At 37.6% G+C, this 125,925-nt stretch overlaps 1 protein-coding gene and 1 non-coding gene across 10 annotated transcripts; both read right to left on the bottom strand.

Annotated features, from left to right (window-relative positions):
• Positions 1-4,736: 4,736 nt before the first annotated feature.
• Znf638 (zinc finger protein 638) lies at positions 4,737-76,154 on the bottom strand. 9 transcript variants are annotated; one of them, XM_048352702.1, is made up of 29 exons: positions 76,023-76,152; positions 65,100-65,221; positions 63,375-64,890; positions 57,849-57,910; positions 54,124-54,162; positions 53,317-53,645; positions 51,640-51,911; positions 50,148-50,294; positions 49,274-49,396; positions 41,692-41,747; positions 40,997-41,049; positions 37,242-37,292; positions 32,789-32,857; positions 31,458-31,544; positions 30,916-30,981; positions 30,230-30,270; positions 28,079-28,210; positions 26,361-26,489; positions 22,848-22,889; positions 21,968-22,102; positions 20,578-20,703; positions 15,063-15,100; positions 12,542-13,721; positions 11,953-12,018; positions 10,206-11,148; positions 8,840-8,944; positions 7,372-7,470; positions 6,522-6,640; positions 4,737-5,055 (listed from the first exon to the last, which is right to left on the bottom strand). In XM_048352702.1, the coding sequence occupies exons 3-29, from the start codon at positions 64,686-64,688 to the stop codon at positions 4,990-4,992; spliced, it is 5,889 nt and encodes a 1,962-aa protein (XP_048208659.1). In that variant the 5' UTR covers positions 64,689-64,890; positions 65,100-65,221; positions 76,023-76,152; the 3' UTR covers positions 4,737-4,989. The 9 variants fall into 9 exon arrangements, with proteins under 9 accessions (XP_048208659.1, XP_048208658.1, XP_048208657.1 ...); XM_048352701.1 differs by lacking the exon at positions 65,100-65,221 and having other exon boundaries at positions 76,023-76,154; XM_048352700.1 differs by lacking the exon at positions 65,100-65,221 and having other exon boundaries at positions 76,033-76,150.
• Positions 76,155-81,568: 5,414 nt separating this feature from the next.
• LOC125356991 lies at positions 81,569-81,675 on the bottom strand. Its single transcript, XR_007212024.1, has one exon. It is a non-coding gene; the product is annotated as a U6 spliceosomal RNA (small nuclear RNA).
• Positions 81,676-125,925: the final 44,250 nt, after the last annotated feature.

The raw sequence follows: 125,925 nt of genomic DNA, 5'->3' as shown, positions 1-125,925 counted from the left end.
AATTTATTGTAAGCTACCTTGACCTAAAATTATAGCAATTCACTAAACTTCTAGTTTACTTTCAAAGCTTTTCCTTTATAATTTGTATTACTTCCTTACGTGTTAAAATCTTTATGTTATGCTACTAGGTATTTACCTTAAGATTAGGAAGTCACATTTTTTTTTATGCTTCTGTTCTCATGTAAGCCTTTCAAAGGACAAGAACAGGTTTTATATAAATATGCTCATGTAGGGGCTGGGGATATAGCCTAGTGGCAAGAGTGCCTGCCTCATATACACGAGGCCCTAGGTTCGATTCCCCAGCACCACATATACAGAAAACGGCCAGAAGCGGCGCTGTGGCTCAAGTGGCAGAGTGCTAGCCTTGAGCGGGAAGAAGCCAGGGACAGTGCTCAGGCCCTGAGTCCAAGGCCCAGGACTGGCCAAAAAAAAAAAATAAATAAAATAAATAAATAAATATGCTCATGTAGTATATCTATATACATACCTTTGAAGTTGAGTACTTACCTCAGAATTTTAAGTACAGGTGCTACATGTTTTGCTGAAGATTTATGGCTCTCAGAACAAAGAAAACATAAAAATATAACCTCTAATCACTGTATTTCATCTGAGTACCCTGGATACTGTATATACTGGTATTAGAACTAAGGAAGGGAAAGGGAATATCAAAATCGAGAGACAAAGGATAAAAAAAGGGGGGGGGGGGGCTGGGGATTTGGCCAAGTGGCAAGAGTGCCTGCCTCATATACATGAGGCCCTGGGTTCGATTCCCCAGCACCACATATACAGAAAATGGCCAGAAGTGGCGCTGTGGCTCAAGTGGCAGAGTGCTAGCCTTGAGCAAAGAAGAAGCCAGGGACAGTGCTCAGGCCCAGAGTCCAAGCCCCAGGACTGGCCAAAAAAAAAAAAAAAAAAAAGACTCCTAAAGCAATACTTACAAAACCACTGGGAAAGGGGGAGAGGGGAAATGAGAGAGGAGGTAACAAATTGTATTGTATAAGAAATGTACCCACTGCCTTACATATAAACTGTAACCCCTCTGTACATCACTTGGACAATAAATAATTATTCATAAAAAAATATAACCTCTAAAAATATCCAAATAAATGAGACTTGGCATGAATCCACATGTAGTAAAAGAACTATTCCAGGTGAAAAAGGTGTTTTGTTGTTTTTTTGGTGCCAGTCCTAGAACTTGAACTTAGATCCTGGGCACTGTCCCTGAGTACTAGTAAGCTAGTCTTCTACCACTGGACGCATAGATCTACTTCTGGAGTTTGCTTTTTGTTTGCTTAATTAGAGATAAGAGTCTCATGGATTTTTCCTGCCTGGACTTGCCTTGAACCACAATCTTCAGATCTCAGACACCTGTGTAGCTATGATTAAAGGTGTGAGCCAACAGAACCTAGCTGGCCCTGAGCATTTTTTGCTCAAGGTTAGCACTTTAACCACTTGAGCCACAGCTCTACTTCTGGATTTTTGGAGATAAAAGTCTTACAGACCTTCCTGTTCAGGCTGGCTTCAGACCATGATCTTCAGATCTCAGCCTCCTAAAATCTGGATTACAGGCATGATAAGGCTGTATATGATAAATGTGTACCCAGTATTATCCTAAATACAGAAAAACTGAAACCATTTCCTTTAAAGTCAGGTATGAAACAAGGATGTCTACTTTCTACATTCTTTTTTTTTTTTTTTTTTTTTGGCCAGTCCTGGGCCTTGGACTCAGGGCCTGAGCACTGTCCCTGGCTTCTTCCCGCTCAAGGCTAGCACTCTGCCACTTGAGCCACAGCGCTGCTTCTGGCCGTTTTCTGTATATGTGGTGCTGGGGAATCGAACCTAGGGCCTCGTGTATCCGAGGCAGGCACTCTTGCCACTAGGCTATATCCCCAGCCCACTTTCTACATTCTTATACAATCTAAATTTCTTAGCCACAGATACAAATAGGAAAGGAAGTCATTTTCCCTATTTGCAAATATGTATAATATGCACATATAATATGATTCTATACTTAATGGATACTAAAGACTACTAACAAAATTCTTAAATCTGATGAAAACTTTCACCAAAGTAGCATGATACAAAATCAACACAAAAAACATTTTTTTGTATGTCAACAATGAGCAGGCTGAAATGAAATCAGGAGAAAATTCTATCCACAATAGCTTCAAAAAAGTTAAATAACTAAGGAGGTGAAAGACCTCTACAATGAAAATTATAACAGACTGAAGAATAAATTAAAGATAACACTAGGAGATGGACTCTCATTTATGGATCAGCAGACTTAATATTGTGAAAATGGCTGTATTATTAATGGTAATTTAGAGTTGATTTAATGCAATCCCCCAAAACTCCAGTTATTCTTCACAGAAACAGGAAGGTAAGTCCTAAAAATCATTTGGGAGCAATCCTGAGCAAAAAAAGAGCTGAAGGTACCATACTAGCTGACTTTAAAATATACAGAACCACAGAAACAAACCACAAATTGATGGACTCTAGATAGACCTAGAAATGGGACTGCATAGTTGAAAGGTCTATGTTGAAGAAAAGATAGTTTCTTCTACAAATGGTTTTGGGAAAACCAGATGTTCACACACAAAACTGAAACTAGAAACTTACCTCTTGTCTAAATCAACTCAAAGTTGATAGAGTCTTAATGTAAGACTTGAAACTTTGAAACTAATAGAGAAAAATAAAGAGAAAATACTTGAAGATATAAGCATAGGTAATACTTTTATGAGCAGAACCCTAATTGCTCAGATAATAAGTGAAAAATGAGATATCAAACTAAAACTAGCTTCTACACAGCAAAGGAAATAATTACAAAAACAAAAAAATCACATAATGAGACAAAGTCAGACAGTTATTCACTGGATGAGAGGATTAATGTCCAGAATAAATAAAGAGTTTCAGCCATGGTACAGTGGCTCACACCTGTAAACCTGCTACTCAGGAGGCTGAAATCTGAGGATCTTGGTATGAAGCCAAGCCTGGGCAAACTAATCTGAGAGACGTTTATCTCCAATTAACCAGCATCCAGCAACCAGCAAAAAAGCTGGAAGTGACGGTGTGGTTCCAGGGATACAGTATTACTTACTCTTGAACAAAAAAGCTAAACAGGGGCTGGGCATATGGCCTAGTGGTAGATTGCTTGTGTGCCTTTTATACATGAAGCCCTGAGTTCTGTTCCTCAGCACCACATATATAGAAAAGGCCAGAAGTGGTGTTGTGGCTCAAGTGGTAGAGTGCTGGCACTGAGCAAAAGGAAGCCAGGGACAGTGCTCAGGCCCTAGTTCAAGCTCCAGGATTGGCAAAACACAGAAAAAACAAACAGCCAAGCAAAAGGGCAAGGCCCTAAGTTCAAGCTCCAGTACTGGCAGGTGTACACATGTGCACACACCACACACACAAAAAGAGCTAAAAAAATTTTAATAAAGAAAGTAATCCAGGGCTGGGGATATAGCCTAGTGGCAAGAGTGCCTGGCTCGGATACACGAGGCCCTAGGTTCGATTCCCCAGCACCACATATACAGAAAACGGCCAGAAGCGGCACTGTGGCTCAAGTGGCAGAGTGCTAGCCTTGAGCAAAAAGAAGCCAGGGACAGTGCTCAGGCCCTGAGTCCAAGGCCCAGGACTGGCCAAAAAAAAAAAAAAAAAGAAAGAAAGTAATCCAGTGATTTGAATAGTTTTCATAGGAAGGAATATATTCTATTTCACCCTAGTCAGAATGGCTACTATTAAGAAAACAATGAGAAAACAAAAAATGCTGGTGAGGATGTTAAGGGGAAAAGAGACCCTTATATGTTGTTCGTGAGAATGTAAAATTAGTCTAGCCACTTTGGAAATCAGCACAGAGAGTCCTTTAACAGTTAAAAATAGACGTACCAAATGATTCTGCTATAGTACTCCTGGGGATTATATACATACAAAATCAAGGTACCTGCCCACTCACTATTCACAATAGCCAAAGTATGGAATTAGCCTAGACGCCCATCAGTCAATAAAGAAAATGCAGCATACACACACAATGTAGTATTTTTCAATAAAAAGAATGAAATAACTATGATATTTGCAAGAAAATGGGATGGAACTAAAAATCATGTTAAGCTAAAAAACCTTTGTGGTAGTAAACAGGAAGTAAATTCAAGCAAATACTATATTTGGCAAATGCTACTGCTTTAAATGACCCTAATAAAAGCACAGGTTTGGTAGGTATAGAAAACAAAACAATCACAAAACAAACAAACAAACAAAAATATCCAAACACTTGAAAGTTAAGCAATGCTTTCCTTAAACTTACCCAGGTCAATTAAACATAAAGTAATCTGATTTTACCCAGAAAAACTGAGCATTTTAAGAAATCTCTGATCTTGGGGCTGGGGATATGGCCTAGTGGCAAGAGAGCTTGCCTCGTATACATGAGGCCCTGGGTTCGATTCCCCAGCACCACATATACAGAAAACGGCCAGAAGTGGCACTGTGGCTCAAGTGGCAGAGTGCTAGCCTTGAGCAAAAAGAAGCCAGGGACAGTGCTCAGGCCCTGAGTCCAAGGCCCAGGACTGGCCCAAAAAAAAAAAAAAAAAAAAAAAAAAAGAAGTCTCTGATCTTCAGAAATGAATGGCTAAAATGTCATGACTTTGAGTGATACATAAAGAATTCTCAAATTGTCTAATTCCAAGGGTTGTAGCAATCAGAGGCAATCAAATCTTTAATAGATCAACCACAAAAACAAAGTATTTTAAATATACAGTAGAAACATTTATTTTAACACTTCTACAAAGATATTTCTCCATACCTGATGATTTGATATAAAAATCAAACCCATCATACTTTTACCCATCAGTCTTTCTACATCAAGGTCAATCAGAAATTTGTACAACATGACTACTTGCTTCTGAAACAAAGATTACAAATTAAGTGATAACAAAAATACACAAATTAACTGGACCCTAAACGAATTACTAATGAATTCTTTTCTCTTTCCCTCAGTCACCTAGAGCTTCTTTCTTCAGCCTCACTCTGCTCCTTTTCCTTTCTTTGCTTGGCCATGAACTTCTGTTAAAAGCAATAAGCAAAATGAAACACTTATTAGATGGTGTTTTGCTACATATGCAAGCCTAATATATTGTTATATGTACAACTTGAAAGAGTCTGACCTCACAAAACAAAATATTAGGAATACAGTGCCTTTTCACATTCCTTCCTTTCATTCATGAGCGTTCTGATATTTTGTGATATATCAAACATAATGGTTGGTGTATCACATCATATCCTACTACTCTATCACTGAATCCAATTTAAGGATTCAAGGGCAACAAGGTAAATAATATATTTTATAACCATGGAGCTTATATTCTCGTGAGAAAGGAGAAATAATAAAAAATAAGCAAGATAATTTTGGATATGTAGTAGCAAATACTCTTAAAATTATAATCATCACAACTAAATAATTGGCCTATGGTATAACTCAGTAGCAGAGTACTTGCCTAAAATGTATGTCGTTGAGTATAATTTGTAGCACCACAAAAAATACAACTTCAATATAGGTATTAAAATTAAGTAGACCTTCTTTTGAGACTGTAACATGGAGTTTTCTACTTTAGCTAGGTCCTTCTTAAACCCATTTCTAAGCAGGTATTATCTGAGTTGAGGAGAAAAAGATGAGGAAGAATTGGTCACGCAAATCGGGCTGTGGGAAGGAGGGGTCAAAGCAACAACAATATACAGAAATGCGAAAGCACAATGGGGACTCTAAAAGAAGAACTGGAAAAGCTGAAGAAAAAATGAGTTTAGAAAAACAAAACTGGATCACATCAGTTTAAAGATAATTCCAAATGGCACAGAAAGCTGCTAGAAGATTGTAAGTATAAAAACAAGACATGACCAACTAGGGTAAAGGCACAGGGAGCATAGCAAAATATTTAAGGGATTATGCCTAGTACAAATCAAAATTGGGTTCAGATACTAATGAACCATGTGATCCTGAGTTTAGAAACATAAACTTACATCTGTGACTTCAACTTTAAAACTAGAATGGTAACACATAACTCTTAAAGTGGATCTGGGAATAAAATAAGCTTTCAGCACATAACATTTCAATAAATGTTAAGTATCTGTTATCCCTCAAATTCAGTACAGAAAATAAATAAAACAATTTAGATAGTCAAGAATTTGAACCATTATTTCAAGCACAACTACTCATAATTCTCAATCACAAAACATACTAAACCAATAAACAAAGACTTTCTGACCAACTCAGTTTAGGGAGGTAGGCTACATAAATAAGCAGAATTTTTTCTGACAATTTAGAAATCTGAATATGCTAACACATATGACTTTATAACAGGGAAGCAAGATATACATCACTACAGATCTGCAATTAACTACTTTGGCATAAGCTACAGTTAAATGAAGATATAAAGGCTAGAAATTACTAGCAAAGTAAAGAACAAAAATAGGCACTTCTGGCTGATAATTAGCATCTAAAGACTTTTCTGATTGAAAAATATTCAAAAAATTACCTCTGTGTTTTGCTTATGACGTATACTCTTGCAGTGATTTGTCATAGCTTTTTCACCTGAGTAGAAGAGGGAGCAAATTGGACAAAAGAATCCAGCCTTAGGTACAAGAAAGTCTAAATCTGAGAGAAGGGAGAAGAGAGAGAGAAAAGAAGACAACAGCTTATCAACAGTTGTATATCTATGCATGACAAACTTATAAAGCAAACACACGCTAGGATTACAATAACAACATACCATAAAACACCTTTAACTGAAAAAAAATTCTGTAATATTGCAAAGTCTCCAAGGAATGCACAAATACAACTATATTAATATACTGTAAATCAAACAGATTTTTCCATGGAGAATCATCAGATAACAAAGAACTGCTTGATTATCCTTCCAACTAGCCAATCATTGGATAAAAATCTGACAAGATTCTTTAGACTTATGAAATTTTAGACCTTAGGAATACCCTGGTAAAAGTAAAAGAGTAAAAAAGGGAGAATGCTGGGCAGCTGTCTGCTTATGGAATATGCTGTATAAGCAGACAGCTGCCCAGCTCATGTTAGGTAGCATAAAAAGTTTGCTGCCTAAGCTTTCAGCATGTTCAGGGGTTTCTGATTAATCTAGTGTAACAATTCTCACCAGAATAGCAAAGAAAGTACCAAAAATTTAAAAAAGGAGATTTATCTTATACTTTGAGCACAATAAAAAATAGCTCTACCAGATTAAAAAAGCAAACAAACACACAAACAGCCTAGGTAAGCTATCTGTAAAATGCCAAGCAAGGTTAATTATTCACACAAACAACTTTTACTATTGTGCTGGATTATTTCTGTGTAAAAACAAACAAACATCTTTACTTTACCTTCAGGGACATCAGGTGCCACTGATTTGCCTAAAGAGTCATCTTCAATCTTTCTGCGTTTCTGATCTGGTTCTGAATCCTTTAACTTAGATTCTTCAACTAGTCATTAAGTTTTTTTCAGGGAAAAAAAGAAATTACTTAAAATAGATTTACAAATTTTGTGCACTTATTTGGATAATCCTTATCTTCAAAAACTAACTTAAATGCTTCCCACATACTATTCTGCAAGACTTGTTGATCTACGAATAAGCAGACATACCAGTTTAGATTTGGAGTACAGGATAAAGCCAACAAAAATTTATATAAATGTATATAGTTTCAGAAACAATTTAAAGGGTAACAGAAGTTTCTAGTTACTAGCAGTTAACCTATATGCAAGGCTGGTCAGGGGGGAAAAGGACAACAGCAAAATGTAATTCTGATGTTCTGTTCTGATGCTCTTCCAACCTAGAAAGCACAGACTAAATGGATAGCTTAAGATAAAATCAAAATAAAATTACAAATATTAAAGCCCAGTAAACTAACAGAAAATGTCATTTGACAGGTCAATTTGAGAAACCAAGGTATAAAAATATGTAGTTCTAGATATATTTCATGGAGTTAAGGGGGATTCCAAGGGTTTTCCCAGTAATAAAGTTAGAAGTAAGTTATATGTGTAAGGAAGTAAAATAAGTAAAATTCAAGTTAGTAGGTCAAGAAGTTTCTTCATTTGTCCTGGTAAATAGAAAAGAAACTAGTGAGGAACTGCCAATGGGATGCAGAACAAGGAAAAAAATATTCTTGGTTAGGAAACCGGAAAGGCTAAACTGATTGGGGAGCCACACTGAGAACCCAACCTCAGCTGGATTCAAAGAAGTTCTTAGACTTGATCAAAGCAATAATAACTGACAGCTTTTCCTTAGACAAAAAGGAAAAGGAGAGTGTTACTAAGAGAATGGTGAAAATGATTCCTTGACAGTGCTGTTTAAATCATACTGGGCAGTTCATTTTTTTCCCCTCATCTTTGCAAATCAGTAAACTTGAGAATAAAAACTATGCACTTCACTTTTACCTACTCCTAACGTTTCACTACCAACGACAATACTAAATACACACAATGACATTATCTGTTGAATGACTACAGTACTCGACCTCACTGAATAGCAAGCCTTATTTGTTTCAACTTAATTCTATTCCCACATTTTAATTCACTGGCTGTCGCATGGCAACAATCACAATTAAGTTACTTAATAAATGGTTTAGAGGTGATGAAGCGACAGGACTAGAATAACCTAACATCTTAGGAACCATGTGCAATCATCTCAATTTTGAGATAAAAATCTTAACTTGGTTTAATAAGTACAAGCCTACCTTTTCTTACACTTGCTCATTTCTCTGCTTTTCTACTTTTCTTACATGGTAAACTTTGAAACCTCTACCACCATTTCACGATATGTAATTCTCTTCCCACCCCAATAATCCTCTTTACCTTCACTAATCTGCAAGACCTCTTCAGCCTTTGCTGGTTCTGCCACAGCAGCTTTTTGTGAGGGTTGTGCTTTTCCAATTCTAACTCTCTTCATTGTCGTTTTAGCTTTAAAGAGAAAGTCTAATTTATTGACCTAGTATTTAAAATTAAGCATGTTAAATTAACTAAATAATAACACTTTCAATATACTTTGATGCAAACAATATCCATATCCAAATTTGGGAAGAAAATTCTGTGTGTTTTAGACCGTTTCACTATGTAGCCAAGAGTGTCACTGAGCTCACAATCCTCCTGCCTTCACTCTCTAGTCTTGGGATTATAGGTGTATCACTATCAGGCATGTAAAACTATTTCTAAATAGAATTCTATTAAGAAATATCCAACGTAGCCGAATTTTTCAATTTACCGATCATTTTGTCCTTTTTTCTAATTTGTTCCAGAAGGTTAATAAGCAGTTTATTTATACTAATATTTTATTCTTAGTTGGCTTAAATCTTTCAATGTTCATTATTCTATTCCATCAAAATATTACAGCTATTTTCAATCCAAAGTTTAAGCAAAATTTAGGGTATAGCAGGGTATGACCATACTCTGCTCTAAAAAGCTTTGTTTTCTCCACAAAACAAATACACAAATTAATTTTTTGTTGTTGTTGGACCTGGGTCTGGAACTCAGGGCCTGGGCTTTGTCCCTGAGTTTGTGTGTTCAAAGTTGGTCCTCTACCACTTGAACCACACTGCCACGTCCAGCTTTTTCTGAGTAGTTTATTGGAGCTAAGAGTCTCATGAACTTTCCTGCTAAAGGTGGCTTTGAACTGATCTTCAGATCTCAGCCTCCTGAGTAGCTAGGATTATAGGCCTGAGCTACCCACCCAACAAATATGCCATTTTTATTCCATTCCAATTCTATTAGTTTTGTTTCTTGGCTTTGTCATCCTTTCTTGAGGAATAACTCAGAACAACATTCACTTTGTAACTAAGAGAAACTTGTGAAACATATCTTTGTGCAAAATGTTACTGGCTATTCCTATTTGCTGGCTTATGAATTTCTTTTTTGTGTATGAGTCTTGGGGCTTTAGCTCAGGGCCTGGTGTCCCTGAACTTTTTGTTTGCTCAAAGCTAGTGCTCTATCACTTGAGCCACAGCTCCATTTCTGGCTTTTGGGTGATTAATTGGAGATAAGAATCTCATACCATGATCCTCAGAGCTCAGAATCCTGAATAGCTAGAATTACAGGTGTAAGCCTAGCACCTGGCAGGTTTATAAAATTGATAGGAGTGAAATTCCTAATGCTTCAACATTTTTCAAATTAATTTTAAATGTAATACTTTTATAAAATAGGAAAACTACCATTTTCAATTTTCTACCTGCTAAGTGTCTTTCATTCATAGTTTTCAGATCTTCTTTTATCACATTCTCATTTACTGGACCCATTTGTGACAAGGCTTCAAGTTTTGTCTTCTTTGAGTTGGCAACTCTCTTCTTTCTCTCTCCTTTTTTATCTGTAGAACAGTCATTCTTGCTTTGTGCTAACTCAACTTTTGAATCATGGTCTCCATCTTCTTCTTCTCCGATTTCATCAACAGTAACAAAATTGAGCTCTTCTTTAAGGTTGTTAAAATCAGCTAATGAATCTTCATCCTCTTCAGTTACTTCATCCAAAGTCACTAAATGCAAATCACTGCCATCATCCTGGATTTCATCTACAGTAACTAAAGCACAAGGATCTTCAGGCATCTGAGAAGAAATGAACCCAATGGAATCCCTTACAGCATTTCCTTCATCTCCTTTAGTATTTAAAGTACCAAAAGTTATGTTTGCTGATTCATTTAAAGGTAGCTCTTCTACTTCTCCAATTTCATCTACAGTTACCAAGTGTTCCTGTTTAAGAAGATCTCGCTCTTCAGCCACTGACAGAACAGTAACATCTTTAGATTCACTGTGGGAAACACAATCATCTTGGTCAACCAATTCATCTAATGTAAGAAGTGAATTTGAATGTTTTACCATTTCTTCCATGTTTAGTTCTTCATCAGTTACTTCATCTACAGTGACTAGTGCTTGTGCGGCTGCATCTTCCTCTTCCCCAATCTCATCTAATGTTACAAAAGATAAGTCTCCCACAACATTGGGAGAAACAGAAGGTTTTCCCTTCTTCTTTTTTAAGTTAAGTTCCGAGGAAGGAGTATTTTTGAGAGCTTCTTTCCTTTGTCCCTTTAATGGATTTTGTTTGGCTTGAAAGGGATTCACTTCTTCTATAACTTCATCCACAGTAATTAATTCATCCAAATTAAATGAAAATAGTATTTCCTGTTGGAGTTAAAAATCAACAGTGTTGTGAACAAGTACTGACCATTGGGTAGGTTCCAAATAGTCAAAATAAATGTGCATGTAGATCACTTTTGAGCATTTCACTGCAAAGTAGTTTCTTAAAGACTAAAATTATATTTTAAAAGTTCTATAAATTAGCTGCAATTCAATGTAAATACCAAAAGCAATCCTAACAATCAAATTTCATCTCTGTATTAGCAAGATTATAATTATTTCCAAAGTAATATTTTGAACTATTTTAGTACAAAAATATAAATAAGCCCTGGTCAAAATAATATGAATTTACTGTTTCATGTTAAATAACAAATCTTCCAGAGTCTCACTGGACTTCTAGAAAGTAAATTGTTACCTGGATTGTTTAATGAGTCATTTATGTATAATACATACTTTAACTTATACAGTAAGATATAGTTTACAATTTGAGACAATTATCTGAAAAAATTAGTAAGGCTTAATATAAACTAATATAACTGTGGCTAAAAACAACTATCTATAATATGGAAAAAAGGTACCTATAGTCAAGAAAATAAATTCTGTGCAACACTCCTAGTTAGTATGCTATCAATAATCAATCACTAGTACATACAATAATAAACTTGAAGTTCACGTCAAGAAAAATTAAATGAATTAGTGCTAGCGTCAATATGAAACATTTCATTTCTATGCCTTACTTTGTATATTTCATTCTCTAAACTATTATGTGGCGCATGGGTATACAAGAGAAATGAATTCTGTTATGGCAGGATGGAAATGGTGGGTTAGGGTTAGTTGATTATTTTTTACCTCTTTAGATTTGGAACTTCTACCAGTAGTGCTTTTAGAATTCTTAGTGTTTTGCCCAGCCAAGGCCTAAAATATTAAGTAAGAAATATAGAAAAATAGAATTTACAATCAGGTTAATTAATATTCAAAGAAAGAGAAAGAAAACTGACAGAGCAAATACTATTGTGCAAATATACAAAACAAAGTCAATAATCATTTAAGAGTATAAGCAGTCTAAAAGTTGCAGTTAAAATTAATTTTTAGGTTTCTCTTTCTCTATACTCACAATGGCTTACATGGGAAATCAGCAAACTAAAGGAAGTGCTAAAGGCTTACCATTCAGAAGGAGAATGTTACATCACTTTAACAAAACTTTTTAAGCTACAGTTTTATTTCCAGCCAAATTTTATCTTTAATCTATAGTTATATTTCTGATCAAGTAGTGTTTCCAACCACTTAATAAATATAAACTCTGAGCCTGATACTCCAAATAATGGCTCAATAGATTAAGAAAGAGAAATAGAAGTTGGGATATACTTATTCTACAACTATCACAACAGAGCTATAAGCATATAAGAAACACTTCAAAGACAATCCTTTTTCTCCTCACCTTATTATTGCTGTCATTTCCTTTCATGATAGAAGGTCTACCCTCTGTTTCCTGAGACTGCATTGTTATATCCTTGCTTTGCAGGGCTGAGATCCTTCCACCACCTCCTATGGTAATATCACTCTGAGTAGGTTTAACTCTACTGCTGCTTTCTACCAAGCATGATCTGGCACTTTTAAATACACCAAATTCCATAGGTGAAAATTTCTTTTCAGCACTTATTTGACCTCTGAACATAGATTTTATAAAACTTTTCTGATTTTCATTTGTTGAAGATGTAGTTTTTGTTCTAGAAGAGATCACAGTAGCAGTCTTGATGGTTGATTTACTGGTGGATACATTTGATACAGTCAGCATATTAGTTTTACCCATTTCATCAGTCTTATTAGTCTGACCCACTCCTTTATTTGTGTGTGCTTTGATCACAGCATTTTCTTCAGACTTTTCTTTCATTGCTGCCATAATTTTTTCTAATTTTTCTGCAACCATCCTAGCTTCATTCTTTTCAGCTTTCTCTGATCCCATCTGTAGATTCAGTCTGACTTCCTTGTCATTAAATTCATTCTCTTCCTTTTCATCCACATTACTTTTTTCAGAAGAACTCTTTTTACTCACTACCTTTTCATCCTCAGTACAAATTCCTGGAAATGAAATTGAAGATTGTACTATTTCTGAAACAGTTTCAGGTTTGTTCACTTCAGCTTTATCTTCTACCACAGCCTGTGTAATTCTGAAAAAACCTCCTTGGGCTGCAGATTCCTCAAGAATTCTTTGGATGTTTCTCTCTTCCACAGACACATTTTCAGATACTGACAATTCTGTTTCAGGATTCATAATTTTTGCTTCTTGCTTCTCAATGTCATTGGTATATACTTGCTGATTTAAAGCAGACTCTTCTATGTTTTCAGTGAATAACTCAATAATGGCTGGAGTGGATGCTACAAGAGGAATTTCTATATTGAGCTCTCCTTGAGTTTCAATTTCCAATTTTTGAATAGCAAAGTCAGAGTCACACAGTGCTTTTTCAGGTTCTTCCTTACCCACTTCTTCCTGCTGTCCCAAAGTTTCCATTTGGATACTGCAAGAAGTTTCTTCTTCAACCTCAGTAAGTTTAACAGAGGGACTACTGGCTGCTGTTTGCACCTCACTCTCATCAACTGGACTATTTTTCATGGCAAGGCTAAAATATTTAAAAACAAACTATAGTTAGAATTCAATCTTTATAAACCTACTAATGCCAACTGTAAAGACTTTCAAATGCATTAGTAATAAGCACTGGGAAATCTAGGGCAATCAGTATTAAATTGGTTAAGATATCCTGATGTACTATGTAAACAATGTAAAAGTTTAAAAGACTTATCTCACCGAAGATTTCTCTTTAATTAAAATGAAATATTGGCAAGATTATGATTGATGTTTTTTATACTAATGGCAATTACCAACTTTCCCCCCTATGTGTCAAGTCTGATCTTGACATCATAAGGCTAAATATAAATTTGAAATACCTCAAATTATTAGATCTTATCATACCAACAACTATTGAAAACTTTAAAATATGTGTATTCTACAATGAAACTACTAAATCATGCATTGAAATTTAAAACTTTATAAGTGAACTTTACCTAAAAAGAATATAAAAAGAAGCTAGTAGGGAAAAATGCCACATTCACCATATCTTTTATATATAAGACAGATTTATTTTAGTTTCCTAAGAAATGTATTTTTTAATGATGATGGTTAATCAACAGTTTTCTTTAAACCTAGCAAAATAACTAATGCAGATTTTAAAGTTAGAAGTGAAACTGACAGAAGCACCTTACCTTGAACATAATTAGTCTTAGTATAAAGCATTCATTCTAAACTACTAATTCATAATTAAAAGGTAAGTTATTGGTGAGGCAAGTGGAAACTATCTACCTGAATGAGAAAGTGTTAAGTAGAAGGTGTAGTGTATGGTCTACACAAGTTTGTGAAAAGCTAGTTTGTGTAGCCTTAGAATCAAGTATTCCTCCTCTGAATACAAAGTAGTATATAAAAAAATATTTTTGGACAAATATTCTGTCTCCCCACAGCTGTTGTAAAAATATGCCAAAATAATACTGAAAATTATCTATATTTTAAACTTAATGAAAATTTTCTTTTGTATTTAAACTTTTGGAATAGGAAAAATCTAACAAAAACATTGATCTACTGATCATAGATTTTAATTATTCAAAGGTCTTTGCAAAAGATTTTTATACATAGTAGTTGCACCTTTAATTCAAACTGTTTATTCACGTAATTTCACTAAATGATCATAAATACTTAAGTATGAAAAAACAAAAACAAACAACAGCAGCAAATAAAACCTTTAGTTAAAACAGAACCCTTCTTGTCCCACCCCTCCAAAAAGACAATAAATTCACAGTAGACAAAATAGTATAAGTTAAGAATATTTTGTTACATGAAAACAATTACTATTAAATGTGAAAATAAAATTCAGTGACTACTGAATATTATTAGAAAACTTAAGGAAACCTACCATTCTTTTCCTAGTTCTGGGTCTTTCTCAGTTTGAGCCTGCAATACAATTAACATTTTTATTAGAGGTTATTTTGCTCTATTTTCAATATTTAGCCCCTCAACTAAATTCATTTCCAGTTTTCACTGAAAATATAAACAAAAAAAAAAAAGACAAAAAGACCATCATCTTTAAAATGTATGAAAGACTCTAGCTTTTAGTGTCCACCTAAGTTTTTTTTCTCATTACACACTGGGTTATATTAATAACTCAGATGCCACAATTGAGAAAAGTTTACTTATGTTGATATAAGAAATTTATACTTCAAAAGCCTAGAAATAGCATCTTTTGCTTATAAAACTAACAAACCTAAAAGAAACAACAATGCGTTCTTTATAGAATTATTTTTTAAAGTTTTCTATTTATAAGGAAGATTTTTAAAAATATCTTATTCAGCAAGATGTGGTTTTATGTCTCAACGGTCCTTGCTACCTGGAAAGCTTAGGCAACTAGATCCCTTGAGCTCACAAGTTTGTGACTACATGGACAATTTTTCAAGAGCTCACTTCAAATAAGAAAAACCTCTTCCAACTCAAATATCTAGAACCACTAGAATAATAATCTAGAACACTAATCCCTTTTAAACATTTATGCAGAAAACTAAAAGTTGAGTCCCTATTTCTCACCATGCCAATTCAACGTGGATCAAAGACCTCAATGTCTGGCCAAAAACTTTGACAGTATTGCAAGTGAAAGTAGAAGAAACATTAGAACTTATGGGTATAGGTAGAAACCTCTTGAATAGTGTACCAGGAGCACAACAGGTTAGGAGAGAGACTTGATAAGTGGTACTACATGAGAATAAGCACTTTCTGCACAACTAAGGACAGTTACTAACCTAGAAAAATAGCCAACCAAATGGGAAAAGACCTTTACCAGCAATATATCAGACAAAGGCTTAATATCCAATATATGCAAGGAGCTCAAGAAACTAACCCCTGCCAAACCTAATAAATCAAATCACTAAATGAGCAAGGGAACTAAGGAGAGACTTCTCAGAAGAGGTAAGAAAGGCAATGAAAGAAACACATGAAGAAATGCTCATCATCCCTGGCCATAAGGAAATGCAATCAAAACAAATCTGAGATTCAATCTCACCCCAGTAAGAATGGCCAACGTTGTGAATTTGAACAACAAATGTTGGCAGGGATGTGGAGGAAAAGGAACTCTACTGCACTGTTGGTAGGAATGTAAACTAGTACAAGCACTCTGGACAGAAGTCTGGAGGTTCCTAAAAAAACTATATGTGGGCTGGGGATATAGCCTAGTGGCAAGAGTGCCTGCCTCATATACACGAGGCCCTAGGTTCGATTCCCCAGCACCACATATACAGAAAACGGCCAGAAGCAGCGCTGTGGCTCAAGTGGCAGAGTGCTAGCCTTGAGCGGGAAGAAGCCAGGGACAGTGCTCAGGCCCTGAGTCCAAGGCCCAGGACTGGCCAAAAAAAAAAAAAAAAAACTATATGTAGACCTTCCCTGTGACCCAGCCATATCTCACTCCTGGGCATTCACCCCTAACATCATGAACCAAGACATGATAAAAAAACAAACAAACACCTGAACATCCACATTCATTGCTGCACTATTCACGATAGTCAAGATACAGAAACCACCCAGATGCCCTGCAATAGATGAGTGGATCCAAAATATGTGGTACCTATACACAGTGGAATTTTACACAGCCATTAGAATAAAATGGATGGAACTAGAATAAATCATGTTAAAGTGAAGCAAAGCTCAGAGAGACAAATGGCACATGTTCTCATATGTGAAAGTTAGATATAAACGCAATGGGATATGACAAATTGTACAGGATTCTAGATACTCACACACAGTGCGACCAAAAGAGGATACTCTTAGGAGAGAAACACAAAGATACAATGCCTAAGTGCTTCTTCATATTGATATAAAGTAATATACGTACTGAAACAAACTCTAAGATATAACAAAAGGCTTAGAATTTTTTAAAAAATGATTCCATCTTCCTTACCTTATGTATGGTGTATTCACATGTATATCTTCGGGAGGGGGGAGAAGGGCACAGAACTCAGGGAATAAGGATGAAAAAGTGCATTGGTCAAGTTCACTGGACATTGATGAAAGTGAATTACGAAGTTTGTGGGTGAAGACAGGAAGGAGGGACTGGGAGATAATGAGGGAAAAGAAGACACAGTAGGAAAGGAAATGTACTCATTACCTGACACGTGTAATTGCAATCCCTCTGTACAACACCTTCATAACAACAATAAGGTAAATAATTAAACTTGTCAAATTTTTTTTGGGGGGGGCCAGTCCTGGGCCTTGGACTCAGGGCCTGAGCACTGTCCCTGGCTTCCTTTTGCTCAAGGTTAGCACTCTGCCACTTGAGCCACAGCGCCACTTCTGGCCGTTTTCTGTGTATGTGGTGCTGGGGAATCGAACCCAGGGCCTCATGTATACGAGGCAAGCTCTCTTGCCACTAGGCCATATCCCCAGCAAGGTAAATAATTTAAAAAAGAAATATTAAATAGTCAGCTAAACATGAAGACTCTATCAAATTAAAAACAGAAAAATGCTCCATGAAAAGGATTCTAGTAAGTGATGGAATGTCAGAATAAACGCTTCATCTTACTGGTATAGCAGAAATTAAAGATGATGGGTAGTATTTATAGACAGTAATGGGCTTCCACTAACGAAATGAGATATCTGCTGAGAAGAGAAATCTGATGGAAGAAGAAAATCTGTAATATATACCTTTATTAGCTAATTTGCTTCCCAAGTTATAAAGAAAAAACAGAAACAAAACCCAAGCACAGGCATGAAAAAGCATATGAAAAACCCACAAACATACAAGACGGGTTGAAGATATTTCAGAAAACCTAGTTCAATAACAAATAAAATTTCTCAGAAATTTTTAATGAAATATAGCTTATAAAAATCAGTATAGGAGTGAATAGCTACAAAAAATAGAATAAAGTAAAAAGATAAATAAGACAATGATCTTTAGATGAAACTTCCCTATGATCCTGCAATCCTAGGCATTTATCCAATAAAACACAAAACTATACCACACTAAAGCTACCAGCACAACCATATTCATTTCAGCACTGTTTACATAGGCAAGATATGGAATCAACCTAGATGCCCCTCAGTGAACAAATGGATCAAGAAAATGTGGTATATATACACAATGGAATGCTACTCATCCATCAGAATGAATGATATTGTACCATTCATAAGGAAATGGAAAGACTTGGAAAAAATTACATTAAGTGAAATAAGCCAGACCAAAGAAACACAGGTTTCATGGTTTCCCCCATTTGTGCTAACTAGAAAGGGCCTATAAACCGACAAGTAAACACATTGGATGGTATTTTAAGAAATAAATCAGGACATGATAATTTATATAGGTCTCTAGGCACTCACACAGAATGAGACCAAAAGAGGATACTTAGGAGAAGATCACAAAGGCACAATACCTATAAGCAGCTGGTCATACAAAATAATATTTATCAAAATGAACTCCAGAAAATGGAAATGGAAACAAGAGGGTATTTTTTCTTTGTTGCTGTTTTCCTTTTGTCTTGTTGGTTCATTTATCTGTCTTTGGGAGGGTATGGGGGAGGCACAGAAATACAAAGGGTAAACAAATGCAGCAGTGGTATCAGACACTATGTTGAAAATGAACTACACAACTTGTGACTGGGGATGGGAAGGAAAAAGTGGGAGAGAGTAAGGGAAGGGATGACAGTGTTCAAAAAGAAATGTACTCTTTATCTGACTTACGTAACCTCTCTGTAGACCACCATTACGTTAAAAAAAAATTTAATTGATTTAATTTTTAAAAAAAGAAAGAAAGAAAAACCAATGCCCTTTACATGAGTGAAAAGAGGAAGGAGAGAGAATATGGTCATAATATTCAAAATATGCCCTACAAAACTAGGAAAACTGAGAAAGGTTAAGGGCTGGGGGAGAATGCATTATGCTTATAAACTGGCTTGTTGAAGGGTAAACCCTTTGTATAACTAGAGATAATAAGATACAACAAAATTAAAAATATCACTGAGAATTCTAATATGTCCTAAGCCAAGACAAAATATTGTTCACAGGAGTAGATATACTGATTATCCTTGGATATTCTTTAATTACCACATATGTCCCTAAGTCCTTTCTTGTCCTACTAGAAGCCTCTTTCCCTAGATATATCTGTAGAGTTTGATTTCTTATTCCCTTCAAGTCTATCTAATAACTCTTCTGCAGAGGGACTATAATTAACTACTCTAAAAAAACAACACACACACACACACTCTCTCTCTCTCTCTCTCACACACACACACACACACACACACACCCATCATCATACTTGTTCTCTCTTTCTTTAATTTGACTTCTTTTCAAAGGTTTTTTGTTGTTGTTGTTGTTTTTGGCCGGCTCTGGGTCTGAGCACTGTCTCTGGCTTCTTCTTCATCTTTTTTCTTTCTTTGCTTAAACTAGTACTCTACCACTTGAACCACAGCACCACTTAGAGCTATTTCTCTATATGTGGTGCTGAGGAATTGAACCCAGAGCTTCATTCTACCAGTAGGACACATTCACAGCCTCAAAAAATTTTTGCCACTTTTATCACCTGTATACATTATACACTTATTTATAAGCATTTTAATTTTCTTTTAGATGGTGGAATGTTTCTTCATGAAACAAGATTTTATGAAAATTAATAAAACCCACTAAAAACAAGGTCCTATTATTTACTGACTGCCATTGGTATACAATGAAACAATAAGAGAAAAACATGAATTTAAATTTATTTCTTGTAAGGTGGATTATTCAAAGCTTTCCTAAATGTACTACCATATACAACTATGTAAACTAAGAACATGTAAAAATTGAATATAATTAAAAAACAAACCAAATTTTTTCTTGCAAAAAGCAGCAATAATGGAATCAAAGCAACCTTGGCATCATAGAAACAATCATGACATCCACATGGAGTCACTCTACACGTTAATGGTAATGTCACATTTTTCAAAGTTACTTCAATATATTCTTGTCTAGAAATATTTATACTGCTCTATAAATGTTGAAAATTGCAACAGTGATTATACAACATGCTTTTAAAAGAAAAAAAATCTAAAAATCAATTAGCCTGATACTATCTGAAAATAATTCTCCAAATTAAATCCAGAATATATCTTTTCAGTTTTAGAATAAAGGCATTTAAACTCTTTTCATTTTCCAAAACAACAAAACTTGATTTAAAAAGAAAATTTTGGCCAGGCATCTGTGGCTCATGCCTGTAATACTACTCAGGAGGCTGAGACCTGAGGATTGCTCAAAGCCAGCCCAGGCAGAAAAGTTCCCATGAAACTCTTATCTCCAACTACCCACTCTAAGACCAGAAGTGGAGCTGTGGCTCAAAGTGGAACAGCCCTAGCTTTGAGCAAAAGAGCTCAGGGACAGTGCCCAGGCTCATGACCAACAAAAAAAGAAAATCTTACTTCAGATGAGTCCATCTTTGGCGATAATGTGCAGGTCAATACACGGTCACCTATGCTTTGTGGGTTTTGTTTCAGAAAGCTATACATTGACTGAGCAGATTCAAGGCTTTCCAATTGTAGAATCGCCTAGAGAGAATAAAAGTCTGATTAAATCTTGAAAACCTTAAAGGAGAATTGGCATATGAGCCAGCAGTATCATAGGTTTCAATTTTGAATTCTCCAAGAACTGTAAGTATTCAAACATGTATTTGAGGGCTGGGGATATAGCCTAGTGGCAAGAGTGCCTGCCTCGGATACACGAGGCCCTAGGTTCGATTCCCCAGCACCACATATACAGAAAACGGCCAGAAGCGGCGCTGTGGCTCAAGTGGCAGAGTGCTAGCCTTGAGCGGGAAGAAGCCAGGGACAGTGCTCAGGCCCTGAGTCCAAGCCCCAGGACTGGCTAAAAAAAAAAAAAAAAAAAAAAAAACAAACATGTATTTGTACAATCATATTCAAAGAAGCATTATTTCCAATAGCCAAGAGGTAGAAGTAACCTATCAACACATTCTGAATATATTTTTTCTTTTAGATTCCAGACATGTGATTATGAAGATATGGTTGATCCTTATTTAAAAGAAAATGAGAATTAAATCCTAAGAGCATTGCACAGGCAAGGAAAAATTTTAAAAATGGAAGATGATATGTAATGCAAAGGTTCAAAATTCCTACATGTCATCTGTGCTTTACCTTCCATACTCTATGATCCCATTTCTATAGTAACAAATATGATCTATGTATCAGAAGCATATTAAATACTATTACTTTGTAACATAAATTAATTTCAATATGAAATTCTTACTTTCTAGGTAATATATTCTTGATCAAGCTCTATTTTTAAGTTGGGCCTAATGGTAGATGACTTTAATCCTACTACTCAGTAGGCAGAGACAGAAGGATGAAGTGAGGCCAGCCAAAGCTACACAGTGACACTCTCAAATAAACAAAAACAAATGAAAATCTACTTTTAATGATATAACTGAAACATATAACTAGCTCTATGTGTTTTAAAGGTCAAAGGAACTTTAAAGCAATTCTGCAAACAAAATCACAAAATTAGTTGTCATAAACAAATGAAATTATGTCTAAATTTCCCAGAAACATAATGATATTGCACTATGTTTTCTAAAGTGTGAATGTTATTTATGCTTAAAAACTAACAATTCTAAAGAGAGATTATCAACTCTTAAGAGAATTCAGAAGGAAATATTCTGGTTTATCTCTGTGAAGTAGCTGAATGTTTAAAGATGCTTCAATTCATAAAGTATGTGAAACTGCAGAACACAATTCAGAATTCAGTTATATATTCTTTACCTGACACTTGAAAGACTTCAAGGAAAGAATTTGTTACCTTGTTTTTATTATTCATGAATACATGGTGATTCACTTTTCCAAACTGGAGCCCAACACAAAGTACACAATGTAGTCCATCTACTGGCAAATTATCAAGATGTACAAACCGGTTCCATATTTTATCAACATTTACCTATAATTTTTTTGAGAGCATAAAAAAAGTTATAGCATAAAACTGTAAAATACAGATTAACAGCAATTTAATCTTGCTGAAGCCAGATCACATCATCTTTCAAGAGTGAAAAAATGGTACTGTGGAAATAAGTGGTTTTTTTTTCACCCTTTCTATTGCTAGGGGTCAAACACAGTATTCTTTCTAAATAAACACTCTACCACTGAGCTACATTTCCAGTGAGTAATGAATAATAAATACATTAAAGAATGCATATACCTATTATCAACATGTTTACCCAAACTATTCCCCAAAAGGGTAATGACCTACTTGGCTACTGATGATTCATCCTAGTATACGGGATATTTACATCAGGGACTATAATAAACCTTTATTTGTATTTTTTTTTAACCAAGAAGATCTATCTCTGGGCTGGGAATATGGCCTAGTGGCAAAGAGTGATTGCCTTGTATACATGAAGCCCTAGGTTTGATTCCTCAGCACCACATATATTGAAAATGGCCAGAAGTGGCGCTGTGGCTTAAGTGGTAGAGTGCTAGCCTTGAGTGAAAAGAAGTGAGGGACAGTGGTCAGGCCCTGAGTCCAAGACCCAGGACTACCCCCACCCCCCAAAAAGGATCTATCTCCTATCTCTACCAACTCAATCTTAAAATTACTATGTTTTTAATTCCTGAAAGATGAACAAGTATATAAATCAGTATCTCAAATTAAAAAGTTAGCAACAGTATTTAAATGCAAAACTTACCCCAGGGTCACTTTCTTTAATCAAATTTATAAACAAATCTTCCTAAAATGTCAAAACAGATAAATGTTAAAGACAGAAGCTCTTTCTTACATACATATTTAAGATCTGTAATATAATAATATATACACACATATAACACCCAGTATATCATAAAATGAGGCAACAAAAGTTTGACCTTTTTGAAAATAATTTGTCTTTTTGAATGCTACTGCTACCTCATTCTCCCATTTCCCTTGGGTTCCCTAAGATGGCCAAGGAAGTGAGTGCCATTTATAGAGGATGTTCAAATAAACATTTAAATAATAAGAGACCATTCAGAAAGAAGAAAATATAAACAATAAAATTTAATTGAAGGGAGAAAGTAGAGCACGTGGTCCCAGCTCCCAAGTCTGGGCTGCGGCCCTGGCCAGCCAGCCTGCTTTTTACAGTTGCGGTCCCAGCTCCCGAGTCTGGGCCGTGACCCTGGCCAGTCAGTCTACTTTTTACTTCTCCAATAAATCCATCCTTTTATCACCTTTTTGCTTGAGACTGTCTCTGAGTGGTGGACTCTTGGAAGGATGGGGGATCCCCCTCCCCTCAGACCCTATTATATTGTGGCCCCCTCCTTTGGGGGACCTCCATTACAGTATCACATAAAAAACAAAAACAAAATCTAAGCATGTCTACATCGTTATCATTCTCCATGAAATGATGTAAGAATTTGAATGTTTACAAAATCCAGCATTTTTCTAGGAAAGCTTAGGTCACACCTTTCCTGAAAAAGCTGGACAATGTACTTTACTATATTTCCTTAAAAACTTAAAGCTATTCCTATCAAGAGGAAAGGGGAAAAGGGTGATATAAATAAGGGGGGAAATCAACTGGCTATATTTATGGTTAGAACTGAACCCTTTTTTATTGTCAAAGTAATGTACAGAGGGGTTACAGTTACATATGTAAGGCAATGAGAACATTTCTCATCAAACTTTTAACCTCCTCCTTCATTTTTCTCCCACCTTTCCCCCTCTCCACCCTCCCCTGAGATGTACATTTGGTTTACAGCATATTGTCTTGTAAGTATTACTAGAAAACTGAACTGTTGAATTCTATCTTTTCTTTGGCATATATTTGACTTTTCTCTCCAACATTTCTTCCCTTCCCCCTAACCAAAGCTCATACAATCCACAAATTGATGCTGATACAAAACTAGCATCTGTTTATAGTACTTTATATAACAATCATACAGGAAGGAGAAAACTTGAGATAAAAAAATTGTACAGGGGGCTGGGGATATAGCCTAGTGGCAAGAGCGCCTGCCTCGGATACACGAGGCCCTAGGTTCGATTCCCCAGCACCACATATATATATGGAAAACGGCCAGAAGGGGCGCTGTGGCTCAGGTGGCAGAGTGCTAGCCTTGAGCGGGAAGAAGCCAGGGACAGTGCTCAGGCCCTGAGTCCAAGGCCCAGGACTGGCCAAAAAAAAAAAAAAAAAAATTGTACAGTATGTTCTGTCAATGAAATGCTTGGTTTCACTAAAATATATAGATTGGATCTTTGCCAGGAAACTTGGAAAGACTTCTATGTGGAAAAAAAATAGGAAGAAGTAAGGTATAATAGTCCTGATTTTAAATAGCCAACACTGACCAAAACTTCCCCAAATTCCTACATGGATAGGTTTGTTTTTTTTTAATATTATTCTTCTGGCATAGAGAGGTTATAAAAGTCACACAATGGGCTTTAATCTTCTCAAGATGATGTGTAATGAAACAAGACATATGGGTTTGGGGTTACTTCCTGCATTCAAATCCTGGCTATTAAATTTGCTGAGGTGGGGGGGTGGGCTTTGTAGAATACGTATAACTGTTTCTTCTCTCCTCTCCTCCCTTTCCCTTCCTTCCCCTGAACTGAACTTTAAGAATGACTCGTATTTCAATTACAGACTCGTTTTGGTACGTTTTCAAAGAGACGTTTCATTTATTACTTAGGGCCCTATTTATTATTTAAAGATCATGTTCATATTACAGATATTAGTCTTTTTTTCTACCAACTGCATCTCAAATTTCCCTCCTATTGAATTTGTTTAATGGAATGTATTTATGCAGATAGCTTTAATATGAAAATATTCGAATATATTTCTCTTTTAGTCTACACACTGTGAGTCTCATCTCTAATGAAAGTTTTCTAGTCCCTAACCAGTACCTAAAATAATCTACATTGTCTTCTCTGATTATTTGTAGTTCTAGGGATCAAATCCAGGACCTCATTCATACTAAGCTGCACATTACCTCTCATCTATAATTACAGCCCCTTCCTAGACTTTCAGGATGAAATTTCCATTTTAATCTACCTGATGTCTCTGTATATTATATGAGGCATATATCTTCAATTTAGTCTTTTTTATATGGATACTCAATAATGTCAGAATTATTTACTAAATTATTTACTAATCATTATTTCCTTTTGAAATAAGTCTGCCATATACAACCTTCTTGTTAGCTAGTGGGATATATTTTTGGATGGTGCTATGTTCGACTGATCTTTTCTTATCTTTCTGTGCCAAATAGCACAGGGATTATCAATGATCTAAAGGCTGCATGAGAAAATGGAGGAAGCAAACAACAACTTGTATAGATCACTGAGACGAAAGAAGTAGGAAAAAAAAAAGAAAACAGTGGAACAAATAATAAAATAAAATAGAAAACTCTGAAACTTAAAGAGAGAGAGAGAAAATAGGGAAATGAATAACAGAAACTCGAGAAAATAAAACAGAGAATAATGATTTGCTGCTGCTGAATTATACCAAAAGTGGCATGATGGAAAGAATGTCAAGGCTGTCATAGGATACCTAATGGAAGACTGTCTATACAGGTAAACAGACTTGATCTTTGCTCTGTGAGACTATGGTTCTTCAACATTTGCTCTCTTTGATAAATATGTAAAACAGTTACATCAAGGTAACAGTGATTTTGAAAAGGTTTTCCAAATTATCTATATTTCCTACTTCCCTTTTGAGACTCTATATTTCATTATATGCCACATAATTAACATTATTTTTACATCAGATAAAGTTGAATCTGAATAGATTCAATTTTATGTCAGTCCCACAGCTTTATAGAGAAAGGATATGAAGGTGACAAAACTGAAGGTAGAAGAAAGAAACTATTCTCTAGCAGTCCAAAAGAATATATGACATGATCGCAAAATTAGATAGAACATCTTTACAGTTAAAATAGATGACATCTAATGAGGGAATAAAATGTAAGAAATGAGAGAACAAAAATTTAAGATAATGTCCAGAATTCCTGTTCGAATGACAGTGAGTTTTCAAATGCTTTTCAACTATTTTCCAATCCAACATACCTAAGGCAGGATTTCCTCAATATAAAAGTAACTGACTGAGTGATTTACTAGAGAGACAAGAAAAGCCTTCTTGATACCAAAAAAAAAAGTGACCAAAAGAAGAAAATGAGGAGACGTAATTAAAACATTTTGAAAGATCTCATAAAAATGAAGCTCAAAATCTATGATTTACCTCATCTTTTATATTCATGCTTTCAGGAGCCATACTTATGGAGAGTTGATTTCCATCCATGGACATTGGGAAACAAGTATAAAATTTTACCATAGAATCTGCAGACTTTCGACTGATTTCTATATATGCCTTTAAAAACAGAAATTAAAAAGAGGCTTATTTTCTTGAAAAGACATTATTTCAAAGTAAAATGACTTAACTTGGCAGTAAGAAAAATTTTATCTTACAGCATTCTTAGCTCTATACCAGAACCCAGAATGTAGAAGACATTATATGAATATTTCTTCAATAAATGTAATGATTGTTAAAATGGGAAATGAAAGAGCCAAAGAAGTGTGGCTATTTATATTAACTTTCTTATCTGCATAAGAGTTTATTCTTCCATTTATTTGATAGAAATCATCAATATCTATTTAATTGTGGGTCTATTAAATTATCCCTATTATTTGCCAATTTATTGGACATTGAACATACTCTAAAGTAACGTAGACATTAGCTCCTTTTTCATTTTACATAAAATCTTTTCAAGCCCTGACATGTTTCATTTAAGTGAAACTGTAAAAGTTCTCTACATAATAAAAAGAATGCACACTAAATTTGCTAAAATTTATGCTAACAGTATATCTTAAATCCATAAAATTGTATAGCCAAAAAACATCAGTTTTTGCTGGCTTTGCTGTCACATCTTAAAACTATAAAAGTTACAGGTACTGTGTGTAATAAGGGCCAACTTATAACAAAAAGGCAATTAAATTTGTTACTGGAAGAGGAAATAGTGTATGTATACTATATGTGTATGTATACATATGTAATCCACGGGTATCTATTGAGGACCTAACTCCTACAGATACAGAATCTAATATTTTTCCATGTCATATCCAGAAGTATTTTTCTATAATAAAAACACTACTTTCAGCATCTGGTTCAATGTTGTAGAAAAGCCTGCCAAGGAAGCAGGAGGACTTAAGGAAAAAATCCAAAAATTGAGTTCCAACCACTCAAAGGACATTTTTAATATTTAAAGCCTTTCTTAAACTTTTACCGTCTATAAAATATCTTCCAAAAGCTGCTTATTAACAAAAAATTGTTGTGTTGTTTTAAAATTACAAATGGGATATATACAGAAGAGTAATAAGCTAGGTTGTTCTAAGCACTGATTACACTTGAAAGTGTGGAATAGAGTATCGTTGGTGAAACAGCAAAAATAGTAAGAAATACTAGTAAAATAATAATCTAAAGAATCATAAACTGAAAATATTTATTAAACGTATTAGAAGGTGGGCACCAGAGGCTCACACCCATAATCCTAGTTACTTAAGAGGCTAAGATCTGAGGATCACAGTTCAAAGCCAGCCTGGGCAGCACAGAAAAAGCTGGGAGTGGTGCTGTGACTCAAGTGGTAGAACAGAATGCTAGCCTTGAGCAAAAGGAGCTTAGAGATAGGACTCAAGCCCTGAATTCAATTCCATGACAATAAATAAGTGAATATACATATACATATATATATGAGATAAATATTTTATACCCATAATTTTCAGTGAAGTGCTTTAAAACTATGCTTGAGTAATGCAATACTAAAATAAAGGACATTTGTGTCATGCATTTAAAAACCACCTTAGGGTAAAACAGTTTTAGGCTATCTTAAATCATTAATATTTTCATAGATGTTTTTCTTCAAAGTGTGCTTGGAGACAACTGAGCAACAAATCAACTCTTACCTTTTTATGAGATGATAAAATCAAAACATCCTTTATACCACCAAATGGTTTTGCTAAGTTATAAATTTCTTCCACAGAACATCCTTTATTAGGCAAATCAGAAATAAGTACTACACACATTTCCTCTGTTTCCTTCAAAACAAATTAAGAAATTATTAATTTCCTTACCTGTTCTTTTATTTACTTAAGTTATACTTCATACTGTCATGTTACATTTGCATTTATTACAGAAAAAGCCTAATAAATTCAGAAGGCTGGTCTGAACCTCAAACCAAATGTTCCCTCCAAATACAGAGTAATTGTATAGTCATACCACCTGTTTAGTTCAGGTCTGTAGGTCTGTTTATTTGAAGACACAAGTCCACTTTTCTCTGACAAATGATTCTTTCTCCTTCCATTTACTACTGCCATGTCTATGCCCTGTTATGATGCTGATTTAGAGATTAGGGCTGTAAGTATTTTTATATTCCCAAATGACATTATCACTTTGAGGCAATATAAAAACAAATTCTTTTGGATTCCTAACTCACAAGTGCTTTGTTTTCTTCGATGCGTTCCTTAGCTCAGATATATTTTATTCTTTAGAACATATTGTCTTATCAAGCCAGTTTTTCCTTGTGTATATGTTTGGGAAAAAATATACTAAAGATGTGCTATAGCAATTCTGAGTTTTCCCTTGTGAGAAAAAGTAGCAACTTCCATAAACCACTGACTTCGAACTGTTGTGTTTTTTTAACCCAGCCAAGTTGTGTGTATTTATAAATCATCCCTTCAATAGTGCTTTAATGGAATAATATATTAGTTTCTTCTTGAAGAATAGGTTAGACATAAATGAATTTATGCTTACCACAAAGGGGCTAAAATCTTACTAGTTTATATTTTACTTGTTTACTTAGTAAGATTTTAGCTCTTTGTTTTGTTTTTGTCAGTTGTAGGGCTGGAACTCTGGGCCTGAACACAGTTTCTCAGCCATTCTATTTAGGGATAGTACTCTACCACTTTGAATTACAGCTCCATTTCCTGTTTTCAGGTGGTTAATTGGAGATAGTCTCACACAGACTTTACTGCCCAGGTTAGCTGCCAACAGCAACCCTCAGATTGCAGCCTCCTGAGAAGCTAGGATTATAGGTATGAGCCGGTAGCACCTAGCTAATATTTTGTTTAAGATATAACAACCCAGGTTGGACCATAACTGGTGATCTTCCCTCCTAGATTTCTGGCATGTGCCACCACAGCCAACAATTTTCACATATTCTTGCTGATATACATCACAAGGAAATAATAAAGTCTACCATATGTCTTTCAAATAAAATAGGCATCAACTTACACCGCCAAAATTAGGAACAAAGACATTCCCAAGTATTGAAAATACTACATCTCATATGCATGTAATAAGAAAAAATATTTCACATTTTTTTTTGTCAGTCCTAGTATCTGGGCACTGTCCCTGAGTTTCTTTTTGCTCAAGGCTAACACTCTACCACTTGAGCAACAGTGCCAGTTCTAGCCTTTTCTGCTTATGCGGTACCAAGGAATAGAATCCAGGTTTCATGCATGCTAGGCAAGCACTCTACCACTAAGCCACACTCCCAGCCAAGATTTCACAAATTTGTACTGGTTCTAATTTAACAATCTATTGTTGGGCACCAATAGCTTATGCCTATAATCATAGAGCCACTCAGGATGCCTATAATCATATAGCTAGCTACTCAGGAAGCTGAAATCTGAGGATCAAGGGTCGAACCCAACCCAGGCAGACAAATGAATAAGACTCTCATCTCCACCAAAAAGGAGAGGGAACAATGGCTTTATGATTTAAGCCAGCCCTGAACAAAATAAATCACATACACACACACCCCCACCTGAAAACACATACATTACAACTTAACAAGTAGTTCTCAGGGAAAAAAAGGCTGGAGGCATGGTTTAGAGCACATGCCTAGTAAGCACAAGATCGAAGTCCAAATTCCATCTACCTCCAAAAGAGAAAAAAATACATTTATTGATAATCCATTTCTAATTTTGGAGACTTACTCTGTAACTTAAGAGTAGTTTTTATGTACATTATTTTTTTACCTTAGTCTTAAAGAAAATGTATTTTGCCAAAAGTTTTTATGCCTTAAAGGAATAGAACAAAGTATAAAAACTAACCTTACTCACTGGTTCATTTTCTGTGGCCTCCAAAGCAGCTTCTTAACAACATAAAAACAATCAGTAGTTAAATATTTTTAAAATTCAGACACATACTTAATATGATGCTACTTTATTAAATGGTAATTAAATGAAAATGTATGTACTGATAAAAGGCTAGACAATTAGTAGGAAATAACTACAAGTGACATGAGCTTCTAAAAAACATCTGGCTTATTCCTTAATTTCAGAATAATCCACAGTAAAAACAAAGTCTAATATCATATTCCATTTTTTAAATTTAATTAATTAATTTATTTTGGTGCCAGTCCTAGGACTTGAACTTAGGGCCAGGGTGCTTTCCCTGACTTTTTTTTTCTTTTTCTCTCTCAAGGCTGGTACTCTATACAACGTGAGCCATAGCTCATCTCCTGGGTGTTTTTATTGTTATTTTTGATAGCTTGTTGGAGATAAAAGTCTCTCAGAGTTTCCTGCCTGGGCTGGCTACAAGGGCAATTCTAAAATCTCAACACCACTTGAGTAGCTAGGATTGCAGGCATGAGACAACAAAGTGGTTCTAATATTCTTAACTTGACTTAGTATGATTCTGGTTTTCAGGGAAAAATATGCATAACAAAAATTTAAAACTCTAATTTTCCATCTATCTTTAAATACAAGAGAACAAAATATAATTTCTACTGGCCTACCTGAAACAATCTCTTCAGCATTATCAATGACTTTGATTTCCACATTGGCCTTTATTTCAGCGTTTGCTGCATGAAATAGTTTTAACAGTCTAAAAAACACTAATATCAATGAACTAATAAATCTACACAAGAATTTTGGCATATTGTCAATTTCAAGTTTTCTCATTCTAACCTAAGTGAAATTTAATATATAAGCTTTTTTTTTTTCCCCAGTGCTGCACCTCGTGCCTGAACTCAGGGCCTATGTGCTGTCCCTGAGCTTGCTCAACTAGTGCTCTACTACTTGAGCCAAAGCTCAACTTCTGGCTTTTTGGTGGTTAACTGGAGATAAGACTTTGCTGCCCAGGCTGGATTTGAACCATGATCCTCAGACCTCAGCCTCTTGAATACCTAGGATTATAGGTATGAGCGACCAGGGCCCAGCTTATATAAACTTCTTATATAAACTTCCTTTTGAGAATCATTAAGGAAAATTTCAAAATATACCATGAAGGCACAAAAAGATCTAATTAAAATACTAAATAACAGCACTTCCAGCTTACCTGGTACTGGCACAGGCTTACTGGAGTCTTTGTTTTTAGTATTGCTAGGCTTCTTAGCTTCTAGGGACTTCTTTCCAGTAGACTTTGCTGTTAAAAGGAAAATTGATTACAGATATGGGTCTGCTCAATCACTTAGCATGTTTCAAACTAATATATGTGTATAAACAGCACAGTTTAATTATAAAGGCAGTTCTTTGCATGTGCTATTTATATTTGTTATCTGTTCACCAGTAATATTAAAAGCAAATTTAGGTTGAGTTACAGTTGTGTGTGTGTGTGCCATTACTGGGACTTGACATTTAGCTTTTGTGCACAAGGCTACTGCTCTACCAACCACTTGAGTGACACCTCCAATTCTGAGTTTTTAGTGATTAATTGGAGATAGTAGTCTCCGACTTTCCTGCTGGGTCTGCCTTTGAACTGCAATCTTTAGAATTCAGCATCCTGAGTAGCTAGGATTACAGGTACTAGCCATCGGCACCTGCTGAGATTCAATGTTTTGATGGTTTCTGGCCAGTCTTAAATCCTCATGTGGCAGAAATACATACAAACAACCCCCGCCCAAAGTTTGACATTTTTGCTCACTGAAACTTTGCCATAGTAAGAATATTTATTTCAATGTGCTGCATTTACTTTAAGTCATTTTATATTTTTACAGAGAAAATGTATGCTAATATGGAAAGAAATATTAAAGTAACAAATATCAGAAGAATAAGCTATGAAATGCATACATGACAGTTTAAACAAATAAGTAAAACTTAAACCATTTGTGGGGGCAGAAACAGAGCAACCTACAATTATATATTTGTCAAAAGTAGACACTTATCCATACACACACACATATATATACATGTATCTATGACATTTATCTCTGTACAAAACCTTATATTCAACAGCAGATACTGTCCAAGATAAAGGTATCAATAAATAAAGTCCAAAATGGGTGAAATTTTAAATACCAAAGAGATATCAACTAAATTGTTTTTGTTTCTTTTGGTTGGCCATGGGGCTTGAACTTGAACGGTGTCCCCAAGCTCTTCAGCTCAAGGCTAGTGCTCTACCACTGGAGCCACAGCGCTACTTCCAGTTTTCTGGTGGTTAATTGAAGGTAAGAGTCTCAAGGACTTTCCTCCAAGGGGTGGCTTTGAACTGCAATCCTCAGATCACAGTCTCCTGAGTAGCTAGGATTGCAGGTGTGACCCACCAGTGTCCAGCCTAAATTGTTTAAGATGTTATTAGATACTAAAAATTATGAACCCAAACCTTTATATTGTACCATTTAAGAAAGAAGCAAAAATAAACTTAGTGAAACCTTTTATCTGAAGTCTTACCTGTTTTGATGGAAGCTTTACTTTTAGTCGCTACGGTTACAACAGATTTTACAGAACCAGCAGATTTCCCTAAATCAGAAAAGCTGCAGTCAAAACTGACTTACTTAACTGTGCTATCAGTCTCCAAAGAAACACACACACACACACAACAAAAAAATATAATAAAAAACATATCATTATCTTGGGGAGTGTAATTTTCTAGATCTAGCATGACAATAATTTCTTCTGATAAAAACCGAAAAAATGGAGTATGAATTTTATCTTGCTGTACTAACTATAGCCTCCATATCCACAATTCTTCGGAAGACAGGTGTGGTGGTAATATGTGTATCCCTAGCATTTTGGATGCTGAGGTAGGAGGATGATAAACTCAAGATCTGCTTGGTTTACATGGCAAATTGAAAGCAAGTCTGAGAGCTGAGGATTTAATTCAGTGGAACAGCACTTACCTGGCCAGTGTAAGGCCCTGAATTCAATACTCAGCTCAGAAAGTCTGAGCTATGGTGTAATCCTCTGACTCAAAAAAAAAAGAAATGGGAAGTAGCTCAATGGTGGTGTGCTCCCCTACCAAGCACAAAGGTCTGTGTTTGATCCTAGCACTTAAAAAAGAGAGGAAAACATATGAAAATATCTCAAGGTGGGACTGGAAGAATGACTCAAGTAACAGGGTGCCAACCAATGAATGAAAGTGAGTTTGAGTCCTAGTCTCAGACAAAAAAAACCCAAAACCTTAAAAGTCACATTTAAAAAAATGATCATGGGCTGGGAATGTGGCTTAGTGGTAGAGCACTTGCCTAGCATGCATGAAGCCCTGAGTTCCATTCCTCAACACCACATTAACAGGAAAAGCCAGAAATGGCGCTGTGGCTCAAGTGGCAGAATGCTAGCCTTCAGCCAAAAGAAGCCAAGGACAGTGTTCAGGCCCTGAGTCCAAGCACCATGACTGGCCAAAAAAAAAAACCCAAATAAACAAAAAACATAATTTTTTAAAATCCAGTACCGCTAAAGGAAACCTAAAGATTGCTTTCAGTCATTCCTAGTGTGGCCTACCTGTACAGAATTATATTGGTCTGATCTTTTTTTATTAACATACATTTCAACTGTTGCTTATTATTTTATTTTTTATTTTGTTTTGGTCAGTCCTGAGGCTTGAACTATGGGCCTGGGCCCTGTCCCTGAGCTCTTCAGCTCAAGGCTAGCACTCCACCACTTCGGCCACAGTGCCACTTACAGTTTTCTGGTGGTTAATCAGAGGTAAGAGTCTTATGGCCTTTCCTGCCTAGGCTAGCTTTGAACCTCGAGCCTCAGATCTCAGCCTCCTGAGAAGCTAGAATTACAGGCATGAGCCATCAGCACCGGATCTGTTGCTTGTTTTTCCATACTGTTTATGAAACTGTGATTATCAAAGTAACTGCAAAGACCGCAGTGAGCTAAAACCCTTTTCCATTCAGAAAGAAACAGAATATTTCTCTCTGAAAATTAGGATTCATAACAACTAGCAAGTAAAGAAAGAATTCAGAATCAGAAATCAGTAGGTCTATGTTCAATTCCAAATTAAAATTGAGATGCTTTGAAGCATTAACTGATTTCTGTGCATATCTCCCTACATACAAATAAGGGTGGTTACAAATACCTTGAAGAAATCTTATGAGACTACAATCATACTTTTGAAAATTATCACACATATCAACAAGCACTACCAACCATAAAAACCAATAGAAACAATCTATTAATCTGTGTGTGTGTGATGTGTATGTGCACGCGCATGTGCACTCCAGTGCTGGTCCTGGGGCTTGAACACAGGGATTGGGCGCTTTCCTTGACAGCTTTTATGCTCAAAGCAAACACTTTATCACTTGACCCACACCTCTATTTCTGGCTTTTTGGTGGTCAATTGGAAGTAAATCTCAGCATCTTCCTGCTTGGGCTAGCTTTCGAACCATGATACTCAGCTCTAAGTCTCTTGAGTAGTTAGAATTATAGGTGTGAGTCACAAATTCCCAGCTGCTTTTTATATCCAGGGAGGCTATAGCCACTTCAAAATGAGTAATATTAGAGTGTTCTATCTGCAGTTTCATTTTCCATAATTTCAGTTACCCACTGGCCAAAAATACTACATAGAAAATTTGAAAAATGATCCATAAGTATTAAATTAGGTACTGTGCTAAGTATTGTGATGAAATATCCAGCTATCCTGCTTCATCCTGGGACCTAAATTATCCTTTGTTCAGCACATACATTACCTAACCTGTCTATCAGTCACTTAGCAACAGCCTGTTATCGCACAATTGGAATACATTTATGTTCAAGTAACTTAACTTTGGCTACAAACTATAAGAGTAGTAATGGTGGCAATTCATGTATGCCAAAGAGAAGCCATAAAATGTTTCCTTTAGTAAAATGTTTATGTAGTACCAGATATTTAAGAGACAGAACTCAACTATTCTAATTATTTACGCAACTATTATTTTATTATCAGTGTTACTAATCTGACTGTGCCTAATTTACAAATTCAATTTTCTGTACTTATGACAATAAAATAGTACATACAGGATTTGGTAATGTTTTCAATTTTAAGCATGTAATGCAGTATATCCCTGTCCAGAAGGGGAACTATAGTACCAGTCCATATAGGGTGCCACCTAACCAGTCAATTCTTAGTTTAATTCAGAAGTTTCGCTGCACTGATAGGAACTGAATTTCAGTAAGCCATTAAGATATTTCCTTTACTATCCCTGTTATTATTGAAAATCAATTCACTGTACTCTATTTTGAGTACCAGAATTTAAGGAAATAATAGTAACAATAATTTCCAACAGTTAAGTCTTAACTAAGTGGCTTTAGCACCTAACACATCTAATCTCCAAAAGTGACTCCCATAAACCTAAAATCAGAGTGGTTATTAGAGTTCGTTAAGTAAACGAAAATTCAAGAGACTTTCTACCAATCCATTTGACTGCTTCTAAGAAACTAATACTTGAAAACTACTTATGCCACCAACCATGGATATTTCCTAGTTAATAACTGCTTCTATGCCTTTTTAATATAAGGCAGACAACTGTTCTTTATCCTAAATGTTGATACTGACTTAACCTTTTAAAAGAACAGGAGGCACTACAGATGAATGGATCCAAAAAATGTGGTACCTACACACAATGGAATACTACATAGCAATTAGAAATGACCAAATATTGGTATTCGCAGGGAAATGGTCAGAACTTGAACAAATAATGTTGAACGAGACAAGCCTAGATAGAACACAGAGAACACAGGGGCATGGTCTCCTTGATATATGACTGTTGGGGTGTTTGTGGGGTGGGGGGACAGTAGAGACAAGGCCGGCGAAACAAAAAACTTCTTTTCAAGTGGTATTTCCACAGGTTTGGGTCAGTGACCTTACATTATGTATCTAAAACCAAACAACTACTAAACATAAAAAGGTCTAGAATAGACCTATCAGTGGATCACAATAGCTCATCAGGTATGTACATATGATCATATAAGATGAGGATAAGCAAAAACAACTCCAAGAGAAGGACACAGGAGGATTCTATTGTTGATGTTACATTTAAAGTTATAGGTGAATTTCCTTTGGCATATGCTATGTGGTTACTGTGTATGATTTTGGTACACTGGGTATTGTATATATGCCTAGGAAAGGGAAAGAAAAATGAGGGTGTAAGATATCACAAGAAATGTACTCACTGCCTTATTATGTAACTGTACCCTTTTGCACAACACCTTGTCAACAAAATTAATTTAAAAAAAGATATGCATATCAAAAAAAAACAAAAAAAATTAAAAGAACAGGAGGGAAAGAAAAGAGAAATAGAGGATCATGCCAGGTTAAAGGAATGAATATATATATATATTTGTCAGCCATGGGGCTTCAACTCGGGACTGGGCGCTGACCTTGCGCTCTTTCACTCAAGGCTAGTGCTCTACCACTTTGAGCCACAACATCACTTCCAGTTTTCTAGCAGTTAACTGGAGATAAAGAGTCTCACAGACTTTTCTGATCTTTGCTGCCCAGGCTGGATTTGAACCATGATCCTCAGATCTCAGCCTCTTGAATAGGTAGGACTATACATGTGAGCCACCAGTAGCTGGCTCAAAATAATTAATAATTACTTTAAAATCCAGTATAGCTTATAAAAACTGCAAAAATATTAACATCTATTTTCTGGATCACTGAAAACTTGAGAGAGACATTTATCTCAATTATAGCAGGAAATCTCTGTGATATTCACCATAAGAAATATTTTATCCAGTTAAAATTATCTTATTTTCATATTACTGAGTTTCATTCCTCAAAACTGCTAGATGACTATAAATCTCAATGACAAGTACATATTGGATACATACTTAAGCATAGTGGTAGAGCACATAGCCAACATGCATTAGGCCTATACTTTAATACCCAGAAGAACAAGAAACATACACAAGAACATACCTGAAGATTTGTTTACTTTGGCTACTGATGTCTTAGCTTGTCCAATTTTGGCTGAAATAAGAATAACATCTCAATTACACATTATAAGTAAGATCATTTAGAATGAGGTAAGAATTACCCTTGCAATAATTTTGATAGAACACTGTGAGAAACCTCTCTCTCTCTCTCTGTTGGGGAATTACTTCTGAGGCTAATTCTTGGACATAGACTTGATATGTAAAAGGCACACACTTAAATTTTAATAATATTAAACTGTTGTCCAGGGGGCTATATCATTTAGTATTTGTATCAATAGTATGTGAGAATGACTTGCTATCATTTTTACACCAACAAAAGGTTATTTACCTAATCAATTTTCCACTGTAATAAAAACTGGTATGGTTTAATTTTAGCCTTAATTAGTGTTAATTTCCACATGCTTCAAAGTCTGCTTGTTCATATTATTTGCTAAATTATCTTTTGGGCTGGGTTTTTTTTTAAATTATTTACTAAATCTTTTTAAATACTAAAAGATAACTTTTTAAAAAAGGTATGCAATATACTTATGCAAAAACACTTTTATGTAATCAAATGTCTTAATACTTTCTTTTTGTGATACTGGGGCTTTAACTTATTCCTTAAACTTGCTAGGCAGGTGCCATCTGGGCCATGCCTCCAGCCCTTCACTTTTCAAGTTAAAAAAATATAGTCCGTATTTTTTCAGTACTTTTTTTTTTTTTTTAATCAAACTGATGTACAGAGAGGTTACAGTTTCAAACGTTAGGCATTGGATACATTTCTTGTACTGTTTGGTTACCTCATCCCTCATTCCCCCCTTCCCCCTCCCCCTTTCCTTCCCCCCCCCTTAAGTTGTTCAGTTGGTTTATACCAAACAGTTTTGCAAGTATTGCTTTTGTAGTTGTTTGTCTTTTTTTTACCCTGTGTCTCTCGATTTTGGTATTCCCTTTTAATATCCTAGTTCAAACACCCGTATGCACGTTTTCCAATACTTTCTTTTTGTGATACTGGGGCTTTAACTTATTATCCTTGAACTTGCTAGGCAGGTACCATCTGGGCCATGCCTCCAGCCCTTCACTTTACAAATTAAAAAAATATAGTCTGTATTTTTTCAGTACTTTTAAAAGCTTAAGTACACATTAAATTTCTGATCCATCTGTAACGTTTTTACCTATGTGCTTTACTTTTATTTCAATTTCATTTTCAAATTTTAAAACATTTTATTATTATAAAGGTGATGTTCAGAGGGATTACAATTATGTAAGTCAAGCAAAGAACACATTTCTTTTTGGATAATGTCACCCCCTTTCCTCACTCTTTACTTTTATCCAAAGTGAAAAAGTGGTTGGTCAACTGAATAATTGAATTTTCCCCCCACTAATGAAATTTATTACCATCATGATTTACTGATAAAAAAATGATATTTTTTGAAAGTTTTGGGAAGTATCTCTGAATTCTTTTAACCTAAAGACATTTTTATATACTATGCAGTATTACAAAACTATTCTAAATCTTTCAATGCTATAAAAGTCAATGTCATTTTCCTGTGATATTGTACTACAATTACATAACTATGGAACCTGGGACAGTCTTTTAATTTCTGACCTTTGTAGAGTTTTTCTGCCTGTCCTTCAGGTTCCTTTTTAAACATGCAAATGTTAGAATCAGTTCATATAGTTCAAAAATGTTTTAAGATTTTTTACTAGGTACATATTATGCACTAGTTTAAGAAAAAGGCATTTTGAAACTATGAGGCTATCTACCCAAGTCATTTTCTTACTTGAGCCTTATGTTGCACATGTAATTAATACACCAAAGTTCATTATATTATGTGCCTTCCCCTGCCCTTTATTCTTGATTTTCCCTCTCACTTCTTCCCTCTTAAACTTCCTTCCCTTCTTTCTTGGGTCTACACTAGAGTTTGAACTCAGAGCCTCTGAGCTGGTTCAATGTCACTCTACTACTAAAAGATATACCCATATCACTGCCTTTTTGCTAATTATTTTGAAGATGAAGCTGAGTGAACTTTACTGCCTGACTGGCCCTGTATTGAGACCCTCCATTGCTCAACCTCTGGAGATGCTAGAGTTACAGGTATATGCCAAGCAATTAAGTTCCAATACTGATTAAATGACTAAATGATCTGATGGTACTACTAGGTATTGGACTTAGAACCTTGAGCTTGCTAGCCAGGCACTCAACCACCTAAGTAATACCTCCATCTCTAAGTGGCTGGTCTTTATGTATAGTAATGCAACGGAACTACTATCATTACATATTTAAATTGATTCTCTGGGATTTTTCCATTATAACATTGGGATATATATGCACATATCTACATATAAACATGTATATACATACACATGTATGTACAGACAGACAGACAGACAGATATGCTAGAATGGATACTGAGGGTCTAGCAGGGATGGGTAGTTCATGCCTATAATCCCAGCTACTCTTGAAGCTGAAACTTAAGAGGACTGTGGTTTGAAGCCAGTCCAGGCAGAAAAGTCAGCAAGACTCCATTCCAATCAAACAACAAAATACTAGACTGGAAGTCTGGCTTAGGTGGTAGTAGAGTGTTAGCTATGAGCAAGAAAGATGAGGGGGGCTAGGAGTATGGCCTAGTGGCAATGAATGCTTGCCTCATATACATGAAGCCCAGGGTTCGATTCCCCAGCACCACATATATAGAAAATGACCAAGAGTGGCGCTGTGGCTCAAGCAGCGGAGTGCTAGCCTTGAACAAATAGAAGCCAGGGACAGTGCTCAGGCCCTGAGTCCAAGGCCCAGGACCGGCAGAAACAAAAAAATAAAATAAAAGAAAGATGAGGAAGGGTGAGATCATGAGTTAAAGTGTCAGCCCCAAAAATAAAAAGTAAAAGTAAAAAAGACAGGGGGGAAGGGTAAGAGGGAGGGGGTAGGAGGGGTATGAGGGACAAGGTAACAAACAGTACAAGAAATGTATCCAATGCCAACGTATGAAACTGTAACCTATCTGTACATCAGTTTTATAATAAAAACTTATTAAAAAATAAAAATAAATAAAAAAGAGCCATTGCAAATTACCAAGTACTCTTTTTAGTACCTAGAAAAAAGAAGTGAGGTATTTTCTTTCTATTTTCTCAGGGGGGGTGGGGTAGGGGAGGGGGGAAAGCTGGGTAGTTCTGGGGTTTGGCCAAAGCCTTGCCAGTCAGGTAAGAAGCCAGGGACAGTGCTCAGGCCGAGTCCACACCCCAGGACTGGCAACAACAACAAAAATCATCTCAGATGAGCCTTTGAAAGACAGATTAGGATTTTGTATCACCCCCTTATTTATCTTCAAAATCTTAGTTGACATTTTATATTCAGTACCTTGCCTGGCACCTATTAAACAGGAACTTATTAAATACAGTTCACTGGAAACCAGACAATTCTACAAATGTACAACACAAAGAACCAAGGGATAAAACTGCATGGCAGAGCTGGAAAATAAACTGTTCTGGTGGCTAAACATAACATACAGCCGTCATTTGTATGGAACAATTAGACTTTTAAAAAACCTCAGGGAAATGGTATGGTGGACATGCTTAGAATCTTATCTTATGTGGACAGAGGCTGAGGCAGTTTGGACTACATATAAAAAACAAAACAAAACAAACCCATATATACCTCCCTGACCTCCTCTAAAAGTTAAAGCTTGGGTTCCTCTCATAAAAGCACAATAAATGACATCTAACATCATTTTGCAAGAAGTTTCTAGTAGGTTGACAACTTACCAGAAGAAGCTGAAGAAGCTATTTCAACAGTTTTTGAAGAATCTGTATCTTTTCTATTTAAAAAGAAAGAAGCAATTAACAAATTTAAAGTGATTCTATTGTGTGGTGTGGTAAGTGTGTGTGTGTGTGTGTGTGTGTGTGTGTGTGTGTGTGTGTGTGTGTGTGTGTGTGTGTGTGTGTGTGTGTGTGTGTGTGTGTGTGTGTGTGTGTGTGTGTGTGTGTGTGTGTGTGTGTGTGTGTGTGTGTGTGTGTGTGTGTGTGTGTGTGTGTGTGTGTGTGTGTGTGTGTGTGTGTGTGTGTGTGTGTGTGTGTGTGTGTGTGTGTGCGCGCGCGCCTGCGTGCACCAGTTCCTAGGGCTTGAACTCAGAGTCTCAGTGTTATCTCTGACCTTTTCACATAAGGCTGGCACTCTACCACTTCAGCCAGAACTCCACTTCCAGCTTTTTGGTGGTTAATTGGAAATAAAAGAGTTTCATAGACTTTCCTGCCTGGGATGGCTCAAACCACAATCCTAAGATTTCAGATGCTAGGTGTGAGCCACTGGCACCCAGCTTAGTAATTCAATTTTAACACAGAAATTTCAGGTATCTAAAGGTTCCATTAAAACTATTGATAAGTTATGGAATATGCAGTTTCTAAAACTTACATTTCTTAATTCATAGGTACACTAATTTTTATGTTACGAAATCACTTACTTCAAAGCAGATGCAGATTTCTTTGAATCCGATGTCTTCTTCTTTATTTCTTTGTTCTACAAAAACAATATTTTGAACAATTTTTTAAATTAAAACAATTTAGAAAATATAGAAAGCTTACGAATTCAACAAAAAGCATTTTAAAAGATTCCTATTATGAAGTATAAATGCCTAGTATAAAGGTATTTTCTTCAATTTGTAATGATACAAAATAATTCTATATCCTACCTTTTACCACACCTGCCTGTTTTATCATTATTTTTCAAAATTATGATTTCTTGGAGTACTATGACATTTCAGATGACTAATTACTATCATATTGATCCTATCTGTCAGGGTAGATAGAATGTTATGATCACTACCAACAGCCTCAGAATGATGTCCTTGCTTTTTACCATTTACCCACAAAGTTTTTTTTTTGTTGTTTTTTTTTTTGGCCAGTCCTGGGCCTCGGACTCAGGGCCTGAGCACTGTCCCTGACTTCTTCCCGCTCAAGGCTAGCAGTCTACCACCTGAGCCACAGCGCCCCTTCTGGCCGTTTTCCATGTGTTGGAGGCAAGCACTCTTGCCACTAGGCCATATTCCCAGACCTACCCACAAACTTTTGACAACACAAAATTTGCCATTTCTAGACTCAGGAAAAAAAGTCAACACAGTAGTATCACCTTTCACTTTTTGCTATGTGTTCCAAAACATCTACTGAGTGCTTGAAATAATAGACAATATGGAACCCTACGTATACTTTTTCCTATACATACATGCATGCTTATTAGTCATGTTTTTAAAAGTTTTAAAAACAGTAACACAAAGTTACAAAACAGAGCAACTGTAATATTATAATAAAGTTATATGAATGTGGCATCTAAAATTATCTTACAATATTTTCACTTAAATAAAGTGCGTTATGGTTTCTCTTTTGACATACATGAATCACCAACATCACTAATCTTATACTTTGGGACTCTCAGTAAGTAAAATTTAGGTTCTCAAGCTTCGTGGCACTTCAGTGGTCAGTGTAACAAGATTCCAGTATTACGTGACTAAAAGACATGTATCATGTACCACATGCATGTTGGGCAAGGGATGATTCATGTCCTAAGCAAGATGAAACGGGATAGCTGGAATTTCATACTACTCAGAATAGCATCCAATTAAAATTTATTAATTACTTACTTCTACAATTTTCCATTTAACATTTTTGTACCACATGGGTATATACTCAATATTTTACAGATGCTATTCCATCTGGAATGTTGTCAACTTAAGACACAGCTTGATCCTTTCATGTGTTTGCGCAAATAACATCTTTTCAATGAAAACTCCCTAACTAACTTACTGGGAGTTTCAGAGGATCTTATTCCCCAAAAGAAAGAATATTTATATTCCTCTTTCCTGACATTCTTTGCCACAGCATTTTTGTGTGTCTGTGAGTATGTTATGTGCACACACACATATTTATAGATATAAGCACACATTTAGGACATGCCCTAACTATTGTTTTGTATTTTGTTGACATCAACAGGTGCTAGTGGTTCACACCTGTAATTCTAGATACTCAGGATGCTAATATCTGAGGATCACAGTTTGAAACCTGGGCAAAAAGTCCAGCAAGTCTTATCTCCAATTAAGCACTTAAAAAGTGGAAATGGTACTGTAACTCAAGTGGTAGAGTGCTAGCATTGTGCACAAAGAGGTTCATGGAAAGCACCCAGACTGTAAGTTCAAGCACCATAGCACTGTTAATCTACAAAAAAAAGGGGAGGGGGGGTCTTACTAAATTTTTGTGGGCTAGTTTTTGACCCTTGTAATCCCCGTCTCCAATTCTGCAATGGCGAATTACAGGCTTGTATCACCATGCCAAACTCATTTCAATTTTTTATTTTTTTCTAACAGGATTTCACTGTAGAGCTCATGCTGGCCTTGAGACTATGAAGTCCGGGTTAGCCAAGAATTGTCAATATTTCTACCTTAATTTCCTGAGTGATGCCATTACAAATATATGACTCCACATCTAGCTCATCTGACTTTTAGAAGATAGATTTTAGACCAAGACTCTCTTTATAGTTAACATTTCATAATTTATGCTGTTATAAACATGATTACTTAGATTACTGTAAGATGGTTTTGCTGTACATTACCATATATTTTATATAATTAATTCTCTACTTCTTAAGTTCTTTTATTTTATACTAGTGTTTTGGAAAAAGATATGTAAGTGAAATACATTCTGAGCCCCTATGTATCTGAAAACATAATACTACTACATATTAGTGTTTCATTTGAAATGGCTATTACAAGTCATGATATTTTCCTCATGCAACCAATGCATGAGGAATTATCTTGCTAGATCACTACAGAATAACCCTCCATAACTGTAAAATATAACATCAACACCAGCATGACTATTCTAGAATTCCAGTTATGTTAAGCGAGGTCTTCACCATGGCTCTTATTTTCCATTAGTTTCAGCTCCTTTACTTTCTCTAAAAGACCGAGAATAATAGTAGGCCTACAACACCTGTCTTTTTCATCACTGCATCTTCTACAGTTATCAAATATGCCAGACACAATATAGATGTTAGAAATTATTTTTTTTATTTTCTCATATTATTTCTAACTTCATCTTATTGGTTTTCTCTTTAACTCATTAGATTTCCTGTAATACTCAAATGCTTACTTCCTCTAAACATTCTTCATTTCCATGCAATCTTCTATCTAAGTTGACTAGTTTTAGATATAATATCCATATCTTCTTGAAAACATTACATATGTTTATTAGAAAATCTACTTTCCTCTAGATCAATGATTCCTACCCCTTTAAAGAAATTTTAGTATGAGCCAGTAGCTATTTCTTGAGGAAAGAGAAAAAAATGTTTTTCAAACTATTGGCATTGGTGGAGAAAACTTTACTTTAAAAAAAAAAAAGTTAAGCTGAGAGCTAGTGGTTCATACTTGTAATCCTAGCTACTTAGGAGGAGATCTGAAGATAGTGGTTCAAAGCCAGGACAGGCGGCACAATGGGTGAGACTCTTACCTTCAACTAACCACCAAAAAGCAGGAGGTTGTCATGGCTCAAGTGGCAGAGAACTAGCCTTGAGCAAAAAAAGCTGAAGAACAGTGTCCAAAGAATTTAAGCCACAGTATCAGTGTGCAAGTGCAAACACACAGATCAGTGAGGAATTACTGTTAAGTATGATGGTCTATTCTGGCTTGTTATAATTTTGTTTCCATTAGAATTACACAAATCCATATTAACACAGGTTTGGGATTTTTTTGTTCTGCCTCTTCTGTAACATTATTGTTGTAAAAAGCAGTAACACTGAGATGTTAGGTTAATCATATGAGGGGCGGATAAGTGTCCCTTTGTTTCTATTATCTATAATCTATTTCTAACCTGTTTCTATTATCTACGCTAAAAGTCTAGACCACAAATCTACAGCAGTGTCCTGTTTGCTTATTTGGGCTTTCAGGTTATTTTTTGTTTGCTCTGGCAGGGAAGCTTCATATCTTCCACTTACTGTGTTAACAGGTCAAAAAGACATACTTCCAATATGAAGAAGGTACAATCAGAGTTTTATTGGAAACTCCTTTCCAGCAAATCCCTAGGTATGCTGCTCTATCACAACAGAGGATTTATCACAACAGAGGAGTCACGAGTTAGCTGCTTAAGTCTCCTTCAATTCAACATCATCCAAACCATATGAAGTTGAAGAACATCAATGTTTCTCACAGGAAGATGGTATATTTTCTACCTTCTAATACTGATATTTTCCCCTATTCACTTCTATGAAAATATTACAGTAAATACAGTTGAGCTCTTGGATTTATGTCATCACACTGCCATACGTACCAAAAAGTCACCCAAGAGGACGTTTATCTGTTTGAACCATTTTATTTCCCAAAATGTATCTTTACTTATTTTCTTAAACTTTTAAGAATTAAACACAAGCAGACTCCTAACTCTCCAAATTTAATGATTACCTAACTACTAGTCTCCCCAGCTATCTAAATTTAAAGATCAGCTAGATCTTGCTTGACACTGTTTGATACAATCTATCTTTTCTATCTTATTTTCAAGGTTACTAATCTACTAGAAATGATTACTGCTAACACAATAGGAAGTTGAGTTATCTAAATGAGTTTTCTAATAAACTGAAATGTTCTTATTTTCTCTCTCCTTCAATCAAAGTGCTGATTGTGGTAAAACATTTGCTGACCTAATTCATCCAATTTTAGATGAATCACTCTAATTAATCTATATTATTATGTTCAAACCCTTTAGTAACATTTACCTGTTGATAGGATAAAGTTTAAACTCTTAAATTATGCATTCAATTCTTGCTTCTCCTTAACCTCCTCTGCAACTAGCTGGCCATGTACGGTAGCTCTGGCAAATTAAATAGGCCAATATTTTGGGGGAACTCATTGTTCCAAATCCATTTTCCTCCTGATTTTTATTCCTTCCTTTCTGCTGGGAAGATAGAAATGATGCCAGAAGATATAGCAACAATTTTACAATTCAAGATGAAAGCTACATGCTAAAGGTAGTAGAGCAAAAAGATAGGGTTAGATTCCTGACGATATTATGGAGCCACCTACAGATTTCTTGTTATGAGATAAATCTACATCTTAATTAATAAATTTCTGATGAAGCTTCTCTAAGTTGGAAAGAAAAATAAATGATAAAACTGATATGTAACCACAGGTACACTACATACTTCATTATCAAAAGTAGGATGACAGGAATAAACATATGGCATATATGTTGCAGGAAAAAACTAGTATGATGAGTTATCCCAGCAGTAAATACTTAGAAAACATGTGAGAAAAAGTAAAGAGATTCTTTCTGTCATAGTTATATAAATATTATATGCATATTAAACAAGTTTAACCTTACCCAAATGTATAAGAACTTTATGGTGGAAAAAAACTTATTAAAAAACATGCAACGTAAATGAATAAACAGATAGACCATGTTTCTAAACTGGAAGTGTTATGTTTTCAGAGAACCTAAACTAGTGTTAAAACTAATATGCATGAGTAAATATTCAAAATCAATCAAAACAAGGATTAGGACTATGGCTTGAGTCAAGGCTTGTCTAGCAAGTTAGATACACTAAGTTCAGTCCTTAATACAAAAAAAAAGGATGAAAATGAATTTAGTGTAAAAATAATTGAGCTGATTTAATTGAATAATAATCTCAAACATCTATGTACATAGGGAAATTCATATACAAGGAAAGATGGGTTGGGTACAAATAGTATGACTAACTTGTTACCTATTTTGGAAATAATATTGAGCCCAATCACACCTGATACCCTAAGTAATAAAATTTAAAAACTATAGAAGCCTATTGTTTTGGCATGCTGTAGAAAATGTCTTCTAAAGCTTTTAATAACAAAAGTGAAAAAAAGTCATAGGAATATAGAAATAAATACTATTACTATGCAGAAATTTAAAACATGTATTTATATATATACACAAGCAACATAGAAGGAAATACTTTTTATATAGAATACAAAGTTATTATTTATCAAAATGAACACCTCTGAAGTTAATTCTTTTTTCTTTCTTAACAGTACTAGATTGGAACTCAGGGCCTTGCATTTGCTATGCAAGCACTACCACTGAGCAACACTTATATCTCTTTTTGAGACAGGGTCTCACTTCTACCTAAAATGTGCCTGTACCTTGACTCTCTGTAGTTGGGATGATACATTTATACCACCATACCCAGCTTTCCACTGAAATGGAGATCTACCTGCCAGGGCTGGTCTGAAACTTTGATCCACCCAATCTCAGCTTCCCTAAAGGCTGAGATAGCAGGCATGCACTACCTCACCCAGCTACAAGTGAGAAGGGGTTTAGAGCTATCTTGGGCTGGCCTGAAACCTAATCCTTCCAATATTAATTTCTAAAATAGTTAGGATATAAATGTGACCTCTTGTAGCCAATGATTTTTTTTCATTATGATAAAATCCATTGGAGGATGGGCAGACAAATGAAGAGAGGGAAGGTGGGTGAATACAGTCATTATATTCAATGTATATATGTGAAAAAAGAACCACTTCAGGGTATGGGTAAAGCTGGGAAAGATGGGTAAGAGCGATGGAACAGGTGACACTGACAAAGATACACTGTCCTTTGAAATCCTTTTGTACAACTACTTAATAATAACAAAAGGAAAAGAAAAAACTCGGTGGAAACTGGTCATGATGGTGCATATTTATAATTTTAGCACTCAGGAGACTCAAGCCAGTTTGAGGCCAGCCTGCGCTACACATAGTGTAACCCTGTTTCAGAATAAAACAGAAATAAAAAATGGGAAAAAATAAGAGACCACTTGCTAAAACATTAAATAAGATATATACAATTAATACAAAAGATGGTCAAGTTCACTAATAATCAGAAAAGTGCTAGTTAAAACTAGATATCCTTTTTCACAATTTCAAAACTGAGGAAATTAACATGTTAGATGATAGTATAGAAATAAGTCCTGTCATAAATTATAAAGGTGTCAATTATTATTATAGCTACCCAATTGAATATTTTATTGTACAATACATTTCATATGGGTATTCCCTTAAAATGCAGCCATAAATACAAAAAGATGTCCTGTGAAAGTATACAAGGAGATAAAGTTTTGTTTATATTAACATACATAGAAATAATCTAAAAAACACAATAAGGAAGTAGTATAATTTGTAAATCATATAAAATACCATACAGAAGTTAAAAAGAAAAAATGTGCATGTACTGTCAGTTAAACTATCATTAAGAAATCTATGCAAATTAACTTTCTAAAACAAGCAAGAAAACAAATAAAAGAACTTAAGATACACAAACTTATTGGAGATTTTTAAAGGATTTCTATATGTCTTATCAATGGACATCTACACTAAAGCATGGAAAAAAGGTCTAAAAAGACCAAAATCATAAACATCAATATTTTTAAGAAAATAAAAGGCCCCGAAGGACATAGTCTATGATTTTGCTGATCAAAAGTCAGAATCAGCTTAGAAATAAGGTCTGGGGATTGCCTGTGAGCAGAAGAGAGTGCTAAGGACTGGGAAAAAGCAGATGAGGGGCCTCCAGGATGTTGTCAATATTTTATTTTGTGACATAGGCAGTAGTTTCACAGGCATTTTCTAATTTTGTGTTATGTATGTTAAATTATGTTTTCCTGGGGCTGGGGATATGGCCTAGTGGCAAGAGTGCTTGCCTCGTATACATGAGGCCGAGTTCAATTCCCCAGCACCACATATACAGAAAATGGCCAGAAGTGGCGCTGTGGCTCAAGCAGCAGAGGGCTAGCCTTGAGCAAAAGGAGACCAGGGCAGTGCTCAGACCCTGAGTCCAAGCCCCAGGACTGGCAAAAAGAAAAAAATTATGTTTTCCCAGTCTAATGCTTATCATTTAATTCTATGTGTAGTGCTATATATAATTGGGCATATACAAAGAAATTTTTAATTTCAGTTTTAAAAATTGTGTATGATTTGTTGGGCTGTTTATGTACTTTTCTGCACAGTAACACAAAAAAGTTAAAATAACTAAAACATGAATGATCTAAATTAAATTTACCTGTGCTTTTTTCTTCCCCACAACAGATACTTTCACATTTTTTCCTTTTATCAGAAGAGGCACTGTTTCAATGTACTTCATGACTGCAGTAACTGCTTCTTTAAATTTCATTTCCACATAAGCCTAAAATAAAAAACATTTTTAGTCAAAGATCTACTTTTAAAGCCCCTACATACTTGTTGTGTTCCATAAAACTATGCAATTACCTCAGAGATCTGGTCATTCCATTTCTCTTACATTACTAAGGTGTTTCACATACAAAATGGACATTTAACTTTATAGAATTTCTATTCCATTATTGCCAAGATAATAAGAGGAATAGAGCGGTAGCTCACAGAGTAAGAAGAAATTGGAAGGCAAAGCAAAGTGAACAGGAGGAAAGCCAAGATCTGGCTTTGCTCTGATAGATCTATTAAGACTACACTGCTGTTACATTCTTTATCCTTAAATAACAAATTTATGTTCTGCTCAGTCTAGTTATTATTAGTTCTAAAATATTATCACACAAGCTACTAAAATACAACCTACATACAAACAAAAGCCAGTTCATTTATTTTAGTATAATTTTACTGGTGTCAAGTAAGATATGACATTTTTATATATTTTTTGAATACAATCATGCTTGCTCACACATCTATACCTGATTTTATACCGCAGTGGCAAAGAACTGTGATCCTAGGACTGGCGTGTTTATTATATGGCCCTTTACAGAATAAGTATGCTAATAATCGCTTGGGGTTTTGTGATTTTTCTCTTTGTCAAAATAAAGTATGTAGAATGTTTAAGTAAATATCAATAAACAAGCAGCTACAGTTCATAGAATCACAACAGCAACAACTTTGTATGAGTTTTTGTAACAAACTGAATGGCTCACCTCTTTTTTACATGGAACAATTAGGAGGTCATTAATTTTTCCGAATGGCTGAAATGCTTTTCTAATATCTTCTTCAGCACAGCCATCCTCTGGTAGTTCAGATATAAGAAGAACTGGATTGTTACGCAAAGACTGCTCTTTTCGAAGCTAATTTTATAGGGAAAATTAAAAAACAAACCAAATAAGTCACTAAGTGCAATAACAATAATTCCCTATATAGTATCTTCTACTACTAATTTTAGTCCTGAAGGATTTTGTGGCCTATGTTCTAATTAAAAATACTATATAGGCAAATTTCAAAAAATGCATATGTAATATATACATTTGAATAGACTACAATATCAAATTTACCCATGTTAAAAGCGATCTAAGAAAGAAAACCTACTGAAAAAGTTTCAGTGGATACCACCTAAAAGTCCTGCAACAAAATGAAAAGAATTGTATATATATATCACCTTATCAGACTACAAGTCTTGCCTCTTCAAAAATTTCCCTATATTTAGCATTTCATTCCAATGCTCTTTGAACTTTTGTAATTAGATGCTCATTTAAATACAACCTCTTTGAAGTAAGATATAGTAAATTTCAAGTCTTCAAATGTATTTAAACAATTTTTTTCTTGTTTATTGTCGAAGTGATGTAGAGAGAGGTTACAGTTTCATACGTTAGGCATTGGATACATTTCTTGTACTGTTTGTTACCTCCTCCTATTTAAACAATTTTGAGAGCAGTGTACAGCTAAATATTTGAAAATGGTAAAGGATTAGAATATACTAAAAAATAGAGCCATTTAGTAAGCTATCCTGATAGTCATAAAACAAATATATTTTCAATATACTATTCAGTAGTAATTTAAGAAAATATATAGTAATAGCTTAGTACAACAACCAGTAGGATATAGTCAAAATATACCAATAAAACCAGAAAACCAGAAACCAACTAACTACTCCAGACTATTTTAAGACTATGTGACTTCAAACTACCACAGAAAGTATAAAACAATGATCAGTTTTCAGTTAGCAACTCCTTTTACAGCCTGCTAACAAAGACCGCAAACATTCAAGGCTGCTAATTACATTTACTTTCCCAATCAGAACTGCTTGTCAAGCTATACAGAAACATTATCAAACCATCACAAGGGTTTTTTAACTTTTTATTTTTTTTGTTGAGTCAGGCACTTGCTATGTAGCTAGGGCTGGCCTCAAATTTGTAATCCTCTGGAGTGAAAAACTACAGGCCTGACATACCATACCTGGCTACAGTGGGCTTGTTCTTTCCTTCTGATAAATCCATTTGTCAAATTTCTGGCATTTCTAAGCCACAAATTTTTCAATTATTAAACTTTCATTACATTTATCAGGGAACCCAATAATATAGTACACACCAAAATAAGACATAATTGCAATTTTACTGGGTTGTGACAAAATTCAAAAAGTTTTGTTTCCTGTGTCAAAAATAAATGTGTACTTGCACTAATAACTAAATTACTGACCTTACGCTGAAGAGAAAGAGCTTTACTAGAAGTCTGTTTACATTCTGATAAGATGTCATCTTCTAGATTCTTAGATTTACGAACAGAATGTCCTACATTTGAATCATTCTTTGCAGAGCTTACAGATTTAACTGATGGCTTTGTCCCAGTGACACTTTTAGGCTTTTGTGCTGGTGAAGGACCTTTGTCAACTGATTCAAGATGCTTCTGTTTAATAAGTTCTGTCCCATGTCCAGACCGTTGTACTACATCTTCTAATGCCTTTTTTCTCTCTAGAAGAAAGGATGTAAGTACAACTCCAATTAAAAAGAACTATCCCTTGCTTGACATTATGAAAAAGCATTAATATTTATTACACAGAACTATTCTCAAATCCAGTGTGGAACACATATACACACAAAAAAAGTTCTTAAGTCTTTAACCATTCAAAAGGCTAACATCAAGTTTCTTTATTGAATTGAGGTTTTTTTATATCACTAACCTAAATTCTTTGGTTCTAGAATCCTTTTACACTGAGGAAACTAATTTTGTTATATTTACTGTTATTTACTATAGAGTATGTTAAAATAGAATTTAAAATAAGTTTAATAACACACTATGGTTTTTATTAAAAGATAATTCCCCAAACCAAACAAAAACAAAATCAGTGAGATAAGCATCACCACTTAGTATTTTCCCAAACATGACAGAGAGAATATCTACCCAAAGTACTCTAAAAAGTTCTTGATGCCAGACACTGGTGGCTCCTGCCTGTATCCTAACTAATCAGGAGAATAAGAGCTGAGGATCCCAGTTCAAAGCCAGCTCAGGCAAGAGAATTCATGAGACTTTAATGTCCAATAAACTAAGTACCCCGAAAAAGCTGGAAATGGGGCTGTGGCTCAAGGTAGAGTCAAAGACACTCAAGGACAGTGCCCAGGCCCTCAGTTCAAGCCCTGGGGCTGACCAAAAACAAGTTCTGTGGACCTCTAAGGATCTTTGACCCCTGATAAGAATTGCTATATACACTATATACACTTATAACTACTTCTATTTATAATCAATCTTAGAGTATATTAAGTACAGTAAAAGACATGTTCAATGTGCTTCCTAAACAGTAAAAATGATATCTTTCATTATGTAGAGTATATATACCTATCTATATAGATATCCTAGTGGAAAGGTCATTAAATAGATATTAAGATAATTAAGACATACTTATCCTAAATATGAGTACTTTTTTAAAGTTTGAAATGAATTCATGGAAGACTAAAATCAATAATTATGGTAAACTACACACAATAGTTTTATGACCAATACTCTTCCATACTTTTCCCAAAGTTACAAAAATAAACTCTGAGGGCTGGGGAGATAGCCTAGTGGCAAGAGTGCTTGCCTCGGATACACAAGGCCCTAGGTTCGATTCCCCAGCACCACATATACAGAAAAACGGCCAGAAGCGGCGCTGTGGCTCAAGTGGCGGAGTGCTAGCCTTGAGCGGGAAGAAGCCAGGGACAGTGCTCAGGCCCTGAGTCCAAGGCCCAGGACTGGCCAAAAAAATAAATAAATAAACTCTGAGATGTCAGTCAGATTTCATGCAGCAATTTTAAAACTTAATAAAGTTTCGTTCTTAATATCCAAACAATTAGGAACTAAAATTTTTAGTTAAAATAAATAGTTTCATGAACATCAATGTACCTGATGATCTCACTGATCTCCTTGATATCCTTTCAGGACTAACTGATCGATAGCATTTTGGACTACCTCTAAATGGATTTCTAATTCGGCATGGTGAACGTGATCTGGATCTGGATCTGGATCTGGACCTGGATCTGGATCTGGATCTGTATCTAGAAATGAAACGGTGGCATACTCTTGGACTTCGACTTCTTGGTCTGTATGTGTAACGTACTGGGCTTCGAGATCGACGAAACCTATGACTTGAGCTTGATCTTCTAGAATGCCTAGGACTCGGGGAATGAGAACGTCTTCTTGGAGTTTCATTTTCTTTCCTATTGCCCTCATTTCTACAAAACAGAAGGGGAAAAGCAAGACTCAGCAATTTCATGTAAATTTAAATTATACTTGGTAACAGTAGTACCTTCTTAAAAAGAAGCTATTACTAATAATCTGATAAAGGTATTTACACAAAGCAAAAAAAACCTGTTTATTATGATATAATTCAGTCTTGTATTTACTGAACAAATAGATGCTTGGAACCTTTGCTTTACTACTTTACCAAGAGTATCATCGTGCATTATTCTTAGCCTATTTCCCTGTAAAAACTAAAGACCACACCTAGTCTTCAATACATTTGCTATCAAAGATTTTACAATAAAGCACTAAAAAGCTAGAAGTAGGGCTTCTGCTCAAGTGGTAGAGCACTAGCCTTGAGCAAAAAAGCTCAGAGACAGAGCCCACACCCTGAGATCCAATACTAGGACCAGCACCAAAAAGAAAAAGAAAAAAGAAATCCACTAATAACACTATTTTAAACTTGTTTACCTTCTTGATGGGAGAATCTCAGGATTCCAATCAGGGTATCTATTTTGAAAATAAACAATATTAATAAAATTTAAATAGAGTATTGGAGCTCAATCTATACCTGCAATAAATATGCCAGAACTAGCCTAAACTTACACAGCAATTTAATAGTATAATGAAATAATAAACATTTTATTGTAAAAATAATTTTGTGTCTAGCAAATAATCAAGATACTACACTAGAAAACATTAGGAAAAATTATTCTCCAAAGCCTAAAGATTTACTTAACTAGACCAACACACACAAAAAAGTTAGGAGGCACAGAAATGGTACAATATACAAGCTTAGGTGTAGAAAAAAAAGAAGGTAGTTCATTTACATTACAGAACCCAAGCAGACATCATAATTATGGTTTGATATCACGCATCTCACAGAACACATTTGAAGGGTGTTTCTTATTATGTCAAGTGAACCATGGAGAAATACATCTAAGAGGAATCAGGACAGAACTGATAGTTTTAAAAATAATTATTTGGTAACTTCCAGGAAGATATTAAAGCTTCTATTCTTATGGCATGTTTAGAAGCAAGGCATTTGTAATCGAACAAAACCAGGTTTGTGGATATTGTAGTTTAATAGCCTTGTACCTTAAAGTCAGTTATTTAGTAGGTGTAGGCCTTAGGTCTCTCACATTAGAAATATAGTTAGTTATGAATACTAAGAGTGTTAGTAAGTTTCTGGAGCTCTCCAGGCAGACCTCACAGGACCTGGAGGACTGTATTCAAAAGTTGAAAAACTGGGTATGGCAATTCCTTCCTACAATCCCAGCATTCAAAAGTTACAATCAGAAGGATACCAAATTGAAGGCCAGCCTGGACTGTTTACTGTATCTAAAAAAAATTTTTTTAATGTTGGTTATGTTTTACACCTGTACCTGGTTGTCTACAGAAAATCTCATCTAAGTATACCAGAGTGTAACATTATACAACATACTACCTAATTAGTGAAAAACTTAAATCTTAGAAGCATGATACTCTACATGCAGGTAAAATATAACATAATGGTTAAGAGAAAAGTAATTGACATTGTCTGTGTCCCAATGTGATACAATAAAATTAAACATCACCTCTGAAGTATTTGTAACAATAACAAATTTTAGGGCTGGAAGTGTAGCTCAAGTGTTGCCTGCCTGGCAAGTATAGGGGCCTGAGTTCAAACTCCACAACCACTGGGGAAAAATATAAGTACATGGAAGATTGGCTTTAAAATAAATAAATCAGATAGAGGAAACAAATAGTAAAGTACAGAATGTAAAACATCCTAGAAGACAACTTTTCAGAATTTAACAAAAAGAGTTAATAATGCTGATTCTGGGATGTTGAGCTTTTCAAGGCCTACCAAGGCTGAAGCTCATCTTCTGATGTCCTGAGTGCCCCAACACAAGGACTCAATTATTTTTCATTATGGTTTTTCACTACTTATTATCTATGACTTGGGCACCCCACTCCGAATGCCCTATTCTTACAATGCCGCTATTAACTCTGATTGCTATTAACTTTTGGCAAATACCTTTTCAAACTTAGAGGTTCCCTGGTTCTCTTGAGGGATTACTATTTCTTCTATATATGGTCAGCTCCAGTTACTTAATATTGTGAAAAATGAAATATATTTTTGGAAAAGAAAGAGCTCTGTTCAAAAAACCAAATCTTGAGATTATTTTGTCACTAGAGAATATGGAATGCTAGAATTACACTAAGACGTTCCTGAACCTTGCAGGTGACCTGAATTCCCAGAACCACTTGAGGCCCTTGAGAAAATTCTAAAACATGAATAAAAAATCTTAAAATACAATGATAACCAAGTGCCAGTGGCTCACAGATATGATCCTAGCTACTCAAGAGGCTAAAACATGAAGATTGCAGTTTGAAGCCAGCCAGAAAACAAAAGAGACTCTCATTTTCAATTAAGCACCAAGATGCCAAAGTGGAAGAGTGGCTCAAGTGTAGAGCACTAGTCTTGAGCAAAAAGACCAGGTGAGTATGAGACTCTGAGTTCAAGCCCCAGTACTGGCACAAAACCATCAAAACCAATAAGTACTGGCAGCTGCCCCAATGTTTACCTGTAAAGCATCTATCCTGAGAAAGCATCTATCTAAGGAACAAAGACTAATTCCCACTTTTCATCTATATGATCTGTATGACTCAAGTGGAGCTTATTGCATTCAGTAATCAGAAAAGGCATGATACCAACAAAAGTGGCATACCTTATTCCTATAATAACTAAGGGATGAACAATCAACTCAAAGTGGACCAAAAGAGTGGGATGAAAGACTTCTGTATAAGTTATACAGGAAAGAATTTCTTTTTAAAAGATATCTGGAAATACTAGCTTTACAGATTAAGTCCACAACTACAGGAAACTATTCTGTGAATGTACCAGAGTTTATCTTTATGGTACTTGTGCTGAATAGCAATCCAAAAAAAAAAAAATCACTGACATACAATCTTGAGAATCAAATTCAGCTGTTCTTGAAACTAGACCCAGCCTCCCGAAACTCTCTAGTTAAATGAGTTAGCAAATTTCCTTATTTTTAAAAACTATACTGGGGCTGGGAATGTGGCCTAGTGATACGAGTGCTTGCCTAGCATACATGAAGCCCTGGGTTCGGTTCCTCAGCACCACATATACAGAAAAAGCTAGAAGTGGTGCTGTGGCTCAAGTGGTAAGAGTGCTAACCTTAAGCAAAAAGAAGCCAGGGACTGTGCTCAGGCCCTAAGTTCAAGCCCCAGGACTGGCAAACAACAACAAAAAACTATACTGAAGCCAAGTGCTAGTGGCTCACACATGCAATCTTAGCAACTCAGGAGGCAGAAATCTAAGGATAGTTGTTTCAAAGCTAGCCTGGGCTGAAAATTTCATGAGACTCCTATCACCAATTAAACCTCAACAAGTCGAAAGTGAAGCTGTGGCTCAAGTGGTAGAGCTCTAGTCTTGGGCAAAACCCCTCAGGGACAGTGTCCAGGTCCACCAGCCCCAGAACTGGCAAAACAAACTAAAACAAAGAATAGATGAATTAATATCCATCCTTATTCAAAATATACTATGACAACAAGTTCTGAATCAGAAAACAGCTTTATATTAAAAAGTAAATATCAGGAGGCTGGGGATATGGCCTAGTGGCAAGAGTGCTTGCCTCGTATACATGAGGCCCTGGGTTCAATTCCCCACCACCACATATACAAAAAACGGCCAGAAGCGGCACTGTGGCTCAAGTGGCAGAGTGCTGGCCTTGAGCAAAAAGAAGCCAGGGACAGTGCTCAGGCCCTGAGTCCAAGCCTCAGGACTGGCCAAAAAAAAGGTAAATATCAGTCTATAGTTTGAGTCAGGTTTTAGTCATTCAATCTTTGAGAAACAGGTAAGAAAATAGAAGGGAATGATGCTATCTACCTTGATATCTCAAACACATAAATGACTCTGGAAAAGGCAATCTGCTTAAAAAAAAAAAAAAGTGATATTAAAACAAAAAAAACCTACCTTCCAGGAACTGAGTTAGGAAGAAGTCAGGAAAGGATCATTCTGAATTCTTTCCTTTTGGAAAAGTATTTAATATGCTTCTGCAAGATTAGTATTTCAAATGGGTAACAGCTTTTAAAATATTTTTACAAAGTATCACAATAAAACATCTTAAGTTACATATGAACATAACTACTTTATAAATAGGTCATTTATTTTAAAAAGTTCTTACTGTTGACGTAACTGTCGACAGCTCTCAATATGGGTAGATGTATTTTGATGCTGAATCCAATCCTATTGTAAAAGGAGAAAATGTTGAGAATCTACTTCACAATTCTTCAAGCATTTGAATACATAGAAAATATTTCTCATGTTGACTAATGAATTGGATTGTCAAATGACAAAAGATCTTCTTAATTTAACAAAATTATAAACAGTATTTTACTACTCAATAAAAAGTACACAACAAAAATTAAAGGCATCACTGATCCCTTTTAAAATGTTAGTATACAAATGTGCTTAAGAAAAATTACATGGACACTTACTTTGAAATTAATACAAATTTAAATTTGGAGAAAATGAAAGCATAGGTTAGAAAATAACTTACCTCAAGTATAAAAACATTCCAGAGAACACCAAAAACTCTATAAAGTAGTATTTATGGCACAGTACCTTCAAAATATAGCATCTTAATGTGTTATACCTTTAAAATTTAAACTAGCAATAGCAGTAAAAAAAAAAAAGTCACAAGCCAACAGAATTCCAAATAATATACTTGCTATATTGGGAAAAAATATTAAAAATATGTGAAAAATTGCTATTGATCAATCCTAATTTATTTTTAAGATTCAAAGGAAAGCAACATTGATTTCAAAGACATAATACCCCTTACAGATGGAGATCTACAATTTTTGAAATGCTTTCTTACACATTACTTCATTTACAAATAAATCTGCCCTACATTATAATGTGTAATCATAAATAATTCCTAGAAGAAATAGTTCACTAAGAGGAGAAAAGGCCCATACAGTGTTGAAAGATACATCCTCCAAAGTGAAATAATTAAAAACAACATGTTAATCACTTAAATGTTTTATTATTCTTCCAGCATTTGGAAAGGCAAAATATTTACTAAACAGCTGTATACTTTAAAAGCTTCCCTAAAGTGAAATTTTGTTTCTGCTTCAAAAACATTTTAGTTTAAGTCACTGCTAAAGACAAACTGTAAATTTCCCCAGTTAAACTACAGTTGACACTAACTTTGGATTCTGCCTTGGCAGGAACTGTCTGAACAGCATGACTGCAACACTTAACAAGTTAGGACAAACTGAACCATTATGTCTCATGAATTGTGAATGAGCTACAGAAAAGAAATGTTTGCATATCATCCTCTCAGTGATACAAATAGAAAGCTGGAAGAGATTAGCAATCAGTCTTCAGAGGTACTAAACCCATGTCTTTCATATAAGCTGGATGTTGTTTATATCAAACAGACACACTAGCAGGCAGGGAGTTGGGCATGATTTATTTGGGCTTTATAAAGTGTTTTATTTGAATAAGTTGCCAACATTGAGAAATCCAGAGATTTTTACCCTCATATCCAATTTTTCTTAAAAATATAAAGATATCATAATATTGTGCATGCATTCATATAGCAACTATCAACTGAAGGTGAGTGATAGCTGTCCTATTTAAGACATACACTTCAATCCAACACATTTACACACAATACTCTTTCAACAGCCTTACTTGACTAATACTACTCACTTGCTTCGAGGTCATTAAATATACCCATGCCACCCCAATTTTTGATCTTTTCATTAACAATAACCAGATTAATCATTCAAAAGCAGCACTGCCTCTCCAGGAAAAAAAGTCATACAAACCTACTAAGCAGAAGATGCTGCAAAGAGTGTAAATTTTTGTGTAGGCTTGGATTCAAACTGTGAAAATACCTATCATCAAAACTTATCCTCCTATCCTCCACCTTATACCTCAAAAAATATCGACCAGTACTTTCTCAAACCCAATAAAATGTAAAATATTTTGGAAAAACAAACAGGAAGAATGCCTCTAAAACTTGAACCCCAAGTTAGAAAGGAAATTCATTTTGTACTTGGTTTTACACTCTTATGCACTCTCAAAATATATGTTCAATGCTATAATTGAAAGACTCAAAGGTAGGAAGCAAAGACATTGTCAGATATACTTGGTAGGAAAAAAACCCTTAAAATTGTAATTCACATTTACTGGCTACATATTTGAGGAGAGCACTTCACCACTAGGCCATATTCCCAGCCCCTGCTGGCTACATATTTAAATTATATATATGCACACTCATGAGGAAGCAAAATAAGATACAGAAATGAAAGAGGTAGTTTGTACCAATTAAGTCCATGTTCACACACTAACGTTTGGCCATTCAAGTAGTGAATTCATTACTTAGGTTAAGTCCCAATCTGTTGTATCATTACAAGTTATGTTTTAATGGCATTATTTACATAAGCCTAATAATCACATGATTTTTCTCCCTTCTTAAATGTTTATCTCATTAACCCAGGCTTCTACTGTCTAACATTTGAATATCTATTAAAGAAGTACCTAATCAGATGCCCTATCTCATCTGTTTTATTTCTATTCACTTGCACACTTTGGATTTCCCTAAAACATTTTCAATGTCACTTGACATTGAATTAGCTTCTTAGTATCTCCTCTCACCTCAAATCTAAACTCCTTAGGCTAGCCTTCAAAGGTCCTTCAAACTCATTTCTACTATGTTCACCATTGCATCCTATCACAATGTAGTCTTCTTTCAAGACCTCTCTAGGAGCTGGGAATATGGCTCACCTTGTATACATGAAGCCCTGGGTTTGATTCCTTAGCATCCCACATATAGAAAAGGCTGGAAGTGGTGCTGTGGCTCAAGTGGTAGAGTGCTAGCCTTGAGCAAAAAGAAGCCAGAGACATTGCTCAGGTGGAGTTCAAGCCCCAGGACCGGCAAGAAAAAAAACCAAGACCTCTCTAAAAGTTTCTCTCTTCCTTCAGATAGGCATATCTAAAGCCTACTCATTATTCAAGATCCTTCTTCAAACTATTCCATGAAATCCTCTCTCCTAGATCACTCTAATCCAGACAGACTTGGAGCATTTAGTAATGGTCACTCCATTATTCTTATCTAAACAGACTATAAATATTTTAATGCAGAAAGCATATTTATATACTTCTTTGGAGGAAATGAGGTTACTGGGTTTACACTCAAGTACTATCTGAGCCATGCCCTAATCTTTTTTTTTTTTTTTTTTTTAATTTTTCCCAGTCCTGGGGCTTGAACTCTGGGCCTCTTTGCCTAAGGCTAACATGTGACCTACAGCACCACTTCTGGCTTTTTCTGAGATTAACTGGATAGAAGAGTCTCAACTTTGCTGCCTGGGCCAGCTTCTCAGATCTTAGCCTCTAGAGTAGGTATGATTATGTTCAGGTGTGAGCCACCAGCACCTGGCTTGGTTTGGTTATTCTTTCGGATAGGGTCTGGTCTGGGGTCTGAAAAAGCATCAAATCACCATCCTCCTACATCTTCCTTATTCTCCTCCTGTATAGCTTGGATTACAGGCTTCTAAATCACATACTGTTAGATATATAATATACATTAGCAGATAATGCCAGCTTGATAAAAGTCTGAAATGAAGCTAGAAATAAAAGCTTTCCTCTACAGCATATCCAAACAAGTTTTGAAAAAATTACCAGACCACTTGTTTCTAATTTTAAAAAGTTCCTTGAGTGAATGGAGACTGTATAAAACTGCTTAGAAACATCTAAATTTTATATAGCTCCTTACTTCTGCCTTAGCCCTCAATGTAGAATCCAGATACAAAATTGGCATCAATAAATATACACTGAGAAAATGTATCTTCTCTATACAAAACAAAATTAAAACTTCAAGTTTTTAAAAGATATATTTTCTTCAGTACAACTAAGTTCAAAATAATAAAGTGGAAATACCGTAGTATGCCCCATCCACATTATGATAGAGAGCCCAATATTCCATATTTAGTCTAGGGCTTAGATGTTGTTCGAGGTGTACCTTATTTCTTTTTGGTGGGATAAGGCAACTATTATTTTACTAGATTTCAGCCAATTTGTTTCTTTTGCATCTTTTTGCCCGTCCTGCGGCTTGAACTCCGGCCCTGAGTACTGTCCCTGGCTTCTTGGGTTTTTTTTTTTTTCTCAAGGCTAGTACTCTACCACTTGAGCCACAGCTCCACTTCCAGCCTTTTCTGTTTATGTGGTGCTGAGAAATTAAACCCAGGGCTTCGTGTATGTTAGGCAAGCACTCTACCACTAGGCCACATTCCCAACACCAATTTGTTAAAATTAGTAAAATGTTCCTCTGTAATTCTCACCCCAGGTGAGGAACTAGGGATTGAACCTAGGGGGTCTGACATGTTCTAAGCATGCACTCTCTCTCACTGAACTATACTCCCTGTCCAGAATGCTGTTCTTATGCTGGAGTTAACTTTAATACACGAGCAACAAATTCAGGTATCACATTCTTGTTGACTCAAACCTGATAAGCAGATAAAAGAAAAGGGAATAAAAGGGCAGCACTGGAAGGGGAGAAAAGTAACAAGAGAATAAATAAATGCATACAATTTTTTTTTTAAACCGGTCCTGGGGCTTGAACTCTGTGCCTGGCTGGGTGCTGTCCCTGGCTGGGTGCTGTCCCTGAGCCTCTCTTTGCTTAAGGCAATTCTCTACCATTTGAGCCACAGTACCACTTCGGCTTTTTCTGAATAGCTTATTGGAGACAAGTGTCTCCTGGACTTTTCTGTCCAGGCCGGCTTCTTCAAAAACCAAGATCTCAGCCTCCTGAGTAGCCCTATAGCCACCAGCTGCCTATAGATCTTTTAAGCCTCTTCTAAATACATGCCAACTCAAGGAATCAAAGTTTTTACATTCCTTCCTCATCATTTACCACCTAATCTACAAATGACAAGCAGAAAAAACAGTAGTTTTCAAACATATAAATAAGATTCATTTGAAAATACTTGCTCACATCAATGATTACTGTCAAAGATATATATTCTACATTATATCTACTTTTCAGCAGCTCTGCAAAATATTTCCTTCTAACTAACCCAGAAAAGTACTATAAAGCTTATCGTTAAGATATTCTTCTCCATGTTTCATTTTATCTTATTTCCTGAGCTCACAGCATTTTCATAATTAGTGCATCATGATTCATTTTGCTATGAAATTATTTTATGAAGCTCTTCCTTGAGAAACACCACAAAATAAAAATCACTGGCCCATACAAAATCAGAAAAGTTAGAACATTAAATATCTTTAACTCCAAACAGGTATATGCAAGATTGTAATACACTTTCTTAAAATATGCACTACAAATTGACTGTAACAAGTCTTCATATTTGCATGCAAACAGATCTTAAACATACCTTATGTAATACTGTGTTATGAATACAAAGTTTATATTATATGAATGTTATGTTGCATAAGTAGAATAACCCAAAGTTCAAAATAAATGGACAAACATGTGATATGCCCAATAACACAAGTTAAAAATCTTAATACTTAATTTGGTAATAAGGTCATAGCTTTTTAAGATTTCAATTAAACACCAAGATTTGCAATGAAAACAATTTGTCATTTCCTTAATGTCTCTTTAACACCAGCATACATATTAGAATTTAGAGAAAACGTGGGCGCTGAGCAGCATACAGTGATCTTTAAAAACACTCACCTTTAAATGACTACATTCTACGTTACACAGAGAACACAAATGTGGAAATATTCTTGGAGATGCTGCATAATAATCATTCATCATTGAAGGAGTTGGAAGTCTCTTCATCTTCTGAGTGTCAGCATGTGAAAACTTTGGTAGCCATGATGCTTTAACAATCCCAAAGGGAGACCGAATAGGAATGTCAGTCTCAGATTGGTAATTCTTTTTACTTCCTCTTGATCCAACGTGTACAGTAGCTGAATTAATCACAGGTTTATGTGGGATCCGTTCTTGCTGGTTTACAGCTGAAATTATTTCAGATGAAAAAGGTTGCTGATTCATAGATGGAGGAATCAGAGACTGACTCATTGTCTGGCTAACTGTTTGGCTAATGGGTTGGCTGATGGATTTTACAGGTTCAAGGACTGACTGTCCTGAAATATGTAAGCCTGACATCTTGGTTCCACTCTCAACTGGGAAAAATGACTGATTATTGGAGGACTCATTGGGGAAGTCCATCTGGTGAAATACATCTTCAACAGGAAACATAGAATTACATAGAACATTAGGAGTAGGAACAGATGCAGAAATTCTCTGCTGTGACCGAAATTCATTCTTGACCTCATCAGTTGGAATTTCAGGATCATAAATACGTACTTCAAGTGGATCTTCTGTGTAGCCATATTTACTTGCATGCCCATAATCAATCACATTACTTGAAACTGTCTCACTACCAAGCATTTCTTTATTTCTGCTGTGAGAAGGTAAATTAGGTAATCGGCGCCCCATTTTTCGCATTCTTATATCCCTTAAAATTAATGGCATATTTTCAGGAGTTAGTTGTTCATCAGGATAGCGACTAAGTTCTTCTAGATCTTCATTAGATAATCCAAAACTTGCTAAGATACTTGAGGCACTCTCTTTTGTATAACGGCTCTGTACTTTAGGACTTTGCTCTGTAACCTGTGTTATAGAAGTCTGCTTCACTCCCACTGATGGAGATATGTGAGGCTCATCATCCCACCGGGTACCATGAGGCTTTCCCTTCTTTTGTTGTGCTTCATGAAAATCCAATTTTTCTTTGGTCAATCTTGGATCAGTTCGGTGTTGAGTTACCTGAACACTCATTCTCTGTGGTCCCATGTTCTGATAAGATTCATGGCCAGCAAATCTGTGTGGAATTCCACGGGCTCTCCCTGCTGGGTAAAATCTTGGAAGACCCATAGATCCAGGTCTCATAAATGGTCCTGGAGGCCTCATCCCAGAAGGGTTAGGTGCTCGTGGCCTTTGAAGTGGAAAGTTTCCTCGAGGATTAAACCTGGGTCTGGACATGGCTACTTTCAAGAATGCCTGATTTAATAAAGTATAAGGTGGTGCTGAACCATGTGAGGCAACGGCATTCAGCTGCTGAAGCGCCAACTGAGTCTTAATCTGAGCAAAGTGCAAAGGAGATGGGCCCAACAGAAGTGGGTTTGCAATGCCCAGGTTCAAGGAATTCACAAGTGGTGCGAAATTTTCCAAGAATAACACAAAGCTGAAAGTTAAAACACAAATATTAGATCATTTTAATTCAAACTACTTCATGAAGTGGGTTCTACAGCCAGTGTAAAACATTTTGAAATCAAGCCATGAAATCATTCTGTATTGAATATACTTTTAGAGTATGGGCTTACAAGGATTTTAAATTTTCCCTAAAATTTTCTCTTCTTTTAATTCCCGAATTCAGAACACAAACCCCCAAACCTCAAGCCAGAGAGTTCAAGTGTATTGTGTTGCACTGGGTGCTGTCCTAGGTGCTGAGTTGTGATTACAAGTCCTTTTAAATAATCTTGAAACACAGTGAGGCTTTATGTCACGCTTTAATACTGGAAAAAAAAAGATGAAGGTATTAAAATACTTAGATATGCACACACAACTGATATGTAATCAGACACGCAAGTAACTGAAAGAACTGTAACTTGAAAGTTTTATAATACTCATTTGGTAAGATTCTTCCTGGAATCTGCCTTTGTTACTTATATTATTTTATACGGGAGTTAATATATACTTACATTACTACTATTAAAACAGTTGTGTTTTTTTTTTAAGGTAAAATTTGCTGCCAATAACTTGATCAGAGTCTGACAAATCAAATGCAACAACTTGGAAGTGGTAGTAATCGACAACAATATATCTAACAAAATGAAATACCCTTCTTAAATTGGCTCCACAGTGAAAGTATAGATAAAATATATTGATAACTATTATTTTTAGAGCACTAATCACATGTCAGTTACTGTTCTAAACATAACACTAACACAGAGAAATTAACACAAAGATAGGATTTCCACTAGAGGTTGTTTGGCTCTTAACATGCTAATAGATGCTAGCAAGGGTGTGTTACAGTTTCTAGACAGAATGCCAAGTGCTGCATAAAGCCAGTCCAAGAAAATTCTACAAGTAGTACTTAACCACCATTCAGGACCAAGGTCAGCAACCACAGACCAGCCTTTTTTCATTTAAGAAACGCACACATTATGCATATGGATCCACCATTTTGTCAATTCATCAAGTCCCTATTTTTATGCCTAATGGGCAATATAAGGTCTTGAAACACCTATGTCTGCTAGTTGAAATACTGTGGATCGTATCTACTGATCACCTATCTCTCACTGGTTCAATCAACAATTTCACACACACACATACATACACATACACATATGCTTTCCTTATACATATTAATGAAATGTTAGGAAATGAGCTTTATCTAAGTAATATTCTCCATTCCAGCCTTTTTCCATGTTGTCAACATAATCTTTATAAAACATTTTTCTCACAACACTACTGTCCCAAAGACAAGAGTATCGTTAGCTTTATTTCTTAGTCAAGCAATAGAGCCAATCTCTATTTTGCTAGTTTCACCCGACACTCCAGCTAGGCTTTTGCCTCTATTCTTCCCTTCACATTCCTCTTTATTTCCGATTTAAAAACAAAAGAAAAAAAAAACTTGAATGCTGATTTTATTCATTATACTAGATCAGTCTCCAGCAAAACTTCCTTGACCACCAAAGCCAAGTGACTTTAGTAGCATGTTTTTTGTGCTCACATAAATGCTCTTTTCAAACAGTTTAGTGTCAACAATGTTAATGTTTACTAATCAATGTTATAAATGAACATTTTATTTGTACAGTCAGTTTGGGTGTCATTGTTCAGTATCACCTCAGCATAGGCTCAAAATATTTTATGTGGACAAAATAGGCAGACTATTTCAAATATAAATAAACCTAAGACTGAGAATAAACTAACATCATGACACTGCCTTATTTATTTTTTTTGCCAGTCCTGGGCCTTGAACTCAGTGCCTGAGCACTGTCCCTGGCTTCTTTCTGCTCAAGGCTAGCACTCTGCCACTTGAGCCACAGCACCACTTCTGGCCATTTTCTATATATGTGGCACTGAGGAATCGAACCCAGGGCTTCATGTATACGAGGTGAGTGCTCTTGCCACTAGGCTATATTCCCAGTCCCGACATGGCCTTATTTTATGCATATGTGTGGATGGAGAGGTAAGGATTCATAAGCTTCCATTTGTACCTATTTGGGGGGTTTGTTTTTGTTTTGGTAATACTTGGGTATTAAATCAGGGACTCATGCCTACTAGGCAGGAACATACTAGGCAGATACTCTACTACTGAGTGATGTCTCTAGTCCTTTATTATATCCTGGTCATTTTGAGATGCTTAAGACCACAAGCCACCTATTTTATATATTAGGCTTCCCACTGTAGCTGACTGATGTCCACCACTATACCTAGCTTCTTTCTTTTTTTTTTTTTTTTTTTGTTGTTGTTGCCAGTCCTGGGGCATGGACTCAGGGCCTGAGCACTGTCCCTGGCTTCTTTTTGCTCAAGGTTAGCACTCTACCACTTGAGCCACAGCGCCATTTCTGGCTTTTTTCTATATATGTGGTACTGCTGAATCGAACCCAGTGCTTCATGTATAGGAGGTGGGCACTTTACCACTAGGCCATATTGCCAGCCCCCTAGCATCTTTCCATTACAATGGATGGAACCCTGCAAACTTTTCTGCCCTGCCTAGCGTGGTACTACAATCCTCCCAAACTTAAGTCTCCCAAATATCCAGGAGGCACACAATCACTATGTCAACTATCAGCTGAGAAGGGGTGTCATGAACTTACTGCCCAAGCTGTCCTCGAACCATGGTCCTCTCATCGCGGCCACTCAAATAACTAAGAATACAGCCATGGCCCACTGGCACCCAGATGTAATTTTTTTAAGGGGAGCTAGAAATTAAACAGTGGGCCTCAATTATGCTAGTTAAGAATTATACCACTGAGTTATATCCCTAGACCATGTGCTATATTCACCCTACATATTTTCCTACATATATTTTTCAAAACCAGGATTTTTAATGGTCACAAAACATTTCAACTATTTTGTTAAATAGCAATTTAAAATTTTCAATGTCCTTTTAAAAACTACAAAAATTCAATGTGCCAATAATAATTATTCTTTTAGAAACAAATTGCAGAAAGTACATTTTTCATACAAGCATGAAGGGCTTCACTGATTAATAAAGCACTTACCATTTAAGCTTCCACAACCCACAGAGCAAGAGGAATTCAGTTTACAAAGAAATAACACCCTACAGCGCAACCAATAATAAGAACACAACACAGCCTACATCTGCCCTGTGCTCTTTTCATGCTATATTCAAGACATATAACATGTAAATTTATTTTATAGCTTTTTTCCACAGCTTTATTAGTATATATTAATTGTACAAAATCATATGCTTCATTTTATTTTCTCATATTTGTAATGTACCTTGATCATATTCACCACTCTTTTTCTAATTATAATTACCATTACCTTTCCTCACCAAAAGCCATCCTTATAACATGCAGAAAGTAATTTCCTAAATTTACCAAGAGAGTATCATTTTAACCCTCTAATCATATGTATACATACTTCATTTGATGTTGCTTTGTTTGAGTACTGTCTCTGAGTATACAAACAACTTCACTTACTTTCATTAAGAAATATAGTTATTAAAACAGTCAGTTAACTCGAGTTTAACTGTTCGATCACAAAAACTAAAATACACGGTGTGCTTTCCTCAGTCTGTCAATTTGCTTATCTTTCCTACAACATAGATCTACAATCCACTCTTTCCTACCATTAAATTTGTTCTTTCATATCTCACAAAAAATATTTAAGTCATAATTAAGGTGTCATGAATGTAGAGAATACAGATTTTAAAACACAAAAATGTGATACGTTTAAGGAAATGGTCAAAGAAAGCAAAAACAGACAATTAAAAACATTACTTGCCATGATAAAGGAATTACAAACATTACTGATACTTAAAAAGGATGGATAAATATGATTTCAGATTTAAAGAAAATGAAACACAAATGTTAATGGACAATGAAAGGAATCAATCACTTTTTAAGAACCAGGCATTAACAACTTTAAGTAGCATTAATTTAATATTACTTTCAAAAACATTTTTTCAAAGACAAATCACATTTTGAAAAATTTTATGCGCAGTACATACTTGAGTCTCTACAGCAGAATATTGTATTCATCGTAAATGATGGTCTCATGAATATATGCAGTGGTAGTTTTGCCTACCTTGCGACCCACAATAAATGTAACAGCTTTGGATCAAGAAAAGACATGTAATTCAAGTTGGAATATATCATCTATGTAATGTTTTTTAAAAGCAGAAATATAAAGAGTGGTGAATGTTTCTAAAATTCAAATGCTGCTGTAAACCATATATACTACCTTCTTAAGGAAACAAGAACATGAAACAACGGCACACAATAAACAATAGTAACAGGACCATGAGGTAAATACAATTATTGAACACATTCAACATCCAGTTCTAAGTGCATCTTTGCCTTTCCTGTCAAATTTGGTTATCACATTTTTTTTTTTTACAAAGGGCATTGGACCAAAAAAACAAAAAGTTCCCCATTGCCTAAAGTAGATTCCAAAATCACCAAGTAATCTAATCTGACTGGATGTGTTAGATAAGTGCCAAAAATCCTGAAGTTTTTAACAATATACAAATGAGAATAAATAAGAATCTAGGTGCCTTTAAGGGGTTATGTAGAATAAGGATATAAAGGATACGGAAATATTTCATGGAATATATATTTATGGCTTTGACTTCTGAAAGCAAGTCAACAATATACATTATTTTTTAAATAAATCAAGGATGAGAGGGAAGAAATTGTCTAAAACCAATCTGATACAAGCATATTTCAAATGAATACCCCAACCCAGTTAATGGGAAAAAAGAAAACTAATCTAAGTTACTTATGAAACCCTCAATATACCCTCAATTTCGATGGAGCTCCTTTTAGTAGGTTTGGGGGTTTTGGTACTGATATAAACAAGGGACTTTCAAAACTATTTTAGCTATATTACTACAGAATTGAATAAAGTAAATATTTTGATGATGTATAATACGGGGCTCTTACTTTGGAGGATATAAATGTAATTGAAGAAAGCAAGCAAAGAATTGAACACTAATTATAAGGCACCCTATAGTCCAAGAGTCCATAACATACAAAAAAAAAAAAAATCAATGGAGAAGGGAAGGCTCTTCCTGAGTGCTGACTACTGTAAAGGAACACCTGGAGTTGGAAACTCATCATTTAAAAACCATCAGCCAAGAATGGCTCAGGCAAAAATCATGAGCAGGTATTACAAGCTAAAAGTCAGGAAACCGATGAGAGAATATTTGGTCTTAAAATGGCTCTCCTGCAGAGAACATTTTAGCCAAAACATTTCATATCATTAAATATAGTATCACTGGTGAAAGGCTATTGAGACATCATGCCCTTCCTGATTTGTTATCCTAAGACCCTATCATTACTTATGTAATTTTTCTGCCCAGAGATGCACAATCTGAATCGTAGTCAAGAGGAAATATACAAACAAAACATGTTCTATCAAAAAAGAACAAAGCAGACTATATTCTTCAAAATAACTTCACAAAAGAAAAGAGAAGCTATAGTCAGATTCAGAAAGACCAAGAAGTTAACAACTAAATGCAGTATCTGATCCTAAACTGATCCTGTACTGGGGGCGGGGGAGGAGGGGTGAAAAAGAACACTAAAGGTGAATAACAAAACCAGAATAAAAACATTATACAATTGTATCCGTGTAAAATGTATTAAAAGTTGATAACTGCAAGATGTAGCATTCTGTTCTTGGGAAGTATGTACTAAAGTAATTAGAGATGAATGGTCACATTTATCTGCTTACTATCAAATCATAAACAAAAAAGTCTGTGTGTATGTGTTTGTGTGTGAAAGGAAAGTAAAGGAGAGAAAGAATTTATTCCTGTTGTTATTATTCAGAGCTTAAATTCATTCAAAAGTCCAATGGCCCAACCACTATGTACAACACTGAACAAAAACTTCTTAATTGCATACTAGGTCAAAGAGATTTAAACAAGTGTAACAGAAGACAGAAAACTTGGCAATATAAATAAAGAGCATCAGTCCTAAACACATTTTTGGATTTGGCCCTTACTTGTCTACATCGTGTACCATCCCTAACTACTTAAGGTTAGTCATCCCCATTACGAAACTCATAATAATCTAATCTTTGGGGAAATATTCCACTGATTTGAACATACCCACCCTGTTAGGAGGGGTGCCAGTGAATGATTTCATGCAAAACTGGTTTACTCCCACAAGTAAAATTTAACACTTACTAACTCAACTGTAGAGAGGTAGTACAGACAATGTTTAACTCTAACCATATATTCAGTGCTTTAATTCTAGTTTTGCTGCTTACTAACCGTGTGACCCTAAGCAAGCAGATTAACCCAAACTAATTTCATCATTTGAAAATGAATATCAAAACAGTACTCACTCAGAATGTCATTAGGAGTTAAAACAGGTGCTCAAAATGTTAGTTAAGAAGAAAAAATGTTTTACTTAAGAAGTAGGTATTTGATCCTTTTATTAAGATATGAGTAATTGTTAAATTTACAATATACTGGAAATAAAAGTTCTCTACTTTTACCATTCTTTCAGTAGTGCCAAACTGAGAACAATTACTGAAAACATTTTAAACTCATATCAAAATTCATTGATTTAGGGGGCTGGGAATGTGGCTAAGCAATAGAGTGCTATGGCATTCATGAAGCCCTGGGTTCAATTCCTCAGCACCACATAAACAGAAAAAGTCAGAAGTGACACTGTGGTTCAAGTGGTAGAGTGCTGGCCTTGAGCAAAAAGAAGCCAGGGACAGAGCTCAGGCCCTGAGTTTAAGCCCCAGGACTGGCCAAAAAAGCCAAACGAAGAACAAAAGTTTCTTTTAATAGTTGCAGTTCCGTTGTTTGATATATCTCATGTCCTTTATAAGCTCCCCACCTACATTTTCTTATTTATTGAGGAAAAACTTTTGCATTAGTATACATTAAATAAATATAAACAATGCTTTGCTTCATCAGCATCTGAATCAATGAATTGTTTTAAATTTTATTTTTGCCAGTCCCGGGGCTTGAATTCAGGGCCTGGGCACTATCCCTGAGCTTCTTTTGCTCGAGGCTAAAAGGCTCTTCCACTTGAACCACAGAGCCACTTCCGGCCTTTTCTGTGCATGTGATACTGAGGAATCGAACCCAGGGCCTCATGCATGCTAGGCACAGCCACCTTCCCAGCCCTCAGCAAGTTTTATATACATATATACACGTGTGTAGTATATGAGATACAACTGCAGGAATTTTATTATTGTGCATATTTTACATTAAGAAATTATTGGCCATTACTGGTCATTAGTGGTTATTAATGATCATTTTACAAAAATGCTTTCCCCTAAATACTTTAGAGAAAATTCTGAGTTATGAATTAAAACAACTAATATGGCATTGCTTAAAAATAGGGTAGAGGGCAGAGATAGACAAAAGTAAGACTGAATATAAGCTTCTAATTATTGAAACTGGGTGGTTAAGTATGTGGGTCAATTATTATATAATTCTACTAGTTATACATTTTTAAATGTCCATTAAAAAATATTAAGCCACACACATCTAAACCCAGTAATTGGGAGACTGAGGCAGGAGGATTTCAAGTTTGAGGCCAGCCTGAACTAGAGGCAAGACGCTGTTTTTTTTGTTGTTGGTTTGGGGTTAGTTATGGTTTGTTTTTTTTTAATGCTAGTCCTAGAGCTTGAACTCAGGGCCTGTCCCTGAGCTTCTGTTTGCACAAGGCTAGCACTCTAGCACTTGAACTACAGGGTCACTTCAAGATTTTTATGAGTGATTTATTGGAGGCAAGAGTCTCATGGACTTTCTTGCCCTGGCTGTCTTCAAATCTCAACCCTCAGACCTCAGCCTCCTGAGTAGCTAGAATTACAGACATAAGCCACCAGCACCCAGCTACACGACCTTGTTTAAAAAAAAGCCAAAGAACCCCCCCAAAAACCGACTTTTTAAAAAATGAAAAATTCATAAAGCAAAGTTGACAACTTTCACTCAGTATAGAAAATAGGAAAGCTAGTTGAAAGTTTAATAAAATGAAAAATATAAAAATAAAGACAGAAAAAATGTTTAAAAGCTTAATACAGATATAAAGTAACAACCAGATTTTGGTTTTTAAGGAGTTAAAATAATTTAAAGTAGACATAACAAGATAAGTACCAAGAAAATAAATGTACTTTAAAGCTGTCATTCATTCCCTCAATATTCTTTTCCAATCCCAAACCTGTTATTCTTGACCCTCATTATACAGATGGATTTTATTTTTATACCTCACCTTCTCATTATTTTCTTTCCATTATTCTAATTTTTCAAATTCTTATTTCTTTTCGTTTTCAATCACAAATTTCACACTAAACAATAAAGCAATGAAAAGGGTAATAAACAAATTGTACATAAATGAGGACTTATTAGCAAGAAACTAATTATTAGGGACAAACATACTTTCAATCAGAGGACCTCTAAATGACATTTATTAGTCCTGTTTCCTTACAAAACAGGCTCAACTGTGTACACACTGTGTACACATACTGGAAGCACTGTTTCTTAGTATGTAAAGCTTTCTGTTAAAAATTTGAACGGATTTGTTCAAATAATGTCAATATATGTTAAGCCACAGTAGAAAACAGAGACCAGACTTTGGTAACTGTTTACTGAATTAATTTTCTCAATATATGAACACCAATACATACCAGTCACTTAAGACTTTTTTTAAAAACTAACATAGCCATATAAATACATTATTGTATTTGGTAAGTGCAATGAGAAGCAAGTATAAAGTTTATGGAAGCAGAAAAGTAATGAAAGATGGTCTTTAAACTCATAAAATTCTATTAATGTACATTTCTTTAAACTCTGTGTGTATGATGTGTGCGCACGCTCATGCTGGTCCTGGAGCTTGAACTCTGGGTCCTAGGTGCTGTTCCTGAGCCTTTTTTTTTTTTTTTGGCCAGTCCTGGGCCTTGGACTCAGGGCCTGAGCACTGTCCCTGGCTTCTTCCCGCTCAAGGCTAGCACTCTGCCACTTGAGCCATAGCGCCGCTTCTGGCCGTTTTCTGTATATGTGGTGCTGGGGAATCGAACCTAGGGCCTCATGTATCCGAGGCAGGCACTCTTGCCACTAGGCTATATTCCCAGCCCCAGTTCCTGAGCCTTTTTTGCTCAAGGCTAGCATCCTACCACTTTGAACCACAGCTCCATTTCCAGCTTTTTGATAGTTACATGAACTTTCCTGCCCAGGCTGGCCTCATACTGTGACCTTCAGATCTCAGCCTCTGTAGCAGCTAGGATTATAAAACAAGTGTGAGCCATGACTTTAAGCTATCCAAGGCATACTTTTGCATCAGAAGATACTACTTAATCATTAGATTTAAAATGAATTAACAGCTAAAAATTGCTTAGAAATGCTATGTGCCAGTGGATAAGAATTTTCCATACATTGTTTCAATATTCACACAGAAAAAAAACAAAACCTAAGCAAGTTGTATTATCAACACCTTCAGATAAGAAACAAAAGTTGAAAGACTAAAATAACTTACTCAAAGTGTCACAAATACAGTACAAGGAAAACAGGAATTCAAATCCAGATCTAATTCCAAAGCTGTTTTTCAGTAATCCATTTGTCTCTTTTTCTTCTACTACATAAAAACAAAATTTCCATAGATCACCTTAAACCTACTTTTTTTTAGTCAGAAGTGACGATGGGCAAGAACTTCAGGACCATTGTTTCTTCTATACTGTACACATCTCATGCAAAACGCAAATATGTAAAGCTTAAATGCAACCAATATGTAAGGCAATACGTACACTTTTTAAAACGAGTTCGTAAAAACAAGAGACTGTAAAATATACAAGAAATGCCGTCAAATTTTGCAAACAAAAAAGCACCAAAAGCTCACTAAATCTACAATGTCTAATACTCAAAAATATTTAAGGCAATTTAAAGCAACTTGATTATACAAGTTTATGTTTCTATGTAAACTTTCTTAAATTCATCTTTTTGTGTGTGTGTGTGTGTGTTCTTTTCCTGGTTATTATTTTAAAATGTGAATCTGAACAAGTAAACACAACATCCCTCAGAAATAACTTAGCCCTTTGTAACATGAAAAAAGGGAGACATTTCTGATACACAATTCCAAGTGATTAGGAAAAGAATTTGAATCAACACAAGCTAATGGATCCAAGGAAAAGTTTTTCTTCACAACTCCTTCACATTGATTATCCCTTCCCCCAATCCCAGCCCCTGACTTTCGCCAAAAAGCATTTTTTAAGATTAAGAAAAACAGTTTAAGGCAGCCCTCACGGTCTAGCTCAATTAACGATTTTGTCAAAATGTAAGCCGCGCTCTGCAGCACCCTCTGCGGTTAGCTCAAACAACAAAAGATGTTTCAAATGTCAAGGAATCGAGAACGCGGTTTTGTACACTTGCGGTATATATATCAGGACAGGGCACCCAAGCTAGGAATCACATAAACTACTGAGGTTCTGCATTCGGGATTCCGTAAGAAATGTGGAAATAGGTAACACCACTGCGTCCGAGCCCGCCCCACGCCAGAGGTGACGTTCCCCGCAGCTCCCGTACCGCAGCAGGTAGGCTCGGGAACACGGGCCCGCAAGCCAGCAGAACGACGTTCTCTCACCCCGAACTCCCCGGCCCAAACACAAACAAGCTCTTCTCCTCAGGCTTCGGACACCACGTCGCGGGCCAAAGGGCTGGGTCCCAACTCCGCCGCCCGTCGGGGCCTGAGGGCCGGGCCGCTCCCTCCCGGCCCCCCTTCCCGGCCTGTCAGGCCGTGCAGCCTCCGCAGGCCCAGCGCCGGTGGGGAAGGGGCTGCCGGGCCGGGGCTCTTCTCTCTCCCCGGTCCGGAGCAGCGGCGCTAAGAGGCTCCTCTCGACCCAAGGTCCCAGCTCCTGACAGGAGCGCCCAGCTCAGCCACTGGGGCGGGGCGGCGAAGCAAAAAACAGCGGAGCGGTTCGCCCGGGTACCCTTCCCACCGCGGGGGTCCCAGCTCCGCCCGCCCTCGCCCGCCGCTCGCCGCCATTTTGTGCGCCGCCGCTGCGACACAGATACAATAGTCGGGACCTCCCAGGAACGGCTGTGGACCCCCACACCTCGGGCCCCGGCTTTCCGGCCCTCTGCTCCCCACAACGCAGCGGTCCTACCTATGCCTACCGACTAACAGCGGTATCCCATTCGCGCCCCACAGTTTTAGCACTCCGTCTCCAGTCGCGTGCCGAAGAAGCTACCGCCTACACAGAGCTATGCGCATGCGCGCTTCGGAGCCCACGTCTGCTCTTGGCGCCTGCGTACCGTCGGCTCCGCGCTAGCCCCGGGCGCGGAAAAGAGTTAGAGCAGCCTGGTTCCGGAAGGGGGCGTCCGCGTGCTGAAGCTGTCCAGCGGCCTGTGGTAGACCTAAACCAAGTCACAAGCTTCCTAGGCCCTGCCAAATCAGGCTCTGAATCATCACCTCACTTCGGCCTTCTCTGATCCTTATTCTCTTTAACAGAAAAATAAGCAATACTTGCATGGCAGCGATAGTGTTTTGGATAACGGTTTTGTTTTGTTTTAAAAAGCCTTACGGGCTCACCTGTAATCCCAGCTACTCAGGAGGCTGAGATCTGATGACAGTGTTTGACACTGTGGCTCCAGTGGTAAAGCGTTGTTAGCCTTGAACAAAAAATGCTCAGGACAGCGCCCAGACCACCCCTGAGTTCAAACCCCAGGCCCAGCATGAGGAGGGAGTAAGCCCTTAAACTCCTGCCTTGTACTCTTTTTTTCCTCACCCCCTATAGCAAAGATGGGATGCTTATCATGGCCACTCCAAACGTCAGAAAAATCGGGCCTGGGGATGTAGCTCAGTGAAGGAGTACAACTGAGCATGCACAGGTATGTGTTTAATCCCCAGCAATGAAAACACAGGTTTTTTTCTTCAGTGTTTTATTTTCTTAAATTGATTCTTTTATAGCACTACACTTACTGGACAAACTCACAACCCCTGCCTCCCAGATCTCAATAATTCACACCACCCAGTTTAACCTGCCAACCAAATTCACATTAAAATAAGTGTGTGCTGGTCCTGGGCCTTTAACTAGGGCCCTGACACTGTCCCTGAGCTTTTATGTTAAAGTCTAGCCCTCTATCACTAAAGCCACAGCTTCACTTCTGGCTTTTCTGGTGCTTAACTGGAGTTTTGTGATTTTCTTGCCAAGGCTGGCTTCCAACCGCGATCCTCAGATCTCAGCCTCCTGAGTAGCTAGGATTAGTCAGCAGGCCCTCGCTATATAGTGGTTCACTTATTGTGGCTTCACTGTGTCACTTTTTTTTAAACACACAAATAATGATCCTTCGCCTACTTCAGGAGACCCCTATGATAGTTGAAAATCCAAGGAGAACAGTAGGTAAACGGCCATATAGCAAGGGACGACTATCTAATGCTGCAACTTCGCCGATTTTCACCTATTGCAAGAGGTCTCTGGAGCGTGAGGAATCGTACAGGCATGAGCCACCAACACCGGGAAAAAAGCCCAATATCTTAAAAAAAAAAAAAAAAGGTACTGGATTTTTCACTTCAAACCAAAATTCCTGTTTGTGGCAACAAGCCAAAGCAACAAAGAAAAGGACAGTAAGCTCTCTTTAAACTCCAAACAACCAAAAGTAAAATTTTGATGAGTTTCTTTTCATGCCTTATTTTATACTCATGAAAACATAACTGGCTCACCACCAACGAGCTGGTTATGGGTATAGTGCACATCGCTTTCAGCAACAAGTCCAGAAGGCTTGCTGACTTCCATCTGTCACACACTTCACTCACTTCCACGGAGGCTCAGATAGCCTACTAACCAGATGGCCTGCCTGACCTCTCCAGAGTCCACAGACTTCACAAGATCTAGGGTAAAGACTTACACTTAGCAAGCCAACTCTAAAGTGTTCAGGTGTGGCTTGGAATTGCTAATGAGCCAACCAAGGTGACGGTGTGGTGGCTTTGGTATGTGAATAAGCTAACTAGATACTTAAAGCGGCTTATATAAGCTAGTAAACAAGCTAACCCCTAAATTGGCTAGATTAAGACCCTTAGGAGAGACCTTAACATCTTCAGCTGAAGAGCTCAAATCCAAGTGTGGTTTTTTCAAGCCTCCAAGTTTCCTGCCTCCTTTAGCTCCAAGAGATTTCTCCTGCCTAGGTTCCCTTGCTACTACTGCAGCAACAAGCGCCCTTCAATGAGTGCCAGTGAGATGAAAGCCAAGGCTCTTGCCCCACCGCGGTTACTGTGTATGCCTGCTTCATGTGTGAGTGGTTCTACTTGTTGGAATGTTATTTTGAATTCTTATATACATGAAAGGCATCTCATGTTTGAGTCTTTATTGCATACATCACCATCATCTCATACCCTCTCTTTTGTCTACTTGAGTAACATTCATAGCAGAATTGTGCTATCAACTTGTGAAACACTGAAGCTGTTCCAGTCTTTGCTAAATAAATAAATGTCAGAATACTTTCTAAAAACATTATAGAGGGCTGGGAATATGGCCTAGTGGCAAGAGTGCTTGCCTCATATACATGAAGCCCTGGGTTCGATTCCCTAGCACCACATATATATAGAAAATGGCCAGAAGTGGCACTGTGGCAGAGTGCTAGCCTTGAGCAAAAAGGAAGCCAGGAACAGTGCTCAAGCCCTGAGTCCAAGTCCAGGACTGGCAAAAATAAATAAATAAATAAATAAATAAAAATAAAAACATTATAGAGGTAGAGCCTTTGCCTAGCATGTCAAAGGCTATAGGTTCCACCCCATCCATGAAAAATTAACACAAATTTCTGCCTTCTACCAAATATATAAGAGAATAATCATTTCTCTATAAATCCTCGTCTAAACTCTGTAATTTTAAGTGATGCTGAACGTATGTGTGCGTGTGTGTGCGCGTGCACACACACAGATATTGGGCTTGAACAGGACCTCTCACAATTGCATAGCTTTTTCACTCAGGTTGGTGCTCTCTACTGCTTGAGCCACACCAAAACTTCCAGCTTTTTGCTGATTAAGAGTCTCTCTTTGACCAAGATGCATTATATATTCCAAAACGGCTTTGCTGAATGGCAACTTTTTAAAGAAAATTTTAAAAAGAAGAGGAAATAAAGGAGGGAAGTTAATAGGTTTAACTGTATACATGTATGGAAATGTCACAATTGAAGTCCCTTTGTACAACTAAGGAATGCTAATAATGGGATTAGAACAAGAACCTTTCCAGTTGATTATCTGACACTAACCTAAGGAACACACCACAGCAGTGGTGAGAGGCTTGTAGGAGAGGCAGACTCCCAAAGCAAAGGTCCCTTGAGGCTGAAGTAGGAGACTGAGGTCCAAAGCTTGGAGTCCATGAAGAAAGGTGCTCAGATTTTAGTATCTTCAGCTTGAATTTTTAGGACCTGTTTCCTGGATTGTACATACTTAGGCCACCTTAGGGTTGGCATGTTTGCATATCAAAACTACTGTTTAGCCACGTTATGTTTGGTTCATTAGCATATCAGAGCTACTCTGCTCAGCATTCAGGGATCCTGGAGGGAGGTGTACAGACCCTGGCTGTGGTCATCCAGCCATCTGGTCAGTAGGCTATCTGGTTCATAGGTGAAGTGTACAGACCGTGTGTGAAGTCAGCCAGCCCCTCTGGGTTCTGCTTATGAATTTGCCCTACATTTTGCTGATAACTGAGTAGCACTACACCCGTAACTAGCTCATTGGCTCTGAGCATGCCATTTATATATGTGTATCCATATGTGTATTCATATAGATGTATGTATGTACTGGGCTGGAAATTAAAGGACAAACCAGTGCTTATCCACATGTATGTTGAAAGGCAGTGCTTTAGAGAGGTGATAATATTGGAGCCTCCTTAAATGCAGAGACCAACTAGTCTGGCAAAAGAACAGAACATAGACTGTGATATTGGTAGCAAAAACACTAAGAAATGGAATGACAAGATACTTAGGAAAATTTGGTATGATTTGGTAATACAGTAGATATGAGGGGAATGTTCAAGATGTATCATGGTGACTCCTAAGTTGACAGCTTATTCAGTGGAACCAATGATTGTGCTGTTTAGTTATTAGGGGATACTATCGGAATACCAGGTTAGAAGAAGATTCACTAGCTCTGCCTGGCTTAGATATAGATTTTGAGACATCTTTGACACAATTCCATTAGATACAAAGGCTGAGATTCAGAACAAGCTTATAAGCTAGAGAAGGGACTTTGTAAGTAAGTCAAGGTGTATGTATATTAGTCATGAATGAAAATACCTAAGAAATTATTGAGGAAAAAAATGGCTAAGGCCAAGTGTTAAGAATAGGTACAAGGGGGCTGGGAAGATGGCCTAGTGGCAAGAGCGCTTACCTCATATATATGAAGCCCTGGGTTCAATTCCCCAGCACCACATATATAGAAAATGGCAAGAAATGGCGCTGTGGCTCAAGTGGCAGAGTGCTAGCCTTGAGCAAAAAGCAGCCAGGGACAGTGCTCAGGCCCTGAGTCCAAGCCCCAGGACTTTGCTTTACAATTCTTTGTTTTGGTTTGGCTTTGTTTATTTCAGATAGAATCTACTATTTGGGTGTGGGGCCAGCTTCAGAATGTGATCATCTTACTTCCAGCCTCCCAGGTAGATGGGACCACAGGCACAGGTCACCACATATAGCTCATTGAGATTTGCTAACTTTTTTGCCCAGGCTGGCCTCTGTAATCCTCCCAACCTTCACTCAAGTAGCTGGGATTACAGGTGTGAGCAACCACATCCAGTCTGACTTGTTTTCATTTTTAAAAGATTTTTTTATTAACATATACTAGTTGTATAAGGTGGGTCATTTTAACACATACGTACATATAGTATACCTAGTCACTGGCTTTTTTTAATAAGAGAAACTCCTAAGAAGTTCATTTGCCTGGTTTATAAATCAAAGTAATTCCATAAATTATTAGAAAAAATTAATTCCATAAAAATTTAACATTCTATGTGCCAGAATTGTTATAGACACTTCTCCAATAAAATGAAGTAAGCACTATTATCTCTATTTCATAGGAAAAAGAGCTGAGGCACAAAGTTAGGTGATTTGCTGAGTGTCACACAGTAACAACTGGTAGTCTCTATTTAAAAACCACAAGCCCCCAGAATACACACCCTTTAATACTACTACTTTGTTTTTATGAAATTTTGGTAAAAACAGGACAGTAGAAGAGAGAATAAGGAGGCCGGTAGCTGGTGGCTCATGCCTGTAATCCTAGCTATTCAGGAGGCTGAGATCTGAGGATCACAGTTCAAAGTCAGCCCAGGCAGTAAAGTTAGTTAGACTCATATCTCCAATTAACCACCAGAAAACTGGAAGTGGCGCTGTGGCTCAAAGTAGTAGAATGCTAGCACTGAGAAAAAGGGCTCTGGGACAGCACCTAGACCCTAAGTTCAAGCCCCATGACAAACAAAAAAAAAAGGAAAAGGAGAACAGAAAGATGGAAGCAATATTGATATCTACTATAACCCAAAAACAAATTATTTTATTTACCAATATTGCTCTTTACATTAAATTCTTTTTTTTAAGTTTTTATTATAAAACTGATGTGCAGAGAGGTTACAGTTTCATATGTTAGGCATTGGATACATTTCTTGTACTGTTTGTTACCTTGTCCCTCATACCCCCCTCCCCCCTCCCCCTTTCCCCGCCTGAGGTGTTCAGTTCACTTAATTTCACGAATTTGCGTGTCATACTTGCACAGGGGCCATGCTAATCTTCTCTGTATCGTTCCAATTTTAGTATATGTGCTGCCGAAGCGAGCACTACATTAAATTCTTTACCTTCCAAAAGTAGGGAATCTTTTATGGCCAAAGGTCATTTGGTATGTGATGTTAGCTGGTATTGACGCTTATGTTACCATAACAAAAAACAAACTGCTATTGTGTGTGTATGTGTGTCTGTGTGTGTGTGTGCGTGCGCTAGACCTGGAACTTGAACTCAAGACCTGGGCACTGTCCCTGAACTTTTGTGTTCTAGGCTAGTAGCTCTACTACTTGAGCCACAGCATTATTTCTGGCTTTTTTGGTAATTAGTTCTTCAAGATAGGAATCCCACAGACTTTTCTTGCTTAGGCTGGTTTTGAACAGCAATCCTCAGAACTCAGTGTCCTGAGTAGCTAGGATTACAGGGGTAAGCCACCAATGCCCCACAAATAAAGCTGCTAAATTATTGAAATTTGAGTCTTCCTTGCAGTTTCCTTGACTGGGCCAAATCACATGATTTATTGGCCATATAAGGCCTTGGGCCAGCCATATCCCACCCCTAAATGAACAAGCACTATAAAAAGTTGCCTGAGAAGGCATTCTGATCATTCTTTAAAAAGGGTTTGAAATACAGACATTCTTGAACTTTCTTTTTCTCCTTTTTATGAAAAGATCTCTCTCTCTTCCAAATGGTTTTTTTAAAAAGGTGTTTTAGAGTTCTGTCACCATCTTGTGGTCTTTTTTTTATAGTACTGCTGTTGAAAACTTTTAATGTGGGCTGGGCTCTGGAAAAAAGTGCCAAAACCAATTTTAGAGTTGATGTTTCGCCTGCTTTTGATAGTTCTGGACACTCTCTATAAACACCTAAGCTTATTTACATTTATTACTTGTAAAGCATAGTAACCAAAATTGGACAAAGTCCAGCCTATCATTGAAGTACTCGACAATAACATGATTTTGACATGGTCAAAGCTTTCTTTTTTTTTTTTTTTTTTTTTTTTTTTTTTTTTTTTTTTTTTTGGCCAGTCCTGGGCCTTGGACTCAGGGCCCGAGCACCGTCCCTGGCTTCTTCCCGCTCAAGGCTAGCACTCTGCCACTTGAGCCACAGCGCTGCTTCTGGCCGTTTTCTGTATATGTGGTGCTGGGGAATCGAACCTAGGGCCTCGTGTATCCGAGGCAGGCACTCTTGCCACTAGGCCATATCCCCAGCCCCAAAGCTTTCTTGTATTGATTTTTTTTTCTTTTCTTTTTTGGTATTGGGGATTGAACCCAGGACGCTGTACTTGCTAGGCAAGTGCTTTGCCACTGAGCTACATCCCAGCCCTTGTATTGATTTTTGAGACAGCACCTCTTTGTGAAGCCCAGGCTGGCTTTGGGCTTTCTATAAATTCAAGCTGATCTCAAACTCACAAACATCCTGCCTTTGTATTCCAAGTGCTGGGATTACAGGTATGTAACCAGCATTCCCAGCTCCCCTAAAACCTTTCTTTTCTTTTTTGTCCATCATGGGGTTTGAACTCCAGGCCTAGGCACTGTCCCTGAGCTCTTTCGACCAAGGCTAATGTTCTACCACTTTAAGCCACAATGTCACTTCCAGTTTTCTAGTAGTTGACTATTAGATTCTCACGGAATTTCCTGCCCACACTGGCTGAAGCTGCAATCTTCAGATCTCAGCCTTCTGAGTAGCTAGGATTACCTCAGCCTTCTGAGTAGCTAGGACTACAAGCTAGAACCAGCACCTGGCTGATCCTAAAACTTTTCTAATTAAAGTTGTTTCACACCAAGTTCTTTCTAAAGGGAAGCCCATATGACTTTTCATTCTCAACACAGTTCTTTTGATTAAATTTATCTGGGTTTCCTTAATTTAAAACAGAAATACATTTCATCAAACTAGAATTCTTAAATTAGTCATGTCCCATTTTCTTAACTCGATGTTTGTCTCCTCTCTTAATGGTGTCTCCCCTCACCCTTTTTTGGGAGGGAGAAGCAGCAGGCTGAGGCTGAGGGACAAGGCAAGAGCAAGGTCTAGGCCAGCACTGAAATTGATGCATCTTTTAAGCATATGTCTACTTACTGGCAGCTCCCTGGCCTAGACAACTGAGAGCCCAACTTAAATTCCAGGTAGAACGTAAATATAACCACTTTATCTGCTTCTGTATCTTGCTTTTGGCTAAAACAGCTCTTGAAAAATTCCTTAAATTTTTTATTCAGATGCAATCAATGTACACATTTGAGTGTAATCAACTACAGATCAGGTTGTCCCTTCCTAATTCTTGATGATACAATATTTCTTCTTAATTTTATTATTTGTATTAGCATGATTAGTTTACAAGGGAGGTTTCTTTTATTACTTGATATTCATCACCAAAGGTAGTATGCTTCCAAACAGGCCCACCAACTGAAGGGGCAGTTAGTTCTTTGGTTGATAATTCAGGAACTACTGGCATTAAGTGGTTGAGGGCAACAGATACAAAAAAATCCTGGAATTTGTGATTCTCTCTTAAAATAAATTATTTTGAATAATTGTTAATAAAGCCGTTATAATTCATTTGTCTGGCCTTTTTTTTTTTTCCCCAGTCCTGGGCCTTGGACTCAGGGCCTGAGCACTGTCCCTGGCTTCTTTTTGCTCAAGGCTAGCACTCTGCCACTTGAGTCACAGCGCCACTTCTGGCCATTTTCTGTATATATGGTGCTGGGGAATCGAACCCAGGGCTTCATGTATACGAGGCAAGCGCTCTTGCCACTAGGCTATATCCCCAGCCCTTGTCTGGCCTTTTGAATTATGCATTACTCTCCTTTATAAATGGTCAATAAACCCTTAAAATTATAGAAGATAGAAAATTATAGAAGATAGAAAAAAGTAAAATGGTCATCCCCCTGTCTCTGTTGAATAATAATATATATTTCTCCTCATTCTATTTACATGAGCTGGTTTGGTGTTTTTTTTGGCCAGTCCTGGGGCTTGAACTAAGGGCCTGGGTACTGTCCCTAAGCTCTTTGGCCCAAGGCTAGCACTCTACCACTTTGAGCCACAGTGCCACTTCCCATTTTATGGTGGTTAATTGGAGATAAAGAGTACCACAGACTTTCCTAGCTGGGCTGGCTTCCAACTGAGATCCTTAGATCTCAGCATCCTAGGATTACAGGCATGAGTCACTACCTCACCAGCCACCAGCCTGGCTGAGATGTATAGTTTTTAGATGACCACTCTAGATAAATGGTAAAGAGCAACTTGACAGTTTTCAATAGTTTATGTGAGAAGATACTACAGTAGCATTTCTGGTGAGTAATAAATTCTTTTTATTGTTATTTTCTAATAATCCTTCAGTAGGGATAAATTTTGATGGATAAAAGGAAAATACTTTTGAGACATATACATGTAAGAAAAAAGATACAAGACAAAAATGTATAGCTTAATAAGTCGTGACAAAGGAAATACATATATAATTGCCTTAGAGGCCAAGAAATTAAACTTTGCAATATGCTCCTTGTCAATAATATATCCTGACTTTATGACAATCATGTCCTTACTTCTTATTATAGTTTTACCATCTAATCTTGAATTTTTTAACACTTCAACTTAGTATTTCTATTTTTAACTTCATTAAAATGTAATTATGCAGCATATATTCTCATATTGTTGGGGATTCATCTTGGCCCTAAGGGGGGAAGGGTGAGGAGAGCGCTCCCGAGATGCGGCCCTTCCCCCAGCCCTGGGGCAGTGTGGAAGTGAGCCACACCTATCTCCTTCTGGGTCAGGAACCAGAAGGGATAGCTTTGAGACCATCCCCCACCTTGCACCAGTGAGCACGTGTGCTCTCCTTTCTGGAGCTTTGCCCAGAAGGCGGTACTATGGGAAGTGACATTAGCCCATGAGGGAGGTCCTTGGGAGCTTCTCTTGGATGGACAAGCTCTCCAGCCTATCGCCAACTCATGCTCAATCCTCGTCATCACTACTATATTACTGTGAGCCCCTCCCTATTAAATTGGATTGCTCTCCGAAGCGTCTCCGAGATCTGTCTGCGCCTGGCTTCCTTGGTGGGTAAGGAGGGAGGAAAAGGGGATCTCGTTCAGCCACGTGCACCTTAGGCTAGCCTGTGTCCCTCGCTCCACCTTGGCCACCTGCTGGTCAGGTGCCCAGGAGAGAGGGTGAAAAGGGGAGCACTGATAAGGGAGTAAGCTTAGCATCCCCGCACCAGGGGAGGTAAATCTAGCCCGGAATCATATCTAGCTCCTTTCACTCGATGTTTACAAAATTCATCTCTATGGTTACATTTTTATTGTTTATATTGATTTCTATGAAATAGTCTCCTGTTTGAACATACTATAATTTATTGTTTTATTATAGATTCTTGAAAATTTCTATAAAAGCAATTATTCTATATACAGGCTTATATTTATTTTTACTTTCTGATTTATATGTCTTTCATTCTTTCTGTATCTTATTGCACATGCTATAACTTCTAACAGTTTTCTTGTTTGTGATTTCATATGAAAATCACCCATTACTTAACAATTATGGTGTTAGTGGTAAGCTTTTTGTAGATGTCAAGTTGAGAAAGTTCTTTTTCCTTATTTTCTGATTTTTTGGTGATAATAAGTGCTAAATTTCCAAAAACTTCTTTTTCTAATATAACAATGTGGATATTCTTCTTTACCTTATGAATATGGTATACAATTTGGTATACGGCATAATTTTCAAATATTAAACTGCATCCTCAGGAAAAGTTATACTTGGTCATGGAATAACCAAGTGGATTTGGCTTTAAAATTTACTGAATTCTATTGGCTAATATTTTGCAGAGAAATTTTTGTTCCTGAAGGATATTGGTCTAAATTTAGTTCCATTTTTTTAGGGGGGGCTACTCTTTGTCTTGCATTGTTATCACAGAAATACTAGCTTCACAAGATAAGTCAGAGGAAAAAACATACAATTATCTCATTGATCAAAAATATGATTGACAAATTTCATCATCCTTTCAGAAAAAAGCTACCCCAAAACTAGAAATAAAAACAATGTGCCTCAACATAACATAGGTCTCATATGAAAATCTCATAGGTAACATCATATCAAAGTGAAAGATTGAAAGCTTTTCCACTAAAATCAGGAAGAAGACAAGAATGCCTACTTTTGCTACTTAAAGTAGTAGGAGCTCACTACAACTTCTAGCTACAGAGCAATTTGGCAAGAAAAAGAAATGAAAGTCACCAAATATCAGTGGCTAGTACCTGTAATCCAAGCTGAAACTGAGGAATCTAAGATCTAATCATTGCAGTTCAAGGGTGGCCTAGATAGGAAAGTCCATGAGACTCTTATCTCAAAAAAAAAAAAAAAGGAAGTGGAGCTATAGATCATATGGTATAGCACTAGCTTTGTGGGACAGTGCCTAGGCCCAGAGTTCAAGCCCCAGGATCAGCACAATAAAAGAGAAAGGATGAAAGAAAAGAAATGAGTCATCTAAACTGGAAATGAAGAATTAAAATTATCACTATTGACAATGTAAGATATGCAGATTTTTTTTTTTTTTTTGCCAGTCCTGGGCCTTAGACTCAGGGCCTGAGCACTGTCCCTGGCTTCTTTTTTTTGCTCAAGGCTACCACTGTGCCACTTGAGTCACAGCACCACTTCTGGCTGTTTTCTATATATGTGGTGCTGGGGAATCAAACCCAGGGCTTCATGTATATGAGGCAAGCACTAGGCCATACTCCAAGCCCGATATGTAGAAATTTCTAAAGATACACACACGTGCACATGTGCGGGCACACACACACACACACACACACACACACACCTATCAGAACTAAAACACAAATTCAACAAAGATGCAGAATAAAAGAATCATCACACAAAAATTGTGTTTTTTCTATGTACTAATAACAATCTGAGGGCTGGGAATATGGCCTAGTGCTTGCCTTGTGTACATGAAGCCCAGGGTTCGATTCCCCAGCGCCACATATATAGAAAATGGCCAGAAGTGGTGCTGTGGCTCAAGTGGCAGAGTGCTAGCCTTGAGCAAAAAAGAAGCCAGGGACAGTGCTCAGGACCTGAGTCCAAGGCCCAGGACTGGCAAAACAAACAAACAAACAAACAAAAAACTATTAACAATCTGAGTTTTGTACATTTAGCTCTTTTGTTAAGTCTTTGATCTATTTTGAATTAAGTTTCTGTTTATGTATGGTTTAAGGTAAAGGTCCAACTTCATGGATGCATATGGATATCCAATTTTCCCAACATCATTTGATAAAAAGACTACACATTTCCTACTGAGTGATGTTTGCACTCTTACTGAAAACCACTGGACCACATATGTAAAGATTTTCTAGTTTGCCCTCAAAATTTTTTTCTCTGCTTTATTACATTGGTATTTATGTCTATCTTTATGTCAATACCATATTGATTGTCCCCATTAATGTACCTTTATAATAGGTTCTGAAATCAGAGCACTGATGTCTGATTGAACCCCTTCCAGCATCATCTACATCTATGAATTATTGCAGTAACCTGGGCCTAAGCAGGGGGACTGGGAGAACACCAGCAAATGTAGCCCAGGAAAGGAATGGCAGATCACTACAAAGCAAGTTTCAAGAAACTCAAGGAAAGCCACGTGTTAAGTGAAAAATGAGTAAGAAGGAGAAGGATGATTAAGAGACTAAAATCTAGAATCCTACACTTGGAACTTTAACAGCTTTAAGCCCTTTATCCCCACTATGGAGCCAGTTACTTGCCATTGTAGTGGGTGCCACCTGCTGGACAGAACTTAGAACTTTGACTTTTTTCCTTTCTTCCCCTTTCTCTCCTTGTTTGCTTGATTTCACGATCTTCATCATTCTTTTCATATTTTCATTTTATATATTAATTTTTTGCCAGTATCAAGGCATCAAGCTTGCTTGGATATCATTATACCACATGAGTCATACTTTATACTGGTTGTTTTTGGAGATGAAGTCCCATGAACTCTTATGCCTGAGTTGGCTTCAAACTGTAATCTTATAGACCTCAGATTCCTAAGAAGGGCTACCAGGACCAAGCAATACATTTTAATTTTTTATTAATTGATATTGCGTTGTTTTTGTAAATTTGATTTGAGTATTTCTGTTCCTTCTTTTTTGTTTCATTTTTAGGGTTTTATTCCCTTTTCTTTACAGTCATTATATGTAAAACACGACATCCATTTTTCAACATTCAGCCTTAAACCCTATTTTTCCCACTGTCTTTTCCCTTTTTTTTCTGTCTTATTAAATTAAATAGCTCCCTCATTTACACTTTCTTCTACCTCTCTTCCCCCATCCACAATCCTTCTACATCACCTATACATTTAGTAGGTAACTAAAACAGAAGGTCATTTTTGTTTATTTATTCATCTGTTTATCCTTTGCTAATTCTCTTTTGCCTTTCTTCCTTCATATATCATTAATCAGTATCACTTTTTCATTATACCACGCCCCTCCTTGAAATCAGGGTCTAGATGCTGTCCCTGAACTTTTTTGCTCAAGGCTCATTTTATCACTTGAACCACAACTCAGTTCTGGGTTTTTTGTGGGGTTTTTTTCTTTTGCCAGTCCTGGGGCTTGAACTCAAAGCCTGAGCACTGTCCCTGGCTTCTTTTTGCTCAAGACTAGCACTCTACCTCTTGAGCCACAGTGCCACTTATGGCTTTTTCTGCATATGTGCGGCTAAGGAATCAAACCCAGGGCTTCACATATAGGAGGCAAGCACTCTACCACTAGGCCAGCACTCTACCAACAAGTCATATTCCCAGCTCTAGTTCTGGCTTTTTGATGCTTAACTAGAGATAAGAGTCTCCTGGTCTTTCCTGCCTGGGCTGGATTTGAACTGTGGTCCTCAGATCTCAATCTCCTGAGTAGCTAGGATTATAGGCATGAGCCATCAGACAACACATTGTTGAATGACAAGAGTGAATAAATTGAAGAAATGAGGAGGGAAATAAAATATTTTCTAGAATCTAATGAAAATAAAAGTACAATCTACCATAACTTTTAGGATAATAGTGAGAGGTTAAGTTTTTAACGATGATGGGGCTGGGGATACGGCCTAGTGGCAAGAGTGCTTGCCTCGTATACATGAGGCCCTGGGTTCAATTCCCCAGCACCACATATACAGAAAATGGCCAGAAGTGGCGCTGTGGCTCAAGTGGCAGAGTGCTAGCCTTGAGCAAAAGGAAGCCAGGGACAGTGCTCAGGCCCTGAGTCCAAGCCCCAGGACTGGCAACAAAAATAAATAAATAAATAATAATAATAATAATAATAAAGAAATCTCAAATAGTGTAAAAATGCACCTTAAGTTCCTAAAAAAAAACAAGAACCAGCCAACCCAAAATTAGCACATGGAAAGAAAAGGAGTTGATTCTTTAAAAAAATAATTAAGATAAACCCATTAGCCAATCTGACCAAAACAAGTAAAGGAATGGCCTAAATGAATAAAATTGAGAGAGAAAAATGGATATCTCCCAAATATCAATGAAATCCAGAGGATTTTGAGGGAATACTCTGATAACCTATATTCAAATACACTGGAAAATCTAGGAGGAATGGGTATGGGTATATTTGGCCTACTAAAATTGAACAAAGAAGCTATAAACCAATAAAACAGATATATAACAAGCAATGAGACTGAAATAATAGATTCTAACAAACAGGATACAATTGATTCCCTGCCAAATTCTATCAGATATTTAACAAAAAATAACAACAACACACTGCAAATTTTTTTATATAGAGCAAGAGAAAGTAGGCCTGGGAATATGGCCTAGTGGTAAAGTGCTCGCCTCGTATACATGAAGCCCTGGGTTTGATTCCTCAGCACCACATATATAGAAAAGGCCAGAAGGGCCGCTGTGGCTCAAGTGGTAGAGTGCTAGCCTTGAGCAAAATGAAGCCAGGGACAGTGCTTAGGCCCTGAGTTCAAGGCCCAGGACTGACAAAAAAAAAGAGAAAGTATGCTACCAAATTCATTCTACAAAGCCAGTATTATACTCATTCCAAAAACGGACAAGGACACAATAAAGACAATTATGAACCAATCTCTTCAGTAAACATACATACAAATTTCTCAATAAAATTCTTGCAAGCAAAATTAAACAACACATTACAAAGATCATACACCTTGATCAAGCTGGTTTCATTCCAAGGATGCAAAGGTAGTTCAACATATATAAATCAATAAATGTAAACAGAACATAAAGAATATCAAAGTCAAAAATCACATGATCATCTCAACGAACCTAGGAAAAGGCAAAATTCAACATCCTTTTATGATAAAAAAGGAAAAAAATAATGTACCTCAACATAACATAAATGACAAACTTTTAACCAAGATCTTACTAATCTGGGGAAAAATGAAACCATTTCAACTAAAGTCAAGAAGGAAACAAGGATGTCTACCCTCTGCACTCTTAGTATAGTCCCAAAAATCAGTATGTTTTCTGTATACCAACAACCATGAACAAGCTGAGAAAGAAATCAGGAAGACAGTTCCATTCATAATAACCTCAAAAAGGTGTGAGTCTGTTTCTGTGTGTGTGAAATACTTTTATGAAACCCTTTTGCACAAATGATATATACTAAAAAATGAAAAAATAAGTGGCATAGAAGTAAATAGGCTCTGTTGCGGAATGGATACCAGTGGGAGTAGAAAGGGTTAACAGAATGAATGAAGGTGGATATGGCTGAAATACTTTATATGCAAGTATGAAAACAGAACAATGAACCTATTTAAGTTTTTTAAAGGAGGGATAAGAGAGAATGATAAGGGGGTAAATCTGATTGGGGTACACTGTATATCTATAACTAATATATGCTAATAAAAATTAGCATATATAATACTGTGCTGAAATCTTGAAAATGGACATATTATAACATGCTGAAAGCAGAAACTTTGAAACTTACAAGAAGGAATAGAAGATTAGAACTGCTCTCAGTATAAAGAAGCTTCCTAAATAGAATTTCAAGGCCTCATCAAATAGGAAAGAGAATTGACAAGTGGGATTACCTCAAGCTTAAAAGCTTCTCACAGTAGAAGAAATAGTCATTAAACCAAAAAGACAGTCTACAGAATGGGAGAAGATTTTTACTAGCTATACCTATGACAAGGATATACAAGAGCTCAAAAAATTAAAAGCATTAAAAAAAAGTGATACCTAATTAATAGAAAAGCCACATCCAAATTTCTCAAGAATTACAAATGGAAAAAAAAAGCAAACACACATGAAGCAATGTTCAATATCCCTAGCCAGAAAGAAAATAACATCAAACAACACTGAGTTCAACACTAGTGGTTCAAGCCTGTGATCCTAGTTGCTAAGGAGACTGCAATCTGAGGGTCGTGGTTCAAAACCATTCCAGGCAGAAAAGTCTGTGAGACTCTTACCTTCAATTTACTACCCAAAAAAGCTAGAAGTTGAGCCCTTATCCAAGTTGCAAAAAAGCTCAGGGACAGTGTCTAGGCCCTGAGTTCAAGGCTCAGCACTGGCACCAAAAAAGACAAACAAAACAACAACAAAAAAAAAATTTAAAAAAATTGAGATTCCATCTCACCCAATCAGAATGATGATGAAGAATACAAACAACAACAAATACTGGTGAGGATGTATGAAAAAAGAACCCTAACATGATCTCAATGGACATATAAATCACTGCAAATACTATGGAAGTCAGTTTGGAATCAGAATAATACTAAAAATAGAACTACCTTATGATCTAGCAATACCACTATTTTTTTTTTTTTTTTTTTTTTTGGCCAGTCCTGGGGCTTGGACTCAGGGCCTGAGCACTGTCCCTGGCTTCTTTTTGCTCAAGGCTAGCACTCTGCCACTTGAGCCACAGCGCCACTTCTGGCCATTTTCTGTATATGTGGTGCTGGGGAATCGAACCCAGGGCCTCATGTATATGAAGCAGGCACTCTTGCCACTAGGCCATATCCCCAGCCCCCAATACCACTATTGAGCACTTATCCAAAAGACTGTTAAGTCAGGATACAATAAAGGCACTTATATATCCAGGTTCAATGAAGCACTACTTGCCATAAACAAGTTATGGGAACAGCCTAGATGGCTTACAACCAATGAATGGATCGAGACATTGTGATATAAAACTTTGTTCACCCATCAGAAAGAACAGTATTACATTATTTTCAGGGAAATGGAAGAGCCTGAAAAAAATTATGCTGAGTGAATTGTTAGACTCAGAGAGACAAAAAGGTCCATGTTTTCTCTCATGTATTGTAGTTAAACCTAAAATATAACCATATATAAAAACAAATACATGGCTATATGAATGTATAATCAAGCTAACTAAAATATAGAACATGCAAGGGTAGGTTTCCACGGCGCAACCCCTTTGAAATATTTACAGACTTCACAAATACCAAGAGGATGAAACATATCTTGTTACAGGGATGGGACTGTAAGGGAAAGGGGCGGATGGAGAGAGGAAAGGGAAACAAATGTAGTCACAATACTAAATGTAAATATGTAAAAATGGAACTGGGAAACTTTAGAAGCTAGGTGGGGATGGCATAGATGTGGGAGAGTAATATCGAAGGGGTAACACTGAGCAAGATGCATTATATACATAAATGATATATTGCATTGAAATCCTTTTGAAAGGGCAAAGAGCCAGGCATGGTGGAATACACCTATACCCTAGCCCATATGAGGATGAGAAGGGAAGATCATGAGTTCAAGGCCAATCTGGGATACATAGGGAAATCTAGTCTCAAAAACAAAGCAAAGAACATTACCATGGCCAATAAGCAAATAAAAGGCTGGAGTTATGTTCAAGTGGTACAGCACCTGTCTCACAAGCACAAGACCTCAAGTTCAAACCCCAGTACCACCAAAAATATAAAATAAAAATAACCACATACGACGATGCCCGTCCCTAATTATCAGAACACTGCAAATCAAAACCATAAAGAAATGCCACACTATACTCTTATTAAGATGGATTTTTTTAATCAAAAGTCTGAATATATGCATAAGTGAGTATATAAAGAAATTTTAACTCTGGTGCATTGCTGGTAACAATGTAAAATGGTACAGCCCCTATGACAATAGGTTGAGCCCAGCATGGTGGTGCATACTTGTAATTCCAACACTTAGGAAGCAGAAGCAGGAGGGTCATGAGTTTGCAGCCAACTTGCAAGACTCTATCTCAAAAAATAAGAAGTAAATGAATTTTGTTTAGATGACGACAGAACCAGGAAAAGTTATTGCTGATATTGATGCATAACATGCCACCATTATTGGTCTTTTTATATAAACATAATATTTTAATTTGGGAAAACTTTAGCTGTGCTTTTGACTTTGTAAAGAAGTATTTCAGGGCTGGGAATGTGGCTTAGCGGTAGAGTGCTTGCCTAGCACACATGAAGCCCTGGGTTCCATTCCTCAGCACTATATAAACAGAAAAAGCCAGAAGTGGCACTGTGGCTCAACAGGTAGAATGCTAACCTTGAGAAAAAAAAAAAAAAGCCAGGGCCCTGATCCAAGCCCCATTGGGGGAAAAAAAAAATAAGTATTCCAGTTTACCATGAGTTGATATTCACATTAGTCTAGAAACATTTTTCCATATTTTTATACAAAGGTAACACTGTACTAAATTGGTAAGGTAATATCTATGTGGGTTTGCTTACAGAAGCTAATGAAGTATTCTCTAAATAAATGTCTTATTAAAAATAGTTTTAATAAAAAGCAAACAGGGGCTGGGGATATGGCCTAGTGGCAAGAGCGCTTGCCTCGTATACTTGAAGCCCTGGGTTCGATTCCCCAGCACCACATATACAGAAAATGGCCAGAAGTGGCGCTGTGACTCAAGTGGCAGAGTGCTAGCCTTGAGCAAAAAGAAGCCAGGGACAGTGCTCAGGCCCTGAGTCCAAGGCCCAGGACTGGCAATAAATAAATAAATAAATAAATAAATAAATAAATAAATAAATAAATAAATAAATAAATAAATAAAAAGAAAAAGCAAACAATATGGTGGTTCCTAAAAAAAAAAAAAATAATTTAAAGAATCCTATGTTCTAGTAATCCACTTCTTGAGTTATACCCAAACTGAAAGCAAAGGCTTAAACAGATACTGATACACCACTGTGCATAGTAATTTTATCCACAGCAGTTAAAAGATGAAAACAACACAAATATCCATTGATGGGTGAATGAATAAGCAAAAGGTGGTATATATATTCAGTGAAATGTTATTCAGTTTTAAGAATAAAGTTTTAATACATGCTATCATATAAATGAACCTTGAAAGCATTATAATAAGTGAAATAAGTCAGACACAAAAGTACAAATATTGTATGATTCCACTTGGAAGAGACACCTAGAATAGTCAAATTCAAAGAGAAATAAAGTGGAATTAGCAGCAGCTACAGGGAGTGAAGGATGGAGAGTTACTGTTAAATGAGTAAAGTTTTAGTTTGGAATGATATAAAAGTTCTGGAAAGGGATAGAGATTATGGTTTACATAACAAACCAAATGTATTTGATGGCACTAAATTGTGTACTAAAAATAGCTAAGATGACTGAAAGGCATATCATGCAGCAAACTATACTCATATGGCCCTTGACAAAAAGAATGAAAATTGTAAATATTGTTATATATGTGTTTTTTACCACAATAAAGAGAGAGAGAGAGAGCACACCAGGTGCCAGTGGTTCATGCCTGTAATCCTAGCTACTACTCAAGAGGTTGATATATGAGGATCACAGTTCAAAGCCAGCTCAGGCAGGAAAGTCTGTGAGACTCTTATCTCCAATTAAGCACCAGAAAACCAGAAGTGACATTGTGACTCAAAGTGGTAGAGTACTAGCCTTGAGTAAAACATTTTGGGGACAGGGCCCCAGCCTTGAGTTCAAGCCCCACAACTGACAGAAGAAAAAACAAATGAGCTAGGGATATAGCTCAGTGACAATGTGTGCCTACCACACACAAAGCCCCAAATTCAATCCTCAACAATAATAACAAGAAAAGTAAGCAGATGGAGTGGCATGTGCCTCTATAGGCAACAGGATTGTTTGAGCCCAAGAGTTCAAAGCTAGCCTGAACAAAATAGTGAGACTGTCTCTAAATGAAAACAACACAAAAAATGAAACTGAATGGTATATATTTGCTTTTTCCTTCAGTGGATCATTTCCACTAAATAACTGAGAAGAATTTTTTGGCCATATCTCAAAACTTGGTTCTTTTTTTTTTTTTTTTTTTTTTGGCCAGTCCTGGGCCTTGGACTCTGGGCCTGAGCACTGTCCCTGGCTTCTTCCCGCTCAAGGCTAGCACTCTGCCACTTGAGCCACAGCGCCACTTCTGGCCGTTTTCTGTATATGTGGTGCTGGGGAATCGAACCTAGGGCCTCGTGTATCCGAGGCAGGCACTCTTTGCCACTAGGCTATATCCCCAGCCCAAAACTTGGTTCTTTGATCAATAGTTCCTGGGATGCCAGAGCTAAGTGACTTCTCTAAAAGTGCCCAAAGCATGTCTTATCTATTGCCTCATAATTAATTGTCACTCAGGCAGTGGAATAGCATTAACTACAGAAAAGTCCTAGCCAGGTGGAGTAACAGTTCACCATATAGTATTTACTTTATCCCAGAGCCCAGAGCAATAGGAGGAAAGCAGGAAGATACTGAAGGAATCTCAGAACTTTTAGCTTTCTATGACCTTTCTGTGCTTTTTTTTTTTAACATAGGTACAAACTTTATATTCCCAGGTAATAGGATACATAGAGTCCTATAAGTCCTCCTAGTGAATCTTTGAATTACCGGGTGGGCAAGGAGACTCTTGATACATTCTCTTCCATTGGCATTTTTCCCAGCATTATATCCTATACTGTAGAGGACTGGAAGTTTCTCCCTTAAAAAATAGAAAAGGCAAACAAAGAGGAAAAGGGGACCTCAAAGGTCAGAAACAATGAAGAGAGCAAAAATAAAAACTAAAATTTCTATCTTTAAAAATCTAAGAAAATGGGCTGGGAGTATGGCCTAGTGGCAAGAGTGCTTGCCTCTTATACATGAAGCCCTGAGTTCGATTCCCCAGCACCACATATATAGAAAACGGCCAGAAGTGACACTGTGGTTCAAGTGGCAGAGTGCTAGCCTTGAGCAAAAAGAAGCCAGGGGCAGTGCTCAGGCCCTGAGTCCAAGGCCCAGGACTGGCAAAAAAAAGAAAAAAAAAATCTAAGAAAATAAGCTGGGTATGGATAGCTCATAGCTGTAATTCTAGCTGGGATCCAGAGACTTGAGGTCTGAAGCCAACCTAAGCAGAAAAGTCCACAAGATTGTACCTCTAATTAGCCACCAAAAAGCCAGACTAGAGGTGTGGCTCAAGTGGTAGAGTGCCAGCCAGTGAGTAAGTAAAGTGAGCACAAGGTTGTGTACAAACACACACACATACATACACACAGAGAACTTCTAAGAGCATAATGCTATCAAAAGAAACAGAATATGAAAGAGCTCTACAAAATTAAAGAGTTTGATGCTAAAAAATAAAATACTATAAAAGCTAGAGGACAGAGTTGAAAAACTACCCTACAAAAACTGGAAAAAAAAACTAAAAGTGAGATAAAATGTAAATGAGATATATAAGAAAATTAAAGATTGCTCCATAAGGTGCAAAATGCAACTAAGAAAATAAGAACTGAGTAAGTAGAATGTGAGAAATTACTGGAGTAAATTTTACCAAACCAGGGGAAATAGGGAAGATCTTGTGTTGAAGGTATCAATCAGTTCAGAGCACAATAAGTGGTAAAAAAAGGAACCACTACAAAGGAACATGCAATTTCAGAATGCTAGAAAGAAGATATTAAAATGCTTTCAGAAAGGAAAAAGAAACATATATAAAGGAACAGGAAACATAATGATATATAAAATTCAGAACAGGAGCTGGGAATGTGGCTTAGCAGTAGAATGCTTGCCTTGTGTGCATGAAGCCCTGGGCTCCTCAGTACCACATAAACAGAAAAAGGCTGGAAGTGGTGCTGTAACTCAAGTGGTAGAGTGCTAGACTTAAGCAAAAAAAGCCAGGGGCAGGACTCAGGCCCTGAGTCCAAGACCCAGGAATGACAAAATAAATAAATAAATAAATAAATAAATAAATAAATAAATAAATAAATAAATAAATAAATAAATGAATCAAATTCTGAATAGCAATATTAATTGCAGACATATCAGAATTTTTTTTAATTCTCCAACCCAAGAAGCTGGGAAAAGGCAATACAGGCTTTAATAGTGGTGCCAAGAATCTTCACTAGAATTCCACCCAAGAAGGATGACATAATGCCACAGCTTTCCATTTCTAATAAATGTCCATCATTTTCTCTATTTCTGGCTCCAGGTAACTCACACAAATTCCAAAGATTGAAAGAGGATTGCTGTAAGGTCCGCCCCAGCTCCATGCAGATGTGCCCCCACCAGGTTAAGTCTCCACCCAGTTAACCTGGGTAACCAGCAGACCTAGAGGCAGTTACCTCCCTGTTCCCTAAAGTCACATCCTAATCCACCTGGCCACACCCTCCTGCCCCAGCCCTAGGTAAGGCAGGGCCGGATAGGGGTGGTCAGATCTCTCCCTTTTTTTTCTGCTCCCGCCAAGCATCATCTTGGCCACTGGCCAGCAGTCCGGTAATAAACTTTTCTCTCCTGCCTGAAGACAGCGTAGCGTTCTCCTTTACCGGCTACCTACTTTAAAAACCTAACAATGGCACAGTACGGATACCATTTGCACTAAATAAGTGCAATTCAATTAATTACTTCCAGTATCAGTTCAGCCAGCTCCATCTAGAGGACCAGAGATCAGGACTTAAAAAAAAAAAAAAATCTGATGCTGCTTCAAAGTGCCCCCAAAGTGGAGAAGTGAGCAGTGTCCCTTGTGACTCTCAGAACATGCAAATCACTGCAATAAACACTCTGACCAGCAGGACAAGTCTCTCCTGAGCTGGGGGTCAGCCCTGGGTCCTGAGCTGGGTTCTAGCTGCAGTGGCCTGCTGCTTCATGGGGGTTGGGGGGTGTAATCCTGATCAATGTTTAGTTTTCACCATCCCCAAATCCAGACCCCGGATAGATACAGCTGTGATGAAAAGTACCCATCTAAGCAAAAGGAAAAAATAGTTCTTCAAGAGTCATCCATCATTCAACTTCATTCAAAACACTATGCCAGGCTCCTTTAATTTTTCTGTTCTCAGAGAACTTTTTCCTATTTTTTAAAGATGCTGGGATGGAATGAAGACATTGCAGATAATAGGCAAATGCTCTACCACTAAACTACATCTCCAACCACCCAGGAAGTTCCTCTTTATTTCATCAGTATATTAATTGTAAAGAGAGGCTTCATTATGTTATTTTCATACATGGACATTGATCAGATTCATCTCTATTAATTCTCTTTACCTGACAATTTTTAAGAAATATATTACTACCAAATAAAAAAAGCTCCAAACATTATTGAGGAGGGGGGTGTCAATTTTGTATTTAAATTACTATTGTTGCCTCAAAGACAATTTTTGAATAAAGGCAAAGCAAGTCACGCAATTCTACAAAAAAAATTTAATAATCTTAAAAGCTCGAGCTCATCCAAGCCATTTCGCCGACGCAAAAGCTAGGCTGCGGGTCTTCCCAGGTACCCTGCAGTGTGTAAGCTCAGTCCCTCAGCCCAGGTCTCCCCTCCCCCCAACCTCCACCCCCAAGCCGTGCGCACTGCGCCGCGCGCGCACTGAGCCCCAGGCAGGCTCGCTGGGACTGTGGCGGAGACCGCAAAGCCCACGGCCCCGGCCTCGGAGGACAAGGGCGAGCGCCACCCTGCCCAGCGTTCCGCAGAGGCTCGCGGACAGATTGGCATGGCTACAGACGCGACTAGGTAATCGCTAAGGGCGGGCACCGGGGAGGTGTGACAGTCATGGGTAGGGAAATCTGGACTCAGTCCCGGTGACACTGGTACGCTAGTGCGCAGCACCCTCCGGCCCGCCCCTTCCTGCCCACCACGGCCAACCGCCCCTAAGCACGGACGAGGGCGGTTAGCATAGAGGGCAAAGGAAACGCTTACCTCTTCAGTGAGTCCGGAACGTGAGGTGATCCGGGGGTCGCTGAGACCCGGCTCGGCGCCGAGACCCCGGCGGCCGGCCGGGTGGCAATCCCTTCCAGAAAGCGGTCCCCTGTCATCGCCGGCGGCGCGCGCAGCCCCGCGCAGTTCCCAGCGCGCTCCGCACGCCGCCGCACTGGCCCAAACGAAGGGCTCCGAACGGCGAGGCCTGCCCACCGCCCAGGCCAGCCAATGGGTACGGAGCGCGGGAAGCCGGGGGCGGAGCGAGATGGGACGCCGACGTCGCCGCTCAGCAGTCCCGCGACGCCTCAGGCTCTGTGTGTCCTGCCTTCCTTCATTCCTCTCAGAACTGACCAGATTTAGGGAAGCACCTTAAGAAAAGAAAAATCTGTGAGAGTCTGTAATGCTAAGGCCATGCTTCTTTCCTTTTTTTAGAAAAGGATTTGCATGCAGTTTACAGAGCACCTACCGAGGGCGACCACCAGCCCCCACTCTCCAGTCCCATCAGTGTACAGATGGGCAGAAAGCCAGACCAGTACCTACACCCCAGTATCAACGTCTGGATGTCATGCGGTGAGTTCTGCCAAAGAGAACTGGAAGCCTTCTTATTCCACCTCTGATGACATTGCTTCACTTAGTCATCCTTTTTCCCTCATCTTTCAAATATATGTTATAGAGGTTCGAGGGAGGGGATTCCCCATCCATCCAAGAATCCACCACTCAGAGGCAGTCTCAAGCAAAAAGATGAATTTGTTGGGGAAATTCCAGATGGACTGGTCCCAAGTTTCAGAAAAACATATAACACAAAACACGACAGAGACTTACTTCCGGAAGATTTCTAAGTAACTCCTGCAGCCCACACATACCCTTAACACTATCAAGGAAACAGGCCAGAGAGGGAAGAAAGAACAAAAATGATACCAACAAACCAATTCGGCTCCAATGGAGAGCTGACTTAGGACGCCATGGGGACAAGAGACGAGCCAGGAGAGAGGACACAGGAGTGGAACACGGAGACATGTGGCATGGTGTAATGGCACCTGAGCTGGTCTGACCCTAAATAGGGTAAGGTCAAGGGGCTGGGTCACAGGAAACTCCCAGTCCCAAGCACTTGACTGACAGGTTCAGTAACCTATAGGCCATGTACCCACCCCTGTCTCTTGGAATTCAGGAACACCCATCAAGACAAGATGGTAGATAGTACAACTTGCCATGTGGCCAAGGATGGCGCTGGCCAGATCCAACCTCCATATTACAATATACACATATACATATATGTATATATACACACTCTCTCATATATATATATGAGATTTTATGTATATGTGTGTGAGAGAGATAGATTATATATGACACGGTTTAAAATTTCAATCATGGGGCTGGGGATATGGCCTAGTGGCAAGAGTGCTTGCCTCGTATACATGAAGCCCTGGGTTCGATTCCCCAGCACCACATATATAGAAAATGGCCAGAAGTGGCGCTGTGGCTCAAGTGGCAGAGTGCTAGCCTTGAGCAAAAGGAAGCCAGGGACAGTGCTCAGGCCCTGAGTTCAAGGCCCAGGACTGGCAAAAAAAAAAAAAATTTCAATCATGTCAGAATGTATTCTTCCCCTGCCTGCCTCCACCTCCAGTTTCTTTCCTGGCTATCACTGCTAATCAATTTCTTGTATTTGTTATGTGCAAAGTCTTCCTCCCTCCCCTCCTTTCCTTCTTCCTTCTTCCTCCCCAACTCTCCCATACACCTGCATGCACACATGATATTCTATATTTTTGCTCCTTTGCTTCTCTTAACTACTGTTGCTTTGGATGGCTTTCATTCATTATGCTGACTGCATAACATTTTATCAGATAGTTGTCTCAGTTTCTAATCTTGCAATTACAAACAACACTGCATCAGTATTCTTTTTACTTTCCTTTTTATTATTAAGTAGTTGTACAAAGAGGTTACAATTTCCTAAGTCAGGTTATGAGTACACAACTTGATCAATGTCACCCCTTCCATCAGTATTCTTAACTACTTTGCATGTGAAAATATATGTTAGACTGTCTGAGTGCTGAGTGATAGTCTTAAGGTAAGGAGTTTAAAATTTTGACAGATGAAGGCTCGAGTGGTAGGGTGTCTTGTCTAGCAGTTGTGAGGCCCTGAGTTCAAACCTTAGTACCACTAAGAAGAAAAGAAAATATTCTCTGATAAATGTTGCCAAATTGCTTTCCTTACAGTTGTTTCAGTTTAACATCTCACAGTTTTGTTTTGGATTGTAAATGTTTTATGTTTATGCCCCCTCCCCTGAAAGAAAGGCATGTGTGTTGACAGCTTGACCGCCCCCAAAGGCACTATTTGGAGGAGGACATTCTAGGAGGTGGAGCCCTAAGTGAGTGTGCCCTCAAAGGGTATTTTTAGATGCTGGACCCTTCTCTTTGTTTTCCAACTACTACTATTAGATGAACAACTTTCATCCACCATGTCTACCATGAAGGATTGCTTCACCATAGGTCCAAAAGCAGCCAGTCCAAACCATCATGGATTGAGACTTCTAAAATCATGAATCAAAATAGGCTTTTCTTCTTTTTAGTTGAATTGCCGGGGTTGGGAATATGGCCTACTGGCAAGAGTGCATGCCTCGTTCATATACATGAACCCCTGGGTTTGATTCCTCAGTACCACATATATAGAAAAATGGCCAGAAGTGGCACTGTGATTCAAGTGGCAGAGTGCTAGCCTTGAGCAAAAAAGAAGCCAGGGAGAGTGCTCAGGCCCTGAGTTCAAGGCCCAGGACTGGCCAAAAAAAAAAGTTGAATTTTCATGGGTATTTTGTCACAGCAACAGAAATCTTAAGCAATTTTCAGGGTACCTGTTTCAATACAGCTCTCCATATGTAGGATATAAAATTTAATTTAAAATCTCTGTTGTTTTGAATTGCTGTCTTTGCCTATTTTTCTGTTGAGATGCTTTTTAAATTGTGGAATATTTTTATGTGTATATATGTAATATATGTGCGTACATTAGTCTATTGTAACAAATTAGCTACCTTTTATCCACCTTGTCTTGACTTTGTGCATTATTTTTTCCCCTAGTCCTGGGGCTTGGGACTCTGGAGCCACAGCGTCACTTCTAGCTTTTTCTGTTTCTGTGGTGCTAAGGAATCAAACCCAGGGCTTCATACATGCTTGGCAAGCACTCTCCTGCTAAGCCACATTCCCAGCCCCTTATTTCTTATTTTCATATTATATAATTGATTTTTAAATGTTTTAGAGTAAGGTACAATAGGAATAACATACAATATGATAAAGAAATATATAAAGCAAAAATATAAACAGTTCTCTTAAGAAGATATACACATTCCAATAAGCACATGAAAAGATGCATAACATAAGTAACTTATAGTTTGAGTATAAAGTGTGCTCCAAAGAGGCTCATGAATTGAACTGGTCATGTTGCAAGCAGTGTTCAGAGATGAGGATTTGGATGAATGGTTGGATCATCAGAACTCTGCCTTCATCAATGGATTAATCCATTGATCAATTTAAAATTTGAATAGATTCCTGGGAGGTGATAGAACTATAGAGAAATTATTGCAGAATTATGGTTGAAAGAACTGGATCAGAGGGCACATATCTTTGAAGGGTGTCTTTCCATGGATTCTTCCTGTCTGTCCCTCTTTCTGCTCCTTCACCATGAGGTAAAGTACCTCCTTTATCATAATATCCATTACCATACATCTATTACCATAATATGTTGCCCAAGTACATAGGACCAAGTGACTATAAACTGAAATCTCTGAAACTGTAAGCTAAAATAAATGTTTCTACGTTTGAATTATGCAAAATATTTTGTAACAGTGACAAAAATACCAACAAAGTAGGTGTCAAGCAAATGAAAATCAAAACCACTATGCTATACTACTTCACCCTCTAACCCAATTATACTACAAAAGGCAGGGAAATTCTAGCTGAAATTTGCATTATATAAGGAAAACATGAGATAACATGAGCCAGGTGCTGATGGCTCATCTATAATCCTTCCTACTCGGGAGTCTGAGATCTGAGATTACTGCTTGAAGCCAGCACAGATAGGAAAGTCTGTGAGACTCCAACTCACAGAGAAAGATGTGGTTTAAGTAGTAAATTATTAAGGACAGTGCCAAGACCCTGACTTCAAGCTCAGGATCAGAGAAAGAGAGAGAGAGAGAGAGAGAGAGAGAGAGAGAGAGAGAGAGAACATTATTTTGGGTGGCTCACATCTATAATCCCAATCTAAGGATTGAAGTGCCAGACTTGGAAGTCAGGCCCCATTTTACCACGTGAGCCCCTGAGTCAGCCTGAAGAAGTTACAGAAGATGGATGATCTTCACCCATCAGCCCCCCTTTAAAACCGAGAGACCAGAGTTGTTTTTGGAAAGATGAGGCAGGATAAACTAGAGGCATGCAAAACAGAGGTACAGAGACTATACTTGTAAGAAATGGTGACAGGCCCTTTGGTTACTACATTGGGCCCTTACTGGCTCATGCCTTATCTCTATATCATCCCCTAGACATGCAAGCCATTGAAATAGACAGAATGGAGCCATGATTGGCTCCCAAGGTACCAAAAAGAAAAAGGGGGAAATGAAATGCCAGACTTTGAAGTCAGGCCCCATTTTACCACGTGAACCCCATTTTAGAATCGAACCCTGAGCCAATCAGATTTGTACCTGTGTCCTAATCTTGCTCGCTTGAACACCTGATTGTTGTAACCTTGTTCTTTGCCTTTATAAGCCCTGTGTAATCACAGCTCGAGGCTCCCTCCTAACCTCCGCTGTGTCGGTGGGTAGGAGGCCTGAGTTGCAGCTCGCTTAAATAAAGCCTTGCCTTGCTTTTGCATTTCGGAATGTCTGGGTCTCGGTGGTCTTCTTGGTGGTGGTTTCGCGACTTGGCACAACAAGGATGTCAATTTGAAGCCAGCCCAGACAAAAGTCCATGAGACTCTTACAGCCAATGAACTACTCAAAAAAAGCCAGAACTGGCATATGGTTCAAATGGTAGACTGTTAGCCTGAGCAAAAAAAGCTGAAGGACAGTGCCCAGGCTCTGAGCTTGTTTGTCCCCTCCCTTCCTCCCTCCCTCCCTTCCTTCCTATTGAGACAGGATTTCCTTAAGTTGCTCAGGCTAGCTCCAAAACTTTTGATCCTTCTGCCTCTGCCTCCTTGATAGTTGAGACTATAGATATGTACCAACATGCCCAGAAAACTCATGCTCCATAACCACTATTCACTTTAATTCCAGGAAGGCTATGTTAACAATTTTTTTTTTCTATCAAATGCCGCAAATGGGGAGCAGAGAATCAAGCTGAAGAAGCATGCAATGCAACAAAAGTACTGAGGTCTTTGGAAGGAAAATATGAACAAGGTCGTGTCACATGCTACTATATTTAAATGGAAATAAACTATATTCTATCACTCGAAGTTATGAGTAGTTTTTATCCCATATAGTGTGAGTCCTTGTCCTTTTTGTTTAGAAATATTGATGTGTGTGATGATGAGCATTGCACTATGTGCACTGGAGCATTCATTACATAACTAAGAACAGAATCTTTCTAAAGTCAGAAAAATTCAGAATTCTGAATCCCATCACCCTACAGGGTTCAGACCCTCTGTGGAGCCCTCTACCAAAATAAGAACCATCTCAAGAATGCTTATATCAGAGTTACTCAGTCTTTGAGATTTCACAAAGCAGTAATAATTTTTAAACAATGAAGAATGTATGAAATTACAACTTTTCTTGGTTGTATTGGAGTTTGGACTCAGGTCCTTATGTTTGCTAGGCAGGCACTCTAGCACTCAAGCTATATTCCCATTCCTTTTTGCTTTAATTTTTTAGGTACAGTCTTTGATGTTTTGCCTAGGGCCAGCTTTGAACTTTGATCCTCCTCTTTCTATCAGTAGCTAGGATTATAGGTGTGTACTTCAATGCCCAGGTATAAGGTTTTTAGTAAAAACATCCTTATATGTCCTTATCATTTTATAAAGGGCAATTTAGCCCTCTAAAACAAGCAAACAAAAAAAACCCTTAGTTCAATGGAAACATTTGTTAATCTGAACAAACTTAAATTTATGAGAAATACTATGTAGTCTTTATTTTCCTTATCTCACAATCTGGCTTCATCTCGGGCATATTCCCAGTCAACTACATAAAGAAATTTAAAAGAGTTGGGCAAAACATAGACTCTGAGGCTTCATTCTAAAAGATTAGGATTCAAATGGCTTGCCACCTCTAATCTGGTTTTTTTTGGAAGATATTTAGAGTGTTTCAATTTAATAAAGTCATCCTAATGTGTTCTATGTTGATGTATTCCTAGAACATAAACATCCAATAATCAAGAAAATTGGTCTGCAAGAAGAGTTTAAGAGAATGAGTGGGTAAATAACACTCTTGGGAGCATTTTGAAGTTCTTAATTACCAAACTCCAGAATTCATGACTTCCGCTGCATTGGCCAGGAGAGAAGTACTGAGCAGCCCTCATTTACCAACAGCAGGGTTGTGGCACGGAGCCTAGAAGTGATTTTCCCAAGGTTATTGAGGAAGCCAGAGGGTGAACTGAAAATAGAACTCTACCTCAGACTCTCATGCAGGCTATATGATAACTTGTGTACTGTCAGCAGAGTTGAGGAATGAATGTCCTGGAGAGCTTAGCATAGTTTCATGGTTAAAGGAGTCTTGCTCAACAATTACAAAATCTACTTAACAGAAATGACTTACAAAATTGTATAAACAGAAATGTCCTAGACATGTAAACATAATGTTTAGAAAAACAAAATTCCTCTTCGACAACTAAAAAGAATTATACAATTCCACTACCATAAAGCCATCACTTATTTCATAGGGCTTATTTCTCCAGAGACAGTCATTGTCAATCCTTATCCCCTATGAAGACTAAACCTCCAAATAGCAACTCCTCAACACTGTAATATCAGCAAGCTTAAGGAATCTGGCAGATGAATTTAAATGTTTTCATAAGCGCAGAATTTTCTGAGTACTTAAGTTTTCACTAGTGACTTCCGCCCCCACACCTCCCCCCTTGTTTTTGGTACTGATCATGGGGCTTAAACTCAGGACCTGGGTGCTGTCCCTGAGCTTTTGTGCTCAAAATAAGTGTTCTACCACTTGAGATACAGCTCCTCTTCTAGTTTTTTTGTAGTTAATTGGAGATAAGAGTCTCACAGACTTTCCTGCCCAGGCTGGTTTTAAACGGGGATCCTCAGATCTCAGCCTCCTGAGTAGCTAGGATTTACAGGTGTGAGCCACCAGTGCCTAGCACTCACTGGTAACTTTCTGTTAATTTCCTTGCTGAACTAATAGAACTGGGAAACAGAAAGATAGCCTGAAAGTTAGAGCTCATAGTGGCCACTAAGTTTCTAAGTACTGTGTCCATTGAAGGAATGTTCACCTAACTGTTATGTCTAATGATATTTAAGGGGGAAAAAAACTGGAATGGTGGTTAGGTGACTCTTCTCTGCAACAAGCTCTTACATTTCTGTTGACCTAGTCAACAGAACACTTAAAAATGTAAATGTTTTAGCTGGGCACTAGTAGCTCACATTTGTAATCCTAGCTACTCAGAAAATTGATATCTGAGGATTGCAGTTCAAAGCCAGCCAAGTCAGAAAAGTCCAGAGGAGGTCTTATCTCCAGTTAAACACTTTAAAAAGCCAGACACAGCTGTGACTTTTTTTGCTCATCCTTGAGCAGAAAAACTAATGGACAATGCCCAGACCCTGTGATCAAGTATCAAGTACCAGCACAAAACAAAAGCATAAAGTGACTTAATGAAGTAGACAAGTTGCTTGTGGGGTCCAAAAAGATCTTTCTCCTAAATGCAAAAGAAAGAGAGTAAGAAGAAAGAGATATGTAGGAAGGAGCATAAGTATACTTGATTCTTCTGTACAGCCTCTTAAAAGGGAAACAGAGGACCTTTGTCACCATTGGCCAGTGAAATTAGGGTGTAGGTAACTTAACGAATATGCATAGTTTTAACAAGAAAAGGAAAACACATTCTAAACTGAGGGAACAGCACAGCAAAGATCAAAAGCTGTAGATAAAAACAATTTCCTTGAATTGGAAGTGTGGCTCAGTTGGTAGAGTGCTAGCCAATGAACAAAAATGGCAGGTACCAAGTTCAAGTCCTAGTCTTGAACTATAATAACTTTTTTAAAACAACAATTTTCTTAGCCAGGCATGATGGTTTATACCTGTAATCCTATTACTCAGGAGGCAGAGGCTGAAGGATTGTGAATTAGAGGCTATCCCAGGCAAAGTTAGCAATACCCTATCTCATATCTCAGAAACAAAATAAAAAACAAAGTATTGTTCAAGTGGTAAAGCATTTCAAGGCCTTAGGTTCAATTCCCAGTGCAGCCAAAAAAAAAATCATTTTCTTAAGGAAAAGCAAGATGTCTTATATGACCAGAAAATGGATTACAAACTTGTTAAAACTTCCTATTCTAATTCTGTCTGAAGAGCAATGGTTCTCAAACTTTTGAATTAATTTCTCTCGTGTGCTCTTGTCACCTCCAAAGACTTTTGGTTCAGTGGACATCTTTTGAATATTTACCATTATTAAAAATTCTGAGGCTGGGAATATGGCCTAGTAGCAAAAAGTGCTTGCCTTGTTTACATGAAGCCCTGGGTTCAATTCCCCAGCACCACATATATATAGAAAATGGCCAGAAATGGCACTGTGGCTCAAGTGACAGAGAGTGCTAGCCTTGAGCAAAAAGAAGCCAGGGACAGTGCTCCAGCCCTGAGTCCAAGGCCCAGGACTGGCAAAAAAAGAAATTCTGAAACAAAACTTGTTGAAGATGCCATTTTTAGGGAGTGTGATGGAGGAGGCGAAATTGATTAGAATACAGTATAAACATGTGTTTCGTTGTAACAATGAAATTTCTCCATATAACTAATATAAGCCAATTAAAAATACATAAAAATCAAAAATTTTAAATACTTAGTTTGCACTATCAAAAACTAAAATAAACCCACTATATGCTAACACAAATAACACATTTGATTAAAAAATAAGTATAACTTTCAAATTACAACAAAAATAGATGAAGCAAGTGACATTCTTTTACATTTAAAAGAAATTCTTCTATGTGTACCTTAATAAAAGACAGCTGTATTTTGGTATTTATTTCTGCATCATTCTGTTGCAGTGTCACATAGCCTCTGGAGAGATGCTCTATATACTTGTGAAAGAGTAAAAATGTAAAAAACAAAATTATGTCTTGTAATTATGAAAAAAGTTTTGATCTCCCAGACCCTTGAAAGAACTTTAGGGGCTTTCAGAGATTCCTGGACCACATTCCAGAAATTTCTTCCAAGGACAAGTACTAGGTATTCCTCAGAGAAAAAAGACTAGACTTTATGAAAGTGATGATGATGATGATGATGATGATGATGATGATGATGATGATGACGACGACGACGACGATAGAAATAAAAATGCTAGCTAACATTTCCTGGGTGTTCATGCCGGCTAATAATCATTCCAATTATTCTTCAAGGATAAGGAAACTAAAGGTAAAGAAGGTATATAAAATTAACCAAGTTCACAAAGCTAGTCAGTAGTAGTGAAGCTAGACACAAATGCAGGCAGCCGACTGCAAAGGCTCCCTCTTCACCACTGCTCTACTCTGCCTTCGTAAGACACAAAGGCCTGCAGTATGACTGACAAAGGCCAAGTCATCTCACTCACCCACCCCTTCTCCTCCTCTCTCTGCCATTTCAGATTTCAATGCTCTTTTCTCTTTGCCTGCCTGATTAGGGAACTCATGTTTCTTTTCACTCTGCAGTAAGTCCTTGTCCACTGCCTGTTGTTCATTATCCTCACCACTCCACAGAAACCTCTCTCCCCAAAGGCACCATTGACCTTCTAATGATCAAATTCAATTGCTGTTTTTCAGTCTTCTTGCTCTTTGAAAAATGGATTATTATTGACCACTGTACCATTAAAATTTTCTCCTCTCTTGGTTATTATGATACCAGATACTTCTATTTGTTTTAACCACCTATGCAACCGTACCATTTTTCCCCCCAGAAAACTCTGCTGTTCTCTTTTGGCCTTTTTCTTCTTTTTTTATTGGTCAAGGGGCTTGAAGGGCTTGAGCACTGATCCTGAATTATTTTGCTCAAGTCTAGAGCTCTACTACTTTGAGCCACAGCTCCACTTATGGTTTTCTGACGGTTAATTGGAGATAGAAGTCTTACAGACTTAACTGACTGGGCTGTCTTTGAACTGCAATCCTCAGACCTCAGCCTCTTAAATAGCTAGGATTATAGGCATGAGCCACCAGCACCCTGAGTGGCCTGTCTTTTAAATATCTTCACTCTCCAATGTATCCACAATGGCCAGTGTCTGCCCTGTGCACAACTGTAGGGTCCTTGTTACCTTGTCTCCTATATTATTATTGCCCTTGGGGGGTTGGCCAGCCCTGAAGTGTTATACTACAATACTATTAAATCCCCATAGCCAGAAACTACTTTGATAATTCCACATTTCTTTCCATAAAGCCAAACCACTTTTTATTACACTCATAGATTCTATGGGTCAGAAATTTGAAAGGGTAAAAAAGATCTGTTTTGTCTCTTCTCTTTAATGTCTAGGACTTTAGATATCAAAGGGGATGGTTCTTAGAGAGTTGTGACTAGGATCACTGAAGGCTCATCTACTCACAGCTCAATGCCTACACTTAATGGAAATTAGTATCACTTACCAGAGCATCTACCTATAGCCTCTCTTTGTAGCTTGATGGCTTTGGCATAGAAAGATTTCTAACAGTGTTCTAAAGGCAAGTACTTCATTGAACAAGGTGAACATACATCATCATTTATGATAGTCCTTGAATTCATTGTCACTCCTGCCATATTCTGTTAGTCACAGATTTTGTCCAGATCCAATGGGAAGAAACATAGACTTGACCTATCAAAGAGGCCTATTGAAATAGTACCAAGTCATATTATAGATGATTAAGAAAGATGAGAGATGGAATTGTGACCCTCTATGGAAAACAATTTAAAAAATGAATGCATAATTTTAGGAGGTGAGGAATGTTATAATGTGGCTTAGTGGAAAAGTGCTTGCCTAGCATGCATGAAGCCCTGGGTTCAATTCCTCAGCACCAAATAAACAGAAAAAGCCAGAAGTGGCACAGTGGCTCAAGAGATAGAAAGCCAGCCTTGAACAAAAAGAAACCAAGGACAGTGCTCAAGCCCTGAGTCCAAGCCCCAGGACTGGCAAAAAAAAAAAAAAAGAAAAAAGAAAAAGAATTGGCTACACACCCATGGCTCATGCCTATAATCCTAGCTACTCAGGAGTCTAAGATCTGGTGATCATAGTTCAAAGCCAGTCCAAGCAGGAAAGTCCGTGAAACTTTTATCTCCAATTTGTCACCAAAAAGCCAGAAGTGAAGAAGCTGTGGCTCCAGTGATAGAGCAATAGCCTTAAGCAAAGAAGTTCATGGACAGTGCCTAGTCCCTGAATTCAAGCCTCCGGACTGGCACAGAAAACAAAAATTAAAAAAAGAAGAAAAAATAGTAAGTAAGCATAAGGGAAAAGAATGCTATTTATGTAGAGTAGTCAAGGCTCAAATCATCTTTTGTTTCTAAAGCAATGTGAGCCCTGCGCTGGTGACTCATGCCTGTAATCCTAGCTACTCAGGAGGCTGAGATCTGAGGGTCATGGTTCAAAGCCAGCCCAGGCAAGAAAGTCCATGAGACTCTTATCTCCAACTAACTACCAGAAAACCAGAAGTGACCCTGTGGCTCAATTGTTAGAGTGTTAGCCTTGAACTGAAGAGCTCAGGGACAGGGCCCAGGCCCAGATTTCAAGCCCCATGATGGGCCAGAAAAACAACAAACAAAAGCAGCATGAATGAAGTGAGGGAATGAGCCTAGCAAAATGTCTATTAAAAGAAAATTCTTGCCAAAGAACCTGAAACTAGATTGAGCTCCACATGTTTTAGATATAGCAAGGCCAATAGGAGCCCTTTTCCCAGCTACAATCACTTGGTGATTCTCTGATAATTTAAATATCATCTATGTTCTTTCAATTCCACAGTCATACCTCTGGATCATCTTCTTTCCTGAAATCTGGACTTATAAATATAACTAAAAACCAATTTCTATTTGGATATCTAACACATCTCAAAGTTAATGGGGTCTAAACTACAATCCTTATTTTCTTCCCCCAACTTTATCTTCCCAACAGAGATATCTTCCTTCATCTCAGTTAATGGGGAACTTCATTTTTCTAGTCTTTTAGACCATAATTTCTAGTGGCATCCTTGACTCATCTCTCATTTACAATAAAGTAACAAATTCTGTCAGTTCTGTCTTTAAAATATGTCTAGAATTCAGTGACTTCTTAGCACTTTTACTAGTGCCATCTTAACCTATCTTCATTTGCCCTAGTGGCCTCACTTACTCCTACAACAACATATTCACACCAAGCTAAAGAAATCCTTTTTTTTTTTTTTTTTTTTTGGTGCCAGTACTAGTGCTTGAGCTCAGGACCTAGTGTGGTGTTTTACCACTTGATCTATACCTCAACTTCCAGTTCTTTTGTTGGTTAATTAGTGATTCGAGTCTCTCAGATTAGTCTGCCAGGGCTGGCATCTAACCACAATCCCGAGATCTCAGCCTCCTGAGTAGCTAGGATTACAGGCATTAGCCACTGCTGCCTCACTGAAGTATTTTTAAAGGAAGTCGAATCATCCTAATTAGAGTAAAATCCAAATTCTCAAATGGTCTATGAGATAGTATGCTGTCAACATTCTTTCTTGTTTTCTTCCTTGTTTTTTGTGTTTTTGTTGTTGTTGTTGTTGTTTTGTCATTCATGGGGCTTTAACTCAGGGCCTGAGCGCTGTCCTTGAGCTCTTCTGCTCAAGGTTAACACTTTATCACTTTGAGCAACAGCACCACTTCTGGTGGTTTTCTGGTGGTTAACTGGAGATAAGAGACTTTCCTGCCCAGGTTGGCTTTGAACCATGATCCTTAGATCTCAGCCTCCTGAGTAGCTAGAATTACAGGTATGAGCCACTGGCACTGGGCTATGCTGTCAGCATTCTTATTACCTTGTCACTCAATATTCTCTTTCACTTTATTACAGCCATGAGCCCCCTTTCTCTTTTTCTTGTAGTCTTCCTCAAGTATGCAAGACATATTCCTATCTTAGGACCTTCGTCCTTGGTACTCTGTCTTCCCTCATGAGACACAAGGGAATGCTCTAGTTATGAGGCTGACTCTTCCACCTTCTTCAGATATCTGCTCAGATGTCACTTTCTTAATGACTTTCTCCTTGCCCAGTGTTAGTACATCTGGCCAACGAAACACATGGAGACTAAAATCCAGCCTCAGTATATGCTACATAGTAGTCACTCAGTAAATATTGCTGGATAAATGAATAAAAAAATCAATTATGACATCAAACAAAAGTAACTCCTAGTTTAGAATATTCCTTAAAGAGGAAAAGATAGGGCTAGGAATATGGCCTAGTGGCAAGAGTGCTTGCCTCTTATACATAAAGCCCTGGGTTCAATTCCTCAGCACCACAGATATAGAAAACGGCCAGAAGTGGTGCTGTGGCTCAAGTGGCAGAGTGTTTGCCTTGAGCAAAAAGAAGCCACGGACAGTGCTCAGGCCCTGAGTTCAAGACCCAGGACTGGCAAAAAAAGAGGAAAAGACATTTCTGTTTTTTGTTTCTTTACTTTCTTTTTTTTTTTTTTTTTAGACAGGGTTTTGTAGACTGGCATCAAACTCATGATTCTTTTGGTTCAGTCTCACAAGATTATAGGCATGTGCCACCAGAGCTGGCCAACATTTTTCAATTTGATCTCCTGTGTTCTCACACTGGTATCACAGCTTCACATGTCTTTGGAGAGTGCCTTTTCCCTTCCCTGGCTTACATACAGATTGTGCCCATACTGGCCTATTTGGAAAAGGAAACCTTTACGAGCATTTCTCAGTTGTAATAAGACTTGACTGAGGTTGTGGAGACTGCTACTGATCTAGCTTCCTTCCTTCTTTCCTTCCTTCCTCTCTTTCTCCCTCTCTTTCTCCCTCCTTTCTTTCCCTCCTTCCTTTCTTTCCCTTCCTTCTTTTTCTTTTTGGCTGATTCCTCACACTAGCTTAGCTTGCTTGCTTGCTCAGCTTACATTCTACCTCTTGAGCCACACCTCCAGCCTAGCTAGTTAATTGAAAATAGAATCTCCTGAGAACTTTCCTGCCCAGACTGGCTTCAAACCACAATCCTCTCTGGATCTCAGCCTCCTGGATAGCTAAAATTACATATTATGTAATCTGTATTATGCTTGCCATTATTTGGAAGAATCAAAATAATCACCACAATGAAGGAATGTGTATTGGGACACAAGATTTATACAATCATAATACCTAAATAGGTACCACAGGTACAACATGTTCTATGTCACAATAAAATACATGAACAGCAAGTAGTATGAAAATCTGAGAGCTTTCAGGTTTTTCTGTTTCAATAATGGAAAACCTCAAAAAATGAGTTTACAATAAATTAGCAGGCTGAAATGGTTAGGGAATTTGGCAAATGGGGCAGAGGGGCTGGTGCTGACTTTGGAGGCCCACAGATAATTCCATTACTCTTTGGGGTTTTGGGGGGGGGTTTTTTGTTGTTTTGGGGTTTTTTTGGCCAGTCCTGGGGCTTGGACTCAGGGCCTGAGCACTGTCCCTGGCTTCTTCTTGCTCAAAGCTAGCACTCTGCCACTTGAGCCACAGTGCCACTTCTGGCCATTTTCTGTATATGTGGTGCTGGGGAATCGAACCCAGGGCCTCATGTATACAAGGCAAGCACCCTTGCCACTAGGCCATATCCCCAGCCCAATTCTATTACTCTTTGAAAGACAGGCTCCTATTTATGGGACATGCTCCCACTGTCCCATAAAGATTAAGACCCTTTTAAGCTCTTACTTTTTTTCTGGGACAAGAAACATGAACTGTCCCAGAACTCAAGCTCAGTAACTAGTATGGAAACAATAATCATTTGGTGGGTGTTGAGTGAAGAAGTGAATGGATACAGCAGTATCACTCAAGTTTGAGCCCCTGGAGATCCATGGACCATTCCTGTTCTTGCCTGTTTCATACTTCCTGACTTTCTTCTCCATCATATAGATGAGAGCAATTCATTGCCATTTGCTAGGATAAAAGAGGCAAAATCAGTTAGTGCTAAGAAAGTGATAAATTAAAGCCACTGTCTCCCTGTTTCTCCAAACCCTGAAGTCCAGGCTCTGCCAGGGGCTCTCTGCCCAGAGACAGATACTGCTCCTTCTAACCACATGCTGTGCTGACAGCTCTAATTGCTAAATAAACAGTCTATGTTTCTAGTGTAGAGGGACATTCTCAAAAAAGTGTTTGGGCTTCTGCAGCCCTGGAAAGGCAATACAATATTGCACAATCAAAAACTACCACGTTAGCAGGAAAGGTCAACACTGGATTTTCCATGACAGGAGAGATATATTTGAAACCAGGAGGGCTGGGGATATGGCCTAGTGGCAAGAGTGCTTGTCTCATTTACATGAGGCCCTGGGTTCAATTCCCCAGCACCACATATACAGAAAACGGCCAGAAGTGGTGCTGTGGCTCAAGTGGCAGAGTGCTAGCCTTGAGCAAAAAAGAAGCCAGGGACAGTGCTCAGGCCCTGAGTCCAAGCCCCAGGACTGGCCAAAAAAAAAATGAAACCAGGAGGCACTCTTGAAATTTTGGTCCTCAGAATATATAGCAGGATCTTCTGGCCTATGTAATGTGGATGGGCTTTACTTTCAATATGCAAGATATGGCCAAAAAGTAATGACTTGCAAAAGATAAATGAGGTAGTAAAGTCTGTCCATAAATATTTTCTGATCATGTACATGTCAGGTATAGAAACCAAGAGCTCTGAGGTGCCAGTTTTACTAAGGGATAAATCAAGCAGTTATGAAGACAGTTTAAAAATCTGGACAATATATATGTAAAGGATTACAGAAGAGCTAATCATTACACCCAATATTCTTAAAATAGATAAAATTTTCAAGTGAATATTTAGATTATAGTAATCATGAGAATTCTAATAAGCTGCTGGAGATTTGAAAATTATTTTATCAGCCATCTCTAATCTCAAACTGGCTCTTCATAGTTTCTTTAAGTTAAAGACTTTGGCCAAATGTTTCTTGTCAATATTCATTACATATTTTCATATATGTAGTACTGATTTTAATTAGCATAATAATTTATTACACAGCTATCCATGTTTTTAACAGTACCGAGCTTAGAACTCGGTTCTTAAGCAGGTGCTTTACCACTGGTGCCATGTCACCTAAGCCTTCTTGCCTTAGTGATATTTCAGTAAGGTACTCATGTTTTTTAACCTGAGTTGACCTGGACCCATCCTAAACATTCCTGTCACAGAGATGACAGACACAGAGAACATTCAGTTTTTTTTGTTGAAATGAGGTCTTGTTAACTTTTTGCCACGGCTGACCTCAAACAGTGATCTTTCCAGTCTCTGCCTCCAGAGTACCTGAGATTACAAGCATAAATCACCATGCCTAACACATAGCTGCCTTTTAGGTTTTTTTGTTGTTGTTTTGTTTTTTTGTTTTGTTTTGTTGCCAGTCCTGGGGCATGAACTCAGGGCCTGAGCACTGTCCCTGGCTTCTTTTTGCTTAAGGCTAGCACTCCACCACTTGAGCCACAGTGCCACTCCAGCTTTTTTCTATATATGTGGTGCTGAGGAATTGAACCCAGGGCTTCATGTATATGAGACGAGCACTTTACCACTAGGCCATATTCCCAGCCCTGCCTTTTAGTTTTTGACAAATATACTAATACTTTATTATATCTTAAGAAAAGTAAGTAAACAGGAAAATAGAACAGTCTGATACTCCAAAATTATCTGAACCCAACTAAAATTATTTATTATATTTGTTATATTTTCCTCATCCCAGTGTACATCCATGAATATTGATAAGTCACTTTGAAACTAATTTCATTTATTGTGACAGTTCATCCTTAAATAATTTAGCTTGTAGCTTTAAAAATTAACAATACTCTATTAGCCGTAAGAACACTATCATAGCCTATAAAATTAACAATAATTCTCTAATCCTATCAAGCATTCAGTACAAATATGTGTTTTCTCAACTATTTCAAATGCCTTTTATAGCTGTTTTAGCTTATTATTTAAACCACATCATTATCATTAATGTTCCCTCCCATTATGTCCCTTTAAATCTGGCCAGCCAACTTAAGCACCTTCAGGTTGACTTCTAACACAAAAAAACTTCATTTACAAACCTTGTTTACAAGTCCTAGCAAGAAGCCACACACACACACACACACACACACACACACACACACACACACACACACACACTTCTTATTTATTTATTTTGCCAGTCCTGGGCCTTGGACTCAGGGCCCGAGCACTGTCCCTGGCTTCTTTTTGCTCAAGGCTAGCACTCTGCCACTTGAGCCACAGCGCCACTTCTGGCCATTTTCTATATACGTGGTGCTGAGGAATCAAACCCAGGGCTTCATGTATACAAGGCAAGCACCCTTGCCACTAGGCCATATTCCCAGGCATACACACACACTTTTTTTGGCCTCTATTTCATACTTTTCTTACACCTGGCTCTTAACCAAGTTTTGTCTGCTTTTGTCATTCTTCATACCTGACACCATCTGCACTCCCCAGTCCTGGCCTTTGCTCTCTCATGGACAGTATTTGGACTTGCTTTCTGGAGCTTTCTTTCAGCTGTTCTATCCTGACTTACATAACCAATGCCAACCTCAAGAAGACTGTGTCTTTGAGGTCAATTGTTCCATCATCTAGAGTTAGGATGAGTTTTGTATTTAGCCTGTGGTAGGTGGAATAAATAGGAATTTCAAGTACCATGCATCTATCATAGTTCAGCTCTGCCATTCTTTCACTGCTTTACTATGGCTGATTACTCTTCTGTGGCTTCCTTCCCAACTCTCATGTCTCTTCCTGGTGCATTCAAGTTGGTGCTTCATCAAATGATCTATTTGGTGGTATAGTCCAGGCTTCACTATAAAAAGGATTGCTATGTATTCCACTTTACTTAGGAAGAGTTCTCCATCTTAAGATAGGTAGAGAAGAGCCAGATCAAAATATGCAGGTACCTAGGAAAGTTAATGATTTTGTGCTCCATTAAAACAATGCTTGAAGCATGTTTCTTTTAGAGGAGGAGGTGAGGACTATGCGGAGAAGCATGGAGAAGGAATAAAATCCTGTATGTGTTCATACTTGTCTCGGTGAAGAAAGGCCTTTGTGATTAATGGGGACCCACTCTCCTTTTTAAAAAAAAATGGTTGTAGAGAAAGAGAGCAGTATTTCTGAGGCTTCATATGTTTCCAGGGAAGGGAGAGAGAGGAGTGAACCAAAAAATTACTTCATTCCAGCTATTGATAGAAGCAGTGTGTGCTTGCTACCCACAGTGTTTGAAATCCTGGGCTTTTCCAAGCTGGAGGCCAATAACCAAAGCATCTTCTGAAGGACTCCTGATTGCCATGTACCAGTATTTGGGGGCACTGGAATACCCTCTCCTGTCATGTCAGTTCCAGAAGCTCCAGATGTGCAAATGTACAGGGAAGCTGCCTAATAATTACTCATCTGTCTAGTACAAGTATCTACTTAAACTTGTGTCCAGCCTGAGATCTAGCCAAGCAGCTGTAACTCTCTTTTCTGAAGCTGCAACTCTTCTTAAAATCTATAACATCACTTCCTCAGTGAGATCTGAGTGACTTCTGTAAAGAGCTTCTACCTGGTCTACCAGGACCACAATAGCTCACCACCATATGAGAGCTCTACTAGTGGTTCATTCACTCCTTTTTTACTCTGACAACACTACAAGTGGACTCACTTAGAAGTTAATATTATTTTTTAAGTTCTTGGAAACTTCTGTAATCAAGAGGCTTTGTTTATCTCTATGTTGACCTTGTCTGAGCCAGTCTGCTGTTTTATGGGCTGTAAGTTCTTAGCTTACAGCAAACTTAGAGGAGCAACTATATCCCAAAAAGACATCTGCTAACCACAACGTTGTACCCATTTCTCACAGACACTAACTCCAGTAGTGGTCACATATTAACCCAAGGAATGGGAATTCAAGGTTTTATATCCTCTTTCCTAAGAACTTGACATCTGAGGTAGGACGTACATCCTATCACAGCCTGCCACCTGCGATTTCCTTTGTGCCAGGCAAGCCTCCTCTTTTGTGTGTCATGTCCGTTTTTGTGTGTGTGTGTGTGTGTGTGTGTGTGTGTGCATGTGCCTGTGTGCCCCCATTCTGGGGCTTGAACTCAAGTCCTGGTTACTTTCTTGAGCTTCTTTTGCTCAAGCTAGTGCTCTACCACATGAGCCACAGCTGCACCTGCACTTTTTTTTTGTAGTAGTAGTAGTTAGCTTGTTGGCAATAAGAGTCTCATGATATTGAGAAGAAAGAAGAGGAACTACAATGAATCCACCTGGAGCCACTGGAGACCCGTCTACCTGGAATCTGCCCACCCACCTTCCAGCCAACCTGTGTTCCTAGTGCTGCCCCAGCCTGAGTCCTCAATAAAAATGTGCTCTGTATTTGTAGGACTATCTGGTTAAGTTCATTACGCACTACATGTTCCTCGAAAAACAAGGCAGGTAGTAGTTTCATCCCTGCTGTGAAGATTAGTATAATTGTTTTCTTAAGCATGGAAGCTGTACTTCAGAATTAATCTTATTTTTGTTTCTGCTTTGGTCCCTCCAGAATTCAGAGTCAACTATCCAGCCTTTTATAGTGGGAAGAAAAATGAAAAACTAAAATCAATAGAAAATTAGTCTAGGCTGGGGATATGGCCTAGTGGCGAGAGAGCTTGCCTCGTATACATGAGGCCCTGGGTTCGATTCCCCAGCACCACATATACAGAAAACGGCCAGAAGTGGCGCTGTGGCTCAAGTGGCAGAGTGCTAGCCTTGAGCAAAAGGAAGCCAGGGACAGTGCTCAGGCCCTGAGTCCAAGGCCCAGGACTGGCCAAAAAAAAAAAAAAAAAAAATAGTCTATTTTTCATTAAAAAATAAAAATAAAAGTCGCATGGAATTTCTTCACAGGCTGGCTTTGAACTGCAATCCTCAGATCTCAGCCTCCTGAAAAATGAGGATTTCAGTTGTGACCCACACCTCTTTTTAATGCCTAAGTTTCAATTTCATATCGTCTAGACAGCCAAAACTGCTATGTGGACACTTTTTTCCTACAGCTCATAAAAACATGTACTTAAATTGAGGCTCTGTCTTTATACTTCTTGACTGCTAGTCCTGGATATGGTCTCCAAAGTTCAGAATAAAATACCCTGACCAGGCTCTGGTGGCTCACATCTATAATCCTAGCTGAGAAGCTGAGGATCTGAGAAAAAGAAGATGGTGAGGAAACAATGGGGAATCACCCTAGCTTTTTCTAACCAAAAAGAGATTTGGGGTCCTAACATGCACTGCTCCCAAAGAGATTGGTAACAACAAATATATGAACAAGCAGAGAATCACAGAAACTGAAAAAAAATAATAATTGGCACACATAAGGACAGAAAATCGTGAAGAGCCCTCTTCATCCCCCATCCCGAAGAAAATTCCCACTGTGCTGGACCTGGACAGCACAGAGAGAGAGACAAAGACCAGTGGTGAGCCACCGCAACACCCAGACAGAGAACTTCCAGCTCCAGAGCTGCCAGGGACACAGGGACCCAAGCAGCACATAAACTCACAACCAACTCAAGGATCACTACCTGCTGGAGACCCCTTCCCTTCCACGGAAGACCAGCTCTGGTTGTAACACACACAGCTTGGCCGGGACATCTCCCTCCTGCCCAAGAAGTGGTACCTCACTTGAAGAGGACAAAGAGCTAGAGTCTTTCCTCATTCCCCTTTACCCCACCTGTTGGCTTCCAGTGGGAGGCCACCAGGACCCATATTAGATGGACACTAGGACCTTGTGTCCTCTACAACCCTAGCTGTCAGCTGGGACACTGGGCCTATTTAAAAACAGCACTGGGCTTGGGAATATGGCCTAGTGGTAGAGTGCTTGCCTCATATCCATGAAGCCCTGGGTTCAATTCCCCAGCACCACATATATAGAAAATGGCCAGAAGTGGCACTGTGGCTCAAGTGGTAGAGTGCTAGCCCTGAGCAAAAAGAAGCCAGGAACAGTGCTCAGGCCCTGAGTTTAAGCCCAGGACAGGCAAAAACAAAACAAAACAAAAGCCAGATAAAATCAGAACCGACAAAATTTCATGTACCTGCAGGAGCCGACTCCTTCTGAAGCATAGGCCTATCTCACCCATCCCAGAGGCCTGAAGCTACTCCCCTAGCCCTCCACAGTAGACAGGTCCAATAGAACAGCTGCTGGCAGTTGGCTCCCTCACAGCTACAAAGTACATGTACAGGCACACACAAGCCACCGGCCACCTGCGTGGACAGAACCAACCCTGAGTCAATGCACAAAGTTTCACACACCTGAGGGAGCCCATCCCTTCTGAAGTGCCCATCCCAGAGGTCTGAAGCTAGTCTCCCCAGCCTTTTGCAGCAGACAGGTCCAAATGGGCAACTGCTGGCAGATCACCACCCATACTGGTTGGGTGCTACAAAACGAGTGGGCATGTGCATGCACAAGCCAAAGGGCAAGCATTGGCCACCTGAGGAACAAGAACCAACCAGGGGCCAAAGAGCAAACAAGCTCCAATGCACCCATGGGACTCCACCCCTTCCAAAGCACATACCCATCCTGGAGGCTTAAATCTAATCTTCCCAGCCATTGCTGCACAGAACCGAGCTCCTTTCAACTAGCCCGGGACCAGGCAAGGTCATGGGTGCTTGCTGGCCTGGGGCCTTGTGTGGGCTGCTCCACCCATTGTGAACTAGCCTAGGCCATGTGAGGGCCCCCACCTGTCAGACACAAACAGGCCAAACTCAGGCCACAGCCCTGACAAGTCCTGAACCCAAATGCATTCCAACAAAAGATTAGAAGATTCAGGAACAATTAAGACAACAAACCAAATCCAAAGCCAACAACAATTCAGGACAGTGAAGTGAAGAAGACAGTGACAGTGAAGAAGATATGGAAGACAAAAGAATCATTAAAGAAATGAAGACAGAAGTGGCCAATGAAATAAAAGGGGAGATGCAAAAACAATTTCAAGAGTACAAAGAATAAATGACAAAGAAAATCAGGACTCCCAAAAAGAAATGGAGATAAAAGTAGACATGCTATACACTTCATTAAAAGTTGAAATTAACACTATGAGAACTGATCTTATAAGCATAAGAAGTACAAGTTCCACAATACAAACCACAGTGGAATCCATAGGTAACAGAATAAGTGAAATGGAAAATAGAATATCAGTTGAGGATAAAACAGAGGAGCTAGAACAAAAAGTCAAAGGCATGGAAAAAACACTCCCAACCTGCCAGAGGGAGATTCAAGTACTGGCAGACTCAGCTATCAAATCTACACATAATTGGGATCAATGAGGGGGGAAGAAGTTAATTATAAAGACGTCAAAAACCTATTCAGTAAAATAATAACAGAGAACTTCCCCAATCTTTTTTTTTTCCTCAATTTTTTATTATCAAACTGACGTACAGAGAGGTTACAGTATCATACGTTGGGCATTGGATACATTTCTTGTACTGTTTGTTGCCTTGTCCCTCATGCCCCCCTCCCTCCCCCTTTCCCTCCCCCCCCGAACTTCCCCAATCTTAAAAAAGAAAATCTCATCCTTGCATTCTTTAGATATGATGATGATGTGGATGGCTTGGAAGATAATCTGGTGCTGGGTAGAGGAGCCTTATTTTTATTATGGCAGCTTGCTATTTTTATAACATGGTAATTGGATTGAACACAATCAAAGTACAGTAGTAACTGATCGCCCCTTCCTGGATGAGTGAGCAAATGATTAAATATTATAATGTCAGCATCCTTGAACAGATTCAAATGTGCAGTGTCTGGCTACTTTAGCTACTCCTTCTGTGTAGCTCTCAAAACATAACAGATTTGGTAAAATATTGTTAGGTTGAGTCTTGCTTGCCTTCATTCAGTCATCTTTGTATGAATCCAGTGGTAGTGGGGTATGGTTTTTGTTTTGTTGTTTGGGGTTGGTTTGGTTTTTTGTTTTTTTTCTTTTTCCTTCCTGCTCCTACGCCTCCATTTTTAAACAGTTTATAGCTGATGTTCACTAAGAGAGTGAGTACTTAGGATTTTGTGCCACTGATGGAAGGAAATCCTATCTAAGAAAGTGCGTTTCTTCACAGAGCTGTGCCATACCATCCTTTGGGCCCTCTGCTAGAAAAGTAGAATCAAGTCTCAATAATGCCTTTTTAATTGTATCTTCTAGTATTATAGACGTAGGACAGTACTGTATCATCCCTCTGTGAATATAAAATACCTTGTATACCTGCTTTATGATACGTAGTAGTGACTGTGCTTTATCAGAGCTGTTGTTTTTAATGATGTTATTCAAGATGTTCTTTCCAGATGATGATGGAGAAGCTAATAAAAAAAAATGGTGCCAGGTACCACAACAGTAACAGAACTTTGCATTTTTCTGGGTTTTTTTTTAATCTTTTTTTTTTTTTATTAATGGAGTGTGTTGGATGTCTAATTTTGTTCAGATGACTGCAGAACCTGGAAAAGCTGTTGCTGCTATTGATGCATAACATACTGCTATTATTGGTCTTTTTATATAAATATAAATATATATACATATATAATTTGAATTTTTGGAAACTTTAGCTGTGCTGTCAACTTTGGAAAAAGTATCCCAGTTTACCGTGTTGAGTTGGCATTGTACAGAAATTAATAGCCATATTGGTCTAGAAATGTTAAACTTAATTTTTTTTCCATTTGTACAGGGGTAAATGCACTGTATTAAATATGTAAGGTCTTATCTACGTGGGTTTGATTACAGAAACTAATAAAGTATTCTCTAAATAATGAAAAAAAAAAAGAAAATCTCACCCACCTAACAGAAGCATACAAAGCCCCTACTAGACAGGATCCAAAAAGAAATACTTTTAGACACATCATAGTGAAAACCTTAGAATTGAATAGCAAGGAATTGATTTTAAATAGAGCAAAATCAAAGAAGGAGCTATATTACAATGGAAAGAAAATCAGAATCACTGCAGGCCTCGCCACATAAATCCTCAATGCAATAAGAGCATGGAATGGTATGATCCAAGCCCTGAATATGAACAACTGCCAACCCAAACTGGTATACCCAGCAAGCTATCATTTACATTTGATGTAAAAAAAAAAAAAACCTTCCATGACAAACAAAAATTATAGGAATTCATGAACACTAAGGAATTCTAAAGGAAGGAATACAATCTGAAGATAAAAATCCAAATCAAGGAAACATGAGACAAAAAAATCACTAGAAAACCAATTGGTTTAAGCATAGGAAGAGGAAAGAAGCAAAACACAGGAAATCAAGAAAATGGTAGGATACATGACACACCTCCTTGTAATAATCCTAAACATTAACGGACTCAATTCTCCAATCAAAACAAAAAGAATGGCAGAATGGATTTAAAAAAAAACAAACAAACAAGATCCATCAATTTGTTGTCTCCAAGAGATCCACCTCTCACAGTCAAAGATGAAAACAAACTCCAAGTGAAGGGACCCTGCAAAATGCACCCTGCAAGAAGGCAGAAGTAGATATAGTGATATCTGGTAAAATAGATTTCTCATTAAAATCAGTATGAAGGGACAGGAATGTCATATATCAATAAAGGGAATGATCTATGAAGAGGAAATCACAATGGTCAATATCTATAGGCAAAACAATGGCACACCTAAATATGTTAAGCAAATACTTTCAGACTTACAGAACAAGATAGACCCAAACGTAATAATAGTGGGAGATTTTAACATCCTGCTCTCACCAAAGGACAGGTCAACCAAACAAAAAATAAGCAAAGAAGCCTCTAAACTAAATGACACCATAACCCAAATGGACTTAATAGACATCTACAGAGTATTCCACCCAACAACAACCCAACTCACATTCTTCTCAGAAGCCCAAAATAGATCATATAGTACACACAAAGAACCTAAGCAAATACAAGAGGGTTGGTATAATCCCTTGTATCCTATGCAACCACAGTGGAATCAAACTAACTCTCAACAACAAAACATACTCCAAAAATTACTCAAATACATGAAGTCTGAACAACACACAGAAGAAATTAAGGAAGAAATGAGAAAGTCCTTACAACTCAATGAAAATGGAAACACATCACAATGGAACCTCTGGGATACAACAAAAGCAGTGCTAAGGGGAAAGTTCCTAACCATAAGCACATACATAAAGAAAATAGAAACAGCTCGAGTAAAAAACCTTATGATGCAATTAAAACTTCTAGAAAAACAAGAAAATATCAAATCTAAAACTACTAGATGGAGAGAGATAACGAATATTAGGGAAGAAATAAAATAGAAACAAAAAATACATAAAATCAGTAAAACAAAAAGCTGGTTGTTTGAAAAAATTAATAAAATTGACAGACCACTTGCAAGATTAATGAAAAAAAAGTAGAGAAGAAATTCAAATCAACAAGATCAGAGATGCCACAGAAGCTGAGGACCTGAGTAAGCTGAGATCTGAGGATCACAGTTCAAAGCCAGCCCAGGCAAGAAAGTCCATGAGACTGATCTCCAATTAACCACCAGACACCCAGAAGTATAGTTGTGGCTGAAAGTGGTAGAGCTCTAGCTTTGAGTGAAAGAGCACAGGGATAGCACCCAGTCTCTGAGTTCAAGCCCTACAACCAACCCGAAAAAAAAAAAAGAAAAAAAAAGATATCCTGCACATTATTGCTGTAGGAGACTCCCACGCTGATGAACTGCCAGATAAGCTAGAGGAGCTCATGCATGCTCTCCAATACCTAGTGCTTCCTTGAATGTTTCTTACTCAAACTCCTAACAAGGACCATATTACCCTGTCTAGGCACACACACATACACACACACACACACACACACACACACACACACACACACACACACACACCAAACTATCAACTAGGTCTTCTTTAATCTAGCCCTAGTTCATCTCACAGTTGAGATGACATCTCTTTTTCTTTTAAAGAAGGGTCATATTAAACTATTTATTAAACAGGCATTATCTAATATAACTTGTAGATTCTTACAAGTTTGCTAGCTTAAATATATTTTTAATGTATTGTTAT

Source organism: Perognathus longimembris, chromosome 8, assembly GCF_023159225.1.
Source record: "Perognathus longimembris pacificus isolate PPM17 chromosome 8, ASM2315922v1, whole genome shotgun sequence".
Classification (NCBI taxonomy): Eukaryota; Metazoa; Chordata; class Mammalia; order Rodentia; family Heteromyidae; genus Perognathus; species Perognathus longimembris.
This window is presented reverse-complemented; position numbering and strand designations above follow the sequence as displayed.

Bases quoted from the DNA above. Each gene is read 5' to 3' on its own strand.
- Znf638 (XM_048352701.1), bottom strand. From the start codon at position 64,688: ATGTCCAGACCCAGGTTTAATCCTCGAGGAAACTTTCCACTTCAAAGG. The intron at 13,722-15,062 runs GTAGGTTTCCTT...TAAATATTTTAG, and splicing joins CCAGAACTAGGAAAAGAATG to CCTTGCCATGAAAAATAGTC. The intron at 7,471-8,839 runs GTAAAGAGGATT...CTTAATGACTAG, and splicing joins GGTCTTGCAGATTAGTGAAG to TTGAAGAATCTAAGTTAAAG.